This window comes from Podarcis bocagei (genome assembly GCF_964188305.1).
Source record: "Podarcis bocagei genome assembly, chromosome: 1".
Classification (NCBI taxonomy): domain Eukaryota; kingdom Metazoa; phylum Chordata; class Lepidosauria; order Squamata; family Lacertidae; genus Podarcis; species Podarcis bocagei.
The window spans coordinates 54939974-55084152 of record NC_138125.1 but is presented as its reverse complement, the minus strand read 5'-3'; the positions used below and the strand labels follow the sequence as shown (position 1 = coordinate 55084152).

Below are 144179 nucleotides of genomic sequence, written 5' to 3'. Positions count from 1 at the left end.
TGCAGTTCATCTGGCCCTGGAGACTTGAATACACCTAAACTAGCCAAGTATTCTTGTACTATCTCCTTAGTTATTCTGGGCTTTGTTTCCTTTGCTGAATCATTTGCTCCAAATTCTTCAGGTCGGGCATTGTTTTCTTTATCGGAGAAGACTGAGGCAAAGAAGGCATTGAGGAGTTCAGCCCTTTCTGTGTCCCCTGTTTGCATTTCCCCATCTTCTCCTCTGAGTGACCCCACTGTTTCTTTGTTCTTCCTTTTGCTACGAACATACCCATAAAAGCCTTTTTTGTTCCTTTTATCCTCTCTAGCAAGCCTGAGTTCATTCTGTGCTTTAGCTTTTCTGACTTTGTGTCTACACGTGCTGGCTATTTGTTTGAATTCCTCTTTGGTGGTTTCCCCCCTTTTCCATTTTTTGTACACATCCTTTTTTAAACTTAACTCAGTTAAAAGTTCTTTAGATAGCCACCCTGGCTTCTTTAGGCACCTTCCATGTTTCTGTCTCATTGGTATTGCCTGACGTTGTGCTTTTACTATCTCCCTCTTAACAAACTCCCAGCCATCATGAACTCCCTTTCCTTTTAGTATTACTGTCCATGGGATCTCACCCAGCACTTCCCTAAGTTTTATGAAGTCGGCTTTCTTAAAGTCAAGAAATTGAGTCCTAGTATGCTTGGCTGCTCCTTTCCGCTGTATAGTAAACTTCAGAAGAGCATGATCACTCGCGCCTAATGATCCTTCCACTTCTACCCCACTAACCAGGTCATCAACATTGGTTAGGACCAGATCTAAAATGGCTGTTCCTCTTGTTGCTTCTCCCACTTTCTGGACAATGAAGTTGTCTGCAAGGCCAGTGAGGAATCTGTTTGACCTTATGCTCTTGGCTGAGTTTGACATCCAACAAATATCCAGGTAATTGAATTCCCCCATTACTACTATCTCCCTTCCTTTTGCATGCTTGGCCATCTGTTCCAGGAAGGCATCATCTATGTCCTCCGTTTGGCTTGGGGATCTATAGTAAACTCCCACAATGAGGTCTCTGTTATTCATCTCTCCCTTAATTTTGACCCAAATGCTCTCACTTTGGCTTTGAGGTTCTAAATCTTGGATCTCTTCACAGGTATACACATCCCTGACATATAACGCCACTCCTCCTCCTTTCTTGTCTGGTCTGTTTCTCTGAAATAGATTGTATCCCCCCATTATTACATTCCAATCGTGGGACTTATCCCACCAGGTTTCAGTGATGCCTATTATGTCATATTTAGTTTGCTGTATCAAGAGCTCAAGCTCATCTTGTTTATTTCCCATGCTTTGCACATTAGTGTACAGACATTGAAGTCCATTAATCATTCCCCCGTGTCTCTTATTTAAGGATTTTTTCCTCCCACCACTAGGTCTGCGTGCTGTTTGCTCCATTTGGTCTATGACATTTGGATGATCATCTTCATCAATTGATAGACTCCTACCTTCAGGAGCACTGTCTCCCTTCCCCACATTAGTCAGTTTAAAGCCCTCCTGATGAGGTTTCTGAGATTTTTGGCAAAAACATTTCTCCCAACCGTTGTGAGGTGCAGCCCATCACTTGCCAGAAGTCCATCTTCAAGAAACTGCAGTCCGTGATCTAAGAATCCAAACCGTTCCTGTTTACACCATTTGCGAAGCCAGCTGTTCACTTCCACTATTTTTCCCTCTCTCCCTGGGCCACGTCGTTCAACTGGGAGGACAGATGAGATGACAATTTGTGCATTTAGTTGCTTCAATTTCCTGCCCAGAGCCTCGTAGTCTCTTTTGATCTTCTGGAGGCTATTGCTTGCAGTGTCATTGGTTCCCACATGAACCAAGAGGAAGGGGTATTTGTCAGTGGGTTTTATGATTCCTTGCAGTCGTTCAGTTACATCTTGGATCTTAGCCCCGGGGAGACAGCACACTTCCCGAGACATCTTGTCAGGCCCACAGATCACTGCTTCTGTTCCCCTCAGTAGGGAATCCCCTATCACCACTACACGCCTCCTCTTAGGTTTGGTCGGGGTTCTTCCATGAGCTGTCCATTCCAAGGTCGCCTGCACATTCCCTGAAGACTGACTTTACTGCTCGTCTTCATATACCTGATCGACTGTAATGAGGGAGAGATCCTCAAATGGAGTCTGCTCTTCGTCTTCCATGCTAGGGGAGAGGACCTCAAAGCGATTGTGTATTTCTAAACAATCAGAGTGAACCCTGGGCCTCCTACTTCTCTGAGTCACGTTTCTCCATATATCTGGCTCCTGTGTTGGTGAACTAGCCTCCTTCTCAGGGGAGTCCCCTGTCTCCTCCTTGGTGGAGACTGTGTGCTCTGTTGCTTCCAAGAAGAGCTCCAGCTCTCTAATTCTTTGGAGCGTAGCTACACGTTCCTCCAGTTGCTGGACTTTGTCTTTTAAGAGGGCAATCAACATGCAATTGCTGCAGGTAAAGCTGCCTGCAACCTTTGGCAAGATGACAAACATTGTGCAGGAACCGCAGGCGACTGCAGCTGTTCCCTCCCCCTCCATCTTGAGAACATGTCGTTGGGGGTGGCTACAGTGGTCCTCCATCATAAAAAGCGTGAAGACAGGACAAATAACTCCCCCCACAAAAAAACCCTAGGTCTCCCCCAACAAACGTTTGAGACTAGCTCCCCTAAATCTAAAAGATAGATCAAACTGTGCGCGCCGCTGCCCTGCTAGCTCTGATAAGCTCCTCCCACAGCTAATCACCTGCCTCAACAGAAACCCTGCCCCCTCTGACCTTTGCACAGGGAGAACAGCTAATCAGCCACAAAGAAACACACACACACAAGAAAACCCCTTTTGCTCCTTCTTCAACTGCTGCCCTGCTAGCTCTGATAAGCTCCTCCCACAGCTAATCACCTGCCTCAACAGAAACCCTGCCCCCTCTGACCTTTGCACAGGGAGAACAGCTAATCAGCCACAAAGAAACACACACACACACACACACACACACACACACACAAGAAAACCCTTTTTGCTCCTTCTTCAACTGCTGCCCTGCTAAATAAATATTGATGACTATCGGGCCATGCCCAATATGCTCTGAGCACAGATCACTCATCCCCTGCCTCTCTGCTATGCTCTCTGACTTGCCAGAAGTCTGCACCAGATGTGCCTGCCTGTTCGTCAGAAGATGACGAAGAAAGAGCTTGATCATAACGTACGATCAGAAGTGCTGTCAGAAGCACTTTTTAAAAAAAATAATCACATTTGTGACAGAAAGAATACACTACTGCGTTGTGTGAATTTAAGCTGAGATTTCAGAGACGACAGATGCTGGTTTCTTAACCAATTTTTGGTTTGGGGGCATGATTTTAAAGGCAACCACAAGGTAGCTGAGGCAGAATCAAGAGATGTGCATTAGCAGCAGTGCATACCATCCTTTCATAAAAGACATGGGCGTAGTCAAGGGGAGGCAGGGGGAACAACTGCCCCCCCATCAAGTAAAACAATAGAAATAACTAACTGGCCAATCACATCAGTTCTGCCCCCCCAACAAAGTCCTGCACCCCCTAACAAAGTCCTGCCCCCCTTACAAAAATCCTGGCTATGGCCGTGGCCACAGACATGCCTGGTGGGCCGCACTGTTTTTCGTTGCCTCAGCCCAGCTCCGTTTCACTGTTCTTTAGCAAACGCAACCTTTTTTCTCTACACAAAGAAGTTGTTCCACGATGCCAGTGACTTTCCAGATTAACAAGTAGGCTTTAAAAATACATAATTAAGGGTTAAGGTGTGAACTGATGGTTGATCCTGTAGTTTGCATAGCATCTATCCACCTGGTGGGCATAATCATAATTAATACTAATCCTGATATACCTAACAGGCTTGCCATTACTGAGCTCTCCTGGGGAGAATGCTACATTCATAGAATTGTTGTTCAGCTACATGGCAAACAGGACTGAAAAGAACATCCCACAGGAAAAGGTGAAATTCTTATTAATGCTGCTATTTAGTGTTCAGTTACTTAACACGAATGTGTGTGTGTTTACTAAAGTGTTTATTGAAAAGCAAGTCACGGTGCAATCAAAAACATACTGCCTAAGAACTTGTTTTGCATAGTATTGTATTATTTTGCCAGCCTTTGCCAACTTGATGCCCTCCAGGGGTTTTGGACTAAAATTCCATTCAGCCCCTGCACCAGATCGGTAAAGGCTGGTTTTGCACTCCCCATTTAATGGAGTAATTGGGAGTTTCATAGGCTGCCTTTGATGGGTTCTGTTTCCTTGCAAGGAGACAGTTCTGGCGCCTTACAGTGTTTTCGTAACATCTGTTTATTTCCAAATCCATAAATTGAACAGAAGGGATTAAGCAGGCACCGTCAGAGGCAGTGCTAGTCTTTAAAGCAGCGTCAAGCCTCATAAAGCAACAGCACACTTTTGGTGCCCCTCCACCAACCCCAAGTCACCTCAACACCAGCTGGCTCCAAAAACCTAGACATCTGACTGCTTTGCTGGCTACATGCAAAGACACTTTCCGTGGTTTATAGTAATCCATTATAGTAACCCATATCCACACTTACCTTTGCTCTGCACTTCCAGGCAGAGTTCCACACTTCAATGTTCCATGTCTGAGCATTTTACTTTATTTTGTCCCAAGCTTTGCCCATGAAAACCCACTCTTTAAAGCTGAATTGGAGCAAACATCAATTGGAGTTTTCCACGGATTGAAGTTTGTCCTGACTGAGCTTTAAAGAGAGGGTTTTCATGGGGAAAGCTCGAAAGGAAAAAGAGGAAAATAAAGACACTTGGACAGAGAGCTTTAAATTGCAGACTGTGCCTGGAAAAATTGGAGGAAATGTAAGTGTGTGGATAAGCCCTTAGTCAATCTATATTGAAGTATAATGGGGTGAGCATTGTTGATGGAGTTAGAAAAGATAACAGTATCACTGATCTACTAAGATTTGAGCTCTGATATTTTGAGCTCCAGTTTCGTTCAAAGGATGCAGCTCGGACAGTTGCTTCAAATCCTGCTTTTGGTGACAACCGCTAAGTTGGCCTCAGTTTAGTAATACCCAGGTATGAATGACACAAATGGTAGGCAGCATCAGTTGGAAGTATACGCCTGCAGGTCAAGACTGAAGTATGGTACATCATCAAGGATGAGTCAGGGTGAGGGTCATGGATGAAATTACTTGGTGTGGGAATTAGATATTCATATAGCCATGATCACTTCATCCTGAACCACTTTCCCAAATACTAAATACACTCATAGGTCTTGTATTCGGGTATTGTCTTTTTTCACTCTTGGATTTTAAAGGTGTGGCTTATATTCAGGTGTGGCTTATATTCGGGCCAATTTGGTATATCTGAATTTGCAAAATTACAGAATATCCAAGTCCTGAATGTCTGGTCCTGAATTGCAGATGACAGGAGAAAAACAATGTTGGGCCTACTGTCAATCTGGAAAATCGGTTGAGGTGGAAAAGTACATATTCCAGTGACAAACCTGAAACTAAGCACCAATATCTCAGGTAAGTTTGGATAAGTTTCTGAAATACCCATTCAAAACAGCATTATAACATTTTTTTGTATTCTGATTAAAGAACATTCAGTTGAGGTTTCTCCGAAGTTTTCACAGTCATTGATCTGCTACTGAAAGTATTCTATATATTTTACTATGCAGAAAAGTGAATCTTTATTTTCTGCTGGGGTGTTTTTGAGCTGATAGCTTACTCAGCTGGGGGGGGGGGCAGTGGTGGAAAACCACATTCCACGTGAAGCATTCAGTTTTCTTCCCATTACATTTTTTTTGGTGTCCATCACTGAACATTATCCAGGCGTAACCCAGCATTAAGCTCTCAAGTGAGCACCACTGAAAGCTGTAACTCTGCCTGATGATGGTTCCAGTGGCCTGCTTCCCCCTCCACTCTGTGCATTGCCTGATTTATAGTTTAGAAACAAAATAATCCTTGCTTTCACAATCCCAGAAGACTGACATTTTCCATTTGGCTGCTATGATTTTTACTTGATGCACTCAAGAGCAGGATGCTGGGTTTGTTGGGTTCAAGTATTTCACATTTTAAAGCAGACATTGGTATTTCATCCCTCCTGCCCTGGTGAAAAAGATTAGAAATAAGCTCTCTAAGGTGGGCACTGGAGCTCTTGGGCACCATTACTGTAATTCAGCAGATGGTTGTGCTAAATGTCGTAACCACAGGAACCAGTCTGCCTAAATCAAAATAATCTGGGAAACACACTTTAAGATGGATCCCCCACTCTGCCCAGTTTTCACTGTAATGCTTCTGGGTCCAACAGCAGGCAGAAAGAATGAGGAGTAGTTTTATAAAAGGAGCCTCTAAGACCCTTGGCTAGAACTGAAACTCAAGGCCTTAGGAACTGACCAGGCCATGTGACTCCAGGGCAAGTCCTCAAATTGCAAAGTCAACCAATTACAAGCTATATCATTACAGTCACTATACATATTCCATAACAGCAGGTGTGGGAAACCTTTGGACATCCAGACATTGCTACACTACAGTTCCCATCAGCCTCAGCAAACATAGCTAATGCCCAGGGATTATAGGAGTTGTGGTTCAGTAACTTCTGGAGCCAAAGTTTCCCTCTTGCTGTGTTAGAACATAGGCCATTTTCACCTGGTACATCCCATAAATTATGAACCTAGAACTGAGAGAAATGGGGAAGTTGCTTGCTTCCATTTCTGGGGTGTATAAAAAGACCTAGAACTAATTTGGGAAAGTGTATTATATGGGGAGGACATTGAGAGTCCATTTCCTTTTCTTAATGATTACATATCCGTAAGTAAATATTCTCAACTTCCAACAAAAAACATGATCCTAAATTGTAACGGATTCGCTCCCCTGCATTTTCCCAACAATCCATACAGCCATTATACAGTTTGAGCCAAAGAATAGAAAGAACTGTCAATAAGTGGACTCAGGTCACGCTATTGCCACATTCTTCTCTATATCTTGCCCTAAGTTTCAAGTATGTAATAAATAAGTAAATAAATAAATAAAATAGTGAACATGACATGGCTTGCAAGATTGTTAGAAGAGTAAAGATTTTAAAGCACTTTGCCAATGTTTAAAAGTTCTATACAGTGGTGTCCCGCAAGACGAATGCCTCGCAAGACGGAAAACTCGCTAGACGAAAGAGTTTTCCGTTTTGGAGGTGCTTCGCAAAACGAATCTCCTATGGGCTTGCTTTGCAAGACGACAATGTCTTGCGAGTTCCTGCTGGTTTTTTCCCCCTCCCCCCCTTTTTCTAAGCCGCTAAGCCGCTTATCAGCTGATCCGATCAGCAGATAAGCCGCTAAAAGCCGCTAATAGCGCTAATCCGCTAATCCGTCAATGGGCTTGCTTCGCAAGACGAAAAAACCGCTAGACGAAGAGAATCACAGAACAGATTCTTTTCGTCTTGCCAGGCACCACTGTATAATATGGTATGTGTTCTTAGAAGTGATCTATACAGTGGTGCCTCGCAAGACGAAATTAATTCGTTCCGCAAGTTTTTTCTTCTTGCGAGTTTTTCGTCTTGCGATGCACGGTTTCCCATAGGAATGCATTGAAAATCAATTAATGCGTTCCTATGGAAACCGCCTTCAGACCAGGTCCGGGGACAGTCTGTCCCCCGACCTCTTCTGAAGGCTGGGGGGGGACAAGGGCTTTTCTTCCCACCCCCAGCATTTTAAAAAACCCCAGGACAGCGGAGGACTTCTCCGCTGTCCGGGGCGATCTTAAAATGCTGGCGGGCGGCATTTTAAAATCGCCCGGGACAGCGGAGGACTTCTCCGCCGTCCGGGGCGATGTAAAAGCCCCTGGGAAGGCAGGCAGGGGGGACAAAGACTTTTGCCCCCCTCCCGCCTTCAGAAGAGGTCCTGGACCTCTTCTGAAGGCGGGCGGGGGGCGAAAGTCTTTGCCCCCCCGCCTGCCTTCAAAAGCCGTCCGGGACAGCGGAGAAACGCGCTGCCTTTCTCCGCTCTCCCGGGAAGGCAGGCAGGGGGGAGCAAAGACTTTCGCCCCCCGTCCGCCTTCAGAAGAGGTCCAGGACCTCTTCTGAAGGCGGGCGGGGGGCGAAAGTCTTTGCTCCCCCCCCGCCTGCCTTCAAAAGCCGTCCGCGATAGCGGGAAGCGCTTCCCTGCTATCCCGGACTGCTTTTAAAATGCTGGCGGTGGGGAGCAAAGCCTTTCGGCCCCCGCCGGCCTTCCTGGACCTCTTCTGAAGGCCGGAGGGGGGGGAAAGGCTTTGCTCCCCACCACCAGCATTTAAAAGAGGTCCCCGGAGATTTCCCTATGGGCTTTCTTCTTGCGAAGCAAGCCCATAGGGAAATTCGTCTTGCGAAGTGCCTCCAAAACAGAAAACCCTTTCGTCTTGCGGGTTTTCCGTCTTGCGAGGCATTCGTCTTGCGAGGTACCACTGTAGTTCAATGAAAATGCTAAGAAATACACCAAGATGCAATACCAGCCCCCACCATAAGGTGGTGGATAATTCTTAAAATTACTTACTTATATAGCATCCACTGGATGGAGTCCAAGGAAGTAAATCAAAGTTGTAGGCTACTGTTTTATAAAAGGGACAAACATTTAAAAAGGAACAAAGGGACATTGGTTACAGGCAATTACAAAGTACTATAGGAGACATACAGTTCCTTTTGCTGAAATAAAAAGATTGGGGCAGTAGTAGCCTGGATTTGCAGAAGAAGCCTGTTTTGAAGAAGGATGAAAAATGATAGGGGAGTGAGATGGTGGCATTGCAATATGAGTTACATGAGCAGGAGCTCCTGGGTCAAAAGGGAGGGTTATATGCTGTTGGGGCAAAGGATACAGGATGGACACGCAGCATGAAAGACATTCTGAAAGAGTGGTTGAGCAAGGCCATGAAGAATCTGGTGTATAAGAAGTTTAACAAAGAGATATTTGGTTTTGATGCAAAGCAGAAGGAGGACGCAAACTAAAAGCAGGTCTGGTAAAAAGAAGTAAATATGCATGTAGTCCTTACCCACCCCCGGCAAAAAACAACAACCTGTATTTGACATTAGAAGCAGCATGTTAAGATACTATATCTCTTAAGATTCCAAGAAAGAAAAAGAATTCACTTGCAGTGGGTATCACATATTGATAATTTAAAAACAAACAAACAAACACTTAAACATAATGACAAACAACATTCAGATAATTGTAGAAGTTATATTATTGTAAAAGTTATATCTTTTTTATTTTTATTGGCAATGAATTCACTTGTGAGATTATCCAATGGCATTTCTGTCACAAGATTTCATTTTAGAAAGAGAACAGATAAAGATGACAGTCTTGACGGCGGCATCGTTGACATTCTATCTAGTTCCATTGGAAGTTTATCCAAAATACTGTAGTATTTTTCCAGTCTGAATTTGTCCTTCCCTGTTGGCCTGCTGTCACTTTTTCTACTTGGGAAAACAGATTTGTGTCCCTATGCTCTTTATCTTTCATCGGAATATGTGGCTTCCACTTGATGACTCATTCTTATTTATTGTTTTTTTCTGTTCTTCCATTTCTTCAGAGTTGTTCCACATGTCAAGGACAAAAAAAGTGACCTTTTCCTTGACATAACATCAAGGTCTGCTTTTTTGTAGGATTTTGTTGACAAAGTAAAATCTGTGAAGGACTTTATGCCAGAATATTGCCATAAAATATACTTCAAATGTTTTCAGGGCTTTGCTCGGTTTTTAACCAAAGGGTTTGCTTCTAAAGGCCACTTCTAAAAGCACCTCGCAAGCAAGCTGCCCTCAATTCCAGGGCCATGGTAGATTTCCCAGCTGGCCACTTCACAGGCAGTTTAGCTCGCCAATAATCTAAATTTGAAATGCCCATTTATCATTATTTTTTAATGTATTTTTATTAAAGATTTTCTTGGTTTACAAAAGTATGTGCAATGTCTCTCCCCTCCCCCAAGTAACACTTTTTACAGGTCAGTTTCATTTGTTGAGACATTAGGGTCAGTGGGGGCAGAGCCTGGCCAGCAGACCTGAGAGTGAACATTATCACTCCAGTCTGATGGGCAAGTTTAAATGCTGGCTGCGCCTAACACTCACATTGCAGTCGGTCAAAGGACAAAGAAAGTTTGCTTCTAACTTCCTTTGTATTCATAGACAATATTTATTAAGGTTTCCAAAATACAGTCAGAGTAGACAACGGTTTGTGTAGCAACTTCTCTGCAGGACCATCTTGTTTGTGACAAGTTTTTCAATGTTATCTTTGGCATATTATTATTATTATTATTATTATTATTATTATACCAGTGATCAACAGCTGGGGTTGTTTTCTGCAGCTACTAGCTGGGGTATGAAATTCAGGAGGCAAGTGGTATGTGCAAGGAAACTCCTTGTGTCTTAGAATGAGAGCTTACTGTCTATGACTTTATTTAAGAGCTGACAGCTCTCTGTACAGTTTCTCTTAAGAGACCTGCTCATAAACCATCAGTTCAGCATCAGATTCCTGCTAAAAGACAACCAAAAAAGGGTAATAGACATGAATCTTCTGCTGTATGGTTATAAATATGGAGAACAAAAAGAAAATAAGGAAAAGAAGTGGTATTCTTCATGTATGCAGAAGGTAGGTTCAGTCCCTGGCATCTTCAGGTAAAGCTAGAAATGTACAGTGGTACCTCGGGTTAAGTACTTAATTCGTTCTGGAGGTCCGTTCTTAACCTGAAACTGTTCTTAACCTGAAGCACCACTTTAGCTAATGGGGCCTCCTGCTGCTGCCGCGCCGCCAGAGCACGATTTCTGTTCTCATCCTGAAGCAAAGTTCTTAACCTGAAGCACTATTTTTGGGTTAGCGGAGTCTGTAACCTGAAGCGTATGTAACCCGAGGTACCACTGTACCTTGGAGAGCCCCTACCAGTCAACGTGGACAGCAGAAAGCTAGATGGACCAATGGTGTCAGTATAAGACTGCTTCCTAAATCTAACCTTTCCTCCTAGGAACTCAAGGTGGTGTGTATACTTCCTCCTCTATTTTAGTCTTGCAACAACCCTATGAGGTAGGTTAGGCTAGAAAAGACTGCACCTGATCAATTGCAGGCAGATAGTGCAGGCCATTTTGCGTTACATCACATAAATAGTCAGACTTGGTTGAAGACAGCTTCCCACGTTGCTATGAACAATTTTTACAGGTAAATGTTGAAGTATAGGTGGGTTCCCACGAGGCAAGACACAGTGATAACAGCAAGAACCTTTATTGAACTAACATAACTGGATAACAGGTGCAAAGCAACTGCTTATATACATTTCTGGAGGCCTGGGCCACTCCCACTCCCAACATGATTGGATGTCTAAACTTCCAAGCTGCGAATAATGACTCAGAGTTTAAGGGCCAATAGAGTTTAAGTGCCAAATCCTGAAATGTTCTGTGATTGGATATCATGTATCGAATCAGAACACAGGGGCTCAGAATCCTTAGTCCAGACTCCAGCTCAGGCAAACACAGACCACTGAATACATAACAAATGTCATCATCAATTCTCATCTCCCTCTAAGTCAGTTTAAAGAAAATGATAAGCAATGTTAAATTGACACAGCTACACAGGTTGAAAGCTCACCTTTCCAATGGTTGTAGGCTATTTTCACCACTTGCGTGCACATTTATAAGCATGTGTAAGTATGGAAGAGCTACAGGGTAATATCATGGTGGTTTCCCTATGAAAAAATATTGTACCCAGTTACTCATATTCAAATTACTAGCATCACTCAATTTTGTGATGAGTCACTCACCATTGACCACCTGAGGCAAATAACCCAAAATGGGAGCCAAGGCAACATTAGCAGAAGGAACGCATATACCATCACTGGTGACTCACCACACGGTGACTGATGTGAGCATTGTGTGTGTGCGTGCAAACTCACCATTAGGTTATTCACTTGTGTTTATATTCATGAGTCACTATGTTGTGGCTGAGGCCTGATTCACACAGTCAAGTTTTGTGACATGAAGTCAGTACAAAGTGCTTATCGTTTCAAGTTATTTCATTCATGTTGACATCTTATGTCTGTGTGTGAGGCACATACTCCGATGCAATTCTAGACCACAATGCACCTTGCCATATGCTGAAAAATCTTCAGAAAGTTGGATGAACCAACATGTGCATCTGGAGGGCCAGTTCAACAGGTTAAAAACGCCACTGGAACAAAAGGGGGCATTTAATAAATGCCATATGCGTTTTGAGGCAGATATCTACCTTTGGCAACAATCTTGAGGAGCCAGTTGGTGGAGCAAAGGTATTTCCAACACAGAGGCAGAGAAGAGTGGCAGCATATGGGTCAGGGAGGTGTGGGGACTATCATGGATCAGTATGTGGCCGCGGATGTTATCCCGATCTGTGGTGTGTATTCTTCATAATCTCAGTGACTGAGGTCAACTGATCTGTTGACTGAGGCAAGAGCTGGAGACAGAAGTGCAATAGGCAGACTTCTTCTATATGATTGTTCTACCAGAAATCCAAGTCCTTATTTGTCAATGCGTGCCCCAGGGGCAAAGAGAGACGTTATAAGTATGATAGAAGTGGTTTGAACACACTCTTTCTAGCCCTTTTCAGAGATTGGGGGGAGTTAATTTAACATACAAGGATGGAGGTGGGGATATTGGGATGGCAGGTGTCTCCTTCCTATTTCTGTTCTTAATAATAATAATAATAATAATAATAATAATAATAATAATAATAATAATTTATTATTTATACCCCGCCCATCTGACTGGGCCTCCCCAGCCACTCTGGGCGGCTTCCAAAAGAATATTAAAATACTATAATACATCAAACATTAAAAGCTTCCCTAAACAGGGCTGCCTTCAGATGTCTTCTAAAAGCCTGGTAGTTGTTGTTCTCTTTGACATCTGGTGGGAGGGTGTTCCACAGGGAAGGCACCACTACCGAGAAGGCCCTCTGCCTGGTTCCCTGTAACTTGGCTTCTCGCAGTGAGGGAACCGCCAGAAGGCCCTCGGTGCTGGACCTCAGTGTCCGGGTAGAATGATGGAGGTGGAGACGCTCCTTCAGGTATACTGGACCGAGGCCATTTAGGGCTTTAAAGGTCAGCACCAACACTTTGAATTGTGCTCGGAAACATACTGGGAGCCAATGTAGGTCTTTCAAGACCGGTGTTATGTGGTCTCTGCAGCCGCTCCCAGTCACCAGTCTAGCTGCCGCGTTCTGGATTAGTTGTAGTTTCCGGGTCACCTTCAAAGGTAGCCCCACGTAGAGCGCATTGCAGTAATCCAAGCGGGAGATAACCAGAGCATGCACCACTCTGGCGAGACAGTCCGCAGGCAGATAGGGTCTCAGCCTGCGTACCAGATGGAGCTGGTAAACAGCTGCCCTGGACACAGATTTGACCTGTGCCTCCATGGACAGCTGTGAGTCCAAAATGACTCCCAGGCTGCGCACCTGGTCCTTCAGGGGGCACAGTTACCCCATTCAGGACCAGGGAATCCTCCACACCTGCCCGCCTCCTGTCCCCCAAAAACAGTACTTCTGTCTTGTCAGGATTCAACCTCAATCTGTTAGCCGCCATCCAACCTCCAACCACCTCCAGGCACTCACAAGATGCATAGGGAGCCCCCACATATACAGTGGGGGAGGTGGCTGCACTTGGCCCTCCCCCGGCTCTTCACAGCATCGTGACAACACATGTGCAATGTTGGGATGTCAACGTCATGTTCCCCTCGCAAGCTGGCACCTCTGACCAGATGCAAATGAGGACTGGCCTCTAGAACCTTTAAAAGCTACACAGAATAAATTAGTGGTTGGGACAGGTTTTCGTGCATCGATGAGAAAAACTGCATCACCTGAAATTCTCTCTTGCTTTCTATGATGTCTAGCATCTCAATTAGTGATAACGGCCTCACAGACCTTTGGCCATGCCTGTGCCATGTTAGTAGGCCACGACTTCTTCCACCACCATAAAAAAACAGGACCCAACTCCCCCCCCCCCCGTTGATTCCGGCTAGTTTACCATTGCTAAAGATACAGCAGCTGGAGCAAGAGAAGCATCCCTTTGCTGAGTGCATAATAAGTTTTTCCTGCTCTGCTCCAAGCAATTTGTTTCTCAGTCACGACTGTAATAAAGACTCGTGCTCTAGTTCTGGACAAACAGGAACACAAGAACATCGGGGAGGGGTGTGGAGTTGATTTCCCTGTTTACTGTGTATTTTCCAAAAGTCAAGGCATGTTTGAACCATTTTGCAGCAGAGTCTGTGCGTCACCAGCTGTTACTTAAGCCCCGTAATAAAAGGGACAAGCAGGTGGCTTCCCCAAAGAAAAGAAGACAAGCGAGAGAAGATTTATAGGGACAAAGGAATAGGGACAAGAAGCAGAGCCGGGAGAAAAGGAAGCTACAAAGGGAAACCAAAGTAAATGAGTCTGACAGGAAGAACTACACTATTGGGGAACAAAATGATTTCATCTTTGTCGTCAACAGAGGCCTTTTTGGGGTGAAGGGGACAGAATGCAAGGCCTTTTAAAAGTCTAAAGCAGGGCTGGCAGTCCTTTGACAGCTGTTTTTCTTTTGGTGGTAGCACCTTCCTTCTGGAAAAAAAAAACTTTACTATGAGAAACATCTTGCTCTGGGGTGACTAGGTCATGATGCCACAGTTGCCATTGCAACAGCTCTAGATGCAACCTTCTATCTGATTAAATTACTGAACAAATTGTTCCTAAGCACCCTTATGAAACAGAGAGATACCCCAATGAACTCAGAAAACCATTGCTGAGGAACTATGGCATTGCACTGCACTTGCCTCAGTGCAAAGACACAAAGAGCTGGTTTAGTCACCCCAAGAACTGGTCACAGGAAAGCCCTTAGTCATGGCAAGGGTACCCGCAGGGAGAGTAATACTTAAGGCATGCCAGCCTTATTGCATGCTCAATTCCAGCATGCCAGGCTGACAACAGAGGGGTTCAGGGGGTACACATGTGCCAGGCCCCATGACAGCAGCCCCCACCCCAGACTCTTAGCTTTCATTGCATCCTGGAGGCTGTGACTATATTTCTCTATATGTGTGCAGCATTGCTACCAGGAAGGGCTCTCCTATTGCCTACATGTGGAAGAAGTAATATGTAAACTGAGCCTAATCGATAGGCACACCTGGGGACTATGTGGTTTAATGGCCACTCCAGGAAAGCACTCAATAAGACTTAAATTAAAAAGTTCTTAACTGCAAAGGCAAAGCAGAAAAACAGTTCTATCTCTAAGGATAAGCCTCCACCCTCTCCTTGAACTTCTTCAACTGCACTTCTCAGGCATAAAAGGAAGGTGCCCATAAATCACATATCCAACTATTATGCTAACACAGAATACCCAAAACATTTTGGTTCCTATGGCTTCCTTTGTTGCTGTTTAGTCGTTTAGTTGTGTCTGACTCTTTGTGACCCCATGGACCAGAGTATGCCAGGCACTCCTGTCTTCCACTGCCTTCCTTAGTGCCTGCAAAACTTTCTCTTCTTATTATTATTATCCTCCCCCCCCCCCAGTTTTGATGGGCTATAGTGCAAGAGTCCCCCTCCAGGTGGCAATAATGCAATAACATTGGGGAAGCATCCCAGATCAACTGTTAAAGCAGAATGATGTGTGGATGGTCCAGAATAAATCTACCACTAATGCAATACTATTGTGTCAAAGGAAAGTATTTGGCACATGCTCTCAGCCTGTAATCAAACCTAATTCACATGTTCCTTTCCCCTGTTGTTTCTCTTAGGTCAAATTATATGTTCCTAGCTCTTCAGAGCAGGGACCCCAGCCTGCATGGTGACAGCTGATGATGGTGATGATGATTCTGCAATTAGATTGTTCAGCTTCAACTAACTTGGTTTTTACCAAGCTGGAACATCTTGATGATATGATAATACTCTAAGTAGTGCGGTGTATATAAGTGCAGCAAATTACCTCTCAGTTTGTCTCTGATTACTTCCAGGGCTCCAATAGGCTTCCCTGCTCCACAGGTGCTCAGGTTTCTGGGGGAGGAAGGATTGTTAGAGATTATGTAATATGCTGATATGATGGGAAATAATCCCACTTCATGGCTAAAAGATGAAAATAATTCCAAATAAGGCAAAGGATGGGGCATTTTAATGTTTTCAGTTAGTAGGAAGCACAAGACAGCAGATATAACTTGTGCATTCTTGCTCAAGGAATTGATTTTTCGGTTGTCCTAACTGTATACTTTGAATTCTGCAGAAAAAGAAATGTGGCCAATGCTTTGTGTGTGCGTGTGCATGTTTGGTTTGTCTGATGCTACATAAGTGCTCACTGCAGTCAACTACGTATTTCATCTCACCTTGAAAGCTGGTGAAGCATAGCAGATAAGAATGGAAAGTTCCTGGTTCAAATGTTACCGCAGCCTTGAACTTCCCTTGGTCTGAAAACATGGCATAGCTGTCATCCCAGAAGTGTTCCCCCTACCCTGGTGCTACACACAAGAACACTTTTGTCTCACTTATTCAGCTGGTTCAGTTTCCACTAAACAAAACAATGCATTTCACTTTTTTATTCTCGCCTCCTGATGTCCTTTTAAAATCTTCCACGTGGTTTTCTTTGCCCATCGTTACCCCATTAATGGAACTTCTGAAGAAAAGAAAAAACTGTTTATTCCATTTCAGACATACTGCTAGCAGTTATTTTAATCCAGTTTAGTGTCCAAGGCCATTTTCCAGAAGAGGCCTGGATTGCTCTCCAGTTCTTTTTAGAACTGAGAGCCCAGAGAGTCGATGCCTCTCAGAAACAACAGGCTTCAGCTGTGTTGTGCTCCATGTTCCCTCAGGGACACGGGAAGCAGAAAAGGGAGATGCAAGAGTAGGAAACGCTGAGCCCAGGGATCAAAATCCAGGAACTGGGGTTTGCTTGGAGCCACGTATTTTTCTTGTCATATATTTGTTTCCAGTCATTCGTGCCATCATTAGCTTCACAAATAATCAAAGTGCATGTTTTGCTGTTGTGTTTTTGTGTGTGAATAGAACTATCATTGTGACTTTCCTTGAGGCAATAACTGGACAGAGCTTGTAACCTGACAAGTTCCAATCCAGCCATCCGTTTTTATTATTCATTTATTCATTGTTTTTATACCCCAGCTTTCCTCCAAGGTGGTGTGCATAGTTCTCCTCCTCTCCATTTTCTCCTCACAACAACCCTGTGAGGTAGGTTATCCTAAGAATAAGTGACTGGCCCAAGGTCATCCATTTAGTTTCCTGGCTGAGCAGGGATTTTGAACCCTGGTTTGCCAGCTCCTAGTCCAAAATTGTAGCTACTACACCATATTGGCTCTCTCAACAAATATAAATACAGTGGTACCTCAGGTTACATATGCTTCAGGTTACATACGCTTCAGCTTACAGACTGCGCTAACCCAGAAATAGTACCTCAGGTTAAGAAATTTGCTACAGGATAAGAACAGAAATCGTGCCCGGGGGCGCCGCGGCAATGGGAGGCCCCATTAGCTAAAGTGGTGCTTCAGGTTAAGAACAGTTTCAGGTTAAGAACAGACCTCCAGAACGAATTAAGTATGTAACCAGAGGTACCACTGTATTTGTTTGTACATACGGAACATAGGAAACTGCCTTATACTGAATTAAATCAGTTGGTCTATCTAGCTCCATACTGTCCCACATGGACTGACAGAAAGTATTTCCCAGCCCTCCCTGGAGATTGAACCTGGGATCTTCCACATACAAAGCAGGTGCTCTACCACTGAGATACCACCTCTATGTGCATTCATGGTTATTGTGGAAGCATCATAAAACAAGGGGAATGATGTGTGGGTGGTCCAGTATGAAACTACCACTAATGCACTGTCATTGTGTCGGCTGCATGTTGCAGAATAAACCAGGTTGAACATACCAAGGTTGCTATATTTTAAAAATGAAAAATCCAGACCAGGGGTGGTGGTGGAGGAGGTGTCATTGTCTGGTGGGGCGATCGGCAGTGGGGCTGGTGATCCAGCAATCGGTGATGAGTGAGCGGTGGCGGGTGAGTGGGGGATTGGCAGCTGTGGGCTGAAGTTTCGGTGTGTGGTGGGCGGGAGGCAGCGAAGGGGGTGAGCGGGCAATTGGTGGGGCGGCAATTTCAGCAAAATCTACAAAAAAGATGTTTTTCTTCAATTCTGAAGGAGAAACTTACTTCCCGCAGGGGGTTGCCATGTGTCCGGGTTTTCCCGGACATTTGTCTGGGCTGTGAAAATCCCCCCTGGATGCCATTTTAGGCTCCCGATTCCCGGATGTGTCTGGGGAAACCCGGGTGATTGGCATCCCTATTTGTCACTGACCAGCAATGACTTTCCAGGATTTCAGACCAGGTTCTGTCCCAGCCCTACCTGGAGACGCCAAGGGTTGAGCCAGGGACCTTCCGCCTGCCCAGACAGTAGAAGCTCTACCACTGAGCTACAGCCCTTCCCCAAGGTTCCTCAAAACACCCCAAAACACCTGTATGGAGGCCTCAAAGGATGTGCTAATATCTTGGGATGTGTCTCCATTGGAGCTGTTAGAAGATTGCTCCTTGATACAGGACCTCTCAAAGAGGTTGTGAAGGGTCTCTGTGTGTCTGTGAAGCAGAGCAAAGAAGACTGTGGAGTTTGAGCATGACGAAGTTCACATTACTGCTTCTTCCACATCCATTGCGCTCCACTGCCAATTTTTAAAGCCATATTTGCATAGCTATTAGCCACAATCCATATGATCCTGTAGTTTCCTAACAAATACTGCTATTTGATGAGTCTTTTTCACAAACAAGCCACATTTGCTTCAGTCTTAAGAATAGCATATACCGTATTTTTCGCCCTATAGGACGCACTTTCCCCCCTCCAAAAATGAAGGGGAAATGTGTGTGCATCCTATGGGGCGAATGCAGGCTTTCGCTGAAGCCTGGAGAGCGAGAGGGGTCGGTGTGCACCGACCCCTCTCGCTCTCCAGGCTTCAGGAAGCTCTGCGCAACACTCGGGAGACCGGCTCCGAGGGTTGAGCAGAGCTGCCTGCAGTCCCCGGCTCAGCACAGCTCTGCGCGGCCATCAGGAGCCGGGGCGAAGCCCCGCCCCGCTCCCGATGGCGGCGCAGAGCTGCCTGCAGTCCCGGGATCAGCGCAGCTCTGCACGGCCATTGGGAGCGGGGCGCGAAGTCCCGCCCCGCTCTGGATGGCGGCGCAGAGCTGCCTGCAGTCCCGGGATCAGCGCATCTCTGCGTGGCCACCGGGAGCGGGGAGCGAAGTCCCACCCCGCTCCGGATGGCGGCGCAGAGCTGCCTGCAGTCCTGGGATCAGCGCAGCTCTGCACGGCCATTGGGAGCGGGGCGCGAAGTCCCGCCCCGCTCTGGATGGCGGCGCAGAGCTGCCTGCAGTCCCGGGATCAGCACACTTCTCCCCATCGCCAGCCCCACAAGCTCGGGGGACCAGTGGCGTAGCGTGGGTTGTCAGCACCCAGGGCAAGGCAAGTAATTTGCTCCCCCTAACCCGTGGATTTGCGCCCCCTAACCAGTGGATTTGCGCCCCCTAACCCTAACCCCCAGATGTTGCGCCCGGTGCGGCCGGCCCCCCTGCACCCCCCACGCTACGCCACTGCGGGGGACAGCAGGGAGGCAGAGCGTGCCTTCCCACTGTTCCCCGACCTGGTTCTTCCAGCCCTGCACCTGGGGGGAAAATATTTTTTTTTCTTTATTTCCCCCCCCAAAAAAACTAGGTGCGTCCTATGGGCCGGAGCGTCCTATGGGGCGCAAAATACGGTACATTCAGGGCAGTCATCAAATGTGCACAGATGGTAACTTTATGAACAGGGGTTGTGGAGGGAATAAAAAAAACCACCCCTGCCCTCACCTTGGCTTTTTCTATCACACCCACCTTAGAGGAAATGAGTTCCAGCTGGAAAAAAAGCCCTGGTTATTACTTATATATATTTGAGTGAGAGTGACAGAAGTACATTAGCACATCCTTGCTATTTCAGTGTGTTCTTAAGTCAGCCTATCAATGAGTGCAAGCAAACGTTTTTGGATAGTTTGTTCGCAATTTCCTGTGGTTAGGAATTATTATTCAGTTCCCAATTAACGTATAAATGTTACAGGCTTCCATTTTCTGAACAACCAGTTCTTTCATTCATGCTAACCAGCTGGAAGTTAGTTCTTTATCTGAAGTCCACACTATGCTCCAAAAAGATAAAAATGTCTCTTCCCATAATTCATCATTGGTCTTTATCAGCATGCATCATTGCCAAGGAATGAAAACGATCCAGCCATTTTGTGTTTTTTTCTGTGCTGTAAAATGGTTGCTTTCTGAGGCTGTTCTTCCCTAGAACCTCAAAGGCTTACAGAAGGTTCAAAAGTTCAGCCCAGAAAAACAGAACCTTAAGGGGGAAATGAAACCTAAAGTATTAAGGGAGAATGACCTAAGGCGTTAAAGGAGTGTTTCTCAAACAGTGTGAGAGGTAAGTTATAGTTGCCAGGATCCATGTTTTTGAAATGTATGGTGTGTAAGGGAATGGTACAGAAGAGGCTATTTTCTTTGTACCCAGCTGTCTCTTCTGTTAAAATATCCTGAAATAAAGCATTCGTGGCTAGAGATGCAATACAGTGGAACCTTGGTTTTTGAGCGTCTTGGAAGCTGAACATTTTGGTTTTCAAAGGCCGAAAACCCAGAATTGCTTCCATTTTCGAACGCTCCTCGGAAGTCGAATGACTTCCTCTGTGTGTTTTTCAATTTTCTCCATTGAACTTGCTGGCAGTTCTTTGTGCCTTGGTTTTCAAACGTTTTGGAAGTTGAACAGCTTTCCGGAATGGATTATGTTTGAAAACAGAGGTTCTACTGTATCTGGTTAGAAGAACTATTGACTCACTGCACTAATGCCTTCCTTGTTTTATCGTAACACACTTTGAAGATTCGGGACGTTTTGGAACTGTTTTGGGTTTTCCCCTAATTGTTTGGCTCTACTGTAATGGGGGGAAAACCCAGGCTCCTTGTAAGTTCATATCTGTTGCGAGTCTTGTGAGCAGATATGGGAAATTCCAAAGCAATTTCCCCAGAAAACTCTTGACTCTTTTTTTCCATTCCTAGTTGGAAGCTCTGGAATCAAAGAGAACAACTGCAACAGTAGCACTTATAATTCCCAGTGATTTTGCATACTAGATTTATCTCAAGTGATGACCTGTCCATGACCACAGTATGCGCCCCCCCCCATATTTTGGTATTTAGTACAGATGCTATTTTAGGCCTCGCACAAGCCATACAAATAAATACACCCTTGGGGAGTAGCCTGGGGGAAAGGAAGGCATAGACTTGCAATATGTTTGTACATGTGAGTGGGTCTAATCCAGTAGTTTTTAACCTTTTCAGACCTTCTGAGTCTTACTGTTATCCCCTACCATGTTGCAGCCTGGGACTTGTAGTACATGGGTGAGGGTTAATACATTTTGCCATATACTAAGGCTGGCAAACCTGACAGATAAAGGCGAGCCAGCTGGGACTTGGTGAATAGGAACATAAGAGCCCTGTTGGATCAGACTAAAGGCCTATTTAGTCCAGTATTCTGTTCCTAGAAGAGGCAGAGCAGATGCCTATAGGAAGCCCACAAGCATATCCCACTCTAACCTGTGTAACAGATATTCAGAGGCATACTGGCTCTGATCCCGGAGGTAATATATGTCCATCGTGACTAGTAGACATTGAGAGTCTTATTCTTCATCTATCTATCTATCTATCTATCTATCTATCTATCTATCTATCTATTGTAGCAGGAACCCCCCCCACCCCAATCATTCTGTTTGTACAAACTTCACACACACTCACACTCACACACTACATATGCCACATTTCTCTTATGAATTCATAGAAAATCAACCATACACCGGATTTGCACTGTTCCATTTTATTTTAATATCAAAGGGGGGTGCTTGGTTTCTGGTCAGCCATAATCTCTTCAGCATACCAGCACATCCACAGGAGCCCTGCCCAGTTGCTATGTCAGCCTTGATAATCCCAGACAGAAGACAATCAAACTGACAAAGAACTTGCATATGGTAGTGGATTCAGAACAGATTGAAACAAAGGACAATGATCAGATCTTCCCTCTGGGGGCAGGAAACTGCAAACTCCCCATTGTCACCTGGAAAGTACTCATGGGGAGGGGGAAAGGAGGAACCAGCCAGGTGACAGGACACTCAGGTTACCACCACAACTCCTCCCTCAACCCCTCCTTTCTGTAACGTATGCATGATGTCAACCCCTCCTTTCTGTAATGTATGCATGATGTTTCTGGGGGTGGGCTTGAGCTAGAGGAGGGGAATTTCAAAAGTTTTTATAAGGTCTTGCAGCCCATTGTTCTGGGTCTTTCCTCTCTCTTGCTAGTGAGGGGAACACCCTGATGCATCAGATCAATAAAGGCCAAGCCTACAGGCTGCTGTTTTGCTCCAAGTTATCCTGGTTGGTGTCTTTACTTTTTGTCCAAGAGAGCCCTCAGATTTTTCCGTTAACAGTTGGCGACCGCGACTCAGGGACACTTGGTTCTCCTGTAAAGGTGAGAGGGGAGATAGAAGGGATCGGGCGCCACTGGGCAACCTTAGCCCAGGGATCCTTCTTCCTCTCCCTGCCTCCTCTTTGCGGGCGGTAATCAATCGTCACCAAAAGCTCAACCAGGGGAGCAAAGGCGAGGTCAAGCCGGCTAAAAAGAAAAGGATCCTGGGATTTGCGGGGGGACATCTTCGAACGTGAGTATGGTTTGAAGTAAATGCATTGGGAGGGGGGTGGAAAAGTAACGACCCCACGACAGCCAGACTTTCCTTCTTTCATTTCTGGCGTAGCCCCTCGGAGTCGGCCGGGTGCGCTCTAACTTTACCCTTTTCTAACCCGATTCTCCCCTTCGGAAAGTGGCCAGGGAGATCGCGGAACTTTACTGTGTGGCGCATACCTCTCGGAGTCGTCTGGGTACGCCAAAACCTTTCTCTTTCTCTCCCCTCAATTTCTTACACGGTGTGTGCCCGGGGAAATTGTGGTACCTTTTGCTGTTTTCCGATGTTCCCCCCCGGGGTCGTCCAGGAACATCTTAATCTCTCTATCTCTTTTCTCCCCCGTTTTCCGTCTTGGAATTGAGTCCGGGAAAGCGTGGCTCTTTTACTGTTTCTCTGACATCCCTCTCTCGGAGTCGTCCAGGGGAGTCTTTCAAGTATTCTCTTACTCTCCACCTACCCTAACTCTGCAAATGAAGCTGCCCCTCCTGCCTGGCGACCTTTGTTAGGGATGACCTGGGTATGTGAGAACGCAAGGTCGTTTGCTCCCCTTTCAAAACTTTGTTTTCTCGGACCCCCAATCTGGCACTGCACAGCGCAGGCGTCCAGTAGGGAGTTCCAAACTTAGTCTCAAAGGCTAGGCAGGAGGCTGTCGTGGAGGGAAGAAGGGGCGGTTCACGAGGTGGGGCCCCGCACTAGGACCAGTTGTGTAGGCAGTACTGCAGTAAAAAAAAAAAATTCCAGGATCCGTGCTTGTGTATCGGGTGAAGAGAGAGACCCGGAGGTTTTGAGGCTGATGAATGAGGTTTATTGAGGATGATTTGATCATGGTTCAGTGGTAGGAAAGGCCACGTTAAAATAGAGATAAACAGAGGTACCTTAAAAAAAAAAATTACTGAAAGAATACTATTTTCTCTACCCACTTCCTCTCTTTGTGTTGTGTTTCTTGTTTTCTTCTCTTTGTCCGTCCATCTTTAAACTTTAGTGCACACCGCCTGCGAATTACCCCTCTAAATCACAGAGTAATGGGGGCCCACTCTTCTCAACACTCTGATTGGACTCCTCCTGGCAACAAAGCTTCCATGAAGCCTTTTTGCCCCAGAGAGGATTCTAATACGCCCCTCCAGCTTGTCATCTCCAATTAGAGAAAAAATAGAAATAAAATAAAGGGAAAAAAATGGTCAAGTTTGTGTTGTTAAACTGTAGCCTAGAGCTAGAACATGAAACTGTAAACTTAATGGTGCTCAGAAGGCAGTAGATATAATAACAGCCCAGCATTAGAGATCTTAGTTTCTCTTAAAATAAATATTTCAAGGGTTTGTATTTACATTGGCCTTGGCATCCACAAACTGTTCTTAAATGCACATAGTTTTAAATTGCAAGCTTGCTTCAAAATTGTAAATCTAAGGAAGCCATGTTGCGCCTTATTGATCTTAAACAAAACAAAATGGAGAATGGAGTGTACAAATGTTTGTTATTTGAGAGAGGCTCTAAAAGAGAGTTTCCCTCCCAAGTGGTGAAATCCTGTACACGTGCTACTTGTGTTCTGAAAGGGGGATTACCCCACCTCTTTCTTCTAGTTTTAAGTGAGGAGGGTGATTCTAAGTCTAATGGCAAATGATGTTTGTTGTAACTTTTGAGTTTGTGAGAAGGAGAAGTTAACCTAATGTTTCTGCTGCAAAAGCCTAGTTGAGCACAACTGCTCTCTCAAGCTAAAATGCAGTGTATGTATTTCATTAAGCGTATGCCTATAAAAGTATGGTGTTCATTCTAAGAAAAAATATTTGAGTCCAGTTTTAACTTCGATTTGATTGGACAGAAGAGTTATTGTAAGGCTCCTGATACCAGTCTCTATAAGACTTCATGGCCTCTTTTGTTAGAAAATGCCCCCCCTCCCCCTTGTTTCACTCTGCCTCTTTCAGTTGTTTTCTCCCTTCTTACTTCTGTGCTAGGTAAATTTACTCCCGAGTAAGCTTCCTTTAAAGGAAACTGCAAAGAGGGGAGGGGGCAACACTTGTGTATTCCCTTTTAAAAAAAAAAATCAAATCTAGGGCTGCTTTAACTGTGCTTTATAAGAGATCCTCTCAGGAGTATAGATGTTTCCTTTCCCAGCTGTAAATCTGTACTTAAATGTGTATGCCTCTTTGGTAGTACAAATCTTGCTGCGAAATCTTGCTGTGAACCCTATATTTTGGAGGGTTGGACTAGATGACCCCAGGGTCCCTTTCAACTCTCCCAATTTGTGGCTGTGTGGAAGACCATGTGTCTGCAAGCATTGGAGGGTAATTCTTAAATTCTGGTGTGGTAATGGAGTTGAAATTCAGCCTAGCTTTGCTCTTTAGTTTTAAAAGGTGAGAGGTGAAGCCCAACTGGTAATACCAAGCATTTGAGTGATTACAGTGTTTATCATTTTGTCTACTATTTAAAAATCAGACTTAAAAGTCTACTCAAAGTTTAAGCACATACAAATGAATAATCAAGTAGAATTAGCCTTGACCATTCCTGTAAATAAAGGGCAGGAAATAATAATAATATTAATAATAATAATAATATTTTTTTGTCTGCAAATGGTAAGGCTGAAATGGCTGAGAAGTTAAAAAAAAAAAAAATCCTATGAATTCTAACTCTGGCCATTTTTACTCATAAATAAGAGAGCGGTTGATTGTTCCGCGAATGGCCAGAGGGATATTAGCCCTTTCCTGTACATAAAGGAAGCAGTCTCAGTTTGCTTGGGCTGAAATTGCTAGCTTTGGTGAATACCTAAATTGCTGAGTTTCTCTTTTTTGGTTAAAATCAAACCCTGTTTTCAAAATCTACTCCTTACCCTTCCTTTCCCTTATTCAAATGGTAATTTAGCCAAAGGATGGTAATTTAGCCAAAGGATGCAACATTTCAATACTATAAAACGTTTGCTGAGACATGAACTCTGCACATGCACAGAGGCCAGATTAGCTAAAGAAGAGAGAGAGAGGAAGGGGGGAACTGTAAGGGAGAGGAGGTTTCTTCGACAACTACAGAGAGAAATTTATCCAAATGCAAAAACTTTAAACCATTGAGGGAAATCACCCTAAATGTTTCTTGCTCCAGAGGCTACGTAAGACAAAAGGCTTTAAAAAAAAAACAAACAAACAAACAAACAAACAAAAAACTAGCCCATCAAAAGCCAAGAGCCTTCCAGGTTTCAAATCTTAACATGCCAAATTCTTTTCACAGGTAAATATCAAAGCATCCCCCCCCCTCAATGGGAATTTTAGGAACAGCATTTCCTGACAAGCTTCTCACATGAAATAATTTTCCCTTTTAACAGGATATGTGAACCCCGATAACAAAGTGTTTGTCCCTTTTTCCTCCCACAGCAACTTTCTTTCTGTTCTGTGAAACAAGTCTGAATCCATGCTATATTAGTGACTTCCACAACCAAACATTGTTTGTGGAATGGTATTTGTTTACCTTTTTGCCTGAGCATTTCTTATTCTGTCATTTTGGCTAGTGCAAGGTACCTGCACAACTTTAAATTACCATTCATTTTTCTTGGTATTAACTCATTTCCCAGTATTAACATTACAGTTGATGTTGTCACATCAAGAAACACTATTTTATTTTCATTTGCGATGTTAGAATGCCAAAACAGATTACTTCAGGTTACTTATCAATTGTGTGTTTTAGCATTTATTTATTTGGTTCCTCATAGGTCATTTTGTGTGTGTGTGTTTTACTTTGGGGACATGTTCATCACATGTTGAAAGTCAGTTTCATGAAGTTCTTTTATCAGATAGCACATGGTGAATTTTAAGTTTTCCCCCATGGTTTTCCCTTTTTTTTCCAGTCTAGTAATAATCTGCGTGGTTTTGATAATATATTTAATAATAATTCTTTTCTAAATCTGATGTCTTTGTGTCAAGTTTGTTTTCATCTGACTGGTAATAACCTTTGTATTTTCTACAGTTCTCTTTCTCTCCAAAGTGAAGGAAAGCAAACGAGCTTGGCAGATAATAACAGTAGTTATAGGAAAATGTAATAATAATATTGGAATGAATGAAACGCTTAATTCGCTAAGATTTTTATTATTTGCAGCTTCCAACAGAAACCGAAGGACATCCTTTTTGCCTTTTGCCCCCTCCCTTTTCTAACTGTCTTTAAGCCCCAAAACCCTGCCCCCTTACAGGATATCACCTATACAGATGTGCAATGATGAAAAGCAGCAACAACCCCTCAACTCAGTTCTTCCGTCATCACAAGACACCAGAGTTTTCAAGTGCCCACAGCTATCTCTTTCAAAGGATATAGACTGCAAGGGGGGTGGAGTTGACTTGCAAGGACATCTTTTCACTTGAACCTCAAGCCTCTGTACTCCAGGATTCAAAAGATACATGCGTAAAAGATCACAATTGTGTCAAGATATGCAACTGATATTTAATTAGTTTGTTTTGTATTAAGTGTTATTATGTAGGAACGTTGAAATGTGTCTGACAGTGTGTTATTTCCACAAGGGGGGGTATTTTTGTGTGTAATTTTATGTTTAATGTCTTATTGCTTGCACACCAATTCTCATGCATTTTATACTTTCTGATAGCTCGCACTATTGTGTAGTCCAATGTTTAGATAACCACATTTCATTGTCCCACCTGGCACTCTGCCGACTTTCCCTACCCATTTTAAAACGTGCTAAAACTCGCTTTACCAAAGAGAAGCTGATAAGATACATGAAGGTGCATATGCTTTGGTTTAGCAGGAATGATCCCTTATAGAGTTAAATTGTCTTATTTGGACAAAGTGCCCTTTTAAGAACGGTTTTCCTTTAACAGACTGGTTTGAAAGGTTGAGAACCATGGGCACATAAATTCAAATTGGACTCAGTTTGAATTGGGCAAGTGTATCCAGGCTGCAATTAGCTCTCTGATCCTTAAAGTGCAAGTGAGCAACTCCCATGACTGCAAGACCAGAGCCTGTAATAATAATCAGAAATCCCATGGATTTTGGCCAAGGCAAAGACATTTCTCTCAGGACGTGTCCGAAACCTGTGCCAGCTGTGGTGGGTACCAGGCTACATGATAAATATGAAAGCCCTAAGTGGATTCACCAGGGATTGCCACTACTGCGACACCATGCCGATGTGAGACCACAGAAGAGCTACCTTGACACCTGAGAACACACAAATGGCGGGGGGGAAGCAAACTGCACTTTTCAGTCATTAGTGGACCTTCCTGCCTAAATGTAAAGCATAGATCACTATTGAGAAAATATTTCTTCCAAGGTGCTAGAATACCACAAGTAACTGAGCAACAAATTATTAATTTACGTGATATCCTATGTCTAACTATGTGCACTGTTACACCATTATATTTCTATGCAAATATCCTTAAAGTAGCATGATATCCAAGTCCCTTTCAGGTTCACATGGACACACACATCTGGGACGGAGAATACCAGGTTATTATTTACCACCTTAAATTGTGCGGAGAAAAGGATTGCAAAGTAGCCACCTTTGCAATCTTATCTCCGAAGGGGGGAACTGTAGCAGGAACCCCCCCCACCCCAATCATTCTGTTTGTACAAACTTCACACACACTCACACTCACACACTACATATGCCACATTTCTCTTATGAATTCATAGAAAATCAACCATACACCGGATTTGCACTGTTCCATTTTATTTTAATATCAAAGGGGGGTGCTTGGTTTCTGGTCAGCCATAATCTCTTCAGCATACCAGCACATCCACAGGAGCCCTGCCCAGTTGCTATGTCAGCCTTGATAATCCCAGACAGAAGACAATCAAACTGACAAAGAACTTGCATATGGTAGTGGATTCAGAACAGATTGAAACAAAGGACAATGATCAGATCTTCCCTCTGGGGGCAGGAAACTGCAAACTCCCCATTGTCACCTGGAAAGTACTCATGGGGAGGGGGAAAGGAGGAACCAGCCAGGTGACAGGACACTCAGGTTACCACCACAACTCCTCCCTCAACCCCTCCTTTCTGTAACGTATGCATGATGTCAACCCCTCCTTTCTGTAATGTATGCATGATGTTTCTGGGGGTGGGCTTGAGCTAGAGGAGGGGAATTTCAAAAGTTTTTATAAGGTCTTGCAGCCCATTGTTCTGGGTCTTTCCTCTCTCTTGCTAGTGAGGGGAACACCCTGATGCATCAGATCAATAAAGGCCAAGCCTACAGGCTGCTGTTTTGCTCCAAGTTATCCTGGTTGGTGTCTTTACTTTTTGTCCAAGAGAGCCCTCAGATTTTTCCGTTAACACTATCTATCATCTATCTCTATCTATCTATCTATCTATCTATCTATCTATCTATCTATCTATCTATCATCTATCTATCTATCTATCTATCTATCTATCTATCTATCTATCTATCATCTATCTATCTATTTATCTATTTAAATGTATATAATGCTTGATTGTAGGGGGAAACCACAAGGTGGTTCAGTTTGCTTGATCCTCCTTGAAACCTGTCCTAATTTGTAGCCATCACTACATCTTGGGAGTATCAAATTCCGTAGCTTAACTTTGTGTGAATAAGTACTTCCTTTTGTCTGCCCTGAATCTTCTACGATTCAGCTTCATTGGACAACCCCAGTTTTTTGCTATCATCTTTCTTTGCATATTTTTATATACCTCTTTCATGTCCCGCCAGCACTCATGTATTCAGAAAGGCCTACAGAAGCAGGGCGTGACACTTTTGCCAGAAGACTACACTAGGAGGGGGGAGGGGGGAAAGTATACCTGCCCTTTAACTGCAGTGGTGTCCAAACTTTTTTCAAAGATTTGATGAAGTTGTTAGTTGTTGAGCTTTTTTTAGGGTTGAAGAGCAAAACAGACATGCAGAATCCTAGGGAGTGCTGAAGAAGTTCTGTCCTGTTGGAGCTGTGAGAGCTAACTAACTTTGGCATCTAATGGCTTTTTATACATTTTGCCAAGGCATACCAATAGAGGGGAGGAGGCTGTGAAATGAGTGATTCCTACAATTTCTATAATTGCTTCTGGAATTTCCTGTTTAATTCTCACCTTGCCAATCTTTCCTCATCCTGTTTGTTTAACAAAAGGTGAAAGACTTGTGATAGTGAGCAATTACCTGAACCTGCCATCTCTGTCTGTGTTTGTCTTTACATGGCCTTACCATTGTGTGGGTGGATCCCATTGAGAGGCTGAGTATCCTGCACTTGACAACTACACTTGCATGTGTTAATCTTTTAGGGCACATGTGGGTGAACTCAGGATATATCCCAGCAGGGGGCTGGGATCTGGATGGTTCCATAGTCACCAAAGCTAATCACGGAGGGGTCTCATGTCATGTTAGAGTTATGTCCATCTTATACTCATGCCATGATCTACAGAGATAAACCATATCATAAATTCAGATCCACACACCTCTCTTTACACACTGACCACATTTAGCCTGAGTAAAAAAAAATTGTTACTATTTTCACATAGAAATGGCTCCATGTGTGAATCATTTTAGTTGCCCTGTTCTGACCCCATCAGAACAGATGGGGTGTTTGGTTTTTTGGGGGGCTCCCGTGTGTATCCTTCACACTTGGCACAGTTTTGCAAAAGCAGCTTTCAGAGAGAAACAACTCTAGAGTGTTTGCTTCCAGCGACGAAATGTTCAGTTAAAAGTTTCATCAACAGTTAACATGTAAACACTTCAGTTAATCATTATTTGTACACACAAGTTTACATAATACAGGTCTCCCGGAAGGGCAATTAACTGTAAAAAACAAAACAAACCACCACATTCTGCTTCTAGTTGTTTTTTTTAAAGCGGATGGAAACACCTACAAGACAAGTGCTTTGACTCATCTTGTAGAAAGCAGTGGCTCTCTGCCAGGATATAAATATGGATCCTTTGCAGCTGTATCTTTACATCTTCTTACTTCTTTATTACTACATTTAGACCCCACCTTTCCTGCAAGTAGCATACATGGTTCTCCTTCTCCCCAATTTGTCCTCACAGCAACCCTGAGAGACTGCAACCAGACTCAGGTCCCTCAGGGAACTGAGTGGAGATTTGGACTCTGGTCTCCCAGGTCCTAGTCTGGCGTTTGCAGCCTCCCCACTTCAGAAGCTCAGCCCCCAACTCATAGAGAGGGATGCACATCTAGTCCCACATCTTGCCCTCACAGCGGCCAGAGATGCCTATGGGAACCCAGAGGAGCACAAGAGCTCTCTCCCATCCTATTGCAGGACATAGGAACCCTCTTTCATCCACTTGTTTCTACCTTGCCTGTTCGTCTATCCCAACTCCATTCTTGAGCTTACAGCTTACCAGCTTAATACCTCCATCAGATTCTGGGGCAGATTGTGAAGAATGTGATACCTCTATGCACTTAAGTGCATACATACAGCCCCATGTGCTCGCTGCCTCTCTCTCATTCCCCCCCTCTCTTTTTATTTTCTTTAATGGCAAATGGAAACCACAGAGTCTCAGAGGAAATAAATTGGCCAATTGAGTTGGTTTGTAACTACCTGACATACAGGGGGCCTTTGCTGAGTTGGTGAAAGGAACAAAAGCAGCTCCTGTGCCTCAAAGGGTTCCTCTTTTGGGGCAGCAGGGAGTGTAGTACAGTATTATTTTTTCTTAGGATTTAATCCACTTTCTATTAGCACATCCTGCTGCTCATGTCACTTAGAGCTCACCTGGCAAGCTGGGTATTGATGCATTTTTATGGAACAGAGATGCCTTGGCAGTCAGGTGCTCAGGAAGAGGAAAGTGGACATGCTCTCTTCGTGCCTGTAATACTTGAAATGCTTTGGGGTACAGAGAAAGGCACAACAGGGCATTCTAACCATTACTATTCCCATAATGGGTTATTTCCAAAGCATTTCCCAAACAAGATGTCCGGCAATCATTAAAATGCAATGCAATTGTTTTGTCAGATTTACAATCTAGCGGACAAGGACAGGAAAGAAGAAACGATGTAACAGGAAAGGAATGAAGGAGAATTTACTTAAAAGTCAGGGGAAACAAGTGTACCTTCAAATGCTGCTTTATTTAAAATGTGCTTTGAAATGTGTGTTCACAATGACACTGTTCCCCCCCGCAGGGTAAGCATCAGCTCCTACTTTCCCCCAGTGTGAACATGAGCAAAACGTCAGTGCTTTATGCATTAATAGTGCCATATAGGCAATTCATATTGAAAACCTGAATCACACTACAACTTTAACACTTGTTTATAAAGTCATGCTGATCTCAGCTTCTTGCCTCTGCTGTAGACACAGATATTTGAACTGGGGAGGCAAAGGCTGAAGCCCTGTTACTTCAACAAGTTTAATTCAGTCTATTTAGTTTGCTCCCCCCCCCTTTTCTGTATAGTTTTCTTCTTCTTCAAGGCATCATAGCTCTAAATATTTGGTTTGGTTCTCTTAAAAAAGGGAAAGACAATACTTAAGCTCTAAGCAATTTACACAGAAATGTACTTCAAGGCTTTACCAAAAGTACTTTATTCCATGTTTCTGAAACATGTTATTATTATTATTATTTAAATGCTTTTAATGCTTAACTTCGAGCTACCAGCTGACTAGGGAGAAAAATCCCCATACACCTGGGCCTGATTGGATCCTGAAACTTTTCCTTAGGATGTCCCTATTTTCCTTGGAGAAATGTTGAAGGATTTGGAGTTATTCAACCCCTGAGAATCTGCATGTTTAGGGTGGTATCCAACCAATGTGCCCCATCAGTGCAAGGATTTCCACTGTTGCAACAGGAGTTTCCCCCTCTTCTTCCCCTGCACATATTGCTAGAACAGTTTTAGGCAGCGGTGCAGCTAGCCGGTCAGATGCCTGGTGCAGCACGGGCGTCCTGCAGCTGGGGGCAGGGCGAGCCAGCCATGGGGCTGGGGTGCACTGCATGGAGCCTCTTCACTGCCTCCCCCTCAGCTTGTAGGGCAGCTGAGGGAGAGGTGGTGGGTAGATGCAAGCCCCATGCTGCCAGGACAGACGCGTGGCTCGGGCACGCTGCAGGCCCCGCTGTGCCAGCCCCTGCAGTGTAGTGCCCAGTGCCAGCCACGTTTCATTACGTTTGTTGACTGAACTAAAAAGTTTTATGAAAAGTTTTTAAAAAAACAACAACTCATTTTTTTGTCATTTTGTCACACACACCCCAGTGATGACACCTGGGGGGGACCGCACCCCCTTCCTCCATCACTGGTTTTAGGGGGCACAGGGAGCAAGAAGGGGAAAGTCCCATTGCACACGTGGAAATACTTGTGGTGACAGGATGGTTACTCAGTGCTCCTTTGGATGCAACTCTTTGCCTCAAATCTCAGGCTGTGCAAGAGCAAGGGACTTTTTTAAAGAGAGAAAACTGGGAATCAGAGGCTTATGGCTCATCCAGGGGTGATAACTATCTCTTTGCACTTATAAACAACAATGGGAGGTCCATTTACAGATCCCACATGTAACATGTCATTTGACCCTTAATACTCTTACCTCCCAGGTGCTTCCAGTTCCTGATTTCATTATTGAAGTTCACAATTAAGCACTAAAATTTAAGACAACAATTCATTGTGGTTGAGCACTTTCCTCCATTGTCAAGAACTGGTTCACTGAAGTTACTTCTGATCAAGCTCATTAAAGTACGGGAACAATTTTTCATTGCTTCTTGGCCTAAGGAAGAACTGCAGAGAGGCGTAACAAAACATACCCATGTGTTGCCATCCCCATTGCTGTTTCTGCTTGTCAGTTAAGAATGGGTTTGAAAGAACCGAAACTTAAAAGAGTTCAGGATCTGCTTTTCTAATGAAATAATTTGCTTGCATAAAGATCCGGTTGTAATAACGCTGCCCACAATATGTGAATTTGTTTGCTTGTTCCTTCTCGACGCCCACATCGTTTGCAGGCAGAAACTGTGATATCTGCAGGCTTTTCGTTTTCTTCTGTGCAGGGAAAGGGTGGAATACATAATTGCTTGATTTCAGCTGTGATGGGAGACATGACGAGGGAACACTCTGGATACTTCCCTTTAGCCCTTCATCATCCAAAGCATTGGTATCATAGAAGGCACATCAGTGAGCAGAGCCTCAGCTGGGAAATGACTCAGCTTCTCTCCCAGAGACAAAAGCAAACAGGCTGGGAGGAGGAGAAAATTGAAGGTGGGAGGGAAATAAAAGGAAACAACATACACTGTGTTCTTTCATAACATGTTATGTACATTGTACGCTACACTTCACAGCATCTGAGTCATCCTTTCCATCATTGTCATGATGCCCCAGTTGGGTGTAATGTAAAAAGGTCAAGATATCCATGCATAGAAAGACAAACTCCTGATAGGACAGTTGTGGTCAGGCCATCCTGCTCCTATAGTTAGCAAGGCTTCTGAAAAGTGATTTTTAAAATCTACCAGGTACTGAGAGAGAGGAAAGGAAAGACAGCAGGCTCATTTGGAACCTAAGTATATACACCATACCTGTAAAGCATGTTTGAATCACAATTCCTTCATCAAAGAATTATGAGCACTCTGTAGTTTGTCAAGGGTTGCTGGGAACTGTAACTCTGTGAGGGGTGAACTACAGTGCCCAGAATTCTTTGAGGGGGCAGAAATGTGTTTTGTATGCACTTTAAAGGCGTAGTGTGTCTGCAGCCTGAAAGAAGCAACCATACCCCGATACTCTACAGACACACTCTGTAGCAAACATTAGGGAATGGGAGTGCCCAAAATTCAAGATGGTGTTTTGGAACGGGAGAACATGTTAATAGCATGGCTCACACTAGCAGGTGCCAAAGGCAACCATTGCAAAGATCAGACCAATTTGGGGCCCATTGAGCCAAGAACTTGCACTGCAATGTTTACCTCTGTTCCTCCATTCAGAGAGAGCTTAACAGCAACACATACATTGCCTTTGACCAAATTGGCTCCAGGACCCCAGAATAGTGGGGGGCGGGGGAGCTAAGAAGGAGCATAAAGGAGCTGACTTCCTATCCCACAAATGTCCTGCAACTTGTTTATTTATAGGTTTCTATGGATTTTTGAAGAGAAATAATTAAAAGGAGACTACATACAGGTAAGTAAAACATAAGAAAACAAAGCAATATTTTCAGTGCATGCATTTATTTGGAATGGCTGGTGGTCCAGACCAACTGAATGTTCATTTATTTATGCAAATAGATCTGTATATGGAGTCTATGTATTGGAAAATTTCCCATTTTTCTTGTAGAAGGTCACCTTCTCCTAGGCTGCTAGTTGAGTCATTACTTCTGCCCACTGTATGATTTGGGGCTGGGGGTGGTAGACCTAGTACTGAAGTGTTAGGTGTAAGGGCACATCATGAGTGCCCTTAGCAGCCAGTTATATTGCCCCTGTGACAAGTTCCAAAGGACCAGGACATCATTTGATAGTACTTTGGCATCTGTAAATCTCAAGGAGGTGACCAGGACCACGTTTAGGCGGTTGCCTAACCTAGGATTGAAAGACTGCACCTTTGGAACAGGACCAAATCATATGGCATGCAAGGCATTACCATGCCAACACCTGTCATTACTAGTTAATTTGTTCTGGGAGAGAAGTTGTGGCAGGAGAAACCCATCCAGATGGGCAGGGTAGAAATAAATTATTATTATTATTATTATTATTATTATTATTATTATTATTATTATTATTATTATTATTTATTAAATATAGCCTAAAGGTATTATTTTGTTGTATCAGGCATAATCTAATATCTGTTGAAATCAGCCTATTTTCTATTGCCTACTATTTATTATTCCTTTATTTATTAAATAGGCTGTGTAGTTCTAAGGGAACTTTCCCCCTGTATGGTTAGTTTAACAGCTCCCTGCTATGTACAAGACCCGACTTAAGCAAAACCAAACCTGTGTACATTTCTTCTCAAATTAGACACCTTTTGTTCAAGTTTGCTCAGTAAAGTGACTTTGCTAACATTAACCACCTCATACAATAAATTACTGAGGAAAATTCTAACACCCTGAACATTTTCCCCAAATTCTCTTCCCTCCCTCTGCCCCCAATTCTTTGGGTTCCATTTATTTTCACACCTCCACACAGCCTAGGGCAGAAAAAACCATCAGCTAAAATTACCTGAAAAGGATTATAACAAAGTATTTATTTTGTCCACTTCCAGCATTTTCTTCAGCTTCTCACTGTATTGCTTTCGTTAAACGTGAGCCTATGCTTCACCGTCATGTTGCAATAAAGTGTGTGTGTGTGTGTGTGTGTGTGTGTGTGTGAACAAATAAAAGAGAAGTCATTCCCCCCCCCCCTTACCATTATGCATTCCTCCACACACCCATCCATTTACAATGGGGAACTCTACATCAGAAACTGAATGCCTCCTAATTTACACCAGCACAGCTGAGAGCAGAATCGAATTGTCTGCACATGCCCAGAGCAGCTACGTGGCTCTGTCATAGGGGTTGTGTGCCCTGTGTGATGCTAGATTGCCCACTGGGAAAAGGATGCCTCTCACAACTTAATTTCTTGTCCAATCTTACGACATTTTGTTTCTCAGTTTGAAGTATCATCAGCCTTGCTATGTTGTTCTGCACTGTGTGTACAAGCAGTGGTTATCGGGAATATGTTGAAGGCAGTTAATTAAAATGTGTTCTCTCTTTATCACTCTGGTGCTGTTACAGAACGTGCAAGTGATGTTTCCATAACAATCCCTTTCTTGCACATCCATTCCCATCAAGGGGCCGGCTGCTCTCCTGCCTCAGGAGTGACCTGACTGTCTTTTTTTCAAATGTTTTCAAGTTGGCCTGCAGCACAGAGCTTTGCTTAAAATATCCAGTGTGACTCAGCTAGAAGGAAATGTAATATGGGGCAATAACTAGAAATGAACTGCCTGGTGTGTATGCTACCATGTCTGTAAAAAGAAGTACAGGGTCGTCTCTGTGTGTGATCAGCTTAAAAGCTATATATTTTTCTTTAGCTCAAGTGGTTAGAGAAAGATGATGTTAATTCTGTTTGTTGCACAGACCAAGAGCTCAACACCGAAAAAGTAATTCTCATTAAATACAGTGGCATTATTCCAGTGGTTATGTGCATAGGTCTGCAGATGAAAATCATGCTCACCTTTGAAACCCATAATATGCCTAGACCCAGTTCTAGTTTATACAGATTGCTGCTATTCTGAGGTGGGATTCAATCACATACCAGGACCTGCAATTATAGTTGTAGTCTTGCAAAACCAATCCACTTCTCTTTTTGAAATAAGGGAAGTAAAAGAAGCATGTACTGGGAAGTGTAAGAGAACACCTGCTTTGATGCAACATTGCATAGGTGTCACATTCAGAAGAAGAATGGAGGGGCAGCAATGTGCAGGGCGTGGCGTCGTGCGTTTGATGTTGGGACGTCGGAGAAGAAAAAGAGGAGAAGAGTTTGGATTTGATATCCCGCTTTATCACTACCCTAAGGAGTCTCAAAGCGGCTAACATTCTCCTTTCCCTTCCTCCCTCACAACAAACACTCTGTGAGGTGAGTGGGGCTGAGAGACTTCAGAGAAGTGTGACTAGCCCAAGGTCACCCAGCAGCTGCATGTGGAGGAGTGGAGACGCGAACCCGGTTCACCAGATTACGAGTCCACCGCTCTTAACCACTACACCACACTGGCAGAGGAGCCAGGGGTGGAGCCGAGCAGGGTGGCTTGGCCTTGAAGCCATGCTGCTGCTGCTGCCGCCACTGGCCTAGGGTTGCTTCCTGCCACCTTTGGACTTGGGGGCCCCCTGGCCCCCTCCTCCAAATATTGGGGGGCCCAAAGGGGCTCAGCCCCTAGGAGATGGTGCCCCTACTACATTGTCTAACCTCCCTACAGAGAAATACGAGTGAATGCTCAATAAATAGCTGGCATTGTGTATTCTCCCTAGAAACAAATCAGGATGAATGGTCAGTAAGCAGGTTGCCTGGAAGCACCCATAGTCAGTAGAATCAAGTAGTAAGTCTCCTGGGGAAAGTCCTCATGAAATTGGTGGTATGGAGAATTTGAACCTCTGGGGAAAAAATAGTGAGTTTGGTGAAAGCTAGGCTAGGAAATGTCAGTCCTCAGTTTAGAACTTGTTACGTTTCCTGCTCTAAGTTCCAGGTATAGGAACTTGTTTGGCTATTTTGCTGTATTTGTTCATCAAGCAGTTGTGAATCAGAGCAGGAAATAAATCTGAATGCCCTGCCTCCCATATTGATCCCACGATGTACTGTACTTTTCTGTTCAATGTTGCAAAAAATAGGAACATTCTGTGAAAATAATTTTCATAGTAGAATGGGTGACTTGTACTTTGTGGGTAATGCTCATAAATTAATTTCTCCTTGAAGTCTTAAGAAACATCTGTGCTCTTGCATGCTTAAGTGGACATCATAAGCTGATTTATACAAAAGCAGACTATCTCCCCAGCCCAGTATTGCCCATTTTGACTGGTGGCTCGTCCACATATTTATTGCAAGTGAACTTTTTTTTGGGAGGGGGGTGGGGACAATGACGTATTGTCAGACTCCATGTCTAATGGTGGTGAAAGGCTATATGTTAGGCAGTGTAATCTGTACATCATGAGTGATATTGGATGTCTCAAGAAAAGAGAATCTGTGCATATTGAAGAAAAGGAATACAAAAAAATCTATTGCAAACCATGCCCCCTTGAAAGGCAGTTCCTGAGATCTGCTAAGAGGCTCCAGGAGATGGCAGAATAGATCTTCTGGAGTATCTTTTAAGATGGTGGCACATAGTGTTCCAAGAGTGCAGCAGGAGTGTGCAAAATCCTATGGTATCTTCAGTATAGGATTATGCCTTAAAACTACTTCACATACACACGCATAGAGACAACCTGCACACAAACATGAATCAATAAACTACTAAAACATTGAGGAGATGCAAGTGCTGCCAACAAGAGAGCAGTTGAGTAAAAACTCTTCACACTGGCAGGTGAAAAGCTTGCTGGGAAGGAAATGCCTTAAATAACAAAAAGTCTGGGGAGAGGGCAAATTGACCTCCCCTGGCAAGGAGTTCCACAGATCCAGACCAATGAAGAGAACTGGCAAGATTCCAACCTGTGTGCCATGTGTGTTGTCAGGGATGTGGCTCAACCGAGCGCAAGGGGAGAGTCAGACTCAGAAATTAAGCCAAGTGAGAGAGAGGCCAGCTCTGCAGACGAAAACTGGCTGACAGAGCCAGGAAGGGGGAGCTCGATCCCCCTTCATGAAGAAGTCACAGACACAGATAGCTCTCAAGCAGGGGGAGAGTTAGGAGGCAGTCAGAGTGTTGCTAGGCAACCATCAGAGAGGCAGAGGATGGAGAGTGTGTCTAGTGGAAGTGGGGAGGGGGAAGTCCAACCTCTCAGTCCCCGTTCTCGGAGACTGGACAAGGTCAGAGTGCAATGGAAGGGCAAGAGTGGAAGGGCAGGAATCGGGCGTCCTTCCTGCTGTGAGAGGGGCAGAGATTCAGACTGACCAACTCCTTCAATGAGAGCAGGCTAGAAGCTGCACTCTGGAAGTGATTTTGTAAATAAAAGTACCATAAAACTGTTGGAGAGTCATTAATTCTTATTGAGGCTTGCTTGCCTGTCTGAGATCATTACATGTGTGATGTATAATGTTATACACTGGCACCAACTATAAGGGACCCTGGGGGCCTGAGCACCCACAAAAAATTGTTGTGGGTGCTTGGCACCCACACCACAGGGCATCCGATGTGACTTCTGGTGGCATCGGAAGTCGTGTCAGAGGGCTTGTGAGGCCTCGGAAACCACCTCTGAGGCCTTGCGAGGCCTCCGATGCAACTTCCAGTGCCTTGTGAAGCACTCAAGGTTGCATGGAGGTGGCGTCTGAGGCCTCACAAGCCCTCTGACATGACTTCCAATGCCACCAGAAGTCACGTTGGATGCCCTGTGAGGTGTCTGAGGTCTCATGGGGGCTCAGATGTGATTTCCGCGGTTCCCAGGTGCCACTGTGGCACGCACGATGTGACGTCATGTTACCACAGTGCAACGTGATGTCATGCCGTCACATTCCATCATGCACCGCTGGGCACCCACAATCTGGCCCACGTTGGCACCCCTGATGCTATAGGTGGATGTTGTTTCATAATGTGGATGTACGTGGATGCCTTTGCAATGGAGTGCACTTTTAGCATACATGACTATTAAGGCACCAGCCAAAAGTGTCCTTTTGTGCTCAATTCCACCTGTAGGTGATAACAGTGCCTTTAGCCAGACCAGAATGAAGTGCTTGACCACCAAGTTGTTCAGTGATTAGAGAAGGTAGATAGAAAAATTCAATTTTGCTCATCTGCAGGCGCTCTCATAGTTAAATGAAAAATTCCCCTCTTATTTGTCTTTATTCTTCTGTGCTTGCCAGAAGCATTTTCTGAGCTTCTTTTTCATAGGCAGAAACATGTTGGTGTGTGCTTTTCAAGTCAGCTGAGTAAATCTTCCCATGACCCTGCATATTTGGGAATTATTTTTTAAAAACAAACTCCAAAACACAACACCACAAAGATTGGCCTTGTAGCAAAGGCCTTTTCAATAACTGTGTTGCAAGCTTTTGCGTCAAGCAACTGGATTTCCAGGCAGAAGCTTTTTCTACCAATTGCTTCATTAAGAGCACTTGTGTGAGGTGATTTGCGAAGTTCTGGGGCCTAATACAAAAGATGTTTGATGCTGTGTCTCTATGTTCCGTACTTTGCCTTTCCTGATATTTATAGAATCTTTCCTACTGACAATATATCACCTCTTCCCTTTCCCTCCATGTTCCCTTGCCATTAAGAGACTTGGGTCACTATGTCTCGGTCTGGTTTCCAGGGAGCTTGCACATTATTTTTCTGTATATTTGTTTTATTTTTTGCCTTCTTATTCCAGTAACCCTTGCGCAGATTCCAGGCAAAGCAAAGTTTATTGGATCAACAAGCTGAGCAGAATGATAATAATCAGAGCACGCCTCAGAAAACAGAAAGCTGCAGAAAGCACATGATTCCTCTTTCTCTTTTATTTGTATTTTGTCATCTCTTGAGGGAACTGATAGCAAATGAGTCTGGTATGAACATTTTGTTTCATGCAACCCTCTTCTCTGAGCAGCAAGAAGTCCCCAAGGGTGCAGGCTTTGTTCAGAAGATTGATTGATTGGACATTGATGATGCTCTGTGTAATATTTGACTTTATTTCTAAATATACAGCTTGCATACATGTAGAGGCACAGCTTAGACACTCGAACAAGCAGGCAGATCTACTATTCTACATTATATCTCCAGAACCCCTGATGTTCTTAACTCACAGAGCCTCCGAAACAAAGGCCTCACTCTTGCTGTCTCACAGGTCCTAAGGTCTTTTAAAGAACTTGCACAAAGGATGTCTATCAACTAGTCTTCCCAAAAATGGTACTGTTGTTTTCCACTTGTGGCTAGCTTGCTAGAGAGTGGAATAAGGCTGAGCTATCTTCTCCAACCATCATGTAACTTGACTACCCAGTGTTAAGGCCTAGTCAAGGAGTCACATAAAGCCAACGTGTATTGATATTAAGTGCCTATAAACAACAATCCGGGTCACAGATTAAATTGCAATACATCACCTTATTTGGGGCAACTCCCTGGGAATAATCTCGCATATGAATTGCTCACTTGTTTGTAAATACAGTTCCTCCTTGTGTATTTCTGATGGACTCTCACCTTGGAGACAGTTTTGGTTCCATTTTGAGCAATGGTCTCAATACAGAGATGAGACGAGACTTGGTTAGTACCCTGGACAGCTCCATGCAGGACTCAAATTAGAATTTACATAAAAGCAGAGCTCAAATGTTGTTTCAGCAACAGGCATTCTCAGACTGAACCTTAAGTAGCAGCTGCAGCGCTGAGACACCAGCTCCGTCTTCCATAAATAAAACATCTTCATTTAAAGGGGCCTTGCTTACTTTAGGCCTTGTTGACTCTAACTGAGGGTAGGGGAGACTGTGGTTCCAGTAGCGCTGTGAGGGTAGGGGAGACTGTGGTTCCAGCTGCAGCACTGAGACACCAGCTCCGTCTTCCATAAATAAAACATCTTCATTTAAAGGGGCCTTGCTTACTTTAGGCCTTGTTGACTCTAACTGAGGGTAGGGGAGACTGTGGTTCCAGCTGCAGCGCTGAGACACCAGCTCCGTCTTCCATAAATAAAACATCTTCATTTAAAGGAGCCTTGCTTACTTTAGGCCTTGTTGACTCTAACTGAGGGTAGGGGAGACTGTGGTTCCAGTAGGGCTTCTGAGATGGATCCCTTGAAGTCAGAGGAAGGTAGCACAACCTCCTCAACCTGCAGAGGTTCTGGCACAATTCTTCCCATTCCTCTTGCCCACATTCTTCCCATTTAGTACTCCTGGAGCTGGCTCTGGGAGCAATTACTTCTCCAACTCCAAATCCTAGTCTCATCGGGTGAATATGGGGGCTCCAACCCAAGTATCGTGACCCTGTTCCAAGTGAAGCTGAACTTTCAGCCCAGACATTGGAACAACTTCAAAGGGGCAAAAAGGAAACTGGATTTTTAAAGAACAAGCAAAAACCAAAACTCTCTGGTATTCTATAGTACAAGAATTCCTGTGGGTCTGAGCAAGAGAATATTCACCTGAATACCACTTGAATGCTAACTTTCTGTCCCCCCCCCCAACCTTTATCTTCTTGTAATATCTGGATTTATTATCTTATTCTCTGAAAAGAAATCCAGATCATGGTTCCCATCCTCAAATATGCCCCCCTATATGAAGATAATGAAAGAGATAACAAACTATCTTCCTTGCTAAGAAGGAACACTATCCTTGAACTGTGATCTATTTATTTTTTTATAACCAAAGCTATAAATTCCTTCCCATTTGATATCCATCATCCAGGATGTTACCACAATTAAACTGTGCTGGCAAGTGGTCCATTTGGAGACATCTGTGCTGTGCAGCACATACTAACAGGGGTGCAGGGTGGAGAAAATTATATCTCTTTGCACTGCAATTACAGCACTATTTTGTCATTTTCTTGCAGATGTATTCTGCAATGTATACTTACCCCCCGCTATGTTATTTCTTTCCCTGTCCCTTCCTTGGCCTGCAGAAAGATTACTCTTGCTTCTCCCTATCCCTGTATGCAGAAGGACTGAGTGACCAGCTGCCTCGTGCAGAATGACGCAGATCCATTTCCTGCTGCTTTCTGAGCCAAGGGCAGTTGTGCGTAGTCCTAGCATCAAATAGATGTATGTGTTCTTTGGCACCTGGGAAGCAAAAAGGAAAAGTTTGGTAGTTTTTAATTCCTCACTTGAGACAGATACGCAGTTCGGTGAAGTTATATGGATGGTGTGAGCTATGTGGAATCTGACTATTCTATCTAGATGTAAAAAAAAACACCCAACCACATTGAATGTTTAACTATGAACTATGTAGTTGAGAATAAGGTCTTTCTCTGATGACCAACTCAAGCTGTGGCAGCTACAGGAAGAAATCACTCAAGGTCCAAGGACATGCAGATGCATCAGCTACACCATAAGAACCCACAGGCATGTAAAGAAGTCAGATCAAGTTGGGTCAAGGTTTTGTTTTTGTCAGTGTGAGCGCCAGCTGGCCTGAATCCTGCACAGGCTGCCATGTGATAATGTCAGCATGAGCTGGCTTTTCCACATGGCTGCCACTAGCTGAGATTATCATTGGATCAAGTTTGTTTAACCTGTGCTTGCTTGAATCAACAACTTTATCTCAAGATTTGTTTACGATAACGTCCAGGGAACCCTCATGTCTTTGCAGTCATGTCTGTTGGCTGACTATTGCAGACCATTAATGGTGACTGCCAATGTTATAAATATTCTCTTTGATAACTTCTTGGCCTTGGGGTGGCCTGGTCTGTAATGAGCCATCAAACTGCACTTTGTAATTGAAAAAAGAAGCCACTACAGGTCCTTTGAAGTAGTGGAGGCAGTTGCCCCAGGCCTCACACGCAGAAGGGCCCATCGCAGCACTGACACTACAGGACAGTCCCACCAAGAAGCAAAGGAAGAGAGGCCACAAATAAGCATTCACACCCTGGGTTTCTCAGGGTCTTGAAAAAGTCTAGGGCAAGCTACTAGGGGTGTTGAGTTTGCCTGCCTGTATGGGAGCAAAAGAACCCCAGGGATCATATTTGATCAGCCGGAGAAAGGGAACCCTTTTCATTTGTCCGAAAAGTGTGAGTTTCTGGAGCTTGCTAGCAAGAAAGTCTGGTGCTGCTGCTGGTGCTGCCGCCAGGGGTTGCTGTGGCTTTGGCTAATTGGTGGTGGCAGGTGTGTTAGGTCTAGCATTTCCACTCTGCATTCCTGCTTACTCTATTTGTATGCTTGTTCATACACTGATATTGCAAAAGTACTCCATGCTGGAAATATTCTGTTCTCACAATGGAATTGCCTCTCGAGAGCTGCCCTGGACTTTCTTCTGCTGAGGGAATGAGCAAAAGTATTTTTTTGTGGGATATGCACAGGGTCATCCCTAAGCCAAATGAGCCATTTGCTCTGGTGGGGGATACTGGAAGTGCCAAAAAACCTGACGCAGCTTCTGAGTGTCACCATGAGCAAAAGAAAAGTCTTGAGCCCCAGTCATCGAATGTGACACTGGGAATGTACACTGGATGCCCTTCCGAGGCTACTCAGTGTTGTACTTTTTGCATAACTGTAGCAGAAAGAAAGAGTCCTTGTTTGTTTATTCCTTGTTTGCTTCATTCTTTTATTTTCATTTTGAAAGCATAAGCTGTTGTAGGCTTGAAACACAGCAAAAGAGTCCTTTTCGTGGATTTGTAAACAGGGCTGTAATAATAACTTGCCCTTCTTCAATGACATTTTTCATCTTCACATAACAATAATATTTACCAAGCTGAGCATCACAAGTCCTTCTGACCTGAAGCATGCCCTGATGTGACATCTTACTCTTTTCATGCTGAAAAAGATGCCATGCCTCTGTTTAAATAATGAGTCATTCCAGGTGTTCTGGCAAAGCCCACGCTCCCTCTTAATGTAACAGGCTCGGAGCAGAAGGGTTTTGTGTAAACTGTGTAAAGAAGGCTTGCAGATGGTTACAAAAAAACAACTTCCCCCATTGCCCCCCTTTTCACTGGTTGTTCTTAACATCTTAGTTTTGATGTTCATCCTCCAGTAGTCCTGAAGGATGGTCTAAGTTGGATAAAAATCTTCATTTAGTAGTAACTGTAGTGACTTGTTAGAAACCTACTCTGTCTCTTTGTCTCTCTGTCTCTCAGTAAGATAGCAAGTGGAATACTTTTGCAACTTTGAGTTGACTAGAGTGGAACAATAAACAGGGAGGATGTAGAAGACTCTTCTTCTGCTTTGAGTCTTCTGACCCAATGGCCAAAGTCTCCAGGGACCAGCTGCCTTCTTGGACTTCCTCTTTGGCTATTTGTGGTCATGCATCTGGAAAGATCTCACGCCCTGATTTGGCCCCATCTCTTTATGCTGTGAGATGCTCCACCTGACCCGGGTCATGGTAGGTCATCCATTGAGCTTCTGCTATGAAATGAATTGCCATGTGGGTTAGAGAATGCAATTTTGTGTGGGACTACAACAATCCTTTGAAGAGTGTACCCACGGAATCAGAGACAGGTGGTATGTGGGAATCAATATGACCAGCCCGGAAGGTTTGCCTTGCTTAAGACCTCTAACAAAAATAGAAAATGGATCAAATCTTCTCTAATGCTTATTCTCCCCCCCCCTTTATGCAATAGTCTGAAGCTTTTCTGCATTATTGCTGTCCAATTGATGGTGACAATAAAAATAATAGGAGGCATTCTGCACCATCACTGTCTAGTGCCACAAATGTGCACTTGTTGCTTGCTTGGTGCAGTGGTAGTCTGTATGTATTTCCTTGAGGGTATACTTTTGTTGCAACCATTCACATATTATTAGAGAATATTTTCTATATTTTAGCATGCTGTAAAAGTAGTGCTTCCTCCAGACAGCTCACCCATTGCTATTGCAATTGTAGAATGGAACACTGTTGTCTGAAGGATGGCCATAGACACTTACTGTATATTACCTGTGACGTTATTAGTGATGTCACAAATAGTCATGACTGTACCATTTTGTGAACACCTATGTTTCATAGGGATGCGGGTGGCACTGTGGTCTAAACCACAGAGCCTAGGGCTTGCCAGTCAGAAGGTTGGCGGTTCGAATCCCCGTGGCAGGGTGAGCTCCCATTGCTCGGTCCCAGCTCCTGCCAACCTAGCAGTTTGAAAACATGTCAAAGTGCAAGTAGATAAATAAGTACCACTCTGGCGGGAACGTAAACGGTGTTTCCGTGCACTGCTCTGGTTTCGCCAGAAGCAGCTTAGTCATGCTGGGCACATGACCTGGAAAAACTTTCCGTGGACAAACCTCAGCTCCTTCGGCCAGTAAAGTGAGATGAGTGCCGCAACCCCAGAGTCATTCACGACTGGATTTAACTGTCAGGGGTCCTTTACCTTTTTTATCCATGAGGTTAGACTGTATTCAGTCTTTATTGAGTGAATCTTCTGATTTGTTTGCTGGTTTTTTTGTTTTGTTTTGTTTTAAAGGGTATGTGCACACCTGCAAACAAATACCTACATTCAAAGCAAAAAGGATCTCAAATTTCTGGAGCTTATGGTGTGGGAGGAAGTAATCATTGAGGGAAGGGGACAACTACAGACAACATGAAAACATCCCATCAAGTGCCAATCACTAGTGTGGATGGAAAGCATTGAGATAGATTCTGGAGACATAAAACTGAAAGTGTTCATGTGCGGATGAAAGTGCACAAATGTGCTCACAGGTACAGTGACCTATGTGCAAATTAATGCCCGGCTGTGTCATTCTTGACAATCGACAACCTGCTCTGCCTGAAACAAGCAAATTATAGATGTGTGCTCCTGCCTTCTTCTCTTGCCTTCCCAAAGAGAAGAGTGGTACCTTGGGTTAAGTACTTAATTCGTTCTGGAGGTCTGTTCTTAACCTGAAACTGTTCTCAACCTGAAGCACCACTTTAGCTAATGGGGCCTCCCGCTGCCGCTGCGCCGCCAGAGCATGATTTCTGTTCTCATCCTGAAGCAAAGTTCTTAACTCGAGGTGCTATTTCTGGGTTAACAAAGTCTGTAACCTGAAGCGTCTGTAACCTGAAGCGTCTGTAACCTGAAGCGTATGTAACCCAAGGTACCACTGTATAGGTCTTACATCCAGTGTCTCAACATCTGCCTTTTGTTAATTTATATATTTGACTGTTATTTTTTAGAACTGGGGGGGAAATGTTCTGAAGAGAGATTTTACAAACTGGTTGATATGTGTGAAAGGGCCAATGGAAGAATCCCACTGACCTCAGTTCTCTGGTGTTTTTTCAGAACCTCTTCCAGTTCTTATTCTCTTCTTCTTTAAAATACTTTACATCTGGCTTGTGCTTTTGTTACTGCAGCTGGGCCAACAGTTTTAGCAATTTCTCCATCTCCATCATAACTCACTAGCCGTACTCTCTGTCAGGAACATATTTATTCTGTTCTCTGGAGGCATACGCAGGCTGATGGTTTTCATTAGTACATAATCTCTAGTTTGCTCCCAGACTAATTTATCTGACTAGTAATCTCAGCATTCTGATCAATGACCTAGAATCCTAAACAAACTCCACAGTTTGACTTTCTTAAGTACAAAAGTATTGAACCTTCATTGCAGCAACTCCGGAGAGCCTTGCTCCTTCAAACACTGATGCAAATAGAAGGGCAAGAGCAGTAAGGATGTATGAATGTCTCAGAAGCAACATGTGATGCATGGGGTATTTGATCTCTGCCATTGAGATATGAAACCTCTCCATTTCACTATTACGGCTGGATGAGGGGATAACCCTGCCCCTCTGAAGTCCTCTTAAGAGTCGATGTGGTATTTCTCTGAAATATACCTGGAGTCGAGAGTGGATTTCATGCTCTTTATTCAGCTCATAGTGGTGAGGAGGAATGGAAGTTCCCCCAGAATGTCTGCTTTATATACATTATTTATACAATGGGCCCCACGTGATTGGCTAATTCTGGGATTCTCCTGTAGGCCAATCAGGTCGTGGATTCACTTCCACCTGGAGCTGGATTGGGTGGCTGCATGCTGGAGCCTATTGTTCTAGGACCAATCAGACTGCTGCATTTTGGATCCTATTCAACTCAGTACATAACATTCTCCCAGGCCTGATGCAGGTGGTGGGACACCAGAAATGTCTGCCCCAAAGAGGACAACACTAAAGAGAGGGGTGCCCTTCTACATTAATGCCGTTTTGAGTGAACCCTGTTTATTTCTGAGGTGCCACCCTTAAGTGGGTAAGACTGGAACAACAAGCAAAGCTCTCAGATCGAGTGGAATTAATCGATACATAATGCCATCAAAATATGGGTCAAGTGGATGAGCTCTTATAGGGCATTGCATTTCCACAGCTGACATACTGCTTGAGTGAAGGATAACAGTGTTATTTTCCATTGTCCAGTATTTAAACCGATGACTCAGAGTCATCCAGTCTCCGATAAACAACAACAACAACCCGAACAACAACCCAAATCTCTTTAGAGCTACTACTTTCAGCCTGAAAACTGAGCACCAAAAGCATGAGCTAGGGTGATTTCAAACAGAACTGAAAGTTACCAAGGGAATTTTTTTCTTCAGTTTTTCTTGTTATTTCTTTTAATCTAAAGAAAATACCAGCACTACTATGAAAGCCTTCACCATACATTACTGTGGTTTTGGTCGAAGATGGAAACACAAAGCTATGGTAATTTGCAACTAGAGACCTTTCCACCAGCTCACTAACAATGGGGCAAAGGCCTAATATGAGTTGTTGTTCTTTTCTTTTCTTTTTTAAAAAATCATTTCAACAAGGCCAACCACAGCAAAATTTTCTTCCATAAAAGGTAGCATGTTTCTACTCGGTGGTTCACATTCATCTTTCTGGCGGATCTGAGCTTGTGTTGGAGCTTGCAGGCTTCTTGTATTGTTTCATTTTTATTTTAAAGCCTCTCTATAATTCGGAGTTTTAAACTGAACTGGGTATAGCAGATGACAGATGTGGCTCCCTTTCCCAATTCTCTAATATTTATATCTGCAAATGTTTTATTTGGAAGTAATCTGCCAGAAGAAGAAGAAGGAAAAAAATGCTGGGCCCAGCTCCATATCCCTCTTCCATCTCAGGACATTCCTGGGTCTAACAGCACGAACTCTCGCAGATAAATATTTAGGAGAAAGCAGAGAGGTTGTTTTACTGAGACACACAAAATGCAGTTGGGATTAAATTGAGAGCCACCTCACCTGCCAGACTGTGGGGCAGTGAGACAAAGGCTTTATGACAGTGGTGGCTAGGGCCAGTGCTTTTTTTCTGAAAACATGTTTAGGGGTACTCTCATTTTCCTACTCAGTATTGAAATACTGCCTCTCAATGAGGGCAAACTTAGATTCACAAAATGTTTAGGGGTATGCTTCCCCCTGGGTCCCCCCAGAAAAAAGCACTGGCTGGGCCTAATGAAAAATGTGGGTGAAGCTCCCCCCCCCCCCACAGTCGTTTGTACACAAACACACACATTCCTACATATCTACATTTTTTTAAGCACATGCATTCTTGAGGGGAGGATTAACACTTCCCTTCTCAGCTGCAAAAATGCCCCCTGCCCCGCATGGGAATTTAGACAACATCAGCAATCTCCTCTTCTTAGACATTTTCATTATATTGTTTTAGTATTGATATGCTTGCCACCCTGGGCTCCTTTGGAGGAAGGGTGGGATACAAATTCAATAATAATAACATGAAACCAATTTAGCTTGAAAATGTTTTCTCATTGGAACCAAGTGGAAGCTTTCTTCAAGCTTTAACACTTTCCTTTCCAAATAGCATTGCTTCTATACCCTCCCCATTGTAGAAAGGGACAACCATGATCGGGAATGCTGTAAAGAGCAGGGAGTATTTAACCCTTTCCTCACTATACACAACAGTCCCAATGAAAACCACTCCCTCCTACAATGGGGGCGGAGGAAAGGGGGCTTGCCCACTTGATTACAGAGTGTTAGAAGTCTTGGAGGAGAGCTGCTATCCCACTTCCTGCATAAAGAAAAAACAGTAATGATTGAGTGCTGCCAAATTGTTCATATCCGAAATCAACCCAAACTATGATCAGTCCCAGTAGCAATGCTTGGGATTTTCACCCATAAACTCTTGTCAATTACAGAACTAATAAATGAAACTCTGGCAGGTGGCTGCAGGTTCATAGCTCCCCTGCCATCAGAAGCCTTTCTGTGTGGCAAGAATATATGACTTTATGAGCTGCGGTCTAGGTTGCATCTCAAACACTAATTCAATTTTAAGGTGTCTGTTGTTTTCAAACTGCATTCGCAGAAGCCCCAGTGTTGCTTGGAAGCTTATCAAAGGAGATTAGTAACAGCAGGTAAATTTCCCTGAAACACAGTTCATGCATACCTACCAAATACTAATTCAGATTGTTGTGGGTCTCCTATCAGTTTCTGTAAGTAGGGCTATTGGTATGAGGCAATACTGGGCTTGACCGAGGAGTGTTGATAGCCTATGCTGCCCCAGTGTTCTGTCTCCATGGAAGCTAAAAAGGCTAGGTGATGGTCAGAAAAGATAACTAATCTGCAGAGACACCCCCGAAAAAAACCCCACATACACAATCTAGCCAGGCAGAGGTCTTAGATGCCTGTGTATGAAATGAACAACAAACTATAGCTTGAGTGAGACAGAGGGAAACAAACAGAGTATTGAGTTTGGATGCTGGAAGCATCTTAGGGTGTTGGAGATCTGATGTGGGAAACAGTGGACTTGGGCTGCCTATTGTTTAAGCTGTGACTCCATCTATGCTCAACTTGTATATTTAGAAATAAATGCAGATATTACAAAACACCAAGAAGCCTCCAGTGGCCTCCTTCCATAGGAAATCAAGGTGGGGTTAATGCTGCAGCCATAGAACATATCAGCACTCAAGAGAACTTGGATGAGCATAACCAACGTGCCCCACCAGTCCATGTTCACCAGAGATAGTTCCTATTTTCTGACCCTGCTCCTAGTAGACCACTCTGCTTATTTTATCTCTCTTGTCCCTTGCAGTGGGGGAGCAATATTTTTGGAATGCCTTTAGAAAATATTGCCAGTGTATACAAGTGTTCATCAGATTTTAGTTTCCTACCTTAGGTCTCTAGCAGTTAAATATCTGAGCAAGGGGGAAGATGCAGCTACTCTGCACATACACTTGTTTATTGATTCCATTTATCCTGACCTTCCTCCATGGGGGTTCAGGTGTGGCCCACATGGTCCTTCCCATTCCCATTTCATCCTCACAACAGTGGCTGCAAGACGGTGACTGGCACAAGTGAACTTCACAGCTGGGTGGAGAGGTGGGTCTCCTTGGCCTTAAACTGGCACTCTAGCCATTACAACACAACAGTTCTCCACATGCACCCAGATGGACAAGACTATGTGACGGATAACTTACCCCATGGTGGTTTGCCAGTGGCCCTTCAAATACTATTGGACTCTCAGTCCCATTCAGCATAGCCAGTGGCAAGGAATGCGGGGAGTTTCAATTCAGCAAATATCTGGAGGGCCACACATTCCTTACCTTGGCACCTTGTGTAGGACAGGGTTCCTGTAAAGGAAATTGTACATGCATACATAGCAACAGCCAACCGCCTTTACAACACCAGGGATGGTAGTTTCTGTGGTTTACACACAAGAGGTGGAGGTGACCAGGATTTTTAAACCTAGCCGGTATAGGTCCTTTCAACCACAAATAAACATATAGTTCTTCCTTTTTCAGTATTTTTTTTTTAAAGTTGAAGTGTATACTGCATTGGGAAACAAGGGATAACTGCTACCCCCCCCCATAACAAACCATAAATAGTTCAAATAGTATTATAATCTGCAAATAGTATAAAGCCACCGGTATATATTGCAAGAGCAGATCTTGTGATATATGATGGCAGCTATGTCACACTAGGCTAAAGATAGATAGATCCTTGAACCTTTAATTGCAGCTCTAATCCTCTTTGCCTCTTCATTGCTTTCCTCTGGATCTTCTTCAGGTGGCCCGTATCTTTAGCAAACACAGGACCCAACTTGAAAGGACAAAGTTCTCCCTCGGTGGTCTGAACAATGCAAAGCAAAGAAGCACCATCACTTCTTGTTTCACTAAGATGCTGTGGCCGATTCTATGATTGCAGTCTGAAGATGGCATTTGATTGTTTTGCAATAGCATCGCATTCCTGGCCATAAGTCCTTTTTTGTGTGTAATCCACTAGATGTTCTTGTCAGATAGATACACACCAGAACTATGGAAAGCCATGTAGAATAGGTCTTTGTTGCTCTTCCACACTGATTATAGCTCTTGAGCAGCTGCCTTCTCTGGATTTTCCTTTTTTGGCTTCTAGGTTGGAATAATAATAATAATATATAATAATTTGTTATTTATACCCTGCCCATCTGGCTGGGTTTCCCCAGCCACTCTGGACGGCTTCCAACAAAATATTAAAATACGATAGTACTTAAGATATTAACAGCTTCCCTAAACAGGGCTGCCTTCAGATGTCTTCTAAAAGTCTAGTAGTTTTTTCCTTTGACATCTGGTGGGAGGGCGTTCCACAGGGCAGGCGCCACTACTGAGAAGGTCCTCTGCCTGGTTCCCTGTAACTTCACTTCTTGCAGTGAGGGAACCGCCAGAAGGCCCTTGGCACTGAACCTCAGTGTCTGGGCAGAATGATGGGGGTGGAGAAGCTCCTTCAGGTATACTGGATAATCCCTCACTTACCAGTAACATTCACTGGTGTTTTCACAGTTAGTTTTCAGCTCTGAACTTAATTTTCAGGGTTGGGGGGAGTTGTCATTTAGATAAGCAATGTTTTACACCAAGGAAGGGTCATAGCTTTTCTGTTGCATGCAGAAGGCCCCTGATTCAAAACTCAACAAAGGTAGGACCAGGAATCTACCTAAGGTCCCAAACCTTGGACAGCTGCTATCAGTCAGGGTTAGATGGGCCAATGGCTTGGCTCCGTAAAAACTTCCTAGAGTCCTACTTTCCTAAAATAAAGTTAAGCTACAAAGTGGGAAACACTGCGCCAGAGTTACTTGTAGTGGTCTAGTTCCACACTTGGATGTAAAATTTCCAGGCCTAGTACACAGGTTGTGGATTGAGATTTCTGCAAATAAAGATGGTGGGTGTCCCATCAGCACTGTGATTTGCAGTGCACCCAGCTGCCCTGTAAACAAGTTTATAAAAGTTTTGTGTTTTTTTTAAGGTAGGAGGAAGGCATAGGATATTCAGAGTCCACAATGTCTGGACCAGATATAAAGATTTGTTGGAAAATAAAACTCCAAGATGGCTGTCGCCAATGGAGGCTAAAGCTGTGAAAAAACTCAATATGGAGGCTAAATGGCCAAAATATTGGGAAATTTTGGAACAAGAGGGTGATAAATTGAAATTACAGAGTCATGAGAAATTGAAGACCAAAGTACGAGATTGGCTCCATTATTATCAAATAATGGAGGTTTATAAACAAGACAGGAAAATTGGCTTCCAGGTGGAGAAATCAAAATTAGAAACAGAATTGTTAGAACCCAATGCTAAGAATTTGTCTAGAATGTATAACTTGTTGCTGAGATGGAATACACAAGATGAAACAGTTAAATCAGCCATGATTAAGTGGGCACAAGACATTGGTCATAACATTATGTTTGCTGACTGGGAACAGTTGTGGACCACCGGTTTGAAATTTATGGCATGTAATGCCTTAAAGGAAAATATTATGAAAATGATTTATAGGTGGTACATGACCCCAGTCAAGCTAGCAAAAATCTACCATTTGCCTGATAATAAGTGTTGGAAATGTAAAGAAACTGAAGGTACTTTTTATCACCTTTGGTGGACGTGCCCGAAGATTAAGGCTTTCTGGGAAATGATATATAATGAAATGAAGAAGGTACTTAAATGTACCTTTCCTAAGAAACCAGAGGCCTTTCTCTTGGGCATTGTCGGCCAATTGGTGTCAAAGAAAGATAGAACTTTTTTATGTATGCCACCACAGCAGCAAGAGTACTCATCGCAAAGCATTGGAAGACTCAAGATCTACCCACTCTGGAAGAATGGCAGATGAAGGTGATAGACTATATGGGACTGGCTGAAATGACCGGCAGAATCCGTGATCAGGGGAAAGAGACGGCGGAAGAAGATTGGAAGAAATTTAAAGTTTATCCTAAGAAACATTGTAAAATTAATGAGTGCTAAAATGTCGTGGTTTTAGGAAAAAAAGGGGACTATAGCTGTAAAAGATTAAGTAAAAGAAAAGAATAAGGGAAAAATTTGATAAAACCAAGTGTTAGGATTTGCTGAAATAATTTTGGAAATTGGGATGTAGAAAGGGGAGGTATGGGGAAGTCGGCGAAGTAAGGTTTAAGAAAAAGGGATACGAAATTATACATGTTTGCTCGTGTGTTTGTTTGTTTGTATTGTGTATTGTTTGTGTTTATAAAAACTGTGAAAAACCAATAAAATTTTTTTATATATAAAAAAGGATATTCAGAGTCCAAAACCTGAGGCAAGTGCCCTCTGAAATACCTCTAATAATGGCCATGGCCATTCACCTCACTATGCTTGGTGGGGCTCATTGGAGTAGGGCTTCTGAAGAAAATCTTACAATTTGGCTGGTTTTTGTGGTAGAAGATGGTCTTACCCTCTTTAGGACTTTTAAGGACAAGTTTTTAAAACGGGTCCAGAAGTGGACTTGGAGCCATAACATCTGACTAAGGACTGGTATAATATGACTGAAATGCTCACTCTGAGGTAGCAATCTTGCAGCCATTTTCAAAGGTAACATTACATGTAACTCATTGCAAATGTCCAAAGAGGTTGTTATCAGAGCGTGGGTAACTATGGCTTGGCCATTCATGAATGGTCGCAGTTGGTTTATCGGACAAAGCTGATAAAAGGTACTTCAAGCCACTGAGGCTACCTGATCTTCTGGTGACAACCCTGGCTCAATAAACACCTCCAAGTTTCAGATCTGATCCCTTTTAGGAAGAGTACAAGTCACTCCAGACTGGGTTGAACACCACTCACCCACACTTCTGAGTAAAAATCAGAGGAATGAAGACTCTTCGGCACAGATAGACATGCTGCTTCTCACACAAATATGCATGCAAGGAAAAGAAGCTGAGTCTACATAGCCACGCAAGCTTTTAATGTCTCAAACTCCTGTATTTGTTTTCTTTATATAATTTCTGATTATTTAAGGCTAGCCATGTGGCCTTGATAATTTAATCAGTTGAACACCTGATATTTTCCCATGTTTACACTTGGACACACCTGGCAGTGTTCTCCATATACTGTCAATAATTGAGTCTGGCTAGCATTTAGTAAGGTGCATCACTGGTGCATTTCCATCAGTGAGTTGAATTTTCGGGATGATGAACAGTGAGACAACAAGGCAAAAAGATGAGGCAAAGGTACCATCGGCATTACCTAGTCCAGTGCTTCCATAATCCAGGTGCCAAGTAAGTGATGATATTACCATTATTTGTGTTGAAGCCAAGCAACGCAAGCCATTTTGTTGATCTCCCTTTCTAGAGACCAGCAAGGCAGAAGATAATTAAGTTTAAAGCTGACCATGGAATAATCTCAAACACATCACCACTAGCAATAGCAGTCTTCTGTCTTTTCAAAGGTCAGTCAGATGTTCTGCATCACATTCCTTGTAAATTGACGAGACTGTATTCTTGAATTATTGTTTAAAAATGAATGGCTCGATATTAGATGTTGTTGGACATAAGCTTTCATGGACTGGAAGTATACTCAAAATGGTTATCCATGGAGCAGTGCAAGTCCACAAGCCATTGGCTGCTGGTCCACAGTGGCTCCACTGCAGTCCAGGTTGGATGGGACACTTCAGGGACCAAATAAGGCGCCAGTCCCTGGCACACTGGGGGGCAGGAATTGCCAGTTGAACACATCAGATAGCTTGAGTAGCACTCGGCAAGAGTTCTGCATCTGATGAAGAGAACTCTTGTCCATGAAAACCTGTTCTGCAAAATTGGGCACATATACACTTCCATTGTCCAATGAGAGGTTTTTCTGAGAGGTTTTTCTTTTCTCTGACCATCTTCCCTGGGAGAACCCGCTGTTTACTGCTGAACTGGAACAAACGTCAATTGGGTTTTCTGCAGATTGACATTTATTCTGATTCAGCAGTAAGTAGCAGGATTTCCTGGGAAAGTGGTGGGACAAAATAAACCCCTTTTGGACCCATGTCTAAAAATCACAGAACAAATGGAAGCAACTGCAGGACAAAGGGAAATGTGGATGAGCCTGTAGTTAGATTCTGAAGTGCCACACAATTCTTTGTTACTTTTGCTGCTATCACTCTGGAAATGGTTGTCTAGGAGTAAAACCCACTGAACTTCTGAGTAGACATATATAGGGTTGCACTGCTAATGTAGAGCTCAAGTTACTTGAAGACTAAGTGATATTTATGATGACATGATTTAATTAGGAGAAAAAAATCAAGTAAACCTTAAATCTCCTTCACGTGTGGCTAATTATGCATGGTGTAGAGAAAGTGGATTAGGAGAAGTTTTTCTCTCCCTCTTCATAACAAACTAAAGTACTTCTTCACACAACCCATATTACCTTTCAGAGTTAATTCCCACAATTGTATTGATTGCCACAAATTTAGATGGTCTTAAAAGAGGATTAGGCTAATGGAGTACAGTGGTACCTCAGGTTAAGAACTTAATTCGTTCTGGAGGTCCGTTCTTAAACTGAAACTGCTCTTAACCTGAGGTACTACTTTAGCTAATGGGGCCTCCCACTGCTGCTGCACCACCGCCACGCGATTTCTATCCTGAAGCAGGAGTTCTTAACCCGAGGTACTATTTCTGGATTACCGGAGTCTGTAACCTGAAGCGTCTGTAACCCGAAGTACCACTGTATAGGCTATCAAGCCACGATAGCTATGTCATACCTCCATTGGCTGTGGGCCTCCAAATACCAGCTGCTGAGGATCAAAAGTGGGGCGAGTATACAGATTGTATATGAATTTCGAATTTCAGAGTGAAACTGCTATGGCTTTCATTCATGAACTAAGAAACCAAGACCATGGCAGCTGAAATGCATTCCAATTCATCCTTAAAAGCTGGATCATTCCCAATAATCATAAGAAGCAAAACATTCTTTTTAAACACAATTTGGTCACTGGTTTGCTAATGGAATAAAAACTACTCTTGCAGTGCAATCTAATGCGTGTCAGAAATAAGTCCCGTTTAATTCCATGGAATGTACTCCCAGGTGAGTCTTTCTTTCCAAGACGCAGTATTTATTTACCTTTATTAATTTCTTAAATTATCTCTCATTCAAAAAGCGGTGCCTATTAGCAGTGGCGTAGTGTGGGTTGTCAGCACCCGGGGCAAGGCAAGTAATTTGCACCCCCTAACCCGTGGATTTGCGCCTCCTAACCCGTGGATTTGCGCCCCCTAACCCTAACCCCCAGATGTTGCGCCCGGTGCGGCAGGCCCCCCCTGCACCCCCCACGCTACGCCACTGCCTATTAGTTTCAATTATTATTTTCAGTGAATTGTATCTATAACTGGCCCTTCAATTCAAAGGTTTTCATGGTGATATAGTAATAGTGGCAAGAAGCTGAGGCGATTTCTCACACCATGGCTTTCTGATGACTAACAATAACAATTGTATCAAAGAAAGCTGCCATAGGGACTGGGAAGAGTCATCATTTACCAAGAAGAATCAGAAGCACTTGCTTCAAGTTACAGCAGAGGACCGGATGAAACACTTTTTATTTTTAAGAACAATTGCACAGTGCAACATGTCGTGTCTTCTCAGAAAGCTAAGTGTTAGGTTAAGCTTAAGAGTAAACAGCAAAGGCAATGGGAGAACAGGTGTCACTTGGTAGGAAGATTTATTCATTTCCCCCAAATTTGGGAAGTATCCAGATTTTTGGTCAACAGGGACAGGTGAGACAAATTGGTTTGCTTCTGATTCTTCCATATAATTTGCTTGGCATGTCAGGTACTGCCTCTGGCCTACATGAAGTATGTGGCGTGGAAGAGGCAGCTAATCGGGTTTTAAGGGATTGTTTGAGGTACAAAGACAAGTAGTACATTTCTGGTGTTATGATTTTATCTATAAGAACTGTATTTCGGGATAAAAAAAATCTTTGGAATCCAATACTGGTAATTCTGTGGAGGTTCTTACAGGTCACCAGAATTTATACTTGACTGTAATGGAGAACTGGTAATATTATAGCCAGGATGCAATAGTAGGATTACTAGACTGCAGCAGAATATATGTTTTCAGAGGTCTGTCTTTCAAAACCTGCTTCTTCTCTCCTGTTTTTATTTGCACTCCACCATCTTCATTAGGTTGGTCTCTTATCTCTTCTCAGTTTATTTTACCTTCTGTTCATCTTTTTTTTAAAAAAAGTGCTGATAATTTTAGCTCTGTGAGGGGCAAACTACAGTTCCCAGGATTCCTTGGGGGAAGCAATCTGCTTTAAATGTATGTGTACACAGCCTAAAGGAAGCCTGTTTTTATTTTGCTGTCCTTTGTTGCGGGGAAGGGCCTTAGTGATAAGAGTGCATGCTTTGCCTGCATAAAGTACCAGGTTTGGTTCCTGGCATTTTCCTGGCTTATTATTAAAGTTTATAATTCCCCTGATTTGAAAGATTACTTTCCCATATGGAAAAAATCTTTGTGGTCTTTCTAAGTCTGATCCTCTTCTTTAGACTGCTGTGCATGTTGTAAGCAAGCTGTCTTATCAGCCAACAACAGGCTTCTTTGGCCTTCCAAGAGAGACTTATTGTGCAGCAATCATCACATCTGATCCCACATTCCAATTAATTTAGCTAGAACACTTGAGCTAGTTATTGATCTCTTTCCCAGATAAATGTGTACATGGTGCATTTTCAGTTACAAAAGAGGTTCTCCCTCTTTGGGTCGTGCGAGCAAATTTGTGGTTGGACTTTGCAGTGATGTTTTTAATACCGCACTTTTCAAACTTTTTGTTAGTTTGCAAAGGAACAGCAAATGCTGCCCTTCTGAAAGAGTAAACGCAAGGAGTGTGCATAAAGCCTTCATACACAACTGTGACAACTGACTATCAATGCATTCCTATTATAGCACAGGACCTCCATATCCATGGCAATTGTGGGACCCTAATTCGCAAGTATGTGATTGAAACCCACCCCAAAATAGTAAGTCTAGAAGCGCCCTCTCTTTACTTTGAGGGAGAGGAAGGTGAAATCCTAAATGCAGCATTCTTGCAAAGCAGCCATAATTTCAACATGCAGAAGCAGGAGGCCTGCGGCACTATCCATTGCCTCTTAGACAATATTCCTGCTCTCTGTGTTAAGTGTCCAGTGCATGTTCTTCCTCTTTTTCGGTCTAGAAGCATGGAACTCACAAATGCATGCCCAATGCATTTCAGATGTACGCAGATTGTCTATTGCCTAATATTAAAAATGGGCCAAAATGCATATTAATAAGTTAGCCAAGAATGCGAAACATGCTGGTTTGCAACCTGTCTGTGGCTGTGTCTCTCTTACATCACTCACAATTTCATATTTGCTTCAGAATATCGTCTTCAATGTAGCAGCAGCTTGAGTTATGAGACATGGAAGATTCAATGATGCAGCCAATGATTTGATTTGATTTATTTTTTTTAAGGCCTTCAAGCCTTTCTAACTTAAGGGGTTGTTCCAGTCAGTCCATTATATGTAATTTTAACTGTATCCAACTGAGAAGTCATATAATTGTAAAGGTCATCTTTGTGTAATAGTCCCTGGAATCTTACACAAATACCACCATCCGAGACTGTGTACCCGCTATACCTTTAAAGCACATCATTTCTCTCAAAGAATTTTGGGCATTGTGGTTGACACCTGGCAGAGTTTCAATTCCCAGCTGAGTGCCACAGCTGAGGTCTAAGATCTAGGTCTCATCACCCAGACATCTCAAAGCAAAGAAACACACAAGCATTCAGGGACCCACAGCTTCCTCAGAAGATCAAGATACTATTGAGTGTCATCAGCACGTGGTAGATTCCTGACCCAAATCTCTATACAATCTCTCCTGTCAGCGTCACATAGATGTTAAGTAGAGTGTAAGAGGAATCTCTGCAGCACCCCATGAGATAATTCCTAAGGTGTGGAGCAGTCATCCTTCCAGAACCATCTCCTGCAATTCCCTGGTTAGGCAGGAAGTACTTGTTGGAGGGTTTCCAGTCGCCAACCCCGACTGGTGGTGTGGAAAGATATTAACGGTGACTGAAACATCTGGGAGAATCAACAGAGTCACATGCCCTATTTCTCAGTGCAGTTCATCCACCAGCCAACCAAAGGAGTTTCTCTGTAAAACCAAACTGAAGTGGTTCCATCTAAATACATAGCCTGGAACTGACCAGTCATCATTCGTGCTATCACTTGCCTAGGCATGACAACTCTGAGACCAGCATCGGTAAATGGGCTCATCAGATCCATTATTTCAGAAATTTCTGTTCAAAGCACAAGCGATGGAAGATCTATGTTCACAGCAGGATACTTAGTGAATGCCTTTGTTTCGCAGAAACTTGGCATGATTCAGGGATGTGTTTTCCTAGCATGCTTAGGATTCATATAATGGGAGTGGCAGATCAAGTTTTTTAGTTAGTTGTTATCCATCTCTCTCAAGAAACAATAGAGTGTGCCTCGGGGTTGAAATAACTAGACTGACTGTTGCAGTTGAATACAGTGGAATTCCTATTAGTGGCAGGGTGAAAAAAATGTAATCCCTTCTGCTTTGGGGAGGATTTCTCTGAAGCAGTTTTTTATAGCAGCGTTGGGGTAGAGTGGTGCGGATTTTGGCTGGGGAAATGATATGAGGAGGAAGGGTTAACCCTCTCCTCCATTGCCATGGCTCCAATCCAAATTGGATCCTGTGGCTGCTTTGAAGTCTTTTAAAAATTATGGTATCTCCTGGGGAAGGTATAGTCTGGATTTCAGTTAAAAGGCACTTCTTCAGCCCATTCCTTCCCTTTGATGTCTAAGCCTTGAAAACAAAACATGATACTGGAAGTAACGCAATTTCAATTTGTCTTTAAAATGATCTCCTATGGAAAATAATGGGAGTCTCACAGCATGAGCTTCTGAACTCAGAAATGGACGAAGCTGTGCAGCATGCAGAAAAAATGTTTGGTCACGGGATGAAGTGTCGCATTATGTAGTACAGGGGTCACCAACCTAAGGCCCATGGGCCGGAAGTGGCCTGCAGAGGTCGTTTGACCGGCCCCCGAGCCACCCACTCACGTGTTGTGCTAAACCGGCGCGGTGCAGCGCAGGGAGTTGCTTCCGCTGCGCTGGAAATGGCGTCTGTGCACACACAGATGCCAAAAATCACATCTGCGCAGACACCGAAAATTGTGGGTGCGCGCGCTCATGCACACACACGATCCAGCCCATGGAGGGATATCCGTGAGACCAAACCGGCCCAGGCAAGATAAACCTTGCTGACCCCTGATGTAGTATCATCACCGTTTGTTCCCCAAGAACGTCATCAGATTTTGATAATGCATTACGGATTGCAGCATTTCCTTCAGTTGTGATGACTGTGTTCTTGAATAATAAACTCATCGCTGTAGGACAATATGACTGTTGTCCTGCTGTGAGGTTCTCAATGGATGTCAACTTCTGTTTTTCCAGCTCTGATTCCCATGTTTCTGGAATTTTAATTCTTAGGTCAAAGGTTCTGTGTGATTCTAAAAATAAAACAATCCTTCTATAAATGTACGTTACAAGTGCCTCTGTACTCTAGCCACTGCAGTAGCTGAACTACTAGTGACTTTTGGACAAATGTCACCAGTCTTCAAGAAGGCCAAGGAAGGAAGAAGCAATGCTGGTTTAGAGTGCACATCTATTATAAACAGGACAAGGTAGACTTTTGAAGCCATGATATCAGCTAAAGAAGATTCAATTACCCATTGGCTCCCATCCTTTCCTTGGGCTCTCCATTGAATTCATGGGCCTGCTGAACAAAGACATTTTGACAGTTTTGGTGCAGGATGCACCATTCATAATTCTCAGTGCTCCTTGAGAACTTGCCGAGATGGAATATGAGGAAAGAGCAAAATCAAGAGTGGAAAAAGAAACAACGAAAATAAATTGGAAAGCCTGGAAAGTTGGTTAGAGTGTGCAGCCAAGGTTGCAGGTTTGATCCCCATATGGGACAGCTGCCTATTCCTGCATTGCAGGGAGTTGGACTAGTTGATTCTCAGGGTCCCTTCCAACTCTACAATTCTGTGATTCCAGAAGTCTATGAAATTAGCTGCAAAAAAGGACCTTTCAGGATTGTTTGGTGGACGTGTAATTCTAAATGCATGGCAAAGAAATGTCTAGGTTGTTAATCTGGAGATACAAACAATGCTAAGTCCTACAATGCCAATTCCTGGTCATTGCACCAATGCAAATTAGGTCCTTCAACCAGGGCTCTGCAGGCCTAGCAGGGCCCAGATTAACATAGGTAGGAATGGTGTATACATACAAATTGTGATGCATGCCATTCCAACACACCCATCAAAGGGATTTAATGGGACGCCTTTAAAGGGAATACCTATCAAGCATGGGACTTAAGGCACAACATGTCATTCCCACTGCCTTCACGTACAGCCTTCAATAACTGCTAGTCTGCTATTATTAGTACTTCATTCTAGATGAAAGGGAATATTCATTTTTATAAAAAGGTTTACATCACTTGCCTCTGGTGGTGGTGGGATTATAAACACTGAGGTCTGAATAGGGATGGGAAATAAATTATTTCAGTTTGCATTTTAAATGTGAAATTACCCAATAATTCATGGGATCCAAACAAACAAACAAAAAATGAACTGAAACATAGCTCTCTTGAAAACTGCACTTCTTTGAATTTTGCAGTGCACTCCTTATGCAAAGGATGTGTATAGAATTATATAAGGCACACTCTTCCATTGTCTCCCAAGACAGAGGATGCCAACCAATATTAGTAAAAAGGGTCCCATAGGATGAGTGTATTAGTGAAAAGGATGTACAAGAAAGCATTATATGAAGGGGAAATTGCTTGTAAAAAATCATTTTCTAGGCAAAATTGCATACAAAAATATGTATATTAAGAGAAAATAAATGCACACAAAAATGTGTACAAACTGTCATGTAGACACTTTAAAAATGTTTGCAGTTATATGAGGAAATGAGAGTGAACCAAACTTAAGAGTGGAAAAATGAAAAATAGAGGGAAACTGAAACTAACACATTCATTCATCTCTTGAGGGAAATAAAATGCAAGTATAGATACTGACAATTCAATTAGAGCTAGTAATATCATTTGTACATTTAAAAAAATGTGAGCAGATCATGCATTTCTACTAAAGAATTTAAAAGCAAACCCTGAAAAACTGAAGCAACCTCCACTTGAGCTAGATTTCCACTTGAGCTCTGATGGTGTTTCCTGCTTGGCAGGGGGTTGGACTCGATGGCCCTTGTGGTCTATTCCAACTCTATGATTCTATTCTATGATTCTAGATTTCAGGACACTTGTAGCTCTGGTGTTTGGGGCTATTTAATTTAGAATAAGTAGACTGTAAAATTACCCATGGTATGTAGAAAGGGCCGCTTCAGACTTCTGTTTTATGGTAAGTGGTGGAGCAACATGTTGTTGATACATTAATAGTGTGATATTAGTGGATGTATACTGGATTGCCTACTCATAAACTCACTTTATCAGTTGTTTTGCAATGCTTCCCCAATGTTCCTCCTTTGTTGCATTCAAACTTTAACTGCCCATTCCATCATCCATGTTCCCAACACCTTGAATTCTCTCACTCTTTTTTTTTAAGTTACTTGTGCACCCATAATTTCATCTGTACATTCATACATATACTAGTGGCCAAAATTGTGGAAACCTTTTGGGAAAAGTGTATTTCCGAGGTTTGATGGCTCATAACACCACTTTTTTTGGAGTAATGCCATAAAATTATATATCAATGGAAAGATAATTTAATGAAGAATGTAATGCAATAATTTTTATGAAGGATTATTTATTACAACAGCAGTCATAAAGAAGAAACATGAAACACATAGAAAAAATGAGATATACAATACTTAGTTGAGTAACCTTTAGTTTTAATTACGGCCTTACAAGACCTTCCCATGGAGTGAACCAAGTTTTTTTAGTTCTGCAGTGGTTATTTTCTGAAACCAAGATTGAATTATTGCCTCTATTAATTGGGTTTTATTGCTGGGTTGCTTCTGACAAACAAGTTTCTTTTGTCGGCTCCACACTTCAAACCATTTTCATGGCAGCTTACAACATTTCTAAAAATGCATAATCGCAACATAAGAATAGTAGTCGTAAACAATAAATGAAACATTAAAAAAATATACAACCCAACTGAAAAATTTCCACATATATCACAAGGTCCAACAGCAACAACCCTCCCAACAACTCCCTCCCCCAAAACAAGAGCCCAGCCTAGGAGTCGGTTCAGCAGCCTCAGCTTTTGTAGTTGGTCGGTCAGGAGGGCCTCCCCCCAACAAGCTAAGTGGAAAAAGCCTGCAATCTGTACACTTCTTATGTTTGCTATGATTGCTTTGCTACACCATTGCTCATTTCCACCAAACGGAACAAAACAAAACGCCCACTCACTAAAAAACAAAAGCCCACATGAATGCTGGTATCCGGCATCAACCTGAAGTATATGTGAGTGGTTACATCACAAAGAAGCAGATACAATGCAGCACATTGCCAAGGCCCCCTTGTGCTGTAGCACAATTAGAAGCTGGACTAAAAAGAAGAAGAAATAGAACATTTGTAGTACAGTGGTACCTCGGGTTAAGAACTTAGTTCGTTCTGGAGGTCCGTTCTTAACCTGAAACTGTTCTTAACCTGAGGTACCACTTTAGCTAATGGGGCCTCCTGCTGCCGCCACCGCGCAATTTCTGTTCTCATCCTGAAGTTCTTAACCCGAGGTACTATTTCTGCGTTAGCGGAGTCTGTAACTGAAGCATCTGTAACCTGAGGTACCACTGTATATGGGATTTCAGGAGGAAACTACTGGACATACAATGCAAAGTAGTGTGACTGTTCCAAAATCTCTGAGGGCGCAAATCGTATTTACTCTAGGAGCGCAGACAACCATCTCAATAATGCACAATAAATAGGATGAAGGTTTTCTCCCATTCTTATTCTACTAGAATAAGAAGCTGGGCATTGGAAGACTCAGGACCTACAAAGGAAAACTCTTCTTCACACACTGCATAGTTAAGGTATGAAATTCACTCCCACAGGGTGTAGTGATGGTCACAGGGCCTGCCCAATACATTTTGGCGCCTGAGGCAAACCACAAAATGTTGTCCCCCCCTCCCTGCCAGGGAAGAGGTGGCAAGTGAAGACCTACATCAGGAACAAGGAGGGACTAAAGATCTATACTGAGATCTGCTCCCCCCAAGATCTGCTGCGGAACACGTGAGGAGTGCGCTCAGGTACTACTTGAGAACTTCTCACAAGCATCTGGTTGGTCACTGTGAGAACAGGATGCTGAAGTAGATAGGCCTGTGCTCCAATGCTCTATTTTTCTATGGCCATGTGTTAGCCACTTCCAACAACACATTGCTTTTTTTCTTGTTGACGGACATTGCAATGTGCAAGGATGCAAAGAAACTTCTGGGAAGTCTTCAAAAAGTTAGCCTGCATGTTGTTTCTCGGGTGTATTTTAAAACAAGATAAGCAGATATTTACATGCTCCAACCCACCGCCCTGTTCCTTTGTGGAAATTGCGAAATTAGTTTGTTTCAACTGAAATCATCCTTATGGGAAAATTCATCCGCTTTGGAGAACAGAAAAGAACAAAAACTCAAAAGAAACCAATGCTGGCATCCGGATACTTCTTAACTCTGGACCGAAGTCCCCACCCTGCCAAGATCTCTTGGCTTGAACATGTTTTTCATGCTCCCAGCTCAACAGCCTGGTATGTTCCAGCCAGTGAAGTCCTACTGAAAGTCCAAATTAGGTTGCAATTTCAGCATGCTTTTTGACTGATCACCCAGGAAATGTGGGGGCCTACCGCCATCTGTTGGTAAGCCTCTTTCACAGCAGGTGCAGCTTTCAAAGAAGACCATAAAACGATCCGTTGTGTCTTGTACTTTTGCAAGCTTTCAAGTGACATGGAACTTTTCATCGGTCCAGGTGGAAAAATTGTTAAGTCTTCAGCATGGGAGACCATCCCCTTAGATGTGCAATATTCAAGACATTTCAGAGAGACTGTCTAATTATAAATCACACACACACACACACACACAGAGAGAGAGAGAGAGAGCATGTAAAGGTTAAGGAGAATTCTGAAAGATATGAAAGTTTGCAATTCTGGAAGTGGCAGAAGAGAATTTTTATTTTTGCTCCCCTTTCTCTAGAAATCAGGAGTGTTTCTTAATCTGAATATTTAAAGGCCTTTTTGCACAACTGGTCAGGATTGCAACCTTCAGATTGAGGAGCCTACAGAGAAAGAGGGGAAAGGGGTAGAATCTGGCAGCCTAGATGAAAATTGGGGAAGGGGAGGCAGAAAAAACATGCCTTTCCCCAACTCCTCAAGCGCCCCTCCTCAAGACATGAACAGAACTAGCTTCCTGCTCAAAGCTCTCAGGAGTCCTAAAAAGCACCCCTCTTACAGGGCGGGATGCACTACAACATTGTGTTGCAGTTCTCAGAAGATAAAAATAATAAATTATAATTACTATGCACAACTCACAGCACATTCCTATTGGTTTAATGGGGCTTACTCCTAGCTAAGTGGATATAGGAATGCAGCCTAAAGTTTGAAAATGGTCCTTGGCTGATATCCAATTATGGTAACAATAATGGAATAGGCCAGTAATTAAAGAAAGAAAAATTATTAAAAGCTGAGATTTGGTAACTCAATATATAAAAAAAGAATTACAAATCTCAAGAAGAGGAATAGATTATTTGTACTTATAAGAGAAAGAACATTTGGAAAGCTGGCTCGTATACTTTTGGAGCGAGTGTGATATTATAGTTCATATTCGATATTTATTAATACTTTTTGCATATTTCACTTTTTGAAGGGTAACATGTGCAATAGTTTATGGGCCAGTGTTTATAATTTTTTCTTTTTCTGGCTTTCACAAGCAGAACTCAACATTTCTTTCCCACTGCATCTTTTTGCTGTTGTGCAGTTGAACAGAACCATAACCAGGAAAAATGTGGGACTGTTTCACTTTGAAGGAGAATGTTGGCAAACTGGATTCACTTGGGTTGTAGTGATGGGCAAAAGAGATCTCTTTGGGGAGTGCTCCTTTGGGAGGAAGGCCAATACATAAATAAAATAAATAATCAAAACAGAATAAGTACTCCTAAAGTCAAGGGAAGTGCATGTCAAACCTCCTAAACCAGCATAGGAATATAATGCAATCATCTTCTTTTTTTTGAATTGAACATCAAGGTCTGTGCAAGTAAAAATTAGCTGAGTAACGACTGCACCTGCCATAGGCTTTACTTTCTGTAAAGCCAAGTTGTGTGCGCAGATGTCAGTGAACTAAAATGGATCAGTGAACTAAAATGGACGGGAATGGGCGAATTCAGTTCGGATGACCATCATATCTACTACTGTGGGCAAGAATCCCATAAAAGAAATGGAGTGGCCCTCATAGTCAACAAAAGAGTGGTGAAAGCTGTACTGGGATGCAATCTCAAAAATGATAGAATGATCTTGATACGAATCCAAGGCAGACCTTTTAACATCACAGTAATCCAAGTTTATGCACCAACCACTGGTGCGGAAGAAACGGATATATAATAATAATAATAATAATAATAATAATAATAATAATAATAATAATAATTTATTATTTATACCCCGCCCATCTGGCTGGGTTTCCCCAGCCACTCTGGGCGGCTTCCACAGAAACCAAAAAACACTAAAATATCATACATTAAAAGCTTCCCTGAATAGGGCCGCCTTAAGATGTCTTCTGAATGTCAGGTAGTTGTCCATCGCCTTGACATCCGATGGGAGGGCATTCCACAGGGCGGGCGCCACCACCGAAAAGGCCCTCTGCCTGGTTCCCTGTAGCTTCGCTTCTCGCAATGAGGGAACTGCCAGAAGGCCTTCGGCGCTGGACCTCAGTGTCCGGGCAGAACGATGGGGGTGGAATTGAACAATTCTATGAAGACTTACAACACCTTATAGAAATGACACCAAAGAAGGACGTTCTTCTCATTATAGGGGATTGGAATGCTAAAGTAGGGAGTCAAGAGATAAAAGGAACAACTGGCAAGTTTGGCCTTGGAGATCAAAACGAAGCAGGGCAAAGGCTAATAGAGTTCTGCCAAGAGAACAAGCTTGTCATCACAAACACGCTTTCCCAACAACACAAGAGACGACTCTACACATGGACATCACCAGTTGGGCAGCATCGAAATCAGATTGATTATATTCTCTGCAGCCAAAGATGGAGAAGCTCTATACAGTCAGCAAAAACAAGACTTGGAGCTGACTGTGGCTCAGATCATCGGCTTCTTATAGCAAAATTCAAGCTTAAACTGAAGAAAGTAGGAAAAACCACTGGGCCGGTAAGATACAATCTAAGTCAAATCCCTTATGAATACACAGTGGAAGTGAGGAACAGGTTTACGGCTTTAGATTTGGTGGAAAGAGTGCCTGAAGAACTATGGATGGAGGCTTGTAACATTATACAGGAGGCAGCAACTAAAACCATCCCAACGAAAAGGAAATGCAAGAAAGCAAAGTGGCTGTCCAACGAGGCCTTACAAATAGCGGGGGAGAGAAGGCAAGCAAAATGCGAGGGAGATAGTGAAAGATACAGGAAATTGAATGCAGATTTACAAAAAATAGCAAGGAGAGACAAGAAGGCCTTCTTAAACGAGCATGCAAAGAAATAGAGGAAAACAATAGAATGGGAAAAACCAGAGATCTGTTCAAGAAAATTGGAGATATGAAAGGAACATTTCGTACAAAGATTACCATAATAAAAGACAAAAGTGGAAAGGACCTAACAGAAGCAGAAGACATCAAGAAGAGGTGGCAAGAATACACAGAGGAACTATACCAGAAAGAAATGGATGTCTCGTATACCCTAGGTAGTGTGGTTGCTGACCTTGAGCCAGACATCCTGGAGAGTGAAGTCAAATGGGCCTCAGAAAGCACTGCTAATAAGAAGGCCAGTGGAAGTGATGATATTCCAGCTGAACTATTTAAAATTTTAAAAGATGATGCTGTTAAGGTGCTACACTCAATATGCCAGCAAATTTGGAAAACTCAGCAGTGGCCAGAGGATTGGAGAAGATCAGTCTACATCCCAATCCCCAAGAAGGGCAGTGTCAAAGAATGCTCTAACTACCGTACAATTGCACTCATTTCACACGCTAGCAAGGTTATGCTTAAAATTCTACAAGGCAGGTTTAAGCAGTATGTGGACCGAGAACTCCCAGAAGTGCAAGCTGGATTTCGAAGGGGCAGAGGAACCAGAAACCAAATTGCAAACATGCGCTGGATTATGGAGAAAGCTAGAGAGTTCCAGAAAGACATCTACTTCTGCTTCATTGACTATGCAAAAGCCTTTGACTGTGTCGACCACAGCAAACTATGGCAAGTTCTTAAAGAAATGGGAGTGCCTGATCACCTCATCTCAGTGGCGTAGCGTGGGTTGTCAGCACCCGGGGCAAGGCAAGTAATTTGCGCCCCCTAACCCGTGGATTTTAGCACTCGAGCCAGGTAGGGGCAGAGAGCTGCGAGTGCGAGCGCCCCCCCATGTTGCGCCCGGTGCAGCCGGCCCCTCCTGCACCCCCCACGCTACACCACTGCCTCATCTGTCTCCTGAGAAATCTCTATGTGGGACAAGAAGCTACAGTTAGAACTGGATATGGAACAACTGATTGGTTCAAAATTGGGAAAGGAGTACGGCAAGGCTGTATATTGTCTCCCTGCTTATTTAACTTATATGCAGAATTCATCATGCGAAAGGCTGGGCTGGATGAATCCCAAGCCGGAATTAAGATCGCCGGAAGAAATATTAACAACCTCAGATATGCAGATGATACAACCTTGATGGCAGAAAGTGAAGAGGAATTAAAGAACCTTTTAATGAGGGTGAAAGAGGAGAGCGCAAAATATGGTCTGAAGCTCAACATCAAAAAACTGAAGATCATGGCCACCTGGCCCATCACCTCCTGGCAAATAGAAGGGGAAGAAATGGAGGCAGTGAGAGATTTTACTTTCTTGGGCTCCATGATCACTGCAGGTGGTGACAGCAGTCACGAAATTAAAAGACGCCTGCTCCTTGGGAGAAAGGCGATGGCAAACCTAGACAGCATCTTAAAAAGCAGAGAAATCACCTTGCCAACAAAGGTCCGTATAGTTAAAGCCATGGTTTTCCCAGTAGTGATGTATGGAAGTGAGAGCTGGACCATCAAGAAGGCTGATTGTCGAAGAATTGATGCTTTTGAATTATGGTGCTGGAGGAGACTCTTGAGAGTCCCATGGACTGCAAGAAGATCAAACCTCTCCATTCTTAAGGAAATCAGCCCTGAGTGCTCACTGGAAGGACAGATCCTGAAGCTGAGGCTCCAATACTTTGGCCACCTCATGAGAAGAGAAGACTCCCTGGAAAAGACCCTGATGTTGGGAAAGATGGAGGGCACAAGGAGAAGAGGACGGCAGAGGACGAGATGGTTGGACAGTGTTCTCGAAGCTACCATCATGAGTCTGACCAAACTGTGGGAGGCAGTGGAAGACAGGAGTGCCTGGCGTCCATGGGGTCACGTAGAGTCGGACACGACTAAACGACTAAACAACAACATGCGCAGATGCGTAGAATTGCGACCTGTTGTACTGTGATGATAAAAGTCATAATTTTTGCTCACTTCTAGTGTATAATTATCCCTGAACCAGGCAGGCTTTTAAAAAGAGAAATAAAAGCCAGATCTGGCTTCCTATCGCCATTCCCAGAAGTTTCAACCGCTGCTTTATGTTGCGGCGTTTACGGATCCAGCACTGAACTGTGCCGAGCTTGAATCTTACCAGCGTGGGCAACAGAATGCGCTTCTGAACAACCTGCAAGCGTTAAAAGCGCGTTTTCTCATCATCACAAAGGCAAGGCAAAGCCTCTAGAGGCCGCTTGATCTGGCAGAGACTCGGTGTCCTTCGCCCCATCCTGTTACTTATTTGCCCATTCGGGGAAGTTCGCCTTCTCCGCAGGGCTGCTGGTTCCATCTATTCCGGCCAGCGTTCGCATCTTCGAAAGGGGACGGCCCTGAGCCGCCTGCGAGGGGCGGAGCTTTCCCTAAGCACCGCCCCCTGGTGCCTTCGCGCGGCTCCGCTTTGTTTAGCCCAGCCCAGCCTAGCTCGGCCGGGACGGGTGATTGACACGGACCAAAGTTATCCCGGAATAAAGGAAGCACGCATGTGCCATCACACCGGATGTGAACATGCTCATTTGGCCTCCTCCGCCTCCATCACCCGGGAGCTCGCTTTGTTAAAAAAAAAAAATCAGAAGGGGGGGGCAGCAATCGTGCCAAGCCGTGCCAAGCTGGTTTACTCCGCGCTGCGGCTTCCGCAGCAGGAGAAAAAGAGAGGGGGGCAGGGTAAATGCATTCGCCCCTCGTCCCGCTTCCTAAAGACGATCCCCGACAGTAAAGCTTTAGCACCAATAAACTGAAGCGGGTCAAATCCGTGCCAGCCCCAGATGAGGGTTTCAAGCACTCCTTGCGCCTTGCCGGCCGCTTCTCCCTAATGCCCGTCTCCTGCGCTTCCTGCTGCTGCTGTTGGGGAGCTGCTGGGCTTCCCCGCGCCGAGGGGGCGGCGGCAGGTTCAGAGGCCGGGGGTCGAGCATGGATTTCCGAGGGAAGAAGTACGAGCGGGGCAGCAACTGGTCGGACCCCGAGGTGGTGGAGCTGCTGCACTTGTGGGCCGACGAGTCGGTGCAGGCGGAGCTGGAGAGCTGCCTTCGGAACCAGCACGTCTTCAACCGGATCGCCGAGGTGCTGCGGGAGAAGGGCATCCACCGCACGGGCGACCAGTGCCGGGAGAAGATCAAGAAGATGAAGCTGGAGTACCGCCGCATCAAGGAGAACAACAAGGCCCCTCGAGGGGGCAGGACTTGGAAGTTTTACGACGTGATGGATCGGGTCCTGGCCAGCCGGCCGTCCCTCGCCTACAGCGCCGCCGCCGCCAACAGCAGCAGCAGCGGCGCCTTGCTGATGGCGCAACAAGTGCTGCCGCCGGGGAGCCTGGTGGAAAGCTACCGTCCCCACTTGGCACCCTCGTCGGCTGTGCCCTTCCCGCCCTCTCAGCCCCCGGAGCTGATGGAGATCAAATGCGAGGAGGTGGATTCCGAGGTGGAGCAGTGCTTGACGCCGGAGCCGCCGCCTTCTCTCACTTACCAGCCGGGGGGCTCCCCCGAGGAGGAGAGGGCCTTTTTGGACGACTCGCCCCTCTCCAGGCTGGAGATGCCCATCGAGACCAGTGTCTCGCCCTCAGGTAGGACGGCGGCGGCGGGCTCGGCTCACTTAACGTCGACACGGCAAGGGCCTCTTCGTCACAACAGAGCAGGCCCCACCCGAGACATGTTGGCACTGGAGGGGGCATCATATGCTGCCCCCCTTCTCTCAAGTCAAGGTACACAGTACCCAAGGCAGGTGAAGTTAGCCTAGCGCCCCCGAGGCAGACAATCCCACAAGCACCTCCCTCCCCCACAGTAAAAATACAACAACAATACATTAAGTAACCAACCATTTGGTGTGCTGCCAGGACGAACACTGTTTTTGTGTTGTGTGCTAGTTATGTCAGCAGAAGATCGGAAAGCAAAGAATCCAATTTCTGAGGGATCTGGCTTTCAGAGTGGTCAGTTACAATCTCTCTTTTGCTCTATAAAATATGAGGCATATATTCCCCCCCCCACCAGCCAATCTGTGTTTTTCCAGAAAACGACAACACTCTGTTTTAGTTACAAAACTCGTTTTTAATCAAGTGCCTTTCCCTGATCTCTCCAAGAATTCCCAGTACTTTGATGCCAAGTCCCTCTTTCCTGCATTGAGACCAGGCTTACCTGTCCTCTGGTTTTGTAATACAGCATAATTTCAGCCTCTCCCCCTCCCCCAATTCCTCCAAGGCTGCTGATGTGCTGATTTGAAAAACTTTTATCCTATCTTTATCTGAAGCCACAAAACATTGCCTTGGGCGTGTTTCAGGCAGAAAGGCAATTAAATAAATAAATGGTATACTTTGGGCCTTTGAAACACTCTGAGGCAATGAGTTCTGCAGCTAAATGCCCTTTGCAGTTAACAAATAGTAACCTGAGTTTACAGAATGCTGACTTTCTTGGAATTGTCCCATGTATCAAATGGGGAACAATGCAAAACAGGAAACTAAATCCATGACTCAAACTACAAAAAAAAAAAGGTTTAAAATAGAGGTTTGGGTGATTTCTGGATGAGACAGGCTGCTTTGGATCCTGGAGCAGTGGCGGACTTTGGGCTTAACATTTCAGTGGCACCTTGTGCAGCACCAAAATCCCCACCTCTCACCTTCCATTGTTCATCAGCTTTCTGTGGGGCCCTGTGGCTCTGCAACTGGTTATAATAATAAAAAAATTCCTTCCAGTAGCACCTTAAAGACCAACTAAGTTAGTTCTTGGTATGAGCTTTCGTGTGCATGCACACTTCTTCAGTATCTGAAGAAGTGTGCATGCACACGAAAGCTCATACCAAGAACTAACTTAGTTGGTCTTTAAGGTGCTACTGGAAGGAATTTTTTTATTTTGACTATGGCAGACCAACACGGCTACCTATCTACTACTGGTTATAATAATAATAGCAACAATTTATTATTTATACCCTGCCCATCTGGCTGGGTTTCCCCAGCCACTCTGGGCGGCTCCCAGCAGAATAAAAAAGCGATAAAATATCAAATATTAAAAACTTCCCTAAAACCACCTCTGCCTGGAGTTTTAAATGCCACAAAGCAAATAAATAACTCTAAATGCTGAGTCTACAATAATACCTCTGTTCATGTCAGCTTGCATGAGGGGAAATCTATACCATGAGCAGGTGTACCAGTGTAGATGTTTAGTTTGGCATCGTTGGTATCAGACTTTAGAATGTGAACTTCCACACCATCCATTATTTGGAACCATTTATAACTCAGACTGGTGGCTTGTTGGGATCAAGCCATCTCTAGGGCGTTTGAAAACCTGTTGCTCAGCCACTACGGCCAACCATGGTATAGAATTAAGGTACAGAATATACCCTTTACCTTTTACCTAGAATTAAAGGTGAAGGAGCTTTTCAGTGAGAGGAAATGGCATCCACCAAGATTGATCTCCGGCATCGGTGATTTTAGAAATTGAAACAGTGGGAGCCACGTGCATTGCAGGGAGTTGGCCTTGATGGCTCTTGGCATCCCTTCCAATTCTACAATTCTTCCAACTCTACAATAGGATTCTATGTCAGTTTCTGTAGCTTGTTCGAAGCACGATGCTGAATGAGTTGCATCTGTATATCAGGTACTTGTTGCAAAAAGTTAAAGGAAAGGGCGCTTTTCTAGATGTGCGAATTTCATGCTAGGAATCATTAGGAATAGAACTGAAAATAAAACTGCCAATATCATAATGCCACTCTAAAAATCTGGTATGACCGTAACTGTGTACAGTTTTGGACACCTTGCCTCAGGAATGATATTTGAGAGCTGGAAAAGGTTCAGAAGAGGCCAATAAAGGGGCAGGAACCCTTATGAGAAAAGGTTACAACATTCAGAATTTTAGTTTAGAAAAAACTTGAGTAAGGGAACATGATACGGGTGCACAAAATTATGAAGAAAATAGATAGGCAAAAGTTTTTCCTCCCTCTTACAAAATGCTCCAACGTGGGGGCATTCAGTGAAGCTGGGCATTAGAAGATTCAGGACAGCAAATACTTCTTCCCACAGGAAACTATGAGATTTGCTCTCACAAGAGGCAGTGATGGCCACCAACTTGGATGGCTTTAAAAAGGGATTAGGCAAATTCGTGGAGAATAATGACTACTAGCCATGATGACCTTCACTGTGGGAGACACTAAGTGTCTGAATACCAGTTGCAGGGAGGATACTGCTGTTGGGCTCAGGTTCTGCTTGCTGGCTTCCCCCAGGCAACTGGTTAGCCACTGTGAGAACAGGATACTGCACTAGGTGGACTATTGGCCTCACCCAGCAAATGCTGCTTATGTTATGCTGATTTATCAATATCCTTACTAGTTTGGTTTGCTTTGAGATTCTGCTATGGACAGGACTGATGCTAATTAAAGGCAACAATGGCAGAAGGTTCAAGCAAGTCTGACTGTAGTCAAGAAGCGTGAAATGATTTTGTGCCTCAAAAGAAGGAATTTCCCTTTATCTGTTTCCTCCTTCAGGTTTCAGTGAACCCAACATGGCTTCGTCATCCCGGATCCAAAGTCTGGGGACACGGCCTGGCTTTTCCACCCTGCACCGCCTGCGGAAGAAGCGGAAAGCCCAGCGGCTGAAGGATCCCCTGGACGCGCTCTTGCTGAAGACCCTGGCGGCGCAGCGGGACATGGAGGAGCGCTTTCTGCAGATGGAGGAACGGCGGCTCCAACGGGACCTGGAGGCGGAGGAGCGGCGGATACAGCTGGAGCAGCGACGCTTTGAACTGGAACGGGACCACGAATTCCGCATGTTCAATGTCTTCGCCCAGATGCTCAGCATCCTAAAACAAAGCAATAACGGCTCCTTTGCAAGCGGGCTGCCCCAGGGCATGGACCTTAGCCAAGCATTTTCCGATAGCACTGGGGCAGGCGAAGGGGCACAGCAGGAAGTGAGGACCACACAGCTGGTGCGGCCCGTCTTGGACAGGACAGCCTATGTCTTTGATTTCTGCAACCATAGTGATTTCCAAAGCAGCCCATACCTCTCGGTCCGAGGCAATATTGCCAACATCTTCAGGGGGTCCACAGAGGAAGGGTACAGGGCCTATCATGCCGACAAGTATGAAGAGGACAAAAACCCTACGGTGAGTAAACTCTGTTTGTGCTGTGTGCCTTCAAAAACAAAAATTATTATTTAATATGGTTATGGATTTTCCACGCAGATCAAGGTTCAGCATAATCAAGGAAGAGTTCTCTGCTGCAGGAGCTTACATTCTGACGTGTGATCAAGGGTGGAGAAGGGTGTATGAACAAAGGATAAATCTGAGCACGTGCACTTACGAAGCCTGGCCTTCATTTTGGTTGGGGGTAAAAACTAAGACTGTAATCTTCTGTATAGGTATGGGAATAAGCTGCGTAGAGTTCAACCGGATCAGCTTCTCTCAGTATTGGGCTGCCCAGGATTGAACCAAAGGCTAAATGGGAAAAGGTGGCTTTGAGGAGGAAAAGGGGATGGAACGTCTTAATTGATGCATCCCCCACCTCCCGCCACTCCTAGGTGGAGAATTTAATATAGTGAGTGGACAGAATCCTCTGTTATTTAAAAACAGCTGTACATCCATCCACCCACCCAGAGAAACTGGCAGTTACATGCACGACTCCTAAATTTACACAATTTACATAGCATTGTATCTTTTGATATCCCTCCTGAAATGAATGTTAGCCCAAGGGGACTTATAATTATGTGTTTTTTTTACAATTCGGGGGCCGTGTTATTGTGAACACTAAACCACAGTCTAACACTATATAGAAGAGTCTCCATGTGCCCAAGTGATACACTGGACTAACATTTCTTCCTCTTTCCTTCTCCTCCTCCACATCCATGGGTGTAGCCAAGTAAAACAATAGAAATAACTAACTGACCAATCACATCGGTTCTGCCCCCCCCAACAAAAGTCCTGTCCCCCACCCCCCAACAAAAATCCTGCCTAAACCAATGTCTTTTGCTTTCAAATAGGTTAGCATGATGTATGTTGAACTGGACTTGAAAGACTTGGGTTCAAATCCTTACTGGGTAATTTTGGACCAGTAACTATTTATCAGCCTAATCTACCTCCCAGGGATGTTGTGAGGGGGAAAATGAGGTCTGTGTACCCCACAAATTATTAGAGAAAAGGCAGTATACAAATGTAGTAAATAAATAAATTACCTGGGTAAACATGGTGACTGCCCAAGCTACTGTCTCCAAGAAAAATCGTATCTATACCTACTGACCTGCAGTTTCTTTCATACTGTATGAATGATGAAGTGTCTGTTTATGAACATAAATGAACGGCATGAAATGATTTCGTTGAGGAATATGAATATGTGCCATGCAAATGCACGCAGATTTACAGCTGAAGCCTGTACAAAATTATACAAAAAGAGGAATCTTGGATTCAGATATATTCATAAGTGAACTGAAGAATAAATTATATACTATTTGCTTATATGCCTGATCTTTAAAAAATCTATTTCCCAAAGTGCTCATTGGCTCCAGTACTTAAAGGAACTCTGGTTCACACATTTTTTAACGGGGTAATAGCACATCAGCTAATGTGAAATACATATACATGCAGTGATTGTTTTTCTTAACAATACTTCTGTCTCTGTCTCCAGGGCATCATTAATTTTGGCACCAGTGAAAACAAGCTGTGCTTTGATCTGATGTCCAAGCGGGTAAGAGAATCGTAAATGTGCTTGATTTCTGAGCTGTGCTGGTGGCGTTGCTCTTTCCCTTCCCAATTCAGTTAGCCCTCAGAGACTTAATTTTACATGCTGAAGCATCTTGTTTTGAATACTTGTTGACCCCTTTCTTTTCCGTTTGGGAAGCTTACAAATTTGTGCCTTTTCCAGAGTAGTGGTGGTGGGAACATGGCACCTCTCTTGGGTTTCTTGCAGTCAACCACCAGACACTTTCAAATACTGGAAAGAACTTTCTGCCCTATTCCTGCCCCAAGCCCTTGCTTCCCTAGTATGCATGAATTTATCCATCCCCAAAGCAACTGGGGGAGAAAGTGGGCAAAGGACCCAGAAGAGGATTGAGACAGGACTCTGCAGAAGAGCCACACCCTTTAGAAGGGATGGAAATGTTTCCCAAGCTAGCAATCTTACCTTGACCAAGCTTTAAACAATAACAGAAATCAAAATTATTGTTATTCTCTTAACTTAGGGTGTGTCTTTGACTTTCAAATTCTGGGTACTTCTAGAGACAGTGTCTCTTTCCTCTTCTGATAATAATGTTGCAGGAGCACTAGCAGTGTGCCTGTTCCTGTGAAAGGAAATGGGATGGACTTGCCTTGCTAACCAATATAGACTTGCGTGTTTTGGGTTTTGTAACTTGTAAGACAAATGCCCTCCAGCAGGATGGGAGCATTCGGTTCTACAGGTTTGATTCTTACCTTTTCCAGACCAATTTGGCTTGCTTAATTATTGTGCCCTCTCCTTCTCCTTGCTAATAGCTGACACAAAGTGACATGAACGTCATAGAACCTCCACTGCTACAATATCCTGACTGGAAGGGCCATATGTTGTGAGTAGTAACTGCCCTGTATCTTTTCCCCTTCGTAAGTATCTTCACCCTATTTTCTGCACCTACAAGGAAATTATTATCCTGTTCTGCAGGATATTGCAGGTGCAGTACAAGCAATAAAGAGAGCCTTTTCCAGGCAGGCAAAGTCAGATCTCTCTTAGCAGGTCAGGATCCTGGTCAGCTGCTTTGCTGAGCTGTGAGACATGTTTCAGCAGAGAGCTGGGGCCATCTAGAATCCTGTTGTTTGATGTTGGTTGGTTATGCCTATACTATTTTTCTAGAAAAAGAAGTGCAGGAACTCACCATGAACACCTCCCTTGTTGTCTTAGAATGGCAATGGTGCCCACTTGAGAGGTGCCAGAACTGAATTCTGGTGAGTTCCAGCTGGGAAAAAAGCCCTTCCTCCCTGAGGAACTGGCTGAGCTGAATTAAAGTGCCCTTCTGCAGGAGGGGCTGTTATTGAGGAAACACCCTAAGACTGTGAGAGCTCTCTGGGAAGTGCTGAGCCCCATGCTAACCCCCTTCATGAGCAGCTAGTATTTCCCCATCATCTTTATATTCCCTGAGGTAGTGGAAGGGGCTGAGAGGAGGTCATGACAGTTCTGGAGGAGGAGGAGTATTTTTTAAAGTGCCTGAAATGGCTACATGCTATACAAAAATAAAAAATAAAATCTATGATTGTTGTAAGTTCCAAGGGCATGGTTGTGAGCATGGTTGTGTGCATGTGTGTATAAGAAATCAGAAAATAAAACACATAAGGCGTATGGTGGTGGAAGGGTGTGCTGAATTATTTCAAAATAGCACCTCGAGAGTGCAATGGACTGTTTGCTAACTGTGTGGCATGTGAAGTCTTTGCGCCTGAGGTCGTCTCTTGAATATAGTTGATAATTTTAATAACCATATATTCTGATAACACATTCATTCTCCAAAGGCTGTTGTGAGCATAACTTGGGTGCAGGGGAAACTATGTACACTGCCTTGGAAGAAAAGGAAGGAAGGAAGGAAGGAAGGAAGGAAGGAAGGAAGGAAGGAAGGAAGGAGCTAAAGAGGACTGTGGAAATACCCAGGACATGTAGTTTGAACTGGTCCAGCCAGGAACATACCATGCTTGTAACAGGAAGGGCTGATCTTTCAGTGAATTAACTGTATGTATATTCTCCTTTTCCGCAAAGGGAGCTCAGCTCAGTATACCAGGGAACCTGTGCCCCTCCATTTGTTGCTGACTACAGCTCCAGCCATTTAGAGCCAGCATGACCAACAATCAGGAGAGATGGGAATTGTAGCACAACAACATCTGAAGGGCCATCTGCATCCCACCAGGATATGGTTCTTTTAAGCAGGGTTGGGGAGTCAATAACCCTCCAGATGCTGTTGGACTCCAATTCCCATCAGCCCCAGCTAGCATGGTCAGTGGTCCAGGATGATGGGAGTTTTAGCCCCGCATCTGGAGAGTCTTAGGTGCCCCATTGCTGCTTTTAAGCATTTTATACCTTCAGTTCTCATTGCAACCAGACCTAAAGTGGAAATTAACAATAATAAAGTGCAGGATTTTATGGCATCTTACGTGTGTGAATAACGGAAATGTTTTGTGCTGGCCCAGTAAAACTTTATCCTGTTTCCATGCCTACTGCATAAACCTTCTTTGTGTTCTGCAATGCATCCTGGTGGAGAGCGAAGCCTTTTCTTGGGAGAAGCTAATTCCATGGTTGCTTTTATATCTCCTTCAGCTTGCGAGAGGAAGTGGCTCGATTTTTGACCTATTATTGCAAGGCACCTGCACCTCTTAAAGCAGAAAATGTAGGTCAATTTACTTCTGGCTTCTTTGTTCTTTTAGTAATGTATTGGCACTCATATTGATGATTATCCTACCCTAAATGGGAGTAAACATCTATCCCAACATGTCTTCTGCAGGTGATCATACTGAATGGCTGCGGCTCTCTGTTTTCTGCTTTGGCTACTGTTCTCTGTGATCCAGGGGGTAAGTGAGATAACTAGAGAAATAGTGGGTGGTATTCAAATTAATGACTCAGTTAGGTCCATGAATTTTGGTAGGCCTATTTTGAGCGAAACATAGTTGAATACAACCCTTAATATATGGATTTGTTGGTTGGTAATGGAGTAGGAATATTGCAAAGAATAGCAACAAAACTGCTAATGTTTATGGTCATAATTCTGCTGGGTATTCTTCTATATTCCCTTGCCCATTGTGCTTGCACTAATTAGCTACATTAATCAGGGCAAGTAAAAGTTAACTCCAAACTGGTCTCTCTGGACTCGTAGAAAGGAACTTTTCACAAAGACCCTGACCTCAGCTGCATTGTCCCAGCTGTAAATTTCAGGGGTTACAAATTGCAGCAGTGGGGTAACCGGCTTTCTTCTTTTGATTTCAGAAGCCTTCCTGATCGCTACCCCTTTCTACGGAGGCATCACCCAAAGTGTGTTTCTCTATGGGAATGTGAAGCTGGTCTATGCCCATTTAGACAGTCAGGTAAGAAGGAAAGCGGACAGCCATCACATTCTATGACCTAAGGGTCCGAATGTGGACTGAAATTTCCATCTGTCTCCATGCCAGCATATCCATAACATCTGGGGCCACCATGTTGGCTACCCTTTCTATTGTCCTATGGCATTTTCTGGCAGCAGGCAACCTTACATATCTTCCTCACAGTTCACTTGAGCAATAGTTGCTAAAAAATGGGTTCAGGCTCCAACTCACAGGGAAAGTTGGGTATGGGTTGCCAAACTGGCTGACAGAGAGGGAAGTATTGCACATAATATATATTTGGTTTTTCTGAGAAGACGAAGTTTCTGAACAGAAATTACCTGTTTGTATCCCTACAGTAAGAAGTTTTGGAACACCTTTCCTAGAATATGTTTGCTGAATTTAAGGCTTAAGTAATTTGGGGTGTGAAGGCCGCCTTTGCTTGTATCCAAATCAGCATTCTGGCATTCCTCTGTAGAGGTCCACAAATATCTCTTCCTCAGTAGAAGTTGAACTCCAGCTTCTGTGAATGGCTGCTCAATTCATGCTGTCACTGGGAAGTGTGTTAACCATTCTTAACTCTGTAATAACATCCAGTTGAAGGGAGTGGAGTCCCTGTTAAGACTTCTTGAGATGTGCAGCACAAATAGCTTTTGTTCGGTTCCGAAAGGCTTTTGTGCTCAGCCTACTCTTTAATGTGTTTCAGGTCACCGGCACCTGCAACCGTCCGTTCCAGCTCACTGTGGAAAAGCTAAAGAAGGCCTTGCAGGATGCACAGTCAGAGGTGAGCTTGCTTCATCTTACAGTTGCTGAATCTTCCAAGGCTTTGTTGGTGGGTGGGGCCACAGATTACAGGGATGTTGTGGAATGTAATACAATAAACCTTTAGATTTTGGGGTAATTCAGTGTTGCGCTAATACGGCCGTTCTGCCAGTGCAAGCATTTCCTCTTGCCTGATGGAACACTCTTCACCAGACACTGTTCTGGGGTTTTTCCCAAGCTCCCAGAGTGGATTTAGGGGAGGCGCAAGGGGAAGCCCCATTGCTAGTGGGAGTCTTTGCACTGGCTTCTGCTCACGGGCCAGGTTAGCTGAATCTGGCCCCTAGTTTTGACTCATTTCAGTGGTCCAGGGTGGTCTAAGTATAAGCATTGTTGAGGCCAAGTGTGGTAGAGGCTGAATGTATTATGGTGTTTTTACTGCTGCATTACAACTTTGGAGCTTTGATAGACAACTATTTTATTACAGCATACGGCAGGCATAGGCGAACTCCAGCCCAGCAGATGTTTGGGACTACAGTTTCCATCATTCCTGACCACTGGTTCTGTTAGCTAGGGATGATGGGAATTGTAGTCCCAAACATCTGGAGGGCTGGAGTTTGCCTATGCCTGGCATACGGGATAGTTTGAATGGACCCTTATTGCTTTCTTCTGCTTCTTTTGACAAAGTTTATGCTCTATTTTGTTCTCATTTGGAAAAGACTTCTTTTTTTTAAGGATTCCTTCCTACCTCTAATAGCTCCCTTGATTCTGTTCATTAGCCACATTGGCATCTTCTTGTCCCTGATGGAGTCTTTCCTTTATCTGTGATGTACTTCCTAGCTCAGTTTGTATGAATGAGATTTTGAACAATGTCTAAGTATTTTGGTGAGATTTGACACTTTCCACTTCCCCATTCAACTTCCTTTTTACCGATTCCTTCAGTTTTGGGATGTTTCCTCTTTTAAAGCCAAATGTGGCTGTGTTGGATTTTATTGGCAATTGTCCACTTAACATCTATGTGGAATTTGATTGTACTAAGACATTTTTGATGTAAAGCTATAAAAGATAATTCAACCAAGCTCCTTTACTTTGCTACATTCCATGATGCACTGGCAACAGGCAGGTAAAAGCAGCCTGATAATGAGGGTCACCAATGTTATAAACCAAAGTGCCTCAGGACAAGCAGGTTTCTCGACAGGCAGTATTTTATATAAGGTCCCTTGTTCTTTGTGTTTTACAATTTGATGCTTTGGTTTTATAGGGTATCAGAGTAAAGGCTTTAATTCTCCTGAACCCCCATAATCCCTTGGGGGACATCTATTCTCTCTCTGAGTTACATGACTTCTTGGAATTTGCAAAAAGGTATGATCTAAGACTTTGTTTGGAGATGGCTAGTCCAACAGACCAAATATTGTAGGCTGGGATGAGTGAAAATATGCATTTTTACATCTGCCTAGGCTACATGTACTTAGTTTCTACAGAGCAGGAGTGGGGAACCTGTGGCTTGTCATCATCAGCCCCAGAAAGCATGGTCAATGGCCAGGGATGATGGGAGTTGTAGTTCAGCAACATGAACTACAAGGAGGGCCAGAGGTTCCCCACACCTGTTGTAGAGGTTGTAGAGGATGAGGTTCAGCTGAAGACTCCACAGAAAAGGTGAGGGGCTTTTTGTGGGGTGAGGTGGTACTTGAAGGCAAGAGTTGGGTGTGACACTAGACATACTCCAAGAAGGAGCTTTAGCTATAAGGGGCAGCAAAGGAGAATTGATGGGGTGCCATTCAATGGTGCAGGAGGTCTTCATCTACTGGAGAGTGGTGGAGCTGGAGGAGCAAATGCCATGACTGGGGATAAATTTCTGGCTCCATTCCATTGATATTGCTTCCTCTATAGAAATAACTAGGAATGCTGGGGGAGAGTTACACCTGTGTAGCATCCTGGTTGCTTCCAGATGACCTATTTCATTGCACATTCATCCCGATTAGTTCCCACGAAGTTTGCAAGGTCAGATATCATTGGTCATTTCTTGAGCATTCCCTCTGATTTGTTTGCTGGGATGCCTGTTGTGTCACCAATTGTTACTGCCCAGTTTTCATTGTTTCCCATCGTTTTCCTTATCACAAAACGTCCAATTTTAGGGAGGATATTGCCCAAGAGAGCCAAATCAACTTTTAATTGCATGGCCTGAATTTGCCCAAATGTGATTGAATGTCAATAAGATTGAACCCACCCCAAAATAGCAACCATCTGAAAGTGCCCCCTGTTGTTATCAGCAAGCTGCTTTGCGTGTCAGTGAAAGGTAGCCTTTTCGGTGGGAAACCAAATGTCCATGAAGGTTTTGCTGTCATCTTTAGTAATGGGAGAGCAAATGTGGCTACTAGGTGTGATGTTTTCACTCTGTTCCTGCTGTCCGGTTTTGGGAGCATTGCCCTACTAAATCCTCCTCTCTAGTGGCAGCCGGTTGAACTGTGCCCACTTCCTGGCAGCAAGCAGTCTCTCTACCCATTTCCAAAAATCCCGTTTTTCCTTTCTCTCGTTCTAGGCATGAGCTGCACGTGATAGTAGATGAGATCTACATGCTGTCAGTTTTTGATGATTCTGCCACATTCCACAGTGTGCTTGAAATGGACAGGTAAAGGCATCTTTAGTGCTTCCATCACCTCTTAATGGGGGTCGCCAACACTATAAAGTTCTGTGGAACAGGAAAGCGGCACTGAGCAAACACTTTCACAGCACAAACTGCTATTAAGAGTCCTGATGGGTTAAACGTTGGCAGCTTCTACTGGCAGCCGTGTGGTACATTCCCTTTTTTAGGGGCTTGTAACGGGGAAAGTGCTCTCCATGCTTCTGCACCACAATATCCCAGGGCTTCAAAGGGTTGCTTTCTGGCACAGTTTTAACAATAGCAGCACTGTGAGAATGCCTCTCTGGTTCAGGGGCGAGGAACCTGTGGCCCTCCAGATGTCGGTGGACTGCAACTTGCATCATCATTGGCCGTGCTGATTGGGGATGATGGATGTTTGAGTCCAGCAGGCTCCCCACCCTGGATCGGGACTATGGAGGAGAGGAACAATATGCATACAATTGTCCCTGAAATTCTTTTGCATGTCTGTGATAGTTGGAGGTTTTCCTAAACGTGGTGTGGAAATACGCAGCTTGAAAGCAGAGCGGAGAGACCTCAGAGAGTCTTTTGACTCTCTGAGAGCAAACTAGGCCTGACACATTTGTTATGGAGATGGACTACCACAGGGTAATCCAAGCAGCCTTGAGAGCATATGGTGGTGGGGAAGGGTTTTTTAAATTCTTTTCCTCCATGCCACGGTCCCATGGACGAAAATCCACTTTCCAAGCAGCTACTTTCATTTCAAGGGGAAATTTTATTGGTGTCATTGGTAGAAAAGCTGTTCTTTCCCTTCTCTTTTCCAGGTCTTCTGGCGAATCAGAATAGTAGCAAGCCCCTAAGCAGATAAGAGAGGTGGATTTAGGGCAGTGCAACTGGCTTCACTGCTCTGGGCACTGAGCCTAGGGGGCGCTTGCAGGGCGTCGCAACTATGACATAGTGAATTGAGCAGAACAAAAGGCAAGAGGCGGGGATGACAAATTTTGGTCTCATGCTGCTGAAATAAGAAAGACCAAAGTCCAGCCTTTCAGATAACATAGGTGACGCAGGGGAGGATGAAGAGGAACTCGTACTGGATGGGAACTAGAGACACTTGCAGTTTCCTCGATAAGTCTTAGTGGGTGTCCTTGGGAACCACACTGGGGACTGTATAATTTCTTCTGCTCGTTGATTTGTTGCTAACATCTACATATGCATTCTCTTTATGCACAGATTTCCTGATCCGCAGAGGACCCATGTGATGTGGGGAATTACTAAGGTGAGTGCTTTTTTCTTTTCTATCTTATTTTCATTTTCAAATTTTACAAATATTTTTAACAAGAAAAACAAAATCTTTCAAATCTCATTTACCTTCCCCTCTACTTCCCTCCCCTCATTTCTGCAGTTACTTGTTTTATATCTTTTTATTACTGTGTATCCAATTCAAGTCTGTTTACTAATTTTCCATTATCTTCGCCTTGATTATCTCTTGTTGCATGTGTTTATATCAATCCTGCTAATGTTTTGATTTGTTTACAATGTATCTTCAAATAAATTGTCCCTATTCTGTTTTTAAAAGTCTCTTCTTGATTTCTCATTCTTCTGGTAAGTTTCGCTATTTCTCCGTACTCCATTAATTTTAATTGCCAGTCTTCCTTTGTCGGAACTGTTTCTTCCTTCCATCTTTGAGCATAAAGATGCATTTCCCCCCCTGATGCTCAGGTGATATTATTTCAAAAGCCTGGGCCATGCATGAGAGAGATTTGTTTATTCATTGGTTGGCTCAAAAGATTATTAATTTCTGGCCCCTGCAGGATTTTGCTGCTGCTGGGATTCGCTTTGGGACACTGTACACATTGAATCAAGATGTTGCCAATGCTGTGGCTTCCTTGTGCTACTTCCACGGGGTCTGTGGGCCTGTCCAGTACAAAATGGCCCAGCTACTCCGAGACAGAGGTGAGACCAAGAATGTCGCACAACCCCTCCCTGCTCTGTTCTCCCTTTGAGAAGGGAGCTTTGCCAAAACTGCAGCTTTTGCCTGTCCAGGATTCTCAGGCTGTAGCGTGGAGATGGTTGCCAATTCAGCTGCATTTTCAATTAAAGCATAAAAATATTGCACAGCCAACAACAGCCCTTTTCATAGCCCCCCCCCCATAGACGCAGCAATGTGTGGAGTAGGAAGTAACGCCACATACCCAAGCTCTGCACGTTTTGTTGGAGATGTGAAACAGCCCCCTTTGCATGTACAGCTCCCATGAGATCTGGAGCTCTGCTCAATCCAGGGGTCCAGATTGCATGGGAGCCTCACCTGCATACAAGTCTACTCGCTTAGGGGATCCTTTCAGACATTCTGCCTATGATAGAGTGGCTTAGATCAGGCATAGGCAAACTTGGCCCTCCATGGTTTTTTTGGCCTACAACTCCCATGATCCCTAGCTAGCAGGACCAGTGGTCAGGGATGGTGGGAATTGTAGTCCCAAAACATCTGGAGGGTGAGTTTGCCTATGCCTGGCTTAGATGGACCTCCTTATATTTTTAGGTGTGTATCTTAAGATGGTTTTCATGTGCACACCTGAAATGTGACCAACAGGAAATTGCAATGCATTGCATAAACTGACAAGGCCCTGAGGATTTTGCATCATGTTTTGCTGCTGCAATAGTTGATCATGCAGAAGGTGAGAATAAAGAAAAGAAGGCAGTGGAGTGAGACCAACATTTCAATACAAAATATGGGCAGTGTTGTGTAGATCTTGCCCACATTCTTCTCTGTGGGATGCTTTGTGCGTGCACATAGTTCGCCTGCAGCACCAAGTGATGATCAGTGTTTGAATGAGTTGCTGCAGATCAGCTTGCCACAGGCAGAACTTGCCTATATTCTTGAATGGCTTCAGATGCAATGCTTTTCAATGGAGTCAGTTCACACGCTGAACCACCAGTCATCAAAGAGTTAAGAAATCAAGCGATTTTATATGTATGTGTCTGAACTGCCTTATGTGTCTTCCTCTTGGCTAGACTGGATCAACCAGGTGTACTTACGGGCCAATCATGAAAGGCTGAAAGCTGCCCACACTTTTGTAACAGATGAGCTCAAGACCCTTGGGGTTCCCTTCCTGAACCGCAATGCAGGCTTCTTTGTATGGATTGATTTCCGAAAGGTCAGTGCTCATTAAAGAAGGCCCTGCAGGATCAAACCAAGTCCTTCTATTTCAGCAGTGGTGGGTGTGAATCAAGCAGACATCCAATGTTATGGATTTCAGAAAGATCTGGCTGGTGTGTTCACACACACTGTCTCACTGGCAAGGCATTGCTTTATTTTGTAAAAACAACCTCACCCCACCCCCCCGCCGCTGCCGCCCCACTTCGAATAATTCATCTCCAAAATTATCCTTTGAAAATTCTGAGCTTACTCAGAATTTTCTGTAAAGTAGAGAAGTAGCATTAGTTGTCTCAATTCAGAAACACATCTTGAGATCTTTTATGAGGCAGTGAAGTAGTTTTCTTGGGTCCTGTATGCCTCCTTTTCCTAGGTTTGGTTTTTTTTACAACCGTAGCATTTTTGCCTTTAGGCAACTGCTGATTTTTTTTATTTCTAAGAGGGTTTCCCTGAAGAGAGACTCGGCCATTTTGTATTGCATTCATATGGAATCTTGTAATTTAATTCTTTAAGAACTTAATTCTTTAAGAACTGCTTTTGGACTGTTCTGCATATTCATTTTGAATATAGATTTGGGGAGGGGTTGGTACTTTTGTACACCATTTTGAAGACATTTGTTGGGAAGCAGTTTATAAATCCTTATATAATTAAATATCCCCCAGTCTGATGGGTGCTTCCCTTTCATCATCACAGCCAAGGGAAATAAACTTGCAAAGATTGTGGTTGACTTTCTCATTCCACTGGTGGAAGATTCCCAGTTCTCTGAAGTCTTTTGGGAGCAGGGCTGTCTCCCATTCCCAGAAATAGGAAAATGCCTCCCTTATAGCTTCAGACCTTTTTTAAAAAAAGAAAATTTGTCCTTATTTTTAGTGGGCAGGGTCTTTTTGCATGATTCTAATTCTATGGCTGGGCAGAAGGCAAGTCTGGATCTACTAGTAGATCCATGGCTAATTTTCAGTAGATCCACTTGATGTTTCTGACTCCCAGAAGTCTCTCTCCCACACATACACACATCCCTGAGTGATGTTGCACCTGACTCCTGTCAGTGGATCTCAAGGTTCTATTAAACAGAGTAGATCCTGAGGGTGTGACTCAGCTAATGAATCCCATCAGCAGATGCCTTGTGTGATGACTTTTCACAACAGAGCTTTCCACTCCTTCTGCTTCTGAAACTGAGGGAAGGGGTGTCGAGATTTTCCCGAGAGGGGGAGAGGGGGAATAGTTTCATCTGAGAAGCCAAAATCCTTGTTCTAACAGAACGTTCAGAAGACCGTGGCATTGAATTGCCCCCCACAAGCCTGAATCCTGCCTGCCCCTGCTGCGAGGAACCTCGGGTCTCCATGGTCTTACTGAAGTTGAGGAGATGTGGCTGTAACTCCTTCTTGTGAGTCGGAGCTTACTTGTTTCTTCACTCCTTTACTCCCTAGTACTTGCGAAGAGGAACATTTGAAGAGGAAATGTTGCTCTGGAGGCGCTTCCTGGACAACAAAGTCCTGCTGTCTTGTGGTAAAGCTTTTGAGTGCAATGAGCCTGGCTGGTTCCGCATCATCTTTTCGGACAAGATACATCGGCTGCAGCTAGGTCAGTGTTGTCCTTCTCCTATCTTCTCTCCCAGCTGGTGACCCAGCATGCCAAACCCACCAGTAAGATACTGTGGCCTGATAGCTCAGACCTGTTAGTTGGTTCTCTTGAACTGTCAGTCACTGCTTGGTTGCTTCAGGACCATAGCTCTCCATCTGAATCCAGCTTTCGTTCCAACTGGTGAGTTTTTCTCTCCCCCTTCCTCTCCCTTTCCTCCAGGCATGCAGAGGGTCCGTGAGGTTCTGGAAGAACACGAGCATGGAATCCTGAATGAAGGTAAAGACCAGCCTTGTGAGTCTGACTCGGAAGGCAAAGCGGACAGCGCAGACGAAGTGATATTTGTGTCCCACCATCAGGAGCCAGCCTCAGCTGGCGGCTCCAACCTTGGCGATCTCATTGGCCTCCTGCAGCAGCAAATGCGCTCGTCTGACTGGCTGCAGAAGAATACCGTGGAACAGTTTGCCCAGGAGAAACCAGAGGTCTATGATGTTTTCCGCAAGTTGGTGGGGAAGCAGTAGACGGTTTTGGTGCCCTTCCACATGGATTGCCGCTGGAAGTTCTTGCTGCTCGGCTTTGACTTACCTAATGATATATATTCCATATAGCAGGAAGCCGTTTGTAAACCTCCTTCCTGTGGCCATCTTCTCATCATTCTATTAAACTGGGGCCAACTACAGATGGGTGGCTTTTATTCTGTCTCCACCCTTTGCGTTACAGTTTTAAAATTTTTGTTTCTAATGACCAAGCTCATGCTCTCTTGTGCAGACGGAGAGAGAGATTTTATCTTTGTTTGTACTGCTTCTGGTTCATCTTCACTAGTTTTCAATTTTTACCTCTAAAGAACTTCTCTCTCTCCTTTTTTTTTTTTTACATCTTCCATGACCTAAAATGAAATCGAAGTACAATTCGCTATGACCTAAGTTGAATATTTCATTAACAAGTTGTTTTAATACAGAATTTAGAGGCAGATTTAAATGCGCACCATCTCTGATAATCTACTACAGGTAAATAATCAGTGTTTTTATGTAGCTCAGCTGGTGAGTATTTGTTACTAACAACACTGAATTCGAGTCCATGTATTTGTAGTAGGAACATAAGAGAAGGTTTCTAGATCAAGACAATGGCGTGTCTAGTCTGGCAACCTGTTCTCACAGTGGCCAACTAGAGGCCCATGGGAAGCCAACAAGCAGAATCTGAGTGCAACAGCCCCTCTCTCCACTTTAGATTTCCCACAACTGGTATTCAGAGGCTTACTTAACGCTTCCTGCTTCTTAAGCAGGGTTAAGCTTTCGGGAACAGACCCCAGCCTCACATGCACTCCCATCTAGCTCTTTTCCTCTCATACTAGAATTTCCCTTAAATGTTTCAACCATGGTTACTTGTAATGGCTGCACTGATGTTAACTTAAAGGTAAAGGGACCCCTGACCATTAGGTCCAGTCGTGACCGACTCTGGGGTTGCGGCGCTCATCTTGCTTTATTGGCTGAGGGAGCCGGCGTACAGCTTCCAGGTCATGTGGCCAGCATGACTAAGCCGCTCCTGGCAAACCAGAGCAGCACACGGAAATGCCTTTTACCTTCCTGCCGGAGCGGTACCTATTTATCTACTTGCACTTTGACGTGCTTTCGAACTGCTAGGTTGGCAGGAGCAGGGACCAAGCAACAACTCACCCCATCACGGGGATTCAAACCGCTGACCTTCTGATCAGCAAGTCCTAGGCTCTGTGATTTAACCCACAGTGCCATCCGCATCTCAATGTTAACTTAGGTTAACCCTAATCTTGGTTTGCTCCTCCCCAAAATCTGAAATGTTGTTCCAGGGACAGCCAATGGGGTGCCCTGCAGATGTTTTGAACTACAGTTCCCATCTTCCCTAATCACTGGTCATGTGGATCACGGCTGAGTGTAGGAGAACTGTAGTCCAAAACATACTGAAGACTCCACCTTGGCTACTTGTGTGTGCTAATCATAGCTAGGGTTTGTGCATATGCCACGACTAACCATGATTAGGGCAAGAGAATTCATGCACAAGATGAGTCCTCCAGTCTGTTCCTGATCCTTTAAGGGGATGACATTGTTGTGTCCACTCCAGCCTCAAAAACAAAAATGATGAAAATCTCAGTGGCTGAATTTTTTTGCAGCACCATCTTCAAGAATTCAGTAGTTTGAGTTGGCAAGAAGTGGCCAGTCAGGCCAGTTAAATTTTTTTTGTAGCTACAAACACTGTCTCTGAAATAAGGTAATCACTTTGAGTCTCTCATCTACTATGAAATTGAAGGGTATCTGTTCTCAGTTCTTATAGTAACTTTTAGCAGTAACGTGCTTCACAGTAGCCTTTTTAAGTTCCAATACCATCATACTGGTGGAGTGGGCAAGGGCCTTGTCTGATGGACATTGTTGAAGAGGCAGAAGAGAGACTATGATTCAAATATAGTGAAGTGGACTTCACATAGGGGTTTGCAAATTAACAAATTCTGATAAATTATTGGTTTTTAAAGTGATTTTTTTTTAAAAAAGGGATGTGTTAATGTGATTTTAAACAGGGATGGAAGAAAGTAACTTTTCCTTGTGTGCATTAGCACTTTGGTGTTCACTGGTAGCTGTGGTGGGTCAACTCGCTTTATTCTGCCTTTTCCATATATATATATATATATATATATATATATATATATATATATATATATATATATATGTAGGTTTTGGTGTCTTCGGGTGTCTTCCCGTGTAAGAGTTGGGGTGTCTAGGCGACGTTTCGACGAGGTCTCACTCGTCATCTTCAGGCTGGTGCTTTCGGCTTCTTGTTACTAGAACAGAGCAGGATCTCAGTGTTTGAGTTCCTATAAATACTGTTGAGGGGGGTGGTGTATAGCCTCCAACGTTCTGGGCAGAGAGGAAGTTCCTAGGTTAATGTGCCTTTTCTTCTTTTGTTCATTAATTACTTGAGGGATATCTTGAGTGATTACTTGAGTGATATTCTGAGTACCACTTAGGAGGGTCATTAGGTGTGGATTAGTTGCTAAAGCTTTCGTGTCTTGACCTCTTGACCTTGTAAAGAGTTTTTCTGAGAAGATGGCTGTACTGCACTTAGTTGTGCTCTGGCTTGGCTTCGTGTATAGGGGCGAGCTGTGGTTTTGTGCCCTGTGCCAGCCAGATCTGTGTAGGGATTGCAGGGGGGTGCAGCATCCGGAGGTGCCACTATGGTTTGGCTACTGGATGGTGTCTGTAATTTATCTGTGGAGAGGGTCTGGGTTTGGGTCTGGTGTGGTTGATTGGAGATGGCGTTCTGTGTGCCTCTGGTTCTGGTGTCGGTTTTTGTGGGGAGGGCTAATTTCCAGATGTCTGGCAGGCGGGACGTGTCGTCACGCTTGTTCATGTTGTGAGGGTGTTTCTCTATCTCGATGGCTTCCATGATTATTCTCTTGTGGTGATGTTCCATGTTAAAGAGCAATTTGGAATCTGCAAAATTAATTTCGTGTCCTGTTTCTTTCATGTGTTGGTAAAGAGAGGAAGTTTTTTCTTCTTTTTTGACGGCATTCTTGTGTTCTGCGATACGTGCATTTATTCGTCTGTTTGTTTGTCCAATGTACGTGGCTGGGCAGACTTTGCAGGGTATTTCATAGACCCCTTGGTTTTCTAACTGGATTTTATCTTTTGGGTTTCTGAGGATATTGGCTATTTTTTGGTTGGTGCAAAAGGCTGTTTTGATATTGTGTTTATGGAGGATTTTGCTAATTTTATCTGTAGTGCCCTTGATATAAGGAAGGAGGGCCATGCCATTGTTTTCTTCTGTGTCTTGGTTTTTGGGGGGTGTTTCTTTTTGGATTAGCTTCGTAACCCTGTTTTGCTGGTATCCGTTGGCGATTAACACATTTGAGAGATTCTGTAACTCAGTTGTCAAGTGGTCTTTGTCAGCCAGGCGTTTGGTTCATCTCCAGAACCAAACGCCTGGCTGACAAAGACCACTTGACAACTGAGTTACAGAATCTCTCAAATGTGTTAATCGCCAACGGATACCAGCAAAACAGGGTTACGAAGCTAATCCAAAAAGAAACACCCCCCAAAAACCAAGACACAGAAGAAAACAATGGCATGGCCCTCCTTCCTTATATCAAGGGCACTACAGATAAAATTAGCAAAATCCTCCATAAACACAATATCAAAACAGCCTTTTGCACCAACCAAAAAATAGCCAATATCCTCAGAAACCCAAAAGATAAAATCCAGTTAGAAAACCAAGGGGTCTATGAAATACCCTGCAAAGTCTGCCCAGCCACGTACATTGGACAAACAAACAGACGAATAAATGCACGTATCGCAGAACACAAGAATGCCGTCAAAAAAGAAGAAAAAACTTCCTCTCTTTACCAACACATGAAAGAAACAGGACACGAAATTAATTTTGCAGATTCCAAATTGCTCTTTAACATGGAACATCACCACAAGAGAATAATCATGGAAGCCATCGAGATAGAGAAACACCCTCACAACATGAACAAGCGTGACGACACGTCCCGCCTGCCAGACATCTGGAAATTAGCCCTCCCCACAAAAACCGACACCAGAACCAGAGGCACACAGAACGCCATCTCCAATCAACCACACCAGACCCAAACCCAGACCCTCTCCACAGATAAATTACAGACACCATCCAGTAGCCAAACCATAGTGGCACCTCCGGATGCTGCACCCCCCTGCAATCCCTACACAGATCTGGCTGGCACAGGGCACAAAACCACAGCTCGCCCCTATACACGAAGCCAAGCCAGAGCACAACTAAGTGCAGTACAGCCATCTTCTCAGAAAAACTCTTTACAAGGTCAAGAGGTCAAGACACGAAAGCTTTAGCAACTAATCCACACCTAATGACCCTCCTAAGTGGTACTCAGAATATCACTCAAGTAATCACTCAAGATATCCCTCAAGTAATTAATGAACAAAAGAAGAAAAGGCACATTAACCTAGGAACTTCCTCTCTGCCCAGAACGTTGGAGGCTATACACCACCCCCCTCAACAGTATTTATAGGAACTCAAACACTGAGATCCTGCTCTGTTCTAGTAACAAGAAGCCGAAAGCACCAGCCTGAAGATGACGAGTGAGACCTCGTCGAAACGTCGCCTAGACACCCCAACTCTTACACGGGAAGACACCCGAAGACACCAAAACCTACATTCCTGTACCCGTGAAAATCTACGAAAGCAAATATATATATATATATATATATGAGATGGCATTTATTGCTTTCCGTTTTGCTGCTGTGTTGGGCATTAGCACAGAATGACAACTGTGCCTGCCCCCTACCCCGAAGGTAGAACTGTAAGGTTGGCTTAAAGGTCATCTACTCCAGCAGGATATTCCACCCTGAACAACCCTATCATATTAACTCACATCATCCATATTACAAGTGTAGAGCAAGCACAAAACAAGAGGGACTGAGAGATGTCAGAGATCCCTGCATGACAAGGAATAACCATCCACCCAGCTAGCATAAGCTGTGCTGCATGCTATGGGAGCGAAGGTGAACGATGCACTGTGGGACTGAGTAGAGATCTGTGGTGCAAAACAATTTAGACTGCAATCCTATACCCACTTACCTGGAAGCAGGCCCCTTTGAAATAAACAGGACTTTTGGGTAGACGTGTCTAGCATTGCACTGTTCACTGCAGTCCTGTACAATTGCATTTATAGTTTAGGTCAGGGATGAACAGACCTTAAGTTTGTGGGGTCTTTGTGCTTTTTAGTAGAATACTCAGGTCCACCAATCAGAGCCAGCTGCAGAATAGCGGCTGCCAGATACAAATTTATTTATTTTTAATTTATATGCCAACATTTGACAGAAGACCACAATGTGGTTTATAACATACAACACCAATGCCACAACATAACACCTGTACAGCATAAGAACTATACGCTGTACATGCCAAATAATAATTATAGAGATCCAATGTCGGCGACTGGCTGGACACTGAGGAGTGGAGGCTGGATATTGATAAGTGGGCACCGGGAGAAAGGGGGTTGGATCCCCTTTCGAAGAAGAGATCCGTGAACTGGGGGAGCCTGTAACAGCCAGGAGATGAGTCTGAGGCAGAAGAAGCTGCAGGATTGGAGAGTGAAGAACAGGTGCAGGAGGAGGGAGAGAGAGGTCAGGCTGGTGGAGAGTCAAGGGCTTCAATACCTCCACCTCCTCCTCCTGCGCCCACTTCTGCTCCACTGTCTCCCAGGGCCAGAAGAGGAATGAAGTGAGAGGAGCAGAAGGTTACACACAGGCAGAGTCTTCGCCTGCTTGCGAGCAGCTCAGATGGGGGAGATACATAAGCCGGGGACGGGGCCTCTCTATTGTGGCAACTGTGACACACCTAGAAGTAGCTGAGAGACATGGGGCAGATAAACACGTCTTTCCCTAACTTGCAAGTGTCCTTTTGACAATTAAGAGTTGATTCCTCACTCTGGACATTCCTTGCCTGAGAGCACGGCGACATCCAATTATAATTAGGAAAACATAAAAAATACAGATTCTAGTAACAGCAACAGCATAATGAGGAGAAAAATCAGCAACCAGGTATCTAAAATACAAAGACGGCACCCAAATACAGAATCTTTTCTTAAAGGTAAACCAGGTAACTGCTTTTAAAATGTCAGGTGGTGTTAGGTCAATGAGAGGAAAAACGAGACAATGTCTTCCCTCTTCCTTCCCATTGCAGCTAGAACTGGATCTTGTACTGCCATTACTGTCACTCCCTTATCTCCCCTTCCCACTCTGAATATGGCTGCAGAGAGAAGGTGGGTGTGTTTCACCAAACTTCTGAGTGGCATAATGGGAGCAGCTTTCTGCTCATGACCATACTTTGTCTATGTCAAGCATAGCTATGAAGGAAGAAAGGGCTGTCCAACGATAGCTCAGTTGGTTAGAGTGTGGTGCTGATAACACCAAGGTTAAAGGTTCAATCCCCATATGGGACAGCTGCATATTCCTGCATTGCAGGGTCTCTTCTGACTACAGTTCTATGTTGCCCTCATTGTTCATTCATAAAGCTAATTTGTGGGGTGGAGGGTGGAGCAGGACCACACACTTGCGGGCCCACAATGTCTCCTGCAGCTGTGCATAGTGGGGCCTGCTGAGGGGCTTGGCAAAACCCTTTCTCCATCATAGTCAGGCATACTTTGTGAGCAGGCTGCCATTGGCTTCGGCCACAAGTCTGTATAGAACACGGGTGGGGGACCTGCAACCCTCCAGGTGTTGCTGCACTACAACTCCCATCATCTCTGACCATTGAGCATGCTGGATAGAACTGATGGGAGCTGGAGTCCATAGGTTCCCCATCCCTGGCTTAGACAAAAAAAAAAAAAAGCATATTGGGAGCTGGCTGCTTGTAGATGAAAAATAAATAGAAAGGAGGGTAGCTGGCCAAGTCACAAGGTCCAGGCTTTTCAGCAGTTTCTTGTTCAAAAGAGTTTACTTTTTGTCCTCAGCTTGCTTGGAACACTTATTCATAGTAAAGGACACGAGCAAAACCAAGCATAGCAAAATATATTGGATAAACACTGGGAGCAAATGCTATTTTTAGCACCTCTGCGTATTCCCTGCTGTTCTCCACCAGATTCCAAATGTGCACAGAAAACATGCAGGAGGGCTTAGCTATTCTAGGCAAGTCCTCCTCGTGACCCTTTCCCTTCTGAACACCCGAATGCAGAAAACGTGGGGTGGATTAAAGATGAAAGCTAAGGCAAGCCACGGAAACAGCTTTCCGTAACGGGCGTTTGAGTTTGCTTTCTCAGTGACAGAAGAAGCTGAACAGAGCGCTTCCAGAAAAGACTCAAGGCAAGCTAAGTCAACTCACCAGGCATAAATTGGGGAGTCACTTGATCTGAATACAAAAAGCGAAACGTGCATTTCGGTTGTATTCTTCATGGGCCAGACCACTGCTGATCCCAAATGCTGTATCTTCCAATGACTAAGTGGTTCGCAAAAGTAGTAATCTTGTAAAATGGACACCTAGCACAGGACTGGGGGACCATTGTGAAGGCTAGCTGCCTTCTGGGGGCTACATACCATTTGCACAGCCCTTTCTGTCATCCATCCAGGCAGGGAAGAAACATCAGAGCTCATGGACATGTTCCAGCTAGGCAAAAATGCTAAAGGAGGTTGCAAAGAAAGCCTGGGCAGGGCTGCGGCCTTTGTATGATTCTGAGGGCCAAATCGAGAGGGCTGCATTTGCCACCCCCGCCCCCTCACCCGGGCCTAAGTCTCCTCATCCTCATCCCTGATCTAATAACATGCCTGGTATAGTAGTGTGTGGTACTATGACCCAATGCTTCGCTTTCTGTTTTTATTCCTCTTTTATGTTATGGAAGCACTGGTGAGGGGGTCAAATGTTCCTGGGTCTAGAAAATACAATGGCTTCCAAGAATTAGAAGCTCCCCATCCGAGAGGATGCATGTAGCCAAGGTTCATAAGTTATGAGATAGGGGACTCCACTTCTAGCCAACCATAACTTTTTCTGTAGTAATCTTATCCTTAAGTACACAACACTTCAATATAACAGACTATGAGGTGATAACTCCACTATCTGCCCTCCTGTACAAGATGCTGTCATCACCAATCCAGCATCGCTAAAGATAACCAGCTGAGGAATCCCAGCTAAGCCCTGTTGCTATTTTGCCCTCCTCTGCAGTAATAATAAGGAACAAATGGAACTGGGTAAGCTGATGCATCTAGAATATGAATGAACAGCAGACCAGGAACCGGCTGCAAGCTGAAGGCACTTTATTTGTGTTCTGAAACTGACCTCAGTCACGCCGCACATGAAGGCGAAAGGGCGGAGTGGTGGAAAAAGCCCTGCTCTGACGTATTTATACAAATTAATAGCTTGTCACCCTGAAGCTGATGAATAATTTTGCGGGATATAAATGGCAAGCCAGAGTCCAAAAATAGATCGGTTTGCTGCAGACCTGTCTGCCTCAGCTACACTGCCAGAATACAAACAAGATCCCTTGCTGGGTTTCTCTGCAGAGCCAAGGAAATCTCTGCTCAAAGCAATGTCCCCAAACCTAAGTAGTAGTGGAAGAAGGAATCATTGCACAATATATACACTTTGCTGATTTGCTTATGTTACCTCAATTGCCCCCTGCCCCTTGGTGGAATTTTCCTATTTTGCTAGTGAAACTATTCGTCCTGACATTTTGCTTCTGCAGTTGACCTGATGCAGCATATTCATTCTGGAAAAGCACTGACATGAGACATGCCTGTGGACATTCAGTGGGCATCAGCATGGCATGTTCCTCCACCCTCAGCCCCCTGCCCTCTTCTCAGTTGGCAACACGTGGACTGGCTGGTGTTATTCTCACATGGCAAAGTTCTTCCCCAGGGCTTCATGACATCCAGTCATCACCATTCGCACAGATGAGAGCCTCTCCATTCATAAAGAGGCAACACTTGATTCACAATGCACCATTTGTTCCGGTGTATTCCTAAAATAGCATCAGGGTACGTGTTTTGTTTGTGGCAACCTACAGATGCCCTGTATGAGGAGCAATATATATTTGTGGAAGGGTTTTGCATACAGTTCCTCCCCACACGAGAAGCTGCTATGGGGAGGCGGGAAGGGTGATCCCTTAGGGAAGGACTGTAGCTCAGGGACAAAGCATCTGTCTTGTGTACAGAAGGCCATATGTTCAATCTTTGGCATCTCCAGGGAGGGCTGAGAGAGGCCCTTGTCTGAGATGCCAGAGAGCCGCTGCCAGTCATTGCTGAGCTAGATGGGCCAAGAGTATAAGGCAGTTTCCTAAGTTCCTATTCAGCAGTCTTGGTTGCTTGTGGGCTCAGTTCAGAGACCTGCAAATTCATCGGCATGTGTGCTGCTGCCACTCTCTTTGCAACTGAGGAATGCTTGACTGCAGGAATCCCCCTTCCTGCAAAAAAGGCTAGTAGACATTGATATCCTTACTCTCCCTGAATTTGTCTCATGAAGATAAACACAATAATCTGGAAACCAAGCCTTATGAGGAACGGTTGAGGGAGTTGGGTATGTTTAGCCTGGAGAAGATTGAGAGGGATATGATAGCCACTTTTCAAATACAGTGGTACCTCGGGTTACAGATGCTTCAGGTTACAGACGCTTCAGGTTACAGACTCCGCTAACCCAGAAATAGTACCTCAGGTTAAGAACTTTGCTTCAGGATGAGAACAGAAATCGTGTGCTGGTGGTGCGGCAGCAGCAGGAGGCCCCATTAGCTAAAGTGGTGCTTCAGGGTAAGAGCAGTTTCAGGTTAAGAACGGACCTCCAGAACGAAGTAAGTACTTAACCCGAGGTACCACTGTACCTAAAGGGCTGGCACATGGAAGATGGAGGCGGCTTATTTTCTGCTGCTCCAGAGGGGTAGGACCCAAACCAACAGATTTAAGTTACGAGAAAGGCGAGTCCAAGTAAACATAAAGAACTTTCAGAATGTAAAAGCTGTTTGACAGTGGAACGGACTCCCTTGTAAGAAGGTGGACTCATCTTCATTGGAGGTTTTAAACAGAGGTTAGATGGCCATCTGTTATGGATTCTTTAGCTAGGGTTCCTGTTTTGCAGGAGGTTGAACTGGACAACCCAGTGATAACATTACTGTATTTTTCACTCTATGGGATGCACTTTTCCCCCTCCAAAAATTAAGGGAAAATGTGTGTGCGTCTTATGGAGCGAATGCAGGCTCCTTGGCTTCAGCGATAGCAACGCGAAGCCTCCGAAGCGCAGAGGGAGAGCTCCCCCCGCGCTCCGGAGGCTTTGCGTTGCTTTCGCTGATGCTGCCTGAAGCCCCCAGAGGCTTCAGGCAGCTATCCGCAAGCCTTCGGAGCGCAGCAGGAGTTCCCGCAGCGCTCCGAAGGCTTGCGGATAGCCGCCTGAAGCCTGGAGAGCGAGAGGGGTTGGTGCACACCGATCCCTCTTGCTCTCCAGGCTTCGCTTCGCTGGAGAGGCACTGCACAGTTTTCCCTCTCTGCACAGCGCCCCATCAGCGAAGCGGGAGGAGAAATGGAAGGCGTTCTGTTTCTCCTGCTGCTTCGCTGAAGGGGCGCTGAGCAGAGAGGGGGAGAATTTTTTCCTTCCTGTTATCCCCCTCCTATGGTCCGGTGTGTCCTATAGAGCGAAAAATACGGTATATTGCTAGTAATGGTGCAAGAGAAACGGCTGCTGTTTGGCTGGTGGGAGAAGGGGGATGTTCATACCTCTCCAAATTGAGCAGGACGGTTAAATAGATTTATTAATTTTTTTAGTTAAACAAGCATGGGGAGGTCTCACATCATTGTCGGTGTATGAAATCAGCAGTGGAAGACTGGTTACAGAATTACACCTTCAATCAACTCTGACCCTGATATCTCAGGGTAATGAGCATCCATTCTGGTGGGCAAGTGATGTGGTGCTGTGCTACCCTTTTCTTGGATGAAATTTGAGAGAGTGCATGCGGCAGCAACTCTGCTGCTTGAAACTCTCAAGGATGGGGGGGCACTCGGCTCGAAAGATGTGGGAAGCTACTTGAATGCTAACAGCTCTGGAGTGATGGGCTCACTTTCTTGTGACAATGCCTGGCCATGGAACTCCAGTCTGAGACACAAAGAGGTGCAGAATAAACCAGGAGTCCATAGTACATTCGTGGACATGTTCTGTGAAAAACAGCAGGTGCAGTAAAACAGGGACAAGGTTTTCTAAAATGGCTCCAGGGTGATATTTCCTTCACTGTTTGAAGAGCTTCTCACCAAAGGGGACTCCCCCATCCCTATCCCTCTGTCTCACTTGGAAACGTTTGATCAATGGCTATCATCTGGACTGACCTGGCTGAGGGCCAAACTCCCTGGTGATTTGTTTATTTATTTGAGATTCTGCCCCTCATCAAAAGATCTAAAGGCAGTTCATAAGAAAAAACACACAAGTAATGCAAATGCGAGGTTACCAGAGCATGGGTCACTGCAGGTAGGCTACCTCTGTCCATGAATGGTCAAAGCCTCCCCCCACAAACACATTTTTAAAAGCTGTAGAATATTAATCAGCTAAATTAATTTATTAATTTTCTATCCCACCCTTCCTCTCAAAGGAGCACAGGGTGACAAGAAATAAAACAGCAAAACAATGCCATTAATATGAGAGAGAGAGCTTTCTGTATTGCAGGAGGTTGGACTAGATGACCCTCAGGTCCCTTCCAACTCTACAATTCTTTGCCTCTATAAGAGAGAAATGATCAAGTATTCTCACGGCTAAAATGTTCAAGGTTGCCAGGAACTATATATTGCGGCCATCAAATGCCCATGCATTGAACAGGATTGTTTTAAAATTCCACCTGAATGTTAATAACAAGGGAGACAGAAACACAACATATCCCCATGGAAGGCCTTCCATAAATGGGGAGCCACTACCAAAAAGGCCCTATTGTGGGTTGGCACCAACTAGGCAGTACCCAGCTGTTGCATTACTCACACACTACCGTTTAGAAGAAATAGAAGCTGGGGTTACCTATCTGGAAAGTGTTCCCATTTCTAGACCTGCTCATGTTGAACGCACCTGGTATTTGCCTGTTAAGGTGCTGTTTCCTACAAACTCTGTAAACAATGTGTGTGCGTGTATACATGCAATTTTCAGCAGTGAATCTTCACAAGGTGCCAGTCTAGATCAGGAGCATGGTCCAGACTTGAATCTCACAGCTCCTTTTCCATCATGATCACAGCTGCTAGCTGGATTACACTTACAGTCGTACCTTGGTTGTCAAACGAAATCTGTTCTGGAAGTCTGTCCGACTTCCGAAAACATTCAACAACCAAGGTGCGACTTCCAATTGGCTGCAGGAGCTTCCTGCACACAATCAGAAGCTGCGTAAACTGCGTCAGACGTTCGGGTTCCAAAGAACGTTCACAAACCGGAACACTCACTTTTGCGGCGTTTGGGAGCCAAAACGTTCGAGTTGCAAGGCGTTTGGGATCCAAGGTATGACTGTCCTTTTTTAATGAGTGAATAATGCAAGACATAGTTTGGGGTTGGTGAAAAGGTCATTGCAGTGCTAGTGGGAGGGGTGTGGAGCTCATAGCTGAGCTTTTCCAACTCTTACTATTCTGAGCCAACGTTTCTTAAATGCAAAAATATATTGTGTGTGGCACTGTTCAGAACATTTGAAAATGGATAATGATGAAATATCAGTTCCTTGGGGAAAACCTAATTGTGTATCCTAGGAAAAAACTGATACGGAAAGACACACTATTTCTGTACCGGAAGCTGCCTCATCTCCATGCATCCATCCAGCCATTGCCCCATTTAGGTATGGGTCAGAATAATCTAAGCACCAGTTACTTGATATTTGGGATGTGAGCACTAGGAACTTCTCTCGCTACATAATCACGTAGCCTTGGGGACCAAGCACATGGAACAGATTGACTTACCAATATAGTGGTAACATACAGCGTTGTTTACATTTCACAGCCATAGGCAAGTTCTTTCACTGTGACTTATGTCCCATAGACATTTAGCGTCAATCTTTTGGCTTCACGGTTGTCCCATTCCAGAAGTGGTGCGGCAACAGACTAAATGCAGACCTAGACCTAGCTATGCAATGAGTAATATCGTCATCCGCATCAAGGCTGGCAGTGAGAGCACGCTCCCTAAATATAGCAGGGTATAAGGTTAAGAGGAGCCTTGCCAGTTGCAATGGGTGCGTGAACGTGCACATTCCCAGGAAGAAGCCCAGGCAGTACTTACGTTTGCTTTAACCCCCTTGGGAAAGAGCAATCGGCTATTCAAGGGAAAGTCATCGGAGTCACGCAATCTTACGTGTGTTCACTTCAACGGGCCTGCAGTAAGTCTCAGTCATAATTAAAATAGTAGCATCAGCAAAATGGGAAATCAGAGCATGAGTAAGTCATGGCCCTTTCGCTTTCCTGGGTGATCATGGAGAAGCAGAGGTCCAGTACTGAGCTCTGTCTGCTGAACTGCCTCAACTTTTTACATTCAAAAGTATTTTTTACATTCAAAAATATTTTTTACACTCAAAAATATTGTGACCAATCTGATTAAAAGCAGTGACCAAACTCTTTAAAAATAAAACCTAACTTTTTAATGACACATTTTTGAGGTGTGGGGTGAGGTAGGGTGCATTTTATATTATATTATATTATATTATATTATATTATATTATATTATATTATATTATATTATATTATATTATATTATATTATATTATATTATATTATATTATATTATTAATATTATTAATATTTTACCTTTTCCCCTGACAGGACTCAAGGCAACTTATATATAAAAATAAGAACCATTGAAAACATAGGAAAAGCAATCATTTAAAACTTGAATTAAATTGAATTGAACATTGATAGAATTAAAGCAGGCATAGGCAAACTTGGTCCTCCAGATGTTTTGGGACTACAACTCCCATCATCCCTAGCTAACAGGACCAGTGGTCAGGGATGATGGGAGTTGTAGTCCCAAAACATATGGAGGGCCGAGTTTGCCTATGCCTGAATTAAAGCAACCGGTGTAATTTTTTCAGAATCAGTGCAGTGTGATTCCATCTGGCTGCATAAGTTAATGTTCTTGCAGCCACAATCTGCGCTAATTGAAGCTTCCGGGTAGTCTTCAAGGGCAACCCCATGGACAGTAAATTACAGTAATGCAAATGCGAGGTTACCAGAGCATGGGTCACTGCAGGTAGGCTACCTCTGTCCATGAATGGTCAAAGCAAGGAACCAGAAAGATGGAAAAAGGCATGTCACACAACCAAGACTACATCAGCCTCTAGAGGCAATGCTGGATTGATGAGTACCCCTCCTTCCCCTGGTGTATCTGCTCCTTCAAGGGAAGTACAATCCCATCCAGGACAGGCTGTACACCTAATTCCTTGACAAAAGAATCATTTACCCATAATGCCTATTCTCACCCACTTCCTTCAAGGCTTGTTCTATGATTAAATGGCTGTCACCTGATAGCAGAAATCTTCAATGATTTATCACATTGGTTTTAACTGAGCATTTGAATCAATTACATCTGCATAAATGCACAAACGTATAATAAAGCAATATGGCATGGGGTGGGGAGAGATAACCCGCATCCTTGCCCCATGTTCCCCAACTGTGGCTATTTGAACATCTTTTATTAAAAAAGTAAAGCTTTATAAATGCAATCACACAATTAATGTCTTATTTAGCTTCATTCTACATGAGAAGAGATGGCTCTTCAAAGGTGACACTTATCTGCATTGTTTTATACATGCTTGTCTAAAAGTGTTTTTTTCCCCAATTCTGTCTTTTCAAAGCAATCACAATGTTTTAAATGGATTAATGTAACCAATTAATCAACTAAGGGTTGTATTCAAGGCTAATCCGACTCAGAATAAACCCACTGAAATGAATAAGCCTAAATTTGTCATGTCTGTTAACTTTAATGGGTGGGTCTACTCTGAGAAGGACTAGTATTCCATCCTAAAACTGTGAACTTGTACAGTACTCACTTACTTGAGAAAATGCACCATTGCACTCAGTGGGTTCTACTTCTGAGTACAGAATTGCACCCTAAAAACTGGTGAAATTAGCAGTTTTGCTAATCGTCAATATGTCTGGGTTTTTCAGCAGTACCAGGAAGTGTCCGGACAACTTTTGTGTCCAGATTTTTTACTTCTTGAAATATGGCAACCCTACCCCGCCACCCACACTTACATTTCTGAACCTAAATAGAGCAGCACTGCCATCTGGTGTTGGTCCATGTTACAACCTTAGAAAGAGCTGTCCAAAAACCTATGGCAAATTGCTTAGCAAATAATTTTTCAAGCAGACTTAGATTTAATAGGACAGACCTCACATTTACATCATGGGGGCAATCTATAAGGTGTGATTTGTAGCTGGGATGGGTCAGGCATGGAGAAGCTGAGATAGAAAAGCTAGATGGAAACAGGCAATATTCCCTTTTGGAGGAATAGCAGGAAGAGGCATTTACTGTACATCAGGGGTGGACAGTCTTCAAGGCCACAAGATCTACTTAGCTTTGACTAGAATCATGAGGCTTTGTAACCAGAGCCAGATGCAAAACAGTAATTTAGTCAGAAAGACATATACCAGGAATTACTGTAAGGAACAGGATGTCTGAGCACCTGCTCAGTTCAGGGATTAGCCCGAGAATCAAGCTCAGAAGCCCTTTCCACACATCACTGGTTTTCCCTCAAGCATCCTTTTTCAGCCACCCGATTTAAGGGAGAAAAGCTTTCTGTTGCTGTTGTTAGATCATTGGGAGTCGGAAATGCTTGCTGACTCATCCATAGATCTCTTAGTAGGTCTCAGTCTACCTTTTGCCTATCCTTCCTTTGCATTAGTCCAAACAAGATATGCTGAAGAGTGGCTGGCCACCGAAAAAAACAGCCCCATGAAGACAGAAACTATTATAGGGGATGAAGGCCAAGCTGAACTTCATGACCAAGTGGGGAATCCGAACCCTATAACAATTGATTCTTTGTTATATAGGAATACTGGTATTCCCAATTTTGTGTCAAGTTCACCCTCGTGGCAGCTATTGTGTAGCCAGCTACATCCCCTTGTGGCAGCCATTTTGTGACTGTAGCATCACATATGTGGAATAGAACTGTTATCATGGGAAGTCAGACTGATGTCTGGAATTAGTCCTTTAATGCCCCAACATAAGGCCTAACAGACCTGGACCTGGAATTGCTTTCTATTTGTAACCATTCTATTGGGCTGTTTTTGTTTTTATTACCGTATTTTTCGCCTTATAGGATGCACCGGCCCATAGGACGCACCTAGATTTGGGGGGGGGGGAATAAAGGGGAAAGAATTATTCCCACCCCCAGGCACAGGGCTGGAGGCGGGGGAAGCCCGCCGCCAGCCTCCAAACCAGATCGGGAGACAGCGGGATAGCACGCTGCGTCTCCCCGCTGTCCCCTGAGCTTGCGGGGCTGGCGGCAGGGAGAAGCCTGCTTCTCCCCACCGCCAGCCTCCAAACCACGCGCCTCCCCGCTGTCCCCCGAGTTTGTGGGGCTGGCGGTGGGGCTCTCCAGGCTTCAGCGAAAGCCTGCATTCACCCCATAGGACGCACACACATTTCCCCTTCCTTTTTGGAGGGGAAAAAGTGCGTCCTATAGGGCGAAAAATAAGGTATGTATTTTGTGATTTTACGTTGTAACCACACTGAGATCTGCGGGTATAGGGTGGTATACGAATTTAATTAATTAATTCATTATTAATAACCATGCAAGAGTTATTCTGAATCTCTCTAGGTAACACGTATGCAGTAGTAACTAGCAGAATGTCACATGGCAGGTAAAGTATGAGAAGCAATACACTAATGGGGAGGATCAAAGACTGGTTAACTGTTACAAATAAGCTGAGAGAATTTCTCAAACGGCTGCTTTTCGTTTCAAGGCCACAAGAACAGCAATTGTTTGATATCTGCTTTAATACTCCCTCTCCCAGAAATGCATAAGGAATGTTACAGCCAGTGACATATAGCTCACATCTGTATGATTGATACACCCATTTGACTTGTCAGCACAGTTCAACACTATGTAAGAGGCAGACAGTTCACCAAACCAGCTTAGACCCTGACAGTCAAACAAGCAAACCAGAGCTAACAGAGATGTTGCACCCTGGCTATAAGAAGCCATATCCATTGCTGTCCAAGAGTCTTAACAACTACAGGGGAAAAAGCAGTAGTTTCCTGCCTGGTAGCCTGATGCTTTAGTGTGCTTAAACTCTTTACTCAGTAACAGAGGCTGCACTCTTAAGCTTTATTTAGTTTTGCTGGGCTTCCTTTAGGCTTTAATACGTTTTATGCAGGCTAGTCCTGTGCATTATGTGTTCTGTAGGCCGTGCACCTTGCTGTGCTTTATTCTTGCTGTACATGAATAAAACCAGTAAGTCTTCACCCAAAAGTGTGCCTATAGTCTCTGAATCCACAAAGCACAGCTGCCCTTGTAAAACAGGTGCCCACAGCATTCTCTCAAAATTCTAGTGTGTCCCTGGGACCATAAAAGTTGGCAAAACACAGGCTCCTACATGGGTTGGGGGACTATTAGACAGCTGCGTCTGAGCAGCAAACTTCCGCTTTGACTGGCCCTAAAAAACTCAGAGCTGGCTAAGAATGATCTCCCTCGACAGACATCAGCAGCATCTCCTTAGCACGCATGTGAACACCATGAGACCTGCTCTGCTCCAGAGGAAGAAGTGAGGGGAGAGACTTTCTACAGGCAATGGCTTTTCCACCTGCCCTGCCCCACCCTCCAGTCCCAGACCATGACTTTGAGAACAGCAGAAGCAGCTGGGAACGGAGTTCAGGAATATTTTTTCAAAAGTTGTGGTGTCCTTGTTTCTAATTTGATCCTTTTACATGGTTTTGTATCTTTGGGGTATTTGTGATTTGCTGTTATTTTTATTGGTTATGTCGTTGTTGCTTAGTCGTTTAGTCGTATCCGACTCTTCGTGACCCCATGGACCAGAGCACGCCAGGCACTTCTGTCTTCCACTGCCTCCTGCAGTTTATTGGTTATAGATTAGTAATTATTTATTGTAATAATGGTAACTGCTTAATTATTTTTGCTGATGTCTAATTTTACTGTTTACTATTAGATTCTGATGTATTGTTGAATGTTGCTTTATTTGATATAAGTTGTTTATTTTAAAGTTATTGTGACTTTTTATATTGGATCAGATTATTACTATTAATGTTTGATGCATTATTATTATTATTGGTGTTGGAAGCCGCCCACAGTGGCTAGGACAACCTAGCCAGATGGGTGGGGTATAAATAAATATTATTCTAGCATTGCAGAGGGTTGACTAGATGCCCCTTCGGGTCCCTTCTCTACGATTCGCCCTTGGTCACATGCTCAGTCCATACAAGGATCTCAGCAATTCTGACGACTAGCTGAGGAGCCCATGCTTAAGAGCCATCTCAGCCACCAGCTTGCCGTTGCTTGCCTTACTTTGGCTTCAGATGCTTGCCGGGAAACAAAAGCCCGAGGAGCGTCGTTCCCCGCGCGGAGAAGCGAGAGAACGGCAGTCCGCCTGCCAGCGTTTCGTCGCGCCGGAAATGACGCCCCGCTCGAGCGGAAGCCGGAAGCGTCGGCCGCGGCTGGTGGAGGCGGAGGGGCGTGGGAGGCGTACGCCGTTTGCGGACTCTTCCTTCCCCTCCGCCGGAGTGCCCATGACGACCTGGGTCCTTCCCGGAGCGTAGCCGGCGTGGCGACTGAGGGGGAAGCGAAGAGAGCCGGCAAGCCAGTTCGCGCTGGGGTCCTCCTCGGGCGACCGGGTGAGTGGCACGCGGGCGGGGGGACCCTCTGATACCCCCTGAGCCTCGGGGTGGCTTCGGGTGTCCAGGCGAGCTCGCCCTGCAGGTGAGAGCCATTCGAGGTGGTTTCCTAGCGACGCCTTGCCTCCTCACCTGTGGCCGAAGAATCAGAGAACTGTAGAGCCGGAAGGGACCCCGGGAGTCATCGAGTCCAACCCCCTGCAATGCAGGAATCTCAACTAATCCGTGACAGGTGACCATCTAACCTCTGCTTATAAGCCTCCAAGGAAGGAGAATTCGCCAACATCCAATGAAGTCCGTTCCACTGACAGCACAGCACCCACTCTTTAGGTTTTTTTTTTTACTCTCAGTTCCTTTCTCATTGCCAAGGTTTCAGACACACACACCTCTGTCAGATTAAGTGCTACTTTCACAGTAACAAGAAGCATGGGAATAAATGGAGCCTGATGACACACGTGTGTGTGTGGGTCTGTCCTGCCCCCTCCCCCCGTGATGGAAGTTCACTGAATCTAAGTGGCTTGTGGGTGTGCCTGTAGGAGAAGAGGAGCATTGATGCCCACATGCAAAAGGAAGCTGTAGTGTTCATACCAACTTAGGTGTCCCAACACCTGATCAACAGTGTCAGCTTTACTGGTGCCAGTTGGCATGCTTGATTCATATCAAAAGTAATCTTTTACTCTCAGGGAATTCAATCTCTTATCTGCTCCCCGGCTGTCATCAATGACTGTGTGGGATAAGGCGATAGTACTAAGCCTAGTTTTCTGCCGCTTCTTGATCCAGGCTTGAAACCAATATGCAGGTCCTTAATTTCTGAATGTAGCTGTCCAGTGCTGGAAATTCTAGGCTTTTACCAGTCTAGATGTGAATGTGCACAGAGAAGATAGCTTTATTTGCCTCACTTTCATGGGATCTGCAGAGAATATTTAACCATCTGCTGTTATTCAGATAGCCTGTTAGAAGTACACATTGGACAAACATTTTTAAATGTCAATAAAGGAGTATTTCACCTTGTATTTCCTACTAATTTGGATCTTTAGTGGCTTTCAAAGCCACTGTTCTTCAGTAATGCATATTCTGTTTTACTGCACTGGTACAGAGCTTACTGTACTTCCATTTTCCTGATTAGTATCAGCCCAGTTTTTGACACATTTGTGAAGTAATGTGGAAATTACTGGGCATTAGTCGGGGGATATGTATTCTAGAACCCTGTCACTTTCCTTTAATTTATTGATTTTCTCAGAAAGCTACTGGTGCTAATTGGGTAGTATCTAATTCTAAATGTGACCGTGAGGATGCAAAAGCAGTTTATTATTTTTTAGCAGGAAATGTCATAGGCTTTATTTAATATTATTTGTTTTGTAGCAGTTATAAAATATGATTAAGTATCTCCATGGAATGACTGTGTATGCTGTAGCCTGGCATGGAAAAATATTTTCCTCAGCGACATAAGAACTTGTCATGAATGCGTGATCTCAGTGATGCATCAGGATATTCCATTGTTTGGTGGGAAGAAGGTGTCAATTAGTTTTATTAAAATGCTAAGATATTATGGTGTAATATTAAGGGTAGTGTTGTTTTAGACATTGAAACTTTGTAATCTAGGTTCTGGGTGGGACACCTTAATAAGTTAGAGAAGCTTAATGAAGAAGGCTTGCAGCATGTGGATCAACTTGAGGGAGGTGGAAGTGATTGTTTTGGTGCTTTTTGGTAGTAGAATGTGAAAACTTTTTCAGATAGATCCAAAGCCCATAAGACAGGCATAGGCGGCAAACTCGGCCCTCCAGATGTTCCTGTTCCTTGCCATCTTGAAGCTGTTTTTTCTCCAAGGGCAGGAAAGCAGACTGGGTGGTGGTGGTTATGTTGAGTGGACAGCTGCAGTAAGGGGGAGTATTAACGGTTAAGCAGCCCTTGCTTTTCCATTCCTAATCAGAGTCTGTGAAGTCGTTTTCCTTTAAATAGCAGTGAAACCATACTAGGCAGGTATGAGGCCCAAATGTAGTCCTGCAGAATAGTAAATGCATAATAGTAAATTACCAATAAACTTGTATTCCTTCTGATTACTGATAGATTGGCAAAGAGAGCTAAGAACACTATTTTGCTGAGGCAGTCTAGCTGAAATGTTTAAGAGCATACACACCCACTGTCATTGTTGCTACAATACCTGGCATCTTCCTGTTATCTCTGTTCTGCATGTGGTAAATTGGCATGCCTCTAGGCAGGAATGGGGTTGGTCATAGAATGGTATTTTGCTGGGTGTAGTTATGTTGCCTTGGGAATAACTTATCAGTCACAATTAAAAGTGTTACCACTTCTTAATTTAAAACTGTTATATTGCAAATCATCCAGTGTGAAATAAAACAACTTTAATCTTCCACAAGCCATGATTGCATAAAATAATAGTTTTAGAGAATTAATACCTTAAGATTGTACAAGTAAAAATAAAATTCTGGCAAATGTTAAGTATATACAGTTTAATATGTGACTGAACACTTAACATGTGCATGCCTTTACAGAAATTTGGGTTTATTTTTTCTAGAAACTGTAAAATAGCAAGCTGAAATATAAATAAAACTTCAGGGCATTTCAGCTTTATCTGTTCTGCTATCTGCAGAGTTGGTGCTATTACTTACCGTATTTTTCGCTCCATAGGGCGCACCCGACCATAGGGCACACCTAGGTTTTTTGGGGGGCGGGGAATAAAGAAAAAAAGCTCCCCGAGCTTCAGGCTGCAGGCTGCTATCCGCAAGCCTTCAGAGCCCGGCGGGAACTCCTGCCGCGCTCAGAAGGCTTGCGGATAGGTGCCTGAAGCCCGGGGAGCACAGTGCTGCACTCCCCGGGCTTCAGGCTGCTATCCGCAAGCCTTCGGAGCTCTCCGAAGGTTTGTGGATAGCTGCCTGAAGCCTGGAGAGGGAGAGGGGTCGGTGCACACCGACCCCTCTCGCTCTCCAGGCTTCAGCGAAAGCCTGGATTCGCTCCATAGGACGCACACACATTTCCCCTTCATTTTTGGAAGGGAAAAAGTGCGTCCTATAGAGCAAAAAAGGACATGTGTTGTTGCTACTATCCTTTTATTATTGTGTTTCTCAAAATGTTTCTTCCCAGGTTCTAACTGTGCCTGCCCAGTTCTGCTTTGCCAGTTGTGCAACTGAGAGGTATTTTGTATGCAACAATTTGTACCCTGGTTTGATGCCAATATTGAAGTGCAAAATACTCACTTATCAATATCAGATGTGAAGGGTTTAGACATATATAAATAGCCTTTTCACCTTTTAAAATATACATGAGAAGTAAATGAGAATGAGAAATGATCACAACCTTTGCTGGTATGTACTTAAAAACAGACATTCCATTTTATACACATGTATGCCCTTCACATCTAATGCAGTATAACTGGGACATGGGTGGTGCTGTGGTCTAAACCAGTGTTTCCCAAACGTTTTTGGGCAACGGCACACCTGTGAGCCGGAAAAAAATCTCGCGGCACACCACCATTAAAGCCCCGCCCCGTGACGTCAGCGCGCAGCGTCACGCCGGGAGGGACGCACAAAAGCGAAAGTTTTTTCCCTCCCCCTTGCCGGGGTGGGAGGAGGCAGCAGAGCGAGGGCAGCTGAGGCGGCGGCGGCTGTTGTGGTGGTGGCGGCGATAGCGGGCGGAGGAGGGGGCGGCGGCGGGAGTTGCTGCTGCTGTTGTTGCTGCTGCTGCCCGGACATGCCGGCCTCCTCCTCCTCCGCTGTCTCGCGATCCTCCCTTTTGCGCGCGCTGCCCCGCCGCTCGGCACCACCACCGCGGAGCCGCCCCCGGCTCGACGCGGATCCTCGCCGCCGCCGCCTCTCACCGCCCGACTCGCCCGCCTTCCTCCCACGGCACACCAGCCGATGTCTCGCGGCACACTAGTGTGCCGCGGAACACCGGTTGGGAAACACTGGTCTAAACCACCAAGCCTCTTAGACTTGCTGATCAGAAGGTCGGCAGTTCAAATCCATGTGATGGGGTGAGCTACTGTTGCTCTGTCCCAGCTTCTGCCAACCTAGCATTTTGAAAGCATACCAGCACAAGTAGATAAATAGGTACCACTGCAGCAGGGATGTAAACAGTGTTTCCATGCGCTTTGTGCCAGAAGCGGTTTAGTCATGCTGGCCACATGACCCAGAAAACTGCCTGTGGACAAATGCCAGCTCCCTCGGCCTGAAAGCGAGATGAGCGCCGCACCCCATAGTCTCCTTTAACTGGACTTAACTGTCCAGGGGTCCTTTACCTTTACCTTTTTTTAATACAGTATATGTGTAGTTTATACACTACGTAAGAAGCATCCTTTAGAATATCTCTATCAATGAACTTTGCCTAAATATCCACGATTGGGCTGAATGCTCCTGCCATTGCTTATCTGAAAATGAAATGCTTTGATATACTTCCTAGTATTCCGTAGCTGTGTTTCAAAGAACCAATGGAAGGCCCTTCTTTGTATTCACCTTATACTACACTGCCTGGGGTTACGGAGAGTTTGGAGACCCTAGTTTTTTGCAAGCACAATGGGCTACAGTAGGGGGCAAAAAAACCCTTCAGAGTGTGTGTCCAATAAAACTATTTCTTATGATCTCAGTTGCTGTCTCCTGATGCTATGACCTGCGTATCCAGGCTATGTGTGTACTGACCATGGTTTGCTTTAAGTTGGTAACAACATTATATAAGTGCAAAGTTTCATACAAGATTTTTCAATAATTTACCAGACTGCACTGTGAACCAGGAGTCTTCAGTTTAAATCTGCAGTCTGTCATCTGTTACAGGTTGATCATAGGCAAGAGTTATTTCTCAGCCTCAAGGAATCAATCTGCAATATGCGACAATACTGACTTAGCCTAGGGTGATTGTAAGTAGTATTGAGAGAATGTTTGTAAACTATTTGGAACAACCTAAGCTTTGTTTGGAGCCTAGGGCTTGCCAATCACAAGGTTGGCAGTTCGAATCCCCGCAACAGGGTGAGCTCCCATTGCTTGGTCCCTGCTCCTGCAGTTCAAAAGCACATCAAAGTGCAAGTAGATTAATAAGTACCGCTCCGGTGGGAAGGTAAATGGTGTTTCCGTGCGCTGCTCTGGTTCACCAGAAGCAGCTTAGTCATGCTGGCCACATGACCCGGAAGCTGTACGCCGGCTCCCTCGGCCAATAAAGCGAGATGAGCGCCGCAACCCCAGAGTTGGCCACAACTAGACCTAATGGTCAGGGGTCCCTTTACCTTTACCTTTAAGCTTTGTATAAAAGCTGCTGACCATTTAGTTTTCCCTTTTCCCCAGGAAAATGAATTCTGCCTGTAAAACTAGTTTGTTTGTTTGTTATTGTAAGCTGCTAAACCCAATCAGGAACCTGCCTTCTGTAGCAGCACTAGATGACAGCAGTAGATGACAAAAGAAAAATTGAGAGGTAGTCCAGATTGGTACATGCCAATGATATTGCCTTGTTTGGTCTGTTGAAAACAACAACAGCATTTTCATCTTAACTGATATTCTAGTGTGCAGTACAGTTGCAATCCACTAGAGCACAATAATGTTTTTATTTTATTTTAATTACATGGATTTCTGACCAGGTTGCCACAAATTAAACAAATTTTAAATTTTGTTTTTCCATATATTCTGTTTTCCAGAAGCTTGTGGGAAAGGTGGCTTGTTTCATTATGTGTGCGTCAGTCAAATATAACACCCGGGGTCCAGCCCTCATCCCAAGAATGAAGACTAAACACCGCATTTACTACATTGCTCTCTTCTCCATTGTGCTGTTGGGCCTCATTGCTACAGGCATGTTCCAGTTCTGGCCACACTCCATAGAGTCCTCAAATGATTGGACAGTTGAAAAACGCAGCATTCATGATGTGCCTGTGGTCAAGATTCCAGCAGACAGTGCCATCCCAGAACGAGGAGATCTCAGCTGCAGGATGCATACATGTTTTGATGTCTACCGCTGTGGCTTCAATCCCAAAAATAAGATCAAAGTCTATATTTACTCTCTAAAGAAGTATGTGGATGAATACAACATGCCTGTGAGTCATACCATTTCCAGGGAATACAATGACCTGTTAACCGCCATCTCCGACAGTGACTTCTACACAGATGACATCAATCGTGCCTGTCTCTTTGTGCCATCAATTGACGTACTCAACCAGAATATGCTCCGTATCAAGGAAACTGCTCAGGCTTTGGCACAGCTCTCCCGGTACTTACACATATATTACTGTGAATGCTAGAGCTACAACAGTAAAACAAGGGTAAGGGGACTAAGAGGGGAAACCAGATAGTCAAGGAGTGCATTGGTTTTCAGTCTTAATTATTGACCACCCTGTTCTCCCACTGTTTGGTAATTATTCATTTGGGCTTGAACATCAAGCAGGCCAATTTCAACTCATTTGAGAGTGCCTGGTTCAGAAATCATGTGAATGATGACATTTATGGCTAATCTGTGACCGTTGGGCTCCTGCATTTGTTGTAGAGCTGTTTTGTTACAGAGTGGCTTTGGATGTGTGCTTATCTCTGAAGCTCTGGTTTCAAGCATGTGTGGTGGTCTCATTTCCCCATCATTTTTCTTTCTCAGTTGGAATCATGGGACAAATCACCTCTTGTTCAACATGTTGCCTGGAGGACCACCTGACTACAACACAGCCCTTGATGTTCCAAGAGACAGGTAGGCAACTCTGGGTGCAACTCGGCTTGAAGCAGAGGGGTTTGTATGGGGTTAACACAGATTGAGTGAGGGACATCCACATTCCCACACTATCCCTGTACCTTTAACCTATCAGCATGCTTCTCCATCTCCTTGTTCTTTAGCATGATACATCTTAGGTTGCGTCCTGTTTACAACTTCCTCCTCTCACTTCTCTCTCAGACCTCAATATGAGAGAGAGGTCATCTTTAACTGTCCTCTGAGAAGCAAAGGAGCAGGCATGGCTTCCTTGTTGTTCTCTAGACTAGTTAGTTGGACTAGAACTAGAAACCTTTCTATCCAAGCTACGTGTATCCTACAATAAACAACTTTATTATTTTCTTACCTACAAGCATCTCCGTGTGGGATTGCAGCAAGAAGAGTCTACTCTCTAACCATGATTTGCTAGCTAAGTGCTGCACTTTTTGCATGCTAAGGTGTTTCAACAGGGTAATTGGCCCACTTCTCCCAATAGGCAACTTGTTGCTGTTTCTTTGAGACTTTTTAGAACAAGTCTCTAAATAAGATCCAGAGCTGTTGGGAGTCAAAGTGTGAATTTATTTATATTTCATAGAATCGTAGAATTGTAGAGTTGGAAGGGACCAAGAGGAAAATCTAGTCCAACCCCCTGCAATGCAGGAATCTTTTGCCCAACATGGGGCTCGAATCCATGACCTTGAGAGTCTTATGTGGCATACACACTTCCCCCTTCTCCATTTTATCCTCATAACATCCCTATGAGGTAAATTAGGCTGAGAGACAGTTACTGGCACAAAGTCACCTAGTGGGCTTCAGCACCGAGTGGGCATTTGAACACTGATTTCCTGGATCCTTGCCCAGCACTTAAACCACTACTCCACTCTGGCTGTGAGTGGCTGAATGCTTTGGACTGGCCCGGTCAGCACTTACCCTCCTCGTGCCATTTTGTCAGCTTAGCTGCTTCTGAAACTTAATGGAACAAACAAATTTCTAAAACAAATTACTTCTACATAGCATTTAACTAGTTGGCCTTGATTTACAGTCAACCAAAGGGGTATCCTCCTATTGAAGACGAGAACTTTTTTAAAATCTAAGTTTTACATCTTAGAAACATGTCTTCAGTTTGTCTCTACTAACTGTTAGTATCTGCATATCTTTATGTGGAGGTTTTGCCATTGATTTGAGTGGAATTTGGATTGCCCTCAAATTCTTGTGTATATATAGAAGGTTACACTCCAGAAGTTCCTGTACAGAGAGCAGTCAAGGAGTATTTTTGTTTCCTCTCTATGACTTGTCAGAAAAAAGGATTATTGTGTATGTATTGGTATGGGTAATTTAGTTTTTTAGCATCTTATGTCACAATACTTGAATCCCTCCTGTGTATATATGATGTGATTGGCCAGTAGAGGACAGTCAAGTATTATTATTTTCCCATCTAAATGTGTAAGTGTGTGTGTGTTCTTTAGAAAATCCAAGGTATAGTCAACCTGATTAAATATTTGATATCACTAGGTGTAAGTTTCCACATTTTTATTTATAAACTCTTATAGGATTCTGTGCCCTCCCTTCCCCATTATAGGTTAAATAAATAAAACATTTTGTCTAACCCATATGCTTTTTTGCTGCCACTTTTTAACTCCAATCTGTTTCTTTAGCCACCTTCTACTACACACGGCAGCAAGGTATAGACATGGGCTGAGCAAACTCAGAGACTTGCATCAAATATGTTATTATTTATTAAAACTTATTTAATATAATAGGGATTTACTTGAAGGCAGGTTATTTAATCAATTAATAATAATAATAATACCCCAGCCACTCTGGGTGGCTTACAGCATATATTGAAACATAATAAAACATCAAACATAAAAAACTTCCCGATAAAGGGCTGTCTTTAGATGTCTTCTAAAAGTTATGTAGTTGTTTATCTCTTTGACATCTGAAGGGAGGGTGTTCCACAGGCAGGGTGCCAGTACCGAGAAGGTCCTCTGCCTGTTTCCCTGTAACTTCACATCTCACAGTGAGGGAACCAGCAAAAGACCCTGAGAGGAAGTGTCTGGGCTGAATGATGGGGGTGGAGACGCTCCTTTTTAGAAGACATCTGAAGGCAGCCCTGTTTAGGGAAGTTTTTTATGTTTGAAGTTTTATTCTGTTTAATATTCTTGTGGGAGCCACCCAGAGTGGCTGGGGAAACCCAGTCAGATGGGTGGGGTATAAATTATTATTATTATTATTATTATTATTATTATTATTATTATTATTATTATTATTATTATTACTGGGCCAAGGCCGTTTAGGGCACTTTGAATTGTGCTCGGAAATGCACTGGGAGCCAATGAAGAACCTTTAGGACCGGTGTTGATAAAATCCCGGCAGCCACTCCCAGTCACCAGTCTAGCTGCCACATTCTGGATTAGTTGTAGTTTCCAAGTCACCTTCAAAGGTAGCCCCACGTAGAGCGTATTGCAGTAGTCCAAGCGGGAGATAACCAGATCATGCACCACTCTGGTGTGACAATCTGCAGGCAGGCAGGGTCTCAGCCAGCATACTAGACAGCCACCCTTGACACAGAATTGACCTGCACCTCCATGGAGAGCTGTGATTCCAAAATGACTCCCAGGCTGTGTACATGGTCCTTCAGGGCACAATTACCCCATTCAGGACCAAGGAGTCCCCCACACCTGTCCGTCCTCTGTCCCCCAAAACAATACTTCTGTCTTGTGAGGATTCAACCTCAATCTGTTAGCCACCATCCATCCTCCAGCCGCCTCCAGACACTCACACAGGACCTTCATTGGTTATGATTTGAAGAAGAGGTTGAAGTGGATATCTTCTGCATGCTGGTGAGCACCCAGCCCAAACTCCCTGGTGATCTCTCCCAGTGGCTACATATAGATGTTGAAAAGCATTGGGGAGAGGACAGAGCTCTGAGGCACCCCACAAATGAGAGCCCAGGGTTCTGAACACTCATCCCCCAACACCACTTTCTGGACACGGTTCAGGAGGAAGGAGCGGAACCACTGCATAACAGTGCCCCCAGCAATACTTGGTTTGTTAATAGTTGATATGCCACTGTTACTTTAGCAGATGTTACTGATGCTTTAAAAGTGTTGTTGCTAGTTCTCATCCCTGTGCAAAGCTAATAGCCAGTCCCCTTTTCTCCTCTTATGGTTAACTCACAAATACTCCACCTGAAGCCTTCTCTCTGGTCAGGGTTTTCCAAAGCGATACAGGTTGGAACAGGATCTCCCAGCTGTCACTTCTTGGTTTCGGTTTTCTTCTGAAACCTTCCTCCTGGTCAGGCACTTGAACACCAGGACTTGGCCATGAAGATGTCACAGTTCTCTTCTCTGATGTCTCCTGCAGTCAACAGTCACCTTCTGACCAAAGTTGTAGTATCTTACTGGAGAACTTCCTTCAGAGTCTTCCTCTCCAGACTAGCTTTCCCCCACTTCTGCCTAGAAGTCTCTTCACTTTCTGATGGCTGATTAAAAATCTCCACACAATATTGTGCCTATCTATATTCTCTGTCAGAACCTTTTTGGGATATACTGTTTGTACTTGACCAGTAGGTATAGGGTGGTATACAAAATAATAATAATAATAATAATAATAATAATAATAATAATAATAATAATAATAATCCCATAGAAATGGGTCAGTGGGTAGACACTCACTAACATTGGATATCACCCAGTGATTTTGAACAGAATGTACACTAAGTGACCTATCACAATGTGACCCATTTCAATTCTCCTGTCCCATATAAAAGCCAGATTCTGCTGTTAGCTGTCATAACGGAAAACCTTACAAGAATGTAAACACCTCTTTTGAAACTAACAGCCTAGCTGCTTCTTGGCATGCTGCCAACTGAGCCTCCACACATTATCTTTTCCTGGCTTCAGTCACAACTGAACTGCCAGTTTTTTCTCTTCATACCGTTAACCCTTTACCAAACAAGCACTGTTTATAACAGAGCAGTGTTGCTAAATTTAAAATTTCCCTCACCATGTTCCTTTTTCCTCCCACTTGCCTTCAGAAATCTAAGAGTTAATATTTTGGTTCTTGTGCTGCAGAGCGTACACCCAAACTGAAATACTTAACTGGGTGTTGGTTCCCTGTGGCTTTGCTTAGGTAGATGCACACCTGCGTTCTCAAGGTTGATGAAGTGGGGTTAACATTGCTTACTGGATCTAAATTAAAACAATCTGGTTACTATTTCTTAATTAGGAAGGAGAAACAAGGAGCAAAAGTGCAGGAGAAGTAACACATGAGCCAAATTCAGTTTTTTCTTGCTTTCTTGTTCAACACCTCTGAATTCATGTGAAATTGGGAATGTGAGGCTTGAAGGATAACAGCAGCATTCTGCAGTGCTGTGCTGCATGTCACTTAAAATAAATGGAAAAGAATGCAAAATAATCACTTTGGTTTTAGGACCTAAAACTCATTCAACACTTCCCTCATCTAGGTCTCTTTCTGTAAACATACATGTAGCCTGGGCTGGTATGTTTGAGTTTGCTTCCATTTTTTTATGGGAGGTTTGAAATATTATATTTTTTCAGCACCTTTTGGGTGATTTCCAACATTAGTTAGAATACACTTGAAATCAATGGACATTGAACTCTGGAACTCTGAAAGCAGTTCACAGCATTTATATAGTATTAATTGTTGCTCCTTTCAGGAGTTCAGCAACAGCTGTTTCTGGTTTTTTTAGTGCTCAAAATAAGTCATGGAAAATAACTTATGTAAGATTGTCTAAACTGATATAAACCAAATATTTGTTGTCCCCCCCCCCCCGAGCATAAGTTTTGTTGGTTGAGTAGATGATCAAGGAGTTCATGTGGGCTTGATGGGGTGGGGTCATAGGAAAGGTGAGAAGGCACCAAATTTCCATGCTCATGAATGCTGGAACTTCTGCTTTTCACTAGAGGTTGCATTAAATGACCCTGCAAGTGGAAGACAACTCACACAACAGAACTTTCTCTCCCTCCTGCCTGCAGCCCCTGTACCCACCCAAAGGCTTTCCATGGGGTTGCGCAGGGGGCTACAGAACATTGCCAGCTCTGCCATATGGGGCTGAAGTGAGTGGGGGAACATCTCTTGCTCATGTGACCACTGGAATCCTCTCATTGTCTTCTCAGCCATGAGGACTAGTATTTTATTTAAAAGTACTGTATTTACAGGAACTTTCACATCACATTTCATGCAAAATTCTGTGTTGGATCCTGATGGTGAGCTACTCTGGGCTCAAAGTATTTCATATTCTTAGGTACCAGTAGCTGCAGCAGCTTGAATGATCAGTTGAAGAAATTCGCTCCCAGTTAACTCAATAGTAAATGTATGTAGTGAGCAGCTGCACAGCCCAGTGGTGGTCCTAGCACAGTGCCTATAATGGACATGTATCTATTTCACTGAGCGAAGTTTAAGATCTAAGTGAAGTAGATGCTAGTTGGAAGTAGTATGTCTGGCCCTGTTTGTTTTAGTGTCTGGAAATAATAAATTCTACTGCTGTTCAGGGGTTGTTGTTTTTTTGGCATGTACTTGAAGTGATGGGTTATGTTCATCTAATCTCCAGGACCTGAAGTGATTAAAAAAATTAAAAAAGTATGCTAATTTTCCTGCAATGTGAAAATCGTCTTCCCCATAGGGAAGTGCTATAGCTCAGTGATGGAATATATGCTTTGCCTACACTAGGTCCAAGGTTCAGTCTCCAGGTAGGGTTGGGAAAGACCCTTGTTTGAAAGGTAACTTGAATTTAAATTCACTGTTTAATGCAAGCCTACTTTGGGTGGAATCTTGAAGATTCTTCCTTTGCAGTTCTACTGAGGTTGGACTGGGTGTGTGTTCTTGATTCTTCCTTTGAAGTTTGAATAACCTGACATCATAGGACATAAAGAGGTTTACAGGAGGAGACACCCACCTTTCAAAATGGACCTGCTCATGGGATCCGATTCCCCACCCCTGAAATAAAGGTCTCTTTATTCATGGAAGTTTCTTAAAGGACTGTAATCTGAGTTGTTTTAGGTGCGAGGTGCCAAAACTACATATATAAAGAAATAAAAGTTCTCACTTCTCAAAAGCTGTACAGAGACAAAACAGTATTGGGGAGATAATTTTATTTCTGATGTATTATCTGCAATTTTAAGAGTAATACAGCGAAGTCCTTCCCCCTAGAATGTGATGCTTAGGCACACAGTCGACTGTAATGAGAGGGGAAATGATGTTTGGGTTTTCCCCTGTTGTAAAACAACGCATGACCCAGATTAATACCACATTGCCAGTAACATGTTCCAAGAGATGCAGTCTTCTTTCAATCTAGATGTGTATACTAGATTCAGGGTATTAAAGATGAACTTTGCATCGCATCAGGTCATAGGCTACTTTCTGGGAATGGCAGGCTGAGAGCACCTGTCATCTGGAGGCTCTCTTCACTTAATATTTATCAGTGTATTTCAAAAATGTATACCACCTTTCCATATAAAAACCATTTAGAGCACCTTAAAGGCGGATAGAATAGTATTTCCTAGCCAGGATGACTGTGTTCTACCACAGCCGTGGGATTTTCTGGGAATTACAAGTGGGGAAAGTGCTGTTGAACTCAGGGTCTGCTTGCAAGCTTCTCTTAGGCATCTGATCAGCAACTGTGAGAACAGGATGCTGGACTAAATGGGACAGTGGTCTGATCCAGCAAATCGAGCTGTGCTTATGCTCTTATTTGAACCTAGAATGCCTATGTAGGATCTTCAGGTATCTGAACTCATTACATATATTGTTTTTGAATCAAAATGTTTCTAAAACTACAGCGAGAGCTTGCCATTTTCCTCCACTCCACCTCTCTGATTTTCTGTCTTTTGAATAGGTGTTGGGTTGTTACGGTGGGAGGGGGGAATATAGCTGTAACTTATCTTTTTCCTTTTCTCCTCAGAGCTCTGTTGGCAGGAGGAGGTTTTTCTACGTGGACCTACCGACAAGGCTATGATGTCAGCATTCCTGTTTATAGTCCACTGTCCGCAGAGGTGGAACTGCCAAATAAAGGGCTGGGGTAAGCTGAAGATGAGTGGGAGAATGCAGCATATTTTGTCTTCTTGCTAACAATGTCATATAATGCCAGCTGCATCTGAGCTGCTAAGAAATTCAGTCCAGAAAACCAAAAGCATGCAGTATTGGGGACGGGGGGAAGCTGCTTGTATAACTGCTCTTGTAATTGTTGAGAGCTATGAGACCGAAATATGGCTGCGTATTATCTGTCAACAGATTATCTCATAAGTGCTATAGAAAGCCCAAGTTCTAATTACACTTATCAAGGTTTCCTGAGCAATAATGGATGCTTTCCCTGGGAACCTCTGACATTTGCTTTAATTAGCAAAAGTTAACACCTAAAAGTTGGGGAGGAAGGGAAATTTATCAAAGTGAAAGTGGTTTCTGCTGCTCCAGGCTTGGCCACCATCACAGGCTAAAACATGTGACTTGCTTTCGGGATCATCTGTTTCTGAAAAGGGTTTGTCTCTCTTGTTATGTGTCCCTGGATTCTGCCGCCTTCCCCACCCTAGTAGTATTTGGAAATTTCAAACCTCCAAAATAAGAGTGCCTAATTTTCACTGTCTTGCTTTCCTTGCTGAATCCACTAGAGTAGAACTGCAGTGAAGAGTGGACAGAAACCTTGGAGCAGGAAACCATGCATTTGGTCAGGAACCAGAGCAAATGGGAACTGAAAATTACTTTACAATTTAGTGGGTATTTGGGCTTTCCATGGTACTCATACAATAATTTTCACTCCTTTCAGCTTTAGTTAAGCAACTTACATAAACACTCTTTCTCAACCTATCTTCAGCGATCTTTTGCTGAAGTAAGATAGACATTGAGAGTACTGAATCATAGGCATTGTTTCTCTCTCACAAACATTTTTTGACAAATGAGACAGTGTCACTTCTGGAGAAAAGTCAGTTACAAAGGGAGGAATTCAACATTGTGCTTTTCTGATCATTTCTTCAGCACAAGCATTTCTACTTATCAGACAGAATGATCTTTCCTCCCCCTGCTGGCTGTTCTAGAAGTGGTCCCAACCCTCCAGAGCAGATTTGGGGGAGGCGTGGGGGAAGAGGGAAACAAGAGAAAGCCTCATTAGTTGAACTATCCCAGGTTAGTTGAATCCAGGCCAATAATTTCAGTGAATGGGAAATGGCATGTATTCTTGCAGTCTTGTCTACAGGACACTAATTTGAATATATATAAAAAAACCACAGCTAATGTACTTTTAAAGAAAGCAAAACAGTGCACAGTAAATAATTGTGCATATCTTTGCCATATCTGTTGGGGAACCTCCCCCCAGAAAAAGTATCAGGAGACTTCCTAAGTATGTAGAAAAATATTTGTGTATTTATAAATTAAGAGAAATGCCACCACCAGCCCTGCTAAAAACAAACAAGGACTGAACATCCTTAGTGGTTTCCAGAACTCATAAATAATTGAAGTCAGGTAAACATTTAATTACAGTGGTGCCTCGCAAGACGAAAAGAATCCGTTCTGTGATTCTCTTCGTCTAGCGGTTTTTTCGTCTTGCGAAGCAAGCCCATTGACGGATTAGCGGATTAGCGCTATTAGCGGCTTTTAGCGGCTTATCGGCTTATCGGATCAGCTGATAAGCGGCTTAGTGGCTTAGAAAAAGGGGGGGGAAGGAAAAAAAACCGCAGGAACTCGCAAGACATTGTCGTCTTGCGAAGCAAGCCCATAGGAGATTCGTTTTGCGAAGCACCTCCAAAACGGAAAACTCTTTTCGTCTAGCGAGTTTTCCGTCTTGCGAGGCATTCGTCTTGCGGGGCACCACTGTACTGCATTTATATCCCACCTTTTATCCAGGCAGCTCAAGGTGCCATACAGATTCCTACCCTTCCTATTTTAACTCTGCAACAACTCTTTGAGGCAGGTTAGGCTAAGCAACTATGGTTCGTCCAAAGTCATAGTGGGTTCAAATCCCCTGAGAGTGGAGATTTGGACCCTAGTCTCCCAGGTCATAGTCTGATACTCCAACCACTTTAGAAGCAGTTCACCAATTTTAAAAGATATGTTATAGGATTTTTTTTTAGTGTTCCTGAAAATTTTGAATTTTTCCACAGGGGAAAAATTCAAAACAGCCCCCTCCTCCCTCCAACTCCCCCTTTCCCTCCCTCCCCACCTCTGTTCTGAACTTTCACATATCTGGGTTCAGTGCAACTTACAGTTTTCTTTAATAAGGACTGAAGGATGTGTTGTGAATTAAGAGAAATATATTTAAAGTTCTGTTCTGCTCACAGTTGTGCATGTGAGGTGTTCACTATTGTATGGAAATTGATTTCCCTTTTTATTCATAGTTGGGCTTGAATGGCAAATTTTTAAAAATAGCGACTTCCAGTCATGTACCACTTAGCTAAGATCATCGGGATTTATTGTATTTGCCTGAAGCTGTGCTGATGCATATTTTAACTGTTAATTTGTTTTGGAAATCTGAGATGAGAGTTCAGTTTCATTTTATTACACATCTGTGGCTTTGCAGATATAAAGCCTGGAGTGCCTGCAGTAAGCATGTGGGGAAGACTTCAGATAACAGGTTTTAAAAAACACTAATCTCTACATATATCTTGCATCTCAGAGCATCAAGTAGGAATATTTATCTTCATATGTGCTACAAAGTTGTAAATGTAAGAGGCAGCTATTAAAAGAAGGTAAAGATATGGGAAATAGTTGAGGCACTGGTTAATTTAAGGTCTTACCATAGACCAATGAGGTTCAAAGGTGGGATTATATACCTGGTAGCTACCTCTCTCAGAACAACCTGCTGGTTTTTGAGGTTTGTAAAGCAGGTGCTCAGCAGACTGTATGTTGAACAAATGACTCCAGATTACTCAAGTGAACCAAGACAGATGCGGTGAGGAAAGCGACCTCTCTTCCTGACCGAAAATATGGCAAGGAGCTAAACTCTGATTGTTAGAGACACATCTTGAGTTCCAATAACACAGTTGTGTGATTTAAGCTGTAGAATACTGCTTGTATTACTTTTAAAGTTATGAACACTTCACTGAAGAGTTGCATAGGTTTCTTACAAATTGCAACCCAGTCCAGTAACACGCTTGTAACTTGGATTTTCTAATGTGTGTTCGTTGTTTCCAGAAGAAATCCATTTGATTATAACCGAGTTCTTGGTTGTTGTTTTTTTTTTTAAAAAAGAAGGAATGTCTGCATTGCATCATGGAGGATATAGGTCTTTAAGTTTTATGGAGAACTTGCTGTGTTAATAAGCAGAATTGGTATGGCAGCAGTTATCAAGAGGAAATGTCACTTCTGTTGTGCACTTGCCACATAAGTAGCACTTAGAACAAGCTGGCGTTTAGCCAAATTAAGAAATGATGCAAGAGTTTAATTCAGTAGGAAATCCTTATCAGTATGATGCCAAGCCTCCTAAAATGCTGTGCTGTCCAATCTGCTTTTAAAGACTATTAGCAGTATTTACTGGGAGCGGAGTCCCACTTATTTCAGTAGTGCTTCCTTCCAAATAAGAATGCTTAATCTTGCTACACTACATTGCAGTTCTCTGCCTGCTTGTTCAAGTAAGTCCTGTTACCTTCAGTGAAACTGTCATGAGTGAACATGCAGAGGAACCGGCTGTAAACTTGCAATCTTGTCATACTTGTTCATGGTGGGACTCCTTGTGTATACTGCACTCATAGTTCACAACTATGTATTTTATTTATGTGCTAATATCTACTGCTAGTTGGGTCTTACAGCTTGTATATGAATCCTTCTAGAATTCAACTTGATTGGGCCAGTATAGGATTGTTTCCAACTCACTTCTTTCTAAAGTAAAGAGAAATGCTATGGCTATAAAGCTAACAAGTCTGAGTCCCGCAGCAGCACAAAGGGAAACACATACCAGATTATCTAGTGAGAATCCTGCAGGATTTGTCAGGCTCTCATTTATGGGGTCTTCAGTCCCCGTAGGTACTTCCTCCTTTCCTCTCAGATGGCTCTTCATCCTGAATACCGTTCTGACTTGGAGGCTCTTCAAGCTGAGAATGCAGAATCTGTGCTGATCCTGGACAAGTGTACCAACCTCTCAGAGGAAATCCCTTTTACTCGTAAGCGCTGCCACAAGAATCAGGTCTTTGATTATCCCCAGGTGCTTCAGGTAAGTCTGCCTATAGTGCCTCTATCGCTTTTGTATTTGATTACAGGAAATTATGGATTGTGACATATGCAATTCTATGCAATTTTTATTCTGAAGAATAAGATGTATTATACGGACTGATTACACTTTGGATATTGTTTGTTGCTGTCAGTTCTAAGGTGTTCTGATGTGTGATGCTATGTGCTACTTTTTTAGTTTAAAGGAGAAAGAGGATGATATACGGCTAAGTCATGCTCAAGGGTAGACCCATTGAAAGCAATGGAATTATGGGTGATATTAAACTAAGTTTGAATATGTAAAGTCTATTGCTTTCTTGAATATGAGTTGGTTGGATATCCCCTTTAAGTTCATTGCTTTCAGTGGATCTGCTCTTTCTTTTCTTTTTAAATTTTTTTTGGACTTACTCCAGTGTCCAAATTCATTCTTGTACCGAGCATTGCTATAGGGTTTCTTGTCCTCATACTTATTCTCGAGAGAGAGAAATTTTAGGTGGATGTGACTTACAAATATAAATGGCCAAGGACGTATTTGAAGAACATATTGCCGTAGTTAAATAGCTGTACTTCCCTGAAGTCATGACAAATGAAGTTGTTAAACTAGATTTCATGCCTGTACTGCTTCACCCAGGAAGTGGCAGTTCTGTTATATCTATTTTTTTTTATAATATTTTTTTTTATTACATTTTTTTACAACAGAAAAAAGAAAGAGGATTCCAGGTGGAAAAATCGAAATCTACAGCTCCAAAGTCATATTTGTCAAAGTGTTATATCTACAGCTCCAAAGTCATATTTCGTTAGGCAAGGAAGATAACATCTGGCCTGCATGTCTCTTTAATGGCTGCAACATATACAGCATAAAGGTGCTTTGGTGTAGAAATATGTAATTTTAATTACATAATTCCGTATGTAAGTTCAGAGATTTAAAAATGCACCATTATGCAGATGTTTAATTAGTTGCAAAAGAAAGATGCTTACAGTTCTGTGTTGAGGAGTGGAAGGAAGGGCTTCCCTAAATTCAGATGTTCTGTCTGAAGATCAAACAGTTTCTCTTCCCCTTCTTTAAAGGCAGACAGAATCATCCTAGAATTGCAGTTGTGAGTTTTTGCGAGTTTAACAAATAAAACTTTGAGGAGAGCTGTCATGCAGAGATAGTTAAAATAGCTTTCCCTCACAGAACCCTGCATCTCCATTTGGAATGTCTGGCTGATAACGGTGATAATGTGAGGATATGTATTTATAGTAGGTTTTGTCTAGACAGGAAAAAAGGCTAGTTGGGTAAGAGGAGTGTATTCATCCACATCATAGTATTACTTTTCCCTCTTAAACCCATTTTTATTCCCTTACTCCTAGCAAAACTACAGGGGTTTCTTAACAAGTGATATTTGACTTTTTTGTTCCTTGTAAATATATGATAATATAATAGTATATTAATGGTAACTTATTAATATACGATAAAATAATCTGGCATTATGATTCCGGAGACCATGCATAACAACATGAGAAGAGCCTATCAGTACTCGGATATGGATACTGAAGATTCATTATTGGCTAAAGCTTATTTTCTTCCCGGTTGGGCTGGCACCTTTAACCTTATTAGATACCTACCAATCCAAATGGAAAGCTACACTGCTGGAAAAGCTTAAAGGCTTGGGGATCCCGCAGCAGACCCTGATAGCGACAGGCTTCGAGAAAGCTAGGACTACAATTCGCCAGCGTATCTGGGACGTAGAATTACAATGCCACATGAGCGAAATGATCAAACATCCAGCAATAAGGGACCATGGGAGAGGTTTCTCTCCAGCTAATTATCTGCCAGGTCTTCAGGTACCCAAATACAGACGATCTTTTACCCTCGCCAGATTCAACGTTCTCCCTTCTGCCTTACTTCAGGGCAGATTTGAGGGTAAACCATATACAGCACGGGTTTGCCCTTGTGGCTCATTGGAAGTTGAAACTGCTCCACACGTACTATTACGTTGCCGTCTTTATGAGGATATACGTTTGACTTTTATTACACCTGTTTTGCAAAAGTCCAGGAAAGTATCGGAACACCATAGTTTAAAACTACTGCTAGAGGACAAGAATCCCAAGACTACATTAAATGTAGCCAAATTCTGTGTGCCTGCAATCAATCGCAGGAAGCAAGTGGTATCCCACAATGACCAAACTCCTAAATGTTAACTACAGGGAGCACGCTAATAATTAATTTTAATTTTTATATTTAAATCCTTGTTATATTCATGTTGTCCTTTGTATTTCCGATATTTTTTATTTTATTTTTTATGATCTGCGATATTGTGTGTGTTGCGGCTGGTCTGTGACCGTATTAATAAATTCATTCATTCAACATGAGAAGAGCCTGCTGGATCAGGCCAGTGGCCCATCTAGTCCAGCATCCTGTTCTCGCAGTGCCCACCCAGATGCTTGTGGGAAACCCATAGGCAGAACCTGAGCACAAGAAAGAGCCCTGTCTCCACCCACAGTTTCCAACATCTGCGTCAGAAGTATGACTGCCTCTGACCAAGGAGACAGAGCATAGCCACTATAGTTAGTAGCCATTGAGAGCCCTATCCTCCAATGAATATATTGTGGGGGGGGGCACATTTTCCACACAAAACAGCACTGTTTTCAGACACGTGCTTAACGGTGTAAAAACATTTGGACTGGGGGGGAGGGTCATAACCGTAATACTGTGAAGTAGATACTTGGTTTTATATCTTACGGGTTTTTAAATGCATGATTTTATAAGCTGCTATATGAAAAGTATTCTTGAGAATTGGATATAAATTTGACTGCTACAGAATACACACAATCACAGCATTTTTATTTGGAAATGATTTTATTTCACACCCCCCCATAAAGATTACATTTTTTAAAAAAAGAAAGATTTATCACTTTTTATCTTATTGGCTTGCTTACAGCACTGGGATCCTTGTGGTGTAGTTATGTTTCCTAAGAATTCTGCTGAAATTAGAAAATGTGTTTCACATGTTATCAGCAATTGAAACCCAGAGCAAACTTTGAAATGTTTGCAGCACTCAAGGTTTTTGGTGCTGAGCCTGCTTCCTGCTCTCTTATAGTACCTGTGTTTTGCACCAACAGGAGCAGCTGTTGCTGCATTAAAAAGCCCAAATTTCCTTTCTTTCTTAAAATTGCATGAGTGGACTCCTGCTCACAGTACATTGGAACCCGCTTCTTGCTATCATTTTTTGTGTGTGAGTTTCAAATCCAGCCTACAAGGCAGCAAAGAATTCATGTATTCGTTATATGGTATGGTAATAATGGGTATTGACATGACAAATAAATTAACAGGGGAGATAGCAGAATTAAAAATGGATTTTCCTCCCCCTCTCCCATGCCACCTGAGCAGAAAAGCCAGTGTGATGTCTTCAGATGATGCTGGACTGCAGTCCGCTTCATCCCTGGGCATGCTGGTGAGAGCTGTAATCCAATAACATCTGGAAGATGCCATGTTAGCTACCCCTTCAAGGGGTAAGGAAGGGTCTTATATCTTATCATGTCTATTTTTGTTTCCATTTGCTACCAGGAAGCTACATTCTGTGTGGTTCTGCGGGGAGCCCGCTTGGGACAAGCTGTGCTGAGCGATGTACTTCAGGCTGGCTGCATTCCTGTTGTCATAGCTGATTCCTATATTCTGCCTTTCTCCGAAGTTCTGGACTGGAAGAGGTAGTTTCACTATGGTCATGTGTGCTCCATTGTTGCAACTTGTTTGGATCTGGAATGGGTTTACAAAATCAACACTGAACACTCAGTTGGTAGAGCAGGAGACTCTTAATCTCAGATCCCTGCATTGCATGGAATTGGACCAGATGATCTTCGTGGTCTCTTCCAACTCGACAGTTCTAAAACATTTTTTAAAACTATACTTATAGACTGAACCCCATTAATGTTTATCCAGGGCATCCATATCGTATTACATTTATATGCTGTGTGTTGAAGGGAGGGGTAGTTCCTTTAGATTTATTTTCAAATACTCCTCCATGGGCTTATCTGTTTGACTCTGTGTGAGGGGAATCCAGTTTTGGCTAATTAACTACCTGCAATTCTCACTGTTTCCCTTTTCACTTTTCCGCATTTAGAGCTTCTGTGGTGATACCGGAAGAAAAGATATCTGAGATGTACAGCATTCTGCAAAGCATACCTCAACGACAGATTGAGGAGATGCAGAGTCAGGTAGAGTATAGGCCATTTGAGTATAGGCCATGAATATTTTCCTGGGAGCCAAACCTGAATTTACCTGCCTGGCTGTTGTGGAGGTTGAGGCAAATGTAATAATGATTTGCATGTTCCCATATTTTTCCATTTAATTAAAGGTGCTGAATATTGCATGTTGCTGAATTGTGCAAAGTACATACAATGAAGTTACTCAGATGTAATTTTATGTATTGTTCTGGATCAACACTGCATATCTGTTAAAATTAAATTGCCACCCATATCTTGCCACCTACGTGGCTGATTTGACCTGCTGAATGATTCGCTCCCAAGTAACTTTAGGATGAGGAGGATTTCAAAGTTATTTGACAAACTGGTTTGGATTTGAAGCTTTGTTCATTACATTTTATTTACCTCTAGGGCTCTAAATGATAATTTGAATTCATTGGGGCCATCAAATGTGTTGCTTAACACACAAAATGGAAGAAAATGGTACCCTCTTGTGACTAACACATTGAACTCAATTAATGTATGAGGAACTTGGTGTTAGCATGCCATATTTGCAAAATCTAGCAAATATATATATACATATTGTTTTATTTATTAAGTTTGCATTCCACCCTTCATCTGTAGCTCTCAGGGTGGTTCACAAGATAAAAATACATAACGAAAAAAGAACAACTCCTCCCCACCCCACACATTTAAAAGGACCACCTAAATAAAGTTAGTGGGTTAGTAGTGGTCTGTGGACTGCAGTTGGGAATTCCTGTGCTACAACATTTCCTATTAAATACAACACAACATTTCTCTGCAACAGAAACACATTTTATTAAACTGTGACCTGCATATACACTGTGATTCCATGCAAGTACAAATTAAATTATCCTGAGACCTCTAGCTTTGAGATTTTGTTTTCAAAAAATGCTTTTCCTTAAGGGCATGAACATCTGGGCAATGCCTGGTGAAATTTCATCATTCCCAGAGATCAGGGAGTGGGGATTCAGTACTTTTTATGCATCTTTTCCCTGGTTTGACTAGAGGAAGCAGAATAAATTTTGGAAAATAAGCAAATATATGCAGATTGCCTACTTTGTATAACATTGATAAGTTGCATGATGTAGATAGATCATGGAAAGTTGCTTTCTTTAGGGCGGAATTTTAGTTTTGCTCCATTAATTTTATTGTGTGAAGATTATAGGCAAATCTATTCATAAACCTCTGGTTTGCTTTCCACCCAATATAATTACTCAAATACCTAGTACAGTGGTGCCTCGCAAGACGAAAGTAATCCGTTCCACGAGTCTCTTTGTCTAGCGGTTTTTTCGTCTTGCGAAGCAACCCTATTAGCGGCTTAGCGGATTAGCGCTATTAGCGGTTTAGTGGCTATTAAAGGCTTAGCGGCTAAAAGGCTATTAGCGGCTTAGCGGCTTAGAAAAAGGGGGGGGAGCGAAAAAAATCGCAAGACTTGCAAGATGTTTTCGTCTTGCGAAGCAAGCCCATAGGGAAATTCGTCTTGCGAAGCGCATCGAAAAACGGAAAACCCTTTCGTCTAGCGGGTTTTTCGTCTTGCGAGGCATTCGTCTTGCGGGGCACCACTGTATAACACAAACCATATATACATTTAAGGAGGTAGTAGACATCTATCAATGCTGTACATTACAGAATGGAAGCAGCAATGAGTTAGTGATTTTCCAATTGTATAGTCCAGATTACTGACTAAATGAGACAGACAACACTCTTAAGTATCTTATAGGTATTTGCACACATGTTCATATAACAAGCTACTTCAGTTTTGATTAAAATAGATAATCTACACTGAACTTTAGAAGTAAGATGAGGAAACCTTGCTCTAGGACAGAGTTGTCTAGATTATGAACGAAAGGCTATCAGTATAAAATATGACTGAGAATTGACACATCAAAAAATAGCAGTCTGAAAATATGCATATTCTGTTTTCTGAGTACACATCAGTTAAATTCCCAACAATTTCTTCACAATTATGAAGACTGGACATGGCTTTTATTTTTTTATTTTTTAATGAGGAGTCAATCTCTTGATCCACTCTGCTGTGAGCCTCTTGATAAAGTGTGTGCCTGGGGAATATAATCAGGAGCACAGAGATAGTATTGAGATACATGAAATTAAGCATATCAGAAAACTTTCATAATTAATATGAAAAGCACATTTGTGAAATACTAGGAATCTTCCTATCCAAGTCACTTGATATGAGGCAGTCCTGGAAACTCCAATATGCACTTGGATTATGTATGACGTAATTGGATTACTTGGGGCTTTTGGGGGGGGGGGTGTTTCTACAGAGAGTTTTCTTGTGCTCAGCCACTTTACCAATATGACAAATGGCCAGAAGAGGTCTCTGTTCCCTTGATTCATACTGATTTTCTTAGCTTCTCACTAGGCATTCTATGTGGGCATAGAGACTCAACTAGCCAGTTCGGTTAGGATGGAAAACACTGCCTTTTGATTTTCTACTGGGGGTCATGAAGAATGTGGCTTTGCTGTAAGAAAGTTCATAGATGAGACCTGATAACTCTAGCTATTCAGATTAGCATTATTGACTCTTTCTGTAAATGCGTGAGTGCTTGTTTCAGCAAACGTTGTAACTTCAGTCCTGTGCTCGTGGTAGATGCCGTCAATTACCATCTAAAATCTACAGTAGTAATACAAAGAGCTGCAAATACATCTCTGTACATTTGTAACTGTGTTTATAGGTACCGTAACCCTTCTTTCCTTTTCGTCTACGTAGGATGCAACATCTGGCAAAGATGTAGGGATGAAATTAGAGCCACATCTGTCAGTGTTCTGGAATCGCAGAATTGTAGAGTTGGAAGAGCTCCAATAGCTCCTCTCATCAACCCCCTCCCCCAACTCCAACTTAGGCTGCCCCAGACTTTAGAACCATTGACATAGATCTGTCTGGCTGTCTTGTGGACCCTCCAAGCAATGAGGCACCACACCTCCCATATGTAATTTGGTTTCAAACTGCTTTTTTGTTAGGAGGTTTAGGCTAAATCTACTTCATTTAAAAATAATTCCTTTTTGACCTCAAAGGGTAAACTCACTACAAGCGATTGGTTCTTACCTGTATTAATGGAGGAGCAAAATGAATGGGAGGGGGGAGCACACAGAGAACAGGAAAGAGAGTTGGAATAGCACAGAGCGAGGGAGATAGATGGGATGACACAGAGCTGTGCAGTCCTGCAATGAGGCAGACACCACTGGTTTTGGCTCTGGCCCTGCCCATTGCTGGCATGCAGACTCCGACAGATTACCTCCCAGGGAATGCAGCCCTGCTTTAGAAGTATATAGAGAAGTTACATGGGTTCTGTAGCTCCTTCCAGTGTTAATTTCTGTGGAGTGTCTGGACTGCTAATAACTTCAGCTTACACATTTAAGTGAAGGTATGAGTAAAATAAAATCCTGAATGATTAATGCCACCTTAGCTTAATTACTCTGTCAAAATGAAGCCCCTGTTGTGGTGGTAAAAAAGTTTTCACTATATTTTTTGTAGATTGCCAGTACCTAGGGCCTATAATTTCACTCTGATTTGAGTGTAACTTAATGAAAACTTCCTTTAAAAACATTAAGTGCAGTGGGCGGGGATAAACATTGCAACATCACAAAACAGCTGATTCCTTTATTGTAAGGGAATATGTATGGAATGTGAGAGTACAGGTTTTTTTATATGTCTTCAAGATCAGTTCTGACCCCAAATGCATTTCAAATACAAATTTGAAGGAGGCAGTATTAGAGTCGTAGGTATCTCTTGATCAGAATGTGTGAGGTTTCTTTTTTCTAGCCCTAAGGTTAATATTTGTGTACGGAATTTTTTTTTAAGGCAGCAGAATATATTCCTGAGCACACCTTTCAATTGCTTTTCCTGAACTCTGCTGTTAGTTCTGCATATCATGCACCGAATGCCCACATTTTGCTTGGCAGCCTTATTGATTAGTAGATTTTTGTGTTTCAGCTCCTATAGAATCTCTCCAGTGACAGACACCTGGTTGTGTGACATTTGTAGAAAATGCCCATTCAGAAACTGGTCTCTACCATAGATACTGACTAGCAAAATAGTCCAGGGATGCACATTCTTAGTTTGTGTGAAGAAGCCCACCACCTGCTTAGCAGCTGTTCACTTTTTCTCTTTTCTCCCTTTCTTTTTTTGCCACGGAACTATTTCACAATAAAGTGATGGGTTAAAGATGGCCCTTGACACAAAGGTTAAAAACATACTTGTTTTCTCTCTAATGTGAAGGGAGTGGGGTGGGGCGGATGTGAGAAGAGAGTGCTGGGACTTGCCAGCAGGTTCTTTTTTTCTGTAGCTTTTCAATCTCTGCCCTTCCATTTAATGTTTTTCTTCTTAAAAGAGACGTACTTCTGTGATACTCTGCAAGCACCCATGATTAAACAAAAAGAAAAAGAAGAAAAAAGGGAAGCAGAGCTTCAAGGTCTTGCTGATTTAAAACTGCTAATGGAATTCCAAGTTTGAGGGTGTTTGAAAGCTACTGCATCAGCTTGTGGCAGGTAGGAGCCAATATCATAGATGCACAGTGGTCTGTGTTGGCCAGGGAAGAGAAAGGGAAGGGGGTGGGGTGCAGGGATGTGTTTTCTACACTTTGAGGGCCATTCTCTTACCATCATGCTGTCCCATTTTGTGATTTGATCTTCTGTAATATTGGTTTGTACCCACCCCCTACTTCACTTCTTCTAAGATTATTATATAGTGCTTTTAATAGCCAGATGTAGCTTGGGGAGTGATACATAAAAATACATTTGCTTACACATCACAGTTGTTCCGTTGTGACAGTAATTTGTGTGCAGGGCTGTGATACAATTGCTGCACAAGGATGCGAGAGAAGACGCCCACATGGTGTAAGCTACATGCACAGCTCACACAGCTGTCTGGGAGTGGGATGTGAGATAGTTGCAGCTTCTCGCCCTGTAACAATGGGCACTGTGAGGCTGGCTTCTAGAGGAAGTCCTTCACAATATCAAGCGACATTTAGATGTGAAGAAGGGTGCACATAGCTCTAGACCTTCTCCCTTGCAAACGTGATGGTGGTGGGGTGAGTGACCAAAGCCCTTTACAGTACAGATCTTTTGTAAGAGCAAGACAAGGCTGTTTCCATTTTCCTAGTTCTCATGCCTGTTTGGGACTGTGAGTCTTTGGACTACTATCCCAATGGCTCTGAGCACTACAGCCAGAGCAGGGGGCGGGGGGGCGGGCGGGGAATCATGTGTCTTTCAACTGTGTGGCAAAAGCTGTAAGAGAATCTTGTACTACATATAGGCAGAAGGGTGCTGGCTGCACCAGGGGCAAACTCCCTCATTAAGAGTCTTAAAATGATTTTTGTTAGAATGACGTTTCTGTTAGAACAAACTCTTACCTGCCTACCACCTTCTGTACTATCTGGTGTGAATTTGAAGGTCATCGCTACTCAGATGTTGGTTCTAAATGATGCTACGTTGTTCGGCATCCTCGCCTGGCCTAGCGTTGAGAAAAGATTTTAGATTCTTCATTTGCAGACTCTAGCTTTTGAGTCTCTGCTAAATTTAATCATGGTTGTTGGGTTTGAAATCGATGCAGTACAGTGGTGCCCCGCAAGACGAATGCCTCGCAAGACGGAAAACTCGCTAGACGAAAGAGTTTTCCGTTTTGGAGGTGCTTCGCAAAACGAATCTCCTATGGGCTTGCTTCGCAAGACGAAAATGTCTTGCGAGTTCCTGCGGGTTTTTTCCCCTCCCCCCCTTTTCTAAGCCGCTAAGCCGCTTATCAGCTGATCTGATAAGCCGATAAGACGCTAATAGCGCTAATAGCGCTAATCCGCTAATCCGTCAATGGGCTTGCTTCGCAAGACGAAAAAACCGCTAGACGAAGAGAATCACAGAACGGATTCTTTTCGTCTTGTGAGGCACCACTGTACTTTTAAACCCTTCCTTGACCAATTTCATTTATCTTCAAGTTTTAATAACAAATATTTCTAAGGAGATATTTAGCTTTTTGTGCTTCAGCTGCACATGGGGAAGCTGGAGGCAAAACAATAATGTGGAATTCCAGGGAGATGATTAGATGCTTACTCTCTGTTGTATGTTCTTTTACAGTGTGGAATACATAGTGGAGTCTGGGTTTATCATGGATCATGTAGGCAACTTTGGGCCCTCTCAACTTCCACATATTATTTTTAGGATGTAATATCAATCATTAAACTTGGTTGCTTTTGCAGGAGCCCATTTGTGGACTTATAATTATGATGTGTTACCCATCTGTAAACTTTTTCTTTCTGCTCTTGAGATTTTAATTTCCTAAACTCTGTCAAATAGCTTATCTCTCTCCATCTTTTATGAGGAGTTGTTCTTCTGCATTTTCTATTTCTCAGATCAAAGATTACTGACATTGTGAAAGTCACCATTGGATGGTTTCTTGGTGGCCAGCTTTATCCCTATTTTTGCTGCTTACCTGTCAAAGTATATTATTTGCTCTAAAACGGAAATTGATATTCTGATTCCTGGGCACCCAAATTTTGATTGAAAGCATTGTTTTTAGCATTCTAGGTTGTTGTGATTAAAATTGTTCTGCAACTGCTATGATTTAGTCGTTAACAAGAATCCTTTAGACAAGAAATGGCATACATTTGCAGCACAGAAAGGCCTGAAACTCTCCCCCCCTTTTTTGGGGGGGGGGTGAGTCTCTGCTGCTGAGGTGGAAATGTATTCCATACTCTTTGAATTAAATCATCTCTTAAGATGAGTGTGCAATATGTGTCCATGTGTTACTTTAGCCCCCAGGAAAAGTACTTGGATATTGTGGAGGCAAAATTTATTTAATATAAACTTACTTTGCCAGGAAAACATATAATATATAAACCAGAGTTGAGGAGCTGTGGTATTTTATGGTTAAGGATTGTGTGGCTTAGGCTTTCTTGTCCCTTTTTCTCTCTGCTGACTTGCTTGCAATGAGACCTTGGGCAAGTCCAGCAATCTAGACTTTTTATAATCAAGTTGGCTAAACAGTTTGCCGTACAAGGCCCCAAGCCCACCTGAATTTCTGACACATCTTTGACTGCTAATCCTGCAAACTGATTTGTGTTCATGCTTAATCCCATGCAGTTATGCCTTGAAAGAATGGAAATATGGTGTCCATGTGTGCTTGGAGTATGTGAATGTCCCCATTACCCCCCACCCCAGCCCCTCCTTTTAGCTTTACAGAAACCAGAGGTTTCTTCTGGCTTTATCTAACCCCAGCAGACTTGCCACTTGGAAGAGACAAGAGCCAATTGAACTTATGAAACTGATAGCAAGCTGGCTGAACACATGGATTTCTGAGACCACCCCATGTCTGCTAAGCAGCTCTGTTGCCAGCCTGATTTCTTTAAAAAAGCCACCTAGTAAGCATTCTTCTCAAACCCTCCCTCCCTCATATTAGATTCACATGAAGCCGGAAAACTAGATGCTCCTGTGAGTGGCAAATCCAAAGAAAGCTCTGCATTTGTCATAGGCTCCTGTCACTTCCTGTAGATCTCTGTCTTTGATCTGCTTGTAAGTCACAAAAGTCACAGAGACACAAAAGTGCAGCGAAACTGGAAAAAGGTATTGAAGTCGGTAGAAAAGAACTGTGCATGCCTGCATACAGGAACAACTACAGTGGTATCTCGGGTTAAGTACTTAATTCATTCCGGAAGTCCGTTCTTAACCTGAAACTGTTCTTAACCTGAAGCACCACTTTAGCTAATGGGGCCTCCTGCTGCTGCCGCGCCAATGTAGCACGATTTCTGTTCTCATCCTGAAGCAAAATTCTTAACCCAAGGTACTATTTCTGAGTTAGCGGAGTCTGTAACTTGAAGCATATGTAACCCAAAGCGTATGTAACCCGAGGGACCACTGTACTTCATTTTTATTGTCTCGATGGCTCCTGTTCTCTGAGTGGACAGGGTCACATGTAGATCCTTTGGGGGGGGGGAGGAGTCATCCCACGCTTTCCAGACTGGCCCTGGCTTCCAAGTTGCGCAAACAGGGTCTTTTAGCGCTGAAGAAATTCAGTAATTCAACATGTGGAGTGCTTCTAATTTTATTTCCTTTTCAACTTAATTTCCTTGCTTTGGATTTTCAACGCTTAGCTTAGTGGATTACCTTTTTTTCAGCGGAGCTTCCCTTTCAGATTTTTTTCTTCATTTCCTTGTTTTCCTCTTCCCCCTGCCTTCCGGGAGGCTTTTTACCTTTCCCCTTTTGGGGCTCAGGTACCCAGGGCATAAGGAAGTACAGAAGAACCTCTTCACCACTCTGGCAGAGGCAGGGTAGCCGTGCAGCCAGGCTCCGCTTCAGGAATGGCTTCCTGCCCATCAGCTGGGTAGTGCGGTAGCAACCAGATTTCCCGCATGCCATTTTGAACTTACAGAGCCTCAGCTCTTAAAGTGCCGTGGCATTTTAAGAATACAGTCGTACCTTGGATCCCGAATGCCTTGCAAGTTGAACATTTGGCTCCCGAACGCTGCAAACCTGGAAGTGAGTGTTCCAGTTTGCGAACGTTCTTTGGAACCTGAACGTCCGATGCGGCTTCTGATTAGCTGCAGGAGCTTGATGATGCAGCCAATTCTGCAACCTTGGATGTAAACTTAATCTGGGAATAGCCTGAGGCCAGGTGGAGGACCATAGTCTCACTTTTTAAACATTTAAAACTGTCTAAACTCTGGGCTGGTGAAGAAACACTTAACTCCAGACTTGAAGAGTTGGTGTTTGTTCTTGTTGATAACATGTGATATGAGAGAGAGATTTATAATGTAGTTATATTTCAGAAGGTTGGTTTTACTGTATCGAGGGGAGGAAAGTGATTGGGTTAATGCGTGCCTTCTAAAAATAATTCAGTGGAACTGATCTTCATACAATTTCTGTTCATAGTAATGGAGCTTGTATGGGAGATACTGTTGGTGAATTTTGCCGGAGCCCCTTTGTCCTTCTGTGAGCCAGTTAAAAGAGATTTATTATAAAACAAGCAAAGATACCCTCTGCTTAATTGGGTAGCAAGTCTGAAGTTTTCTGTACTGCCCGTCTCCCTTTTATGCCAAAGAGGAGGGATTAGTGCTGCTTTGACCTCTTTATTTAGAAGAAGCATCGCAGTGGCAGCGTGTTTTGCTTTTGTTCCAAATGTCTCAACTCTGACCTCCAAGTGGGCTTCAGTCTCCAGGTCAAATGAGACATTTGCAGGAGTAAATAATTTATTTGTTTTTAATGCCACTTTAAAACAGCTTGAGTGACTGGTTTCTGTGACCCTTCCCCTTTTTCGTTTAATGTGCTGCTTTTGGCTCTTCTTTAAAGGGGACTCGGTGGAGTAATTTTGACTCTTATCAGTTCGTTGACAGCTATATGAGCTATTACTGGCTCCAGGCAATATATGCAGGCGTGTGAAACCTCTCCCTTTTTTAACCCGGGAAAAATTTCTGCACCAAATGGATTGTGAAGAATATGGAGATGGGAACTGGAGAGAAATCTGCCTAGGACAGCCTCATACTAGACGCTTATATAGTGTACAACAAATTATTTATTTATGTCCAATCAAAGCGTAGTCTCTGTTTGGTTGTGTATGAAAAAATGAGAATGCATGGATTTTAAATGATTATTAAAGGAGAACGTACGGGCAACTGCTAGATATTTGAAAGGCATTTAATTAGTATATTTGACTTTCAGCCATCTGTCTTCCCCTTGAGGGAAAACAGCCTCTTTCTCAGGCTCTTTAGAATCATTATCACATTGAAAAGAACTTTTATCCATCTGCCATTTGTACTATTTTAGATTGTGTGACTGGAGAGCCTAACCCCACTTTAATCCTCCCAGAGTGCCTCTCTAGATTTCTACCTTCATAAATGTCAACTCTGGACACTTTTCCATCTTATCAGATGTATGAAGCAGAAGCTCTCCATTTCCTATTAAGAGAGATTGTATGTGTGTGTATAACATAACATGTTTAAAAAAATAACTCACTAAAATATGGAAGCTGAAAGTATTACTTTTGTAAACTTGTGTTACATTATATCACCTCACTTTTTTTGATCTTGCAAAGAATATGCTTCTGTTATGCTGGATCTTAAGAAGGATTGTGCAGTAAGGTGAGGAAGAATCTTCTATTACATGGCTGCTTGCCAGAAGTTATAAGAATCCTTAGCATCTAATAATATTTTGTATATTTATAAATTTGTCCATAAGTGTTTTTCCCCTAGTTGCCTCATTTCTCGCATAGTGTTCTTGGTTCTTATGTAACGAAGTAATCTTGTGTTAGAATTTTGGGGATGCAGTTTTTTTAAACAAAGCATTTACAGTGCTTGATCCTCTACCTGTGAGCATGTCACCAGTAAACCTGCACTAATATGTATATATTCCTGTGACATCAGAGTAAATAGGTGGCATAAGGCACTGGAAGACTAATCAAACTTCATGTGGCTCAAGGAGCGAATGCAGGGCTGAAATAACTCCTTGTCTCCCCTTCTTCTAGGTTTCTCCCTTCTGCAGTTAATTGGAGGCCTTCTTATTTGAAGTCTAGGGGTCCTAGGGTTCAGACCTAAACCTATTTTGGGGCCAGGCATCAGTCCTGGGAATGAGAAACAGTAATAGTGTCTCGTGAGTATGAAAAGTATCTGTTCCTGAGTGATCATAGCCACCCCTCATAGTGGGGCTTAGTGCTTGACTTTTGAGCAGACTCTTCATCTTCTGTTTATTAAACACTGGTCACCAGAACAAAATTATCATTAGAGCTTTTCTTGGTTACACACTTTATGGAATACTGTGACACTGAGGACCTTGTGAGATACGAGGCATCCCTTGTGTAGTCTTGGATAAAGGGCAGCCCTGTAATAAAACAGATCCCTATTTGAAGCAAAAAGAAATTTGGTCCTGAATTTCCTTCATATTTAACCTCTGCATTCAAAGGAATTAAATCTTCTATTCCCTTGCTATGGCAATAATGAGAAATCTCAAATAAGATCGATGTTGTTGTGGCAGCAGGCCCTTTGTATTTATTTACTCATGATGTTGGATACTGATTAAAAGTTTCCAGCCATGTTGTAAGCCTGCCCAGTCTAGAGCCAGGGCAGCTGTCGACCAAGGGAGATGGCTAGGGGACATAGTACCAAATCACAGTAGGAAGCATCAGTAGATAGCTCAGAAAGCTGGGAAAGGTGTAAACAGAGCCTCAATTTATCTGCCGAGTGGGTTCTCTAAACACAGTTTTATTGGACAGTGGCTCCTGCTTTACTAACCTCTAACCTCCGTGGTGCTTGGAGGTGCTACCCACTGACCAGCCTTGTCTTTGAACCTCTCTTGGTTCTTGCCACCTCAAAGGCTTGCTGTTGGATTCCTATGTTTTTCTTGGGACTTCACCTCTCAGCTGGATGCCTGCAGCAGGGAAAACTGATCCACCCTTAGAACACTGACATATTTGAAAGCGATACCCTCGAGACTTGAAACCTATTGCTTTCTGTTTCGGGAGCTGTCCGTCACTTGTCAGAAAGTGTAGCTGAATCCTTTTTCACCCTTTTTCAGTTGGCAGTCATATTGCGTTATATATTTATGCATAGCACTGATTTTTGTTCTCCCCATTCCTGGCAAACCCCTCTTGTGTTGGCAGTAACTGAAGCAGATGTGAATATCTGTGGATTTGGGTTTGTGAGGTGATAAGTACAAAGCAGAATGTTGGATCTGTGAAACATTTAGACAAAAGGATTGTAAAAATTTCCCTGTAGAATTCCTGTGTCTGTCCTTGCTTATTGACTCATTGCTCTGAAAGATCAATACTACAGACTTCGTACTGCCTGGCTGTTTTCTGTTGCTCTGATGTATCTCCTTCAGTGGAATTAGGTATGATTTTGTAGAAGAAATCTCATGGTCTTTCTGCTCTTCCTCCTTCAAAGTACCATTGTTGTCTATAACTATTGTCCCTCCCCTCTGAAATATGGCAGTCCTGAATCTTTTGTGTGTGTGTGTGTGTGTGTGCCAGTTTAAAACTCACCTGTTCACCCAGGAATTATTCATTTCTAGCTTGGTTAATATATGATTAGCGACCATAGTTTGAATCTAGAGGAGTTGCTGTTGTCTGTTCCCTCCTTCCCAGCCCAACACAGTTGCTTGCTGAATATGGCTGATATATTTTTCAGGTGCTCCAGCCTTGGTTGTTTGGACTGTCTTCATAACTTGAGATAAATTTGATGGCAGGTTATTGTGGAGTCAGTAACCTGTCCTGAGCTCTGTAAGGCCTTATATGTTAGTACCCAAACCTTGAACTTGGTCTGGTAGCAAATTGGCAGCCAGTGCAAATCCTGAAAAGAGAGTGGGTGGGTGGGGGAACTACCTCATGCATTTAACAAGCAACCTAGCTACCATGTTCTACACTAGCTACTCTGGAGTAGCCCCACAAATAGCAGAGTGCAGTAATCCAACCTTGAGGTTGTTGTTGTTTAGTTGTTTAGTTGTGTCCGACTCTTCGTGACCCCATGGACCAGAGCACGCCAGGCACTCCTGTCTTCCACTGCCTCCCGCAGTTTGGTCAGACTCATGTTTGTAGCTTCAAGAACACTGTCCAACCATCTTGTCCTCTGTCGTCCCCTTCTCCTTGTGCCCTCCATCTTTCCCAACATCAGGGTCTTTTCCAGGGAGTCTTCTCTTCTCATGAGGTGGCCAAAGTATTGGAGCCTCAGCTTCAGGATCTGTCCTTCCAGTGAGCACTCAGGGCTGATTTCCTTAAGAATGGATGCGTTTGATTTTCTTGTAGTCCATGGGACTCTCAAGAGTCTTCTCCAGCACCATAATTCAAAAGCACCATAATTCAAACCTTGAGGTTACCAAGTTGAAATTGGAGGAGGGAGGCTATGTTACGTCAGTGTCCTTGCTTAGATATGCAAATGCCTACATGTGTCTTCACACAGAATTTGCCATCATTAGAACTAAGCAAGAACATAGAACACTGGCAAGTTTGCAAAGTCTGGCACTAGTAAACATTTATAATGTTTCTCTTTTGCTATTATGCATCTGAATGACTTGCATAAAATGATGCTTTGAATACTACTGAAGCCCAAACTCAGAATAAGGATCAATAAAAGGTAGAGTTAGTAAAACAACATATCTTCCCTTTTTAACCTCACCACTGGGACTCGTCTGCGATGTCAGTAGTTTACAGCAACGAAACTGAGAACCTATAGAAGGCAACTCCCAAGTGACCAATATCTGGAGGGTCAGACAAAGATTTTGAACTGTGACCTTGGTGCTCCTTGTGAATCTGAAACTACAAAACAAATGTTGGTACTGGCTAAGATTTCATTCCTTACATACAGGTTTCTGGTCTGATCAATAATGAAATACTCCTAATGTGTGCTCTTACAAAGTGAGAGTTCAAATTTCCTAGGTTGGCATCTCAGTTTGCCAAATGCTGGCAATGGTAGTTTTAGCTAGGCTTGACATTAAAGTACCATAAAGATCATGGGGTCAGTTGGTGGCTCGATGATCTCAATATTCTTGGATAGGCGCCAACTAAGATACCATGGGGGAGTTCACCAGCAGGGTAGAATGTCAATACAAAGTTCCTTTTCTCCCTGTCCTGTTTTAAATGCTTTAAAAAGCATTTATACAGCAGTCAATCATTGCCAGGCCTGTTTACTCGTTACTTCTTTGTGGGGTAAAGGTACCCCTGACAGTTAGGTCCAGTCGCGGACGACTCTAGCGTTGCACGCTCATCTCGCTCTATAGGCCGAGGAAGCCGGCATTTGTATGCAGACAGCTTCATGCGGCCAGCATGACTACGCTGCTTCTGGTGAACCAGAGCAGCGCACGGAAACACAGTTTCCTTTTTTGTGGGGAGGGGATGTCAAATCTCTACTTGGTATGAATCTTGGGTTCTCATGTTCTTTCCACCTCAATGTCCACACCAGGTAATAAGTTAGCTGGGCTGTACTGTGTTTGTTTTGAATGAAGCATCCCTTGCTCACCCAGTCTGTCGGTGCAAAATTTTGTGTTTGTTTTTATTAAAAAAGTTCAAGGAAGTATCATGTCAGATAAACACCGTATATCCTGTTCACTTTTTACTCTTTCCTAGAGTTGAGTGTGAGGGTGTTCACTCCAAGACTCATACCACTTAAATAATTTTATTTGGAAAGTAACCTACAAACTGGCCTAATACAATCCTCTAAGTTACTTTTTTTTGGAGTG

The 144179-nt window shown here is 43.5% G+C and overlaps 3 protein-coding genes across 7 annotated transcripts in view; 2 read left to right on the top strand and 1 right to left on the bottom strand.

Annotated features, from left to right (window-relative positions):
- Positions 1–31700: 31700 nt before the first annotated feature.
- LOC308584370 (uncharacterized protein) lies at positions 31701–56730 on the bottom strand. Of its 3 annotated transcripts, none has more exons than XR_014006787.1 (4): positions 56622–56730; positions 51636–52036; positions 42668–42869; positions 31701–32074 (listed from the first exon to the last, which is right to left on the bottom strand). XR_014006787.1 is itself a non-coding variant. In XM_081189102.1 (4 exons), the coding sequence occupies exons 1-4, from the start codon at positions 56625–56627 to the stop codon at positions 32046–32048; spliced, it is 360 nt and encodes a 119-aa protein (XP_081045228.1). In that variant the 5' UTR covers positions 56628–56730; the 3' UTR covers positions 31701–32045. The 3 variants fall into 3 exon arrangements, 1 of the variants encoding a protein (XP_081045228.1); XM_081189102.1 differs by having other exon boundaries at positions 51636–51758; XR_014006788.1 differs by lacking the exons at positions 31701–32074; positions 42668–42869 and having other exon boundaries at positions 50851–52036.
- A 13793-nt stretch (positions 56731–70523) lies between these two features.
- On the top strand, positions 70524–89382 carry LOC308569978 (1-aminocyclopropane-1-carboxylate synthase-like protein 1). Its single transcript, XM_081164262.1, has 15 exons — positions 70524–72185; positions 75092–75708; positions 77222–77281; positions 78064–78134; positions 79862–79931; positions 80046–80112; positions 80525–80622; positions 81323–81400; positions 82637–82737; positions 83915–84004; positions 85205–85250; positions 85786–85927; positions 86984–87126; positions 88553–88706; positions 88926–89382. Exons 1-15 carry the CDS (start codon positions 71537–71539, stop codon positions 89222–89224), a joined length of 2685 nt encoding a protein of 894 aa, XP_081020388.1. The 5' UTR covers positions 70524–71536; the 3' UTR covers positions 89225–89382.
- An 18412-nt stretch (positions 89383–107794) lies between these two features.
- Positions 107795–144179, top strand: part of EXT2 (exostosin glycosyltransferase 2) — an 83045-nt gene continuing 46660 nt past the window's right edge. For 2 of the 3 annotated variants that reach the window (XR_014000942.1, XM_081164671.1), the window contains exons 1-7: positions 107796–107987; positions 113623–114188; positions 114564–114653; positions 121576–121692; positions 125613–125808; positions 129355–129494; positions 129908–130001. Coding sequence is in view for 2 of the 3 variants with exons in the window: in XM_081164671.1 (XP_081020797.1) it covers positions 113653–114188; positions 114564–114653; positions 121576–121692; positions 125613–125808; positions 129355–129494; positions 129908–130001 (1173 nt within the window). In the remaining variant the exon portion in view is untranslated. Of the gene's footprint in view, positions 107988–111089; positions 111140–113622; positions 114189–114563; positions 114654–121575; positions 121693–125612; positions 125809–129354; positions 129495–129907; positions 130002–144179 lie in introns of all 3 variants that reach the window. The other variant, XM_081164672.1, reaches the window with a different exon arrangement.

Excerpts from the sequence above, each read along its gene's own strand:
- LOC308584370 (XM_081189102.1), bottom strand. Across the intron at positions 42,870-51,635 it reads GATTAGAGCTGCAATTAAAG|GTGCCAAAGAACACATACAT; the intron begins GTTCAAGGATCT and ends TTTGCTTCCCAG. Across the intron at positions 32,075-42,667 it reads AAGAAATAACATAGCGGGGG|AGAACCAAACCAAATATTTA; the intron begins GTAAGTATACAT and ends CCCTTTTTTAAG.
- LOC308569978 (XM_081164262.1), top strand. The coding sequence starts at position 71,537 with ATGGATTTCCGAGGGAAGAAGTACGAGCGGGGCAGCAACTGGTCGGAC. Across the intron at positions 77,282-78,063 it reads TTGATCTGATGTCCAAGCGG|CTGACACAAAGTGACATGAA; the intron begins GTAAGAGAATCG and ends CCTTGCTAATAG. Across the intron at positions 80,113-80,524 it reads TGTTCTCTGTGATCCAGGGG|AAGCCTTCCTGATCGCTACC; the intron begins GTAAGTGAGATA and ends TTTTGATTTCAG.